This window comes from Platichthys flesus, chromosome 10, assembly GCF_949316205.1.
Source record: "Platichthys flesus chromosome 10, fPlaFle2.1, whole genome shotgun sequence".
Lineage (NCBI taxonomy): Eukaryota > Metazoa > Chordata > Actinopteri > Pleuronectiformes > Pleuronectidae > Platichthys > Platichthys flesus.
This window is the reverse complement of record NC_084954.1, coordinates 22,972,299-23,102,187: the sequence shown is the minus strand read 5'-3', so window position 1 is coordinate 23,102,187 and position 129,889 is coordinate 22,972,299. Positions and strand designations below refer to the sequence as shown.

The 129,889-nt window shown below is 41.1% G+C and overlaps 2 protein-coding genes and 1 pseudogene across 2 annotated transcripts; all 3 read left to right on the top strand.

The window, feature by feature from the left end:
• The first annotated feature begins 11,547 nt into the window (after window positions 1–11,547).
• Window positions 11,548–43,880, top strand: gabra2a (gamma-aminobutyric acid type A receptor subunit alpha2a). Its single transcript, XM_062398128.1, has 9 exons — window positions 11,548–11,615; window positions 14,650–14,762; window positions 21,104–21,171; window positions 31,111–31,331; window positions 31,627–31,709; window positions 32,120–32,263; window positions 36,863–37,015; window positions 41,565–41,767; window positions 42,805–43,880. The coding sequence occupies exons 1-9, from the start codon at window positions 11,548–11,550 to the stop codon at window positions 43,102–43,104; spliced, it is 1,353 nt and encodes a 450-aa protein (XP_062254112.1). The 3' UTR covers window positions 43,105–43,880.
• A 6,724-nt stretch (window positions 43,881–50,604) lies between these two features.
• Window positions 50,605–66,002, top strand: gabrg1 (gamma-aminobutyric acid type A receptor subunit gamma1). The gene is made up of 9 exons (XM_062397569.1): window positions 50,605–50,642; window positions 58,912–59,072; window positions 59,724–59,791; window positions 61,034–61,254; window positions 61,551–61,633; window positions 63,076–63,213; window positions 64,140–64,292; window positions 65,442–65,644; window positions 65,721–66,002. Exons 1-9 carry the CDS (start codon window positions 50,605–50,607, stop codon window positions 66,000–66,002), a joined length of 1,347 nt encoding a protein of 448 aa, XP_062253553.1.
• A 41,161-nt stretch (window positions 66,003–107,163) lies between these two features.
• On the top strand, window positions 107,164–114,280 carry LOC133962500 (uncharacterized; annotated as a pseudogene).
• The last annotated feature ends 15,609 nt before the right edge of the window (window positions 114,281–129,889 follow it).

The window sequence follows — 129,889 nt, the reverse complement described above, 5'->3', positions numbered from 1 at the left end:
ATTAACTCTGCCCAGTGGGTTTTGGGGAATGGTATGAACACTTTATGCAGTTTGGTGTGACTGATTTGATAAAGTGCTTTAATATACTTTTGTTGTGTATATGAACAGGATTATATATCTTCTGTCTAGCATTGCTCTACTGCTGCTGAACGATGATCTGGTGCGTTGTTTGTTACAATGGCTCTACACACTGTTACAAGTGTAAAAAACAAACAATACAAGGATACACAACAGAGCCATTGTTGTCTTCACATAAATTATTTGCAATAATTAAAAGAAAATGTGTCATTTCAAATATACTGTGACTTTCCTTTCGCTGTTCAACATGGTTTTAAATGCAAAGCCTTTCAAGTAAATGTCATCATTAGAAATGGAAATATGATCCTAAAAACAACATAGTACAAAGTTAAGTTTAGATATGTTTTTCCAAAGATTGACAAACAATTCTCAAAAGCAGAAAGTAAATTTTTTTATATTACAAACTGATTATAGTAAATAAGTCAAGTGAGATTTTAAGGAGAAGAAACAAGTAAAACAGAGAGAACAGCACAACGGCCATCTGTCGCACAACAAGATCATCACATGGACCATCAGAAGGTCAAAGGAGTGGGTAAAAGTTACTCAGATGTACATAAAATGGAACTGAGGTAGTGTGGTGCTGGTCGAGCTTTCGGCTCAATTTGACTCAGCATTGGAGACGTCAACCTGTGGGTTTTAGGTCCTAAACAATTGGCTGGTTAATTCAGATAAATGTAAGTGGTGATGCATCCAATAAATGACTTGACATGTGGTGTTCAGACACAAGACATTGAGCAATAACACCAGGAGTGGGCCGTGCCTTTAATTCGTCATTGTGAGTCAGCAGAGTCACCTGAAGACCTTCTATGACTCTGTTGTGGCAATGGCCTTCTTCTTTGGAATAGTTTGCTGGTGCAGCAGCCTTTTAACTGCTGACAGGATGATACTCAATAAATGGTAAATGGTTTTGTATTTATATAGCTCTTTTCCAGTCTTGATGACCACTCAAAGCGCTTTACAGTACAGTTTTACATTCATCCATTCACACACACATTCATACAGTGCATCTATTCACAGCACTTTGTTATTCTATGGGGGGCCATTCGGGGTTCAGCATCTTGCCCAAGGACACTTCGGCATGCAGAAGGGTCAGACTGGGGATCGAACCGCTGACCTTCAGGTTGGAGGACGACCACTCTACCCCTCAGCCACAGACGGATTAGGAGGGCCAGCTCGGTCCCTACCCCCTTGACCCAGTGGAGGTGGTGGGACCGAGAAGGATGATGGCGAAGCTGTCTTCTCTCATGGAAAGCCAGTCCCACCCCCTGCAGGACTCCATCAGAGCACTGGGCAGCTCTTTCAGCACAGGACTGATCCACCCTAAGTGTCTGAAGGAGACGTATGGCAGGTCGTTCCTTCCTGCAGCAGTTAGACTGTACGACCAGCTCTGACTCAGTAAGACTACATGCACCACCACTATGGACTGTCACTTTAAGTCTGTTCCAGGTCTCTGAACTGTACAAGCTTTATTTACAATGGTGTATGTGCAATCCATTTCACTGTACATATTCTGACACTGTACATGCTTGGTTTACAGGCAGGCAGAGAGTCAGACAGGCAGAGAGACAGACAGACAGAGATTCAGGCAGACAGGCAGGCAGTCAGGTAGATAGGCAGAGGATCAGACCGGCAGGAAGACAGGCAGACAAGCAGACAAGCAGACAGGCAGGCAGGCATGCAGGCAGGCAGGCAGAGGATCAGTCAGTCAGGCAGACTGGCAGACAAGCAGGCAGGCAGACAGGTTGGTAGGTAGGTAGATAGGCAGAGGATCAGACAGGCAGACAATCAGACAGGAAGGCAGACAGCAATGCAAATGTAGCCTCTGTAGAGTATTTTTAAATGCTGCTTGTGGTTGAACCAGGCTGTTCTACTGCAGTCTATGCTCTGGTGCCATCTAGGGGTATAAAGAGTTTCCTACATGTTGCTGCTCTCAAACAAAATGTCAGTTCTGCATGATTGTTGTGGATACACTGTATTTGATCTATCTGCTCACCAAATACAAACGGCTATACCGTGACAATTATCGATATTACATTTTACAACATCAGCTCACCTCTCACTGAGCATCATCACAGACTGTACCAAGACATAAACCTTAATAAATTGAAACGAATATACTGTGACATTTATTAGTTGAGATGTGTCAAACCTATGCATTTATATCTGTAGAGTGTATTTATCACATGTTAAACTCACTGAATTCTGCTTTATAGAACAAAGATTCGTAGTTTATTATTTAAGATTAGACTTGAAGATACTATTTAACAGCTTTTGTGCCTGTACAGACTTCAGTTTATATTTTGTTGCAATCTCAGACACCAACAGGCATATTTCTCAGTGTTAGAAAAGTACAGGAGTTAATGGTAATAAATAATATTAATCATGGCTTTGCTCTCCTCCAGCGTTATGAAACGGCAATTTCTCCAGTTTTGTAATATTGTAAAAGTATTTTATGTAAAACAAATTCAGTCACATATATGCTGCAAACTTTTTTATAGAACATTGTTGACTGTAACTGTCAATGATGATGCACTGACCCTGATGTGGTAGATTAGGAAGATGGTTGTACTGAGGATGGTCTGTCTGTATTAATATAGCACTTTTCTAGTCTTGATGATCCACTCTAAGAACCTTACAGTACACTCTGTTGCCATTCATGCACATATTCATACAGGGCTATTTATTCTATGAGATGGCACAGTCGTCAGTAGCAATTTGGGGTGTTGAATAGTACCTTGCTATACACACATGTGTCCCTATTAATATGTTGTCTCCATTTATGTTATTTATTTATGAATATTAATAAATATGTATTAAAGAGTGTAGGATAAATCACAGAAAGACCTCATCAATGATGTAGTGAATATATCTCAAAGAAGATATGGTAAGAAGATAGAAGTGTTAAAAAAATTGATACATCTAATTGCATTGCATTTGATGAAGTGAATAATCATGTATTTAATTCGAAGTTCATAAACCTAAATCAGGTAATAATTCTTCAAGTGATTTCATATTTAACCTCAAAATTGATAAAAATCTTTCTGCAGAACATAATTAATAAAAACAGCATACATTTTTTTTACCGTAATCTCAGTTTTTGTATTTGACCAATAGATGGCAGCGTATGTTTTCTTATGGCCTGCTGGCCTCAGAGGATCTGACAGATGACACATGATTATGAAAGCACAGAGTAACATGGATTTCCCCATTGTATGGAAGTAGGAGGAGCAGCTCACTGCTTGATGGAAAAGTGAACTGTTAGGAAATAAACATTAAGCCTTTTTCAATTGAGTGTCTAGTCTTAATGAGTCATCCGCATTTACTAATGGAAGGTATAAGATGATATAAAGTTAAAAGTATGACATGAAGTCCAGTGGTAAAGAGATTTAGTTTCAACACTGAAAGTATAAAGGTTTGTAATAATGCTGTCGTTCATTTAAAGGTAAGATTTGTATATGGTTTATCTTATTTGTTAAATTCCTCTTCATGTCCCGTAAATAAAATCTTAAGGGAAAAAAAGGGCCAAACATAAACATATGTGATAAACATGACCAATCGTAGATTTTGAACTAATATTATTGGTTTCAACCTTTTAGTATATTTTAGTTTATTTTAGTTTATGGACAACAGGGACCTGTAGTATCCTGATGTGATGTAACTAGAATGACATTGTATGAACCTTCCAACACACTTTGGGACAATGTCGAGAAACCTGGAGAGAAATACCAAACTACACAGATTTCAGTATGCCTTCAAATTATATTTTATTCTTTCAATATCTGACATCTTTCAAAAAATCTAATGCCATCTTAGTTGTTATATATTGTTATAATATGTACACTGTGGTAAATTATGAGCCCAGTTACTGACACATTTAACTCATGCACCCCTTGATAGGAAAAGCTCATTTACAGGTATTACCCTGCTTATATCACGCACTCATCATATGATTTGATTTTTCATAACCATCAGTGACTCATTAACACAGTTGAGCCTTTACAGATACTTGTGTACTGGTCCCAGTGGAGCAGATCAGCAGGAGGCTTGTTCAGTATCAAAGTCGAGATGATGAAGAGATAAATGTATTTTTCTGGTCACATGTAGAGAAGACCAGTTCTGCTTGACTGAAGAGGCGAAATGTTGACCATCCTAAGAAAAAAACATTCCTGTTTGTGCAGTTGTAAAAAGATGCAAACAAAATAATAGAGATAAATGTGAGGAACTTACTGAAATAATGATCTGATAATATGTCGTTTTTTGATAAAAGTGTCATCTAAGTGTAATGTAAAACCTCACCATCCTTTTTTGGGGGGATATTTAGACTACACCACATAGTGACAACGTATAGGGGTAGATTCAGCAGTATAACTTATTGCCTTGATTAATTTAGCTGCAAAAGCAGCACTGTGGAGTTATAACGATTATACAATATGTCAAAGTACTAGCTGCAGAGGTTGGTTTGAAATTGTAACTATTTAAATGGGGCAATTTTATACAGTGAATCTTACCCTGCTCTAACTTTTAATATAATGTAGCCTGATACAGTAATTCACTCCAATAAACTGTTCCAAAAAAACTGTCACTCCCCATTTTCCAAACCTTTGTACAATAAATGTATATCATGATGTTATCTAGAAAGACAAGTGACACAATGTCTTGTTGAAACAAAGTGTGTTCTGGATATTGACAGTTTGTTTAAAATGTGATTAAATTCACTAGCGCAAAGGTCTCTGGCACTATTCTAATGTGTTGATTCACAACTTCACATCTCCACTTGTGTGTGGCATTATTTAGCCTCCCTACTTTCAGGGATCTGACAACAGCTCACATTGGGGAATGGAGCTGTTGGAGCTGAATTGGTGAATTGGTGAAGGAATTGGTGAAGGAATTTCAGGATGCAGAAAAGATAAAATAGATATATATTCATTATTTGTGTCCATAACAGAACATAATTTGTTTTGCCTACCTGATCTAATACCTTTACTCTATAGGCAGACAACACATTATTCTGAAAAGCTTGTCTTGGCAAGTCAAAAGTCGATTTTTCATTGCATTACATCAAATATAGTGTTTTTAATTATGTACTTGTTTATAAATTATGTTATGAAGTGGCGGACGAGGGTCTGTGCTCACTGTCACAAAGCCTCCCCCAACTACCACAAACACACGCATGTAAACCAGCTATGTCTAGCTGTCACCATCCCTTAGTATAACAATCACTTGTCCACAGAAAATGAATCTGACAATTTGTTATAAATGTTCTGAACCCTTAATGTCAGCAAATGCCACGTACAGTATGTATAGAGATTTGTTGTCCAAATAAAACAGAGCTATATCTGCTTCACGTAGATGTTCAGCCCTAACATCACGTTAATATCAGTGACAAAGGGCAAACAGTTCCTGCGTTAATGAAAGATGAGACGGAAACACGCACATAGCTGTATTTGTTTTGAGAATGAAGTCACATGTGTGGTTAAGAGCTTTGACAGATAAGGCTGTGCAGCTCTCCTCCTCTGGTCAGTTAGTCCCACCTTCGCATGATGTCTGTGACAGCTGTTCCCCTTGTAATGCACGACAACTCCAAACCGATCCATCCACTGAAACACACACACACACACACGCAGCATCCTGTCTCTCATTCAGCATCCACTCTACACTCCTCAGCACATCCTGTTCACCTTGACCATTGGTGTGATTGTTGTGGCAGCAGAGTTATTACCCCCTCCTTAGATATAGGAACCACCGCGTGTCTGTAAACTCTGGTGAATTCCAGAGAATTCAGTATTTATTCAGCTCTGGTTAAGTAATACACCATGCAGTTCATTATGCAGTCAGATCCTGGAGGGGTATTTCTTTATGTATAAAAGCTCTTTAATATAGTAAAAATGCAATTCAGTATAACTACTATATACTAGTTACTCACAGATAGATAGATAGATAGATAGATAGATAGATAGATAGATAGATAGATAGATAGATAGATAGATAGATAGATATTCCCGCCTGTTTTGTGTCACTAGCCCAGCATTCAAGGATCTTCCAGGGTCAGGTTGATCCCAAGATGTAGCACTCCAGATAGCCTCAGGTACAATTCTTCATACTGAGCTGAACCTGTCACGACTCATCTAGCTGCCAACCTCAGCTATAAGTAGAGCACCATGGCTGGTGTTGGTAGCATCTGTACAGTAACTGTAAAAAACAGATACCCACAGCTTGATACAGATTTGAGTTAGGTATATAATAAATCCTGACAGTTTGTGGAACTGGATTACAAAGCATGATCCTAACCCTCTGTGGAATGTAGTTTGGCTTTTTTGGATTAAATTGTTCTTATTTGATTAAATAAATGTTGTTCCGGGTATTATTTGGTTAATGCAATGTAAGTCACTTTTCATGAAATGTAGAAAGTACAAAAGTACCTTTTAAAAAACAGCGAATAGAAATGGTTTGTGCTCATGATCTTAATAAGACAATGTGTTCTCTCTCTTGGGATTGGAACCAGCTCCCACCATGACCATCAAAAGGATAGAGATAAAATTGATACAGATAATGGATGGAGTTTTAATTGCGTTTACTCTCTTCTCTCATTACCTTCACCATATTAATATTATTGTAGTCCTGTATTTAATTCACGCAAATATGATCACCATGGTTCACATTCTAACCAATCAGAATGCAAAATGACCAATGGTCATTTATCAGTGAATGCTATTAACAGTATCAATCAATCAATCCTCAATAATATTTGTATAGCCCATATTCACAAATCACAATTTGTCTCATAGGGATTTAACAAGGTGTGAAATCCTCCGTCATTAACCCCTCAACAAGAGTAAGGAAAAACTACTAATAAAAACCCTTACGTTCAGTTCATTGTTGATTGATGGTGGAGCCTGATAGACGGCCAAATATGACACAGACATAGACATCCTACGGACTCCAGTCAAGTGCAGCCTGTCCTGTGCATTGGCTACATGCTAGTCATACATCGCTACACTATAAAACACACTTGGACATGGGGCAGTATAAACCAATGATTATCTTACATTATGTGTAGGTGTGTAAGAGGCAGTAAACATTTTGTCCAGTTAAACTAAATACATTCATCCCATTAAAACACAGGGCTTTCCTTGTCAGGACAAACTAACCAGCCACACGTCTATCTGAAAAAAAATGCAGAGCTCTAGGCAACACTTGGCCAGACGCTTTAAAAGATGATGAGGTGTGCACTCGTTGCCCTTGTTATATATTGTTTTTAATAGAGACATAGAGAGAGGAATGACAAGTATGGATAGACCTGAGGGAAATAGTCCTATCCAAGCGACTTACTTGAATCTTGTTGTTCTGGGTTTGTACCCTCATGGTTGAATTCAGGTTGTATTGATGGATTTATTGATTGTTTGACATTATTATATTACTAATTTAATTAATTCAAATAATCAATAAAAAAATATGGTCATGTTTTAGTGTTTTGTCACAATAAAGAATATATGGAAAGTGTTATTACATTTTTTTTGGAGGAATATTTTCGAGCCTTTATCAGCAAACCATACTCTAGAAGCACTGTGGTGTTAAGTGGTAGCAGTGCTAAGTGTAACAGAGAGCATGGTCGATGATTTCCAATATGAAAAACGGAACAGTGTGAACACAGCTGAGAAAGAAGAGGAAGAAAAGCAGAGGAAGTGTAGAGGCACTGATACATGAAAGGTCATAAATGTCTCAAGTAATAGTCCCTGACAGCTGCAACCTTCACAAACAAGAATACAACAGTAGGTTACTAACCATTAAAAATACACAAGTAAATATATAGACCTTTGGCTGTCAAGGTATCTCCTGCCAGTAGGGCTTTGGTGCCAAGATGTTCCAAGATCTGATGCAAACTTATGTCAGGTGGTAGCTGCAAGGAAAGAAGAAATCAGATCCAAACAATTTACCTTAAAAGGGTCCACTTCTCAGATATTTAGGAAACCAACCATCCTCAGAAGATCAGCCTTGAGTGTTTGACATTTGATAAAATCCAGGGTCAAAACCTATGCTTCATTTACAAAGAACCAGGAAAGCTTCCAGGTAAACAAGATTTAAAACCCAGAGCCCACCTTCTCGTGGTCTCTGTACTTTTCCTGCTGGATATAAGTGTTGCATTGGACAAAATCAAATACCTACAGAGTTGAGCATGTTATAGGGATCAGAGGAACAGTGCTGGGTTGGTTCACATCGGTTTGTTAATGTCTGCAACGACTTTTCCATTCACATAAGTTAGTCATGGAGTTCATCAAGGATCTGAGCTGGGACTGATACTCAGATATTTCTCATATACATGTTCTTTTTTTAAGGGACATATACTGCCCATTTTACCACAGTTGATAAGGTTCCTTGGGATCTTAATGAAATGTCTGTAATTTGGTTATTTTGGTCAAAATACCACAAGGATAATTTAAAGCAGCACCCTTTTTACCCTGTCTAAAACAGCCCTCATTGACCTGTTATGAGTGCCCCGCCCCCCTCACTCCCGGTGTGCTTGGCCGCGAGAGCCCCAGCTCCCCAGTGCAACCCCACAGTGGGAGCAGTGGGAGCAGTGGGAGCTTGAGCTGGCACAGCAGAAGCATCCTTCCACACTGTTGAGTCAACGTTTAGAGGTGTCCCGGGGGTCCCTTGTTTATGCGGCCACTTAAATGTCTGATTGGTAGCAGCTCGCGAGCTAATGCTAGCCAGGTAGCATTAGCTAGGGGTTAGCTTGCGCAAGCTAACCGGGCCGATGGAGCCCGGCTAGCGTTAGCTCGCCAGTCCATGACCATGTAGCGAGACTCCCTACATGGGCATGGTGTGACTATGACGTTTATTTCGGTCGTAATCCCATTCAACGCACTCTAGCGTATCGCCCACAACAAATCGCGGGAGTTGAGTTTTTTGGACGGTAGACATGCCAGATACCAAAATGAACGTGTAGAAGCACTGCAAAAGTGGAATTATCATAACATGTCCCCTTTAAGAACATTTTATCAGAAAGTATCACATCTTTTCCAATTTGACAAGATTCCAAAAGGACAATCATGCCCATTTTGTCCAGCCAGATAAACAAAGGTGTGGAATGTGGGCAAGGTGTGAGCTTCTCTCGTTGAGACTTAAGGATATGGCTTTCATATATCATAATACCACTGTAACATGTATTTGTGTTTAGAGAAACAGGTATTGCACTTGTATATTAGATTAAGTCTGTGTCAATCTTTCAATGCTTGTTTAATCTTGATTGAAATCTAGCTTTCAAGATATCTTGAGTCCAAATACCAACTCAAACACATGGCAAGGATGCATGTCTTCCACAGGGGAACCTATAAGCAATAAAAGATTGTACAGAGCACATCTTGATTGGAGGGAGCTACCAGTGAGTTGACAGATGTGATTTCCTGTAGCAGCACATGGAGTGCTGTTAGCACTCTAGACAGCATTTTCCCTGGCTTTGTTAGGTCAGAACTGTTGGCAAAGGGTCACAGTGTGGATCCAAGCACCAGGCTGTGTAAACCCTTAGTCACAGACACAGTCACAGAGTCACACTGACCTGAACATGATCCTACAGAAGTCAAGAAGTACAAGCACATGCTGGCAAGTGTGAGTTGTGTGTTGGCTGGAGAAACTGAATGATGGTAAAAGTTTTTGAATTGCAAAAGCAAATAAAGTTTGTTCCACCATTACATAACAAAGATGATTGGCTGAGTACTAGCTGTTGGAAAAACACCGTCCAACCGTTGTTTAGCTGTCAGTGAACAAGTCATATAAGATGCAGGTTAGCTGACTCACTGGCCATTGGCAACGTGTCTCACACAGCAGTCTCCTCCCCTTCCTCTTCTGACCTGTTAAAATGTTCACCATTAAATTCATTGCATGTCACAACGCTAGTCTCTTAGTTTTAATGAACATTTTCATTGTTCGATCACACAGTCAATTTACATATTATTGATGTTTGTTTGTATTGCTTTCTTGCAGTGTACACTGCAGAATACATTGGCACTGACCAACACCACCCAGTAGTTCAGTTTGCGGCAATTTAAAAAAATATAATATTCGGTAATATGTGGCCACTGGGCCGACAAGACAGGCAGTCGTCTTAGTTGATAATGTTCTTTAGTGAAGTGAGTATCTATTCATTGATTCACACACAAGCAACTGATGCACTGTAAATCTGGGGCTTTTGGCACAATTAAGGATCTGTGACCTGGGAACACTCCCCCCCTTTGCTGGGTAATTGCAGGCCATTGGTGGAAAATAACTAGTATGTTCATTTGATTCCTTATTGTGACTGCAGCTGTTGCTCAGGAGATAGATCAGGTTGTCTACTAACATGAAAGTCTGCGGTTCAATCCCAATCTCCACCATTCCACAAGTGTCCTTAGGGACATAATGAACCCCAAACTGCCCCTGACTGCTTTCCTATCAGGGTGCGAGTGTCGATCAATAAAGAAACCGCTGCACATAGAAACTGTATAACTGTGTGAAAGACAAAACTGTGCTATAACGAGCTTTGAGTGTTCATCAAGAGTAGGAGAGTGCTTTATAAATGGAGACCATTTTACCATTTAATGGCCAAACTCAGAATGGAAAAGTAAAACTGATTAGTGCAAATGAAAAACTGAGCGAAAATGAAATGAGAAACGTTAATGAAAGCCTATAGTTCATAATCCCACTTTATTGTATGTAACCATAAAGGTGAAGTCCAAAGTTATTTTTCTGTCTCCAGAAGCAAAAAAAAAACAACAATTACATTAGTCAGATATCACATAAGGAACCGAGTTAAAACATTTTGAAATACTATCATCAGGAACACTGTGTGTGCATATTCATTGAAATTAATCCATTCAAGTCCCTTCATCAGCAATTAGCATGCATTTGTGTCATTCCACGTGCTTTTATGCAATTTACACGCGGATTAAAGTCGTCATGCGCAGTCGTGCGCACAGATGAACCTCGTTATGAGGGAATGAAAGGGCTCCCTGCCCACAGAGCATTCAGTGCGTCTCGGTGTGCCTCAGTGACAGAGCTGCTCTCAGGTCAGTGTGCTTCAGCTGTGGGGGGGACTCTCCTGGAAGAGCTAGAATGGACGGACAGTGACAACAATCCTCTCTCTCTCTCTCTCTCTCTCTCTCTCTCTCTCTCTCTCTCTCTCTCTCTCTCTTTCTCTCTCTGGGAAAACCTTCTTCTCTCTTTCCCTGCTCGTCTCCACGGTGTCCTGACGTAGTCCAGTCTCTCTTGGCAACCTCGGGGACACCTGTCGCGTCTCAGGTAGGAGGGTTGTCACTGTTGCGCATCAATTGGATGCATTGTGCCAAACCAAGGGGTGTGCATGACAGAGTTGGATGGAGTGAACTCCGGTGGGAAGAGTCTGGACCAGTGGGATGTTGGTCTCCTGTGTGGCTCCATTGAACTGTCTCGCCTGAAATGTGCTCTGCTCTCCCGTCTTGTTTGCAGGCATCAGCAATGAGAGGACGATGGAGCTCCTACTCCATGTCTGTTCTGCTCTCTCTGATCGTACTGTGGCAGACCCGGTGAGTTCTGTGTCAGCGATGTGTGTTCTAACAGAGAAATGGATCAAACTCGCTCCGCTCCGCCACATGCACGGAGCGGGCGCGCGACTCTCTGGCTTCTTCTCGGGTTAAGGGCTGTTTGACGGAGGGTTCAGTCGATCAGAGGTTATGGATCCCTGCAGACAAAGTCCAACTGACATGAATGAACCGTGTTTACATGAGGATTTATAATAACACGCTCCTTTTTAATGCTGGCTCTGTGCACTCCAACTCCAGGCGGAAAGCGCAAAGCCAGACCTCATTGATAAATATGACAAAATAAGGATTGTTTGCATATCAGCGAAACATGAAATGTGATACATTATGTTCTGTCGTTTTTTACGTTTCAAAATTACGTTCTGATTACGGCCGATTTAACAATACACAGAGGATCGAACTATATAACTTTAGTAATTGACTCCTTTTTACCCATCACCATGCACTTAATTGAATTAATGAGTTTGTGGGAGTAACAATTGAACAGTTTCTGAAAATTGAAATCCCCATCCCTGTGTTTGAATATAAGTATAATTATGACCCCATGAGAATTATTCACTTTGTCGGAAATAAATCATGTCAAATATACCATGAAAATATATCGCCCATGTTATTTATTAATCTTAAAAGAGAGTAAAAACGAATGAGATTTATGCGTGCATATTTTTCCATACAGTCTCCTCTCATCAGCTGTAGTGCAACACACCTCTTTTATGACCCGCTAGATTAATACGTAGGTTATAAATTGTTAAAGCGCATTAAACTGTCACATTGCATCTTTTAACACAGAAAACAAGGAGGCAATATTTTTATGCCAGTTAAAATATTTTAAATATATATATATTAAACTATATTAAATGTGTTCATGCATTGCCTGTTTAACTCGTTTATGAATTTAGTGAACAATTAAAGATTTACTGTCACTTAAATATTAATTTGTCATAGGCCAAGTAGGGGAACACAGCAAGGAGTATTACACTTCCATTAGATGAAAGCTATGCAGCATTTACTGACCTCTGCACCAATGGAAGGCACCAGGTACCTATGCTCGACATAAAGGAGACGTAGTTCTACCCTCCTAAGGCATAAACTAATGTTGGCCATTTGCATTTTCAATCTCATTCTTTTGGTCCAGTGCTTGTGACCATAGGTTAGGATTGGAACACAGATCTACAGGGGAATTGAAAGTTTTGCATTACTTAGGCAATACTTATTTATTTATTTATTTTTATTTGCCTTTATTTAACCAGGTCGGTCCCGTTGAGATACAATGACCTCTTTTGCAAGGGAAGCCTGGCCAAGACAGCAGCATACAAAATGTCAAACAGTCACAATACACACACAAATCACATAACACAGATCAAACAAGATAAGTTCCCTGTTCCCTTAAGATAAGGCAACAGGACTAAAGCTCCGGATTCCCACCAAAACAAGAACAAGTGTGGTATGAAGCCGCTCCAATTTCTCTCACACGAGTCTTCAAAGTGTCAAGGTTTATGAGCTCCTTTAACTTTAGGGTTTTTTGCAGTACATTCCAAGCAGCAGGTGCAGCGAACTTAAAACAGTGCTTACCAAATTCAGTGTGTACTTTGGGCATAATTAATAAATAAAGCTCATTTGAACGTAAGCAGTAATTGCTCTGGGATTTAAAGATGTACTTACATAAGTAGTGGGGGAGCAGACCCAAGATAGCTTTATAAATAAAAATATGCCAATGTATAAGGCGGCGTGCTGCCAGAGATGGCCACTCAACTCGAGCATATAAGATGCAGCGGTGAGTGAGGGCTTTACAACCAGTGACAAACCTTAAGGCACCATGATATACAGTGTCTAGAGAACGCAGACAGTTTGCTGGGGCATTCATATATAAGAGATCACTGTAATCAAGTACAGGGAGGAAAGTGGTAGCAATCAACTTTTTTCTGGTAAAAAAAGAAAAACAAGATTTGTGACGGAAGAAGAATCCCAGTTTCACTCTTAATATTTTTACCAGATTTTCTACATGTGGTTTAAAAGAAAGTCGATCATCAATTAAAATGCCGAGATACTTGTAACAGTTCACAAGTTCAATTTCATACCCTTGCAATGACAAAATGCTGGGTGGAGACACAGGCACTTTTCTGCCATTGGAAAATATCATCAGTTTGGTTTTGGCGGCATTCAAGACAAGTCTAAGTTCAATGAGCTGATTTTCCACAAGGTTAAAAGCAATTTGTAAGTTGCCAAGGGCTTCGGCAAGAGTGGTGCCACAACAGTATATAACTGTGTCATCAGCATAAAAATGAAATTTGGCATTTGGGACGTTACTGCCCAATGTATTTACATAAATAACAAACAGAATCGGGCCAAGAACTGAGCCCTGTGGCACACCAGTAGAGACATTTAGCAGTGTGGATGAGCTGCCTTCAAAACAAACACATTGTTTTCTATTAGACAGATAATTATTAAACCAGCCAACAGCCTGCTCAGATAAACCTATATCAAGCAGGCGTTGCTTCAGAATGGAATGATCCACTGTGTCAAAGGCCTTAGAAAGGTCAACAAAGAGAGCTGTGCACACTTTCTTTTGATCCAGCCAGTCTACTAACATTACTGGTAACAGATATTAATTTTGGTGGTGATGATCTACAAGTCACCTCACAACTCACAAACTTTTGAAATGCATTGTACAAATTATACTTAAAGCTAAAATTGTATATGAAGTGCATACAATTGGAAACTAAGAAGCAAATAAACAATAACTTACAAAGCGAAGATTGCAGTTTCCGGGGAGCTGTATTTAACAGCCACAGAGCAGATAAGAACTCAACTCACCTTGCTCTTGATCTAATGACATCCCAATGAGTGATGGACAATGGTTTGACTTATAATTTCAAGAAGTTGCTTCTTTTTGAAATTAATATGTAGGTGGTGATCACCAAATGGGCTGTCACCTATAGTTCCCTGTATCGCTTGTATCTATTCTTTTAAATGTAGAGCTATTTCTTTTCTTCTTGCTTTGTGTTTGTCTTCTATTAAGGTCAAGAGCAGCTTCCAATTCAACACGTAAAACCATCGACATCACAACCTTCACCAAGATCCTGGACAGTCTGCTGGATGGATATGACAACAGATTGAGACCAGGCCTGGGAGGTAAGACAGGGGAGACTTACACATATATATCTGTATGGACACCATAAGGAGTGCTTCTCCTTACAATGAAAGTGACACAGATTGACGTTCCTTGTTATTATTCCCTAAAACATTGGATCCTATATTTCCCATAGTTCCAGCTTATATAGACCTTCATCTCCCAAAGTCTGCACCTGCAATTTGTTACTCAATGTCATATATCTGAAGTCACCAAGCGTAAACTGACTTAACACCAATGAAATCATTCTGACATAATCATCATCAAAGTTATTTTCTCCGACTGGATCAAGAGAAAGCGCCATGGACCAGAATTAGGTCTTTTTCTAAGAATTTTGTAAGTAGAAGAAATCGAAGCAAAGATATTTTAAGTTTTTAACTAAATTAAAATGTAAAGTGGAAGCCTGTGTACCCTAATGTGTTGACTGCATTTCCAGGCCCACTATGGAGGTAATAATAATTCACTATTGCCTCCATAGTGGGCTTGAAAACGCAGATTGATTTAAAAATGAATCATTATTTGCTTTATAAAATGACAGAAAATATGTGCATTGGATTTGCGAGTTGTGGTGCTTTCACACCTCATGTAATTGCAAATCACTTACATGATATTAAAAATGACAAAAAGATACATACAGGACAAAAAGAATAGGAATAATCAGTCTGAACTGCATCTGACTGTCTGACCATGGTGAAGTCCCCACACTTAAGTGCTGATGTGCGTGTGGGTTGCCATGATAACAAACAGATTTTTTTTTTATTATATAACTTCAAACTTTACATCACATATACAAATCACCTCCTGAACAGTTCCACACAGCAGAAGGATATTAGAAATAGATGAGACACAAATTCATGCTAAAACTGTGCGCTGCTTGGTTGCTCACAGACCACAATTGACGTGTTTAGAGACTGTTCTTTGGTGCACACCAGAGGATTTTATCGCAGCAATCGAAAGAACCAAAGAAACCAGGCAAACACATCAAAGGTTGTAAGGTGTCTATGCACCGCTAAGCTACATAGTACAAAAATTGGTGATAAAGATATTGATCATCGACTTTTGTAGAAGCGCAACTTGAGGCACCTCAATTGCCTTTTTTAGAGCCAAGACAGCATGGCTTCACAGTGTTACCAGGGCAGCTAGAGCTAGCAGGTGCCCAACGTGAGGAGGCAGCTGCCACAGGTTTGATTCCGATCCAGCCCTTTGCTTTGTATCTTATAGTCCTTCCCAAATTTACTGGAACTGTCCTGTCAGTAAATGCAAAATGTCCTAAGAATGAAAACGAGAAAAAACTGAATATTAATTTACAATAATAATCAATAACGAATACAGCTGAATAGTCAGGTAAGACTTTCATTTTCAAGCACAATTTCTATTTTCAACAAGTAAATGAGCCACTTCCACTCTTCCCTTTCTATCAAAGACTTTTAAGCTTCTATGAGTGAAACATGAATGAAAAGCCTTCCAGGAAAAGTTAGACGCATTGTAATTTGAAAGATGTGCATAGGAAACATTGAGTTTGCCTCAAGAACCTTAACACTGGTAAAGTAGAGTTAACTGAATTAATTTCTTGACTCACAACAGTCTGTTACAGAGAGAACGAGTATGGCATGAGTAATGAAAGGCTGTGGACAAGCACCACTTGCACTTTTCAGCACAACAGACATGTGTCAGTACAGCTGGCAAACATGAAGGGAATGCATCGACAGCAAATACAGGATCAGATCAAAAAAACGGACAACCTCTTACTTAACCTCTACAACAGGAGTCCTACATAAAGGCCTCTATGTAATATAATTAAATTACTTTATTAGCTTCGCTCCTGCAGGTTAATGTGATTTAACACAACATGACATTTATTGTCATGCCTGTACCGCTCAGGTTCTGTTGACACTGTCATAAAGATGTCAGTTAAATGTGTGAGCACTCAGTTCCTAGTGATGGTGCTGTACTTGACTGCATTATATTCAAAGGTGTCCTCCTCAGATACAAAGGGAATTCCTGACAAAGTTTGCAAAAGCTGTGCATTATTATGGTGTCATTATTGCAAAAACATATATTGAGATTATTCCATTATAGTATCTTTGTAAGGGAGAATCAATGGCAGAGCTTATTGTGGCATTTAAAGATGTACCAAGTATCCAAAGACCTGGTGTTCATTATAGTGGTTGTATGATTGATAGTTCACTTACTTAACAACATAAACCCTTCATGTGTCCCGTTACACAAATACACCAGGTCTGGGTTGTGCAAAACAAAGAATCTGTATTTAAATCAGCAACAATCTTTCTCAGTCACTTACAAATTAAAAGTGGGGCTTGACAGGAAGACTGGTTCCCTCTGATGATGACTCAGTGAAAGTATAAAAACCTGCTGATGAATCTAAAGTGGTTGCAGGACAAGTGTCTAAATGTGATGCGTTGACAGATAGGAGAGAGATGTCCAACGTTGTTAGTCGTTGTAGAGATCATAACCTTCAGCTTAACATTAGGGAAACCCAAGAGATGATGAAGTGTGTGAGGAGGGGTAATGGTGGGACGTCACCTAATGAAAGTGTCGGGAAAGCAGTTGGAAACATGAACGAGTTTATCTGTCTTCACAGTACAATCTCTGCAGACCTTAAATGGGAAAGGAGTGTTGTCAATGAGACTCTATTAGTTTGTTGCTGCAAAATGTATTCTCTATGTTTTACTCCCCTCTGTATGAATTGTTTATGAACTAGAGACAAGTGAAGAATTAAAAAAAAACCTGAAGAGAGAGAAAGGAATATTCTCATAAGCTGATTTCAGACATGTACTGATCACAAGATCCGACACTGGTCACGATGTGCTTTAAACAAAAACACGTAATCTCCACACCTGAACGTTCCAGCGGATCTGTTGCTATTGTGAACGTGTGGAGAATATCCCACTGCTTTGCTCAGGTGTGGAAGGCAAATTGGAGAATGTCCAGACCCAAATTACCGGAGTTCCTCCAAAGGTCCAGACTGAAAACGGCTGACCTGAAGCATTGCATTCCCAGAGATACAGGACATACTGTTTTTCAAAAATGTCTCTTTTCGTTTTGGATTAGAATTTTTTTAGACCAATGGAAAAGATGTTGAATATCCCTACAGATATGAAGCTCTTCTGCACAATTTAGGTTACCAACTACCAGCAGATGATTAAGGATCCAATAAGTTTGTTGTCTCTCTTTTGAGTGTCGAGTTAATTTGTGTGTCTGTGGAAAATCCTGTGTGGTTGGATGGGCATCAACAGCCTTGAGAGTTGCTCTCAGCTTAATATTGTGTTGAGAGTGGGAGTAGAATTGTGGGTTGAGTTCAAAATACAGCTCAAAGACATGAAGTAGAACTGAGAAATGAACCCTACTTCATCCTTGTGGAGTTGATCTTGTCTGTGTAGTAGAGTAAATGATGCCAGACAGCAACATACCTCCACACACAGGAATCCCTCAGAGCTTGGTTTGTTGTGCTCCTCGACAGTCCGATGAAATGTGGCTCCTTGCTCTGCATTTATATTTCACTGACATTGAGAACAGAGTCATCAACATAATGAAGCTGAGGGAATGCAACGCTAGCCTCTTCCACCGTGCAGCTTCCGATACCGATGTTTGATTCATGAATGAACAAAGAAGAGAATGGAGAATTGAGAGAAGTGCAATTTTCTCTGGGACTGAGCCGTTAAAGCGATGTTTGTATGGCAAACATGACAAATACTCACATGATCAGGAAGTGGCCTTTTGAACATTACTATGTGATCTGCTCACACATACGTGAATTCAAAGCGAATATCGCAGGTCAAAGTTCACCGAAGTTGAACTTACACTGTGATTTGCAAAACAAGTATTTTAATCTCCTCCTGCTCTCACAGATTTAAGTGAATACAAGGCAACAGTTCACCTCTGAAATATTTTGCGTATGTGTAACCGAGTCCTAAACCAGCTATAGTCAATAATTTTTTTACAAAAGTGTATCAAGTTTCTCTCAGCTCCAGACATACGTTTTTTCCTCCTGTCTGCGCAGTATTTTGGTTCACTGTCGGACCTCTTATCTTATCTATTACATTTTCTCTGGCAGCAGTTACATTAAAACTCACTGTGCATTTCACAGGGGCATCTGTTGGATCCATGCAGGGCTACCATGCACAATTAAAAGAGACATGACCTGAGGGGGGCTCAGTGCAGCCCCACGTACACCTGAGGATAACTAGAGTGTGGATGACAGACCCTGATCTGGGGTCGGATTTATAATCGTTGCGTACGCACAAAACGGGACCTGAAACGTGCGTACGCCACTTCTCAAGCAAACGTTGGGATTCATAAAAACAAACTTGATGGGAGAATTTGCGTATTTCCACGCAAGCTCTGACCCATGCGTACAAACGTTTTGGAGACGGGAAAGTGGCGACGCAGACGTGAGGTGGTGAACTGAAGCCAGATTATTGATCCACTTCATCATTTAACTGAAGCCAGATTATTGATCCACTTCATCATTTAACTGAAGACAGATTATTGATCCACTTCATCATTTAACTGAAGCCAGATTATTGATCCACTTCATCATTTACTTTAGAACCAACAGCTCAGTTTTGCTCGCACGACATATCTGTTCCACACAAGCCTTTTAATTAAAAAATATATAAAACAATTGACAGCTAATTAAGTTCAGATTAGATTTAACCGTGGAGTTACGGAGCTGAGTCATTAACAGTTTTTAACACTGCGTGTATCCATAATTCACTGCAGTGAACGTGACTGAGCCATCAGGCGCACAGAGCGCACAGAGTGTACAGGAGATCACTTACAAGAAATGAAGAAACTTTCCAAATAATATCTCAGAGTGGAGGCAAGGATCCACTGATGTGAGGGAAGCGGACTTAAGGACTTCTCGATGTTAGTGTCAGAAAGTTTCACTTCCTCTTTGCTTGATGCCGTGCCTCCGCCAGAACTCACGGTGGAAACCCATTGGTCAGCTTCATAATTTAATATTCGTGACGTGCTTTTCATTGACCATTTATAGTTGAAATTGGGCGTGTGGAGGGCGGATTAGGAGTTCAGCTTTGCGTTCGCACGGTTTTATAAATCGGAATTAGCTTTGGTGTGCACCATTTCCGGCTTTTGTGTGTACGCACACTTTTAGTAAGAATCCTACGCACTCCTTTATAAATCCGACCCCTGGAGAGAACACCATCACTGGCAGAAGTTCAATTCACACTTCAGAAAGAGATAATAATATCAAAAGAGCTAATGGACTCTCTAAAACGATTTCATATATTTTCACCTGCACCAACAATAAATCAGTCAAAAACAGTTTGTTTTTCTGTCTGCCTGTATGTATTCCAGGGTGTGTAAATGAATTAATACATTCTTTAATAACAGACCTGTTCGGCTGAGGTGCTCTTCAGATGGATTCAAACAGTCCTTTGTCCATGCTGCGGTGGAGTTTTTAAAGAACATTGTCGTAAATCACTGTGCTCCAGAACCGGACCCCCACCGGAGCATGCTGAACGGAGCTTATTCTTCGTCAGGCCTTTTTTTGTTAAACCTTTTTTTTTCTTTTCCCCCCTTTATGGATTCTTGACTTATTTTCTGTTTCACCCTCTGCTGCTGTAGGTTTTTGCCTGCCCCCCAATATCTACTCCCCTGACATCTTCAGGGGGGTACACCAGTAGATACATACCCTTAAACTGGGATGGACCTTTGCCAAACTGCTAAGAAACTAAATTCAAGAAGGAAATATTGGTCAGACTTTTATCAGGTGGTTGTCGAAAATGGCTCCGCTAACTTGCAAATGCTTTTACCATGGTAATTGTTTAAGATCCAAATACATCATTGTTGTGTTCGCTGCCTACTTAGGTGTGAAACAATGTCCAGCTACATTACGAATGGCTTGCGTTTCATCTAAACATCTCCTTTAACAAATCTAAATGCTGGTTCTCGAACACAAATTGTACACACAGACTGCTAGTCTGCCATTTAATACAGTTGGAGAAGGTTGTCTGTGTTTCTGAAGGAGATGATATCAGTTTGGGTTTGGAGTTGAAATAAATACCATCAAAGTTGTGTTGCAAGCTGAAGATATTGGGTCAAATGAAAGATACTCTTGTGGTGTTTTTTTTTACGCTTTATTCATCTTGGGCACTAAATGTCAGTATTTGTCCGTCTCTGCTTCTTCATTGTGGACAAATTACTACTTACTCTTGTTTAGGGTTAGGGACAAATTGAGACAAAATTCTAATTTGTGAATATGGGCTTAATAAATACAATCTTAAAACAAGTCATAAAAAGTTAGTTTCTGTAATGTACAAGGTTTTTCAACACTAAATGTCATCTTCTGTCCTCACAGACCGCGTAACTGAAGTGAAGACTGACATCTATGTGACCAGCTTTGGTCCAGTGTCTGACACAGATATGGTAAGTCCCAAACACATCATTTCCCCCCGCAGTGCTACACACGCACACACAGACACAAACACACACACACAGCAACATGTAAATGGCCTCAAACTCTTGAGAGCATCAACTGCAAACAAATAAGTTTCCAACCCACATGATTTGATTTTGTTAATGTGAAATCTTTTGGCTGCAATAATCATTTTGTAAAAATTGGACAGCTCTATTATGAACCGGATGATGGCCTTTTTTTGTCATGTATCGATTTACTGACACTGTTCTTTCCACACACAGCCTCATCAAACTCTTGTAAAACTTTTCTTAGGTCAGTGCGAGACATGTGTGACAACTTCCAAAATACAAGGATTGTAAGAGATTTAGATTTTATAAAAAGCAGAAAAAGGTGGATAAAAGTCTGGTCATATACATCTGGTGAGTGTTGGCGCTGTACTGGTAGACCGCTGGATTGCAGGCTGGTTGTTGAAAAACCGGGAGCTGGTATTGACCAGATCACAGAGTGGGGATCTGTCAGCAGGACCAATGTTTTGAACTCTATCAGAAATGGTCCTATAGGAACAACTAGGCTAGTTTGATCCACTCCTTGTTGGAGTTTGAAACAAGCCCTCATTTTGATTTGCAGGCCTCGATCTCATCAGCTCCTATTTGCCTCATTACAGATGGTTCATGAAGCTGTTAATGCACACTCAACACTTTGGATCATTCATTATAGGATGTATGAGACAGGTATGAGACAGCGTATATTGCATCTGGGTATACTTCATAAATAAACTGATGCCTCAATACTTGAAATATCAATAACCAATATTCAGGCTAATTTGAAATCTTGATCATTCCATTGAAACCTCTGTTGCTTTGTGTATCGTTATTAACTCATTCAATGTCTATTAGCACAAAAGGCAATATCCCAGCATTATCAAAGCAATACAGACCAGGACATGCCTACAGTTACTATACAACTGAAATTAATAAAATAATCATAGGAGTAATCCTAATCTTTAACAATAAGAACAGTATAACTGTCACTGAGGTGTAGTCTCTGAAGAGTTACAGTGCAAGGACAGCAAAACACCAGGTTTTTGGCCAATGTGCCTCTAAGCTGGCAGGGTCCTTCATGAAGGGGTTTCCCTGCTGAGCCAGTTGACATGTAATTACACATCCAGCAGATAATGTGTCATGTACAGAGTATTGTCCTTGTGGTGTTGCTATTGGAAACCCATCCACAAGGGGCATGGGTCATATTGTGTTATTAAAGTGTGATCTGATCATCCACTCCCATCTCCAATATGGGGCCACACATTAGTGATCATTATCACACATTGGCTGTCCATCGTAAATCACGTTCTGACGTGATGCCAAGCACAGAATTTGATGTAGTATTACGATAGAACATATTGTAGTCCTGTCTGTTGCAATGATTGTAATAATGTTACAATAATACAACCAAGCCTGACACCCGCACATGGTCAGCTGGGTTTTCTTTCTAATTCAGACAAACCTAGTAACCAAACAATAATAAAGGTGCTAAGAGAAATAGATACTAATTGTCAGATCTATTCAGTCTAAAGGCTATGTGGGCAAAGACTGTCACTTCACGATACATTGTAATGTTAGCTTGTTTTATGCCGATAATTCCAAATAAGCAACCAAATGACCACCAGCTAACTGACTTATCGGTAAATTGGAAATTTTCAACAACCGACATCCGAGCCAAGAACAGAGGAGAGGTCTCTTCCCTTATACCAACAGGCCCCCTCCCATGGGTATCTAAAGGTATTTATTACCCTCCTGGTTTCTCATCAGTGTGGGAGACATCCTGCCTTCACATCTCTGGGGAAGACCCTGGTGTGAAATCATGCTATATCACATACACACATGTCCATTATATCCCCTGACTGACAATTCAAGGCAGGAGCAAAAACAAGTGCACAGACAATTCATCCACATACAAAGACCAGATTAATGTCGTCCCATCTAAACACATGTATAAAATGCAAAAAATAAGTATGTTAAATTCCAAAATGCTTAATCGAGGATGGATAAGTATAAAGTGGAAATGTATTCATCATGGTAAACTGAGCAGTTACTGTTACCGTTCACCAGTCTGATGGCTTCTGAAATTAACCCAGGTTTTTGTTATGGCAGCAACTGAAAGTCTTCATATCACACATGCATAGTTTTACGTTTCTGTCCTTTTATTAACACCTAGGAAGTTAAAACAGCAACAGTTAAAAAAGTGATTTTACGCCACAGTTCCTCTATAGTACACTATATAACCCCTGCCTCAAACAAGTTCTGGTCCCATCTTTTTCTGTAGCAGGTTTTTTGCAGTAAATAAAAGAATCAACATAATAGACGGATGTTGAATAGGTATTCAACATCCCTGCCCCTCCCCATGGTCTTCGACCTCCATGACCAGTGCAAATAGGGCCTTCGATCAGGGGCATGCTGTTCATTGACTCGCCAAAGTTTGGGAGAGCAGTGTTGGCTCTTCCTGTTTTGGTCCCGGGAAAACACAAAGTGCACACAACCTCTCACCACTCATAACCCCAAGACCCCTCCAGAAGGAGAAGGTGTAGAGCCTTCTCCTTCTAATACCTTGCCTTGTACTTGGTATCCAGGAAAAAACATTGTCATTGATTTTTGCGGCTCCAGAGCTCACATCATGGTGCCAGCTGTGGTGGAACATGTCTTTGGAGCTCCCATGGTGCAGAGACACAGGTCGACAATTCAATCAAGCATTTTCCTGTGATAGGCCAGCCCCTGCCGAACCCAACCCTTCAGCCCCTGAACAGCTGTGTTCAGAGAGCCTAGGTTTACACCCCACAGTTATACACAGTATTCAGAGCATGAGACTCCATCCAGAACAGAATCTTGTACATCAAAATGCTCTGCTTTTTTTGGCACGGTGTGTGGAGAGCAGGATAGGTCCAAAATCATATATCTCATCTGCTAACGCTCCTCAAACTGTTGAGAGAAATCCTACTATGTCTATGGCCAAAATGTACACTGCTGCGAGCCTTAACATCAGCTAAAAGATCAGGTGATTTATGTGCACTGGCTCCCCATCTTACCTTGTTAGAGATGACGAGGGCACAGCAACATGTGCCTTCATGCCTAAAAGTATAACCCCCTTCTTCAGATCCCGAGTGATTTCCTTGGAGGGGTTTCTTTCCTCCCCCTCACAGTAACAAGATGAAGGCAGTGTCTTCTCGCCTCTGCCCAGTGCGTCTCATTATGTGGGCGCGCACAGCAGCCATCAGACAGGCCCATTAGCTGTTTGTGCATTACAGAACATTCTAAGGGAAAGCCTCAGACTAAACAGCGGCTGTCTCCCTGGTTGTGGGAAACCCTCACTCAAGCATATGTCGCAGCGGAGAAGGACCTCTCACATGATCACGTCCGCAAGAGCAATATCCTCCTCCACAGCTCTTTTTCAATGGAATGGAAGTAAAGGATATACGCAGCAGCTTCCCTGTCTCCTCTTATCTGTTTTCTCTTATAGTTTCCCATTACCCACTCAGTGTTTAATGTGCTTAATATATAGTAACGCTCTGTTGGCTTGCAGGCTTTTATCCACACACTTCCATCACTGTGTGGAGCTCCATAGGTGCACATTGGCACATGTTACATATCTACTGGTGTTCTTGTACGAGCCTCTGGACTATCTCCCTGTGTAACAAGCATCCCTCTGCCCTTCCAACATAGTTGTATGAGAATTGACTTGTTGGTTAAATGTAGCTCTAACAATAGCACAGTTATGGGTTTGATCCCCATTGTGGCCCAACATTAGTTTCTTTACAACATCAGGGTCGATTTGCCTCTCAGCCTGTTTTGCTCTCTCTCTTTCCACACCAAGAGGCGTGTAATGGGATTGAAAGAGGTTATCGCCTGATTAATCAGCCAGTGCTCAATACAAGGGAGAGAAATGGCCCCATTATTCTTCTTATCAGTTGTGCACCATTCAGCTGCTTGTGAACTATGAAGCGCCTACACACTTCTGTATTTAAAGATTCTGGGGATACAGTACGTGACCAGTATTTTCACACATAGCAGCAGCTGTAACTGAAATGCCGTTCTAGTTAATAAACTAAATCAGTTTCAAGATAAAATGTTTGACTTCAGTATTTGCTACTTTTTGCAGTCCACGGTTTTTAGCCTATATTGACAGAAAAAATGATGCTAAAATTAAAATACCAACGTAAAACTGGTGTGCTTCCTGGTGTGATTAAGATAATATTGTATGCTGCTGTTACAGGGCAAAATATAGAATTTCAGAAATTGACCCAACGTGCAGAGGAGGAAATGTCTGCCACTGTCGCAGCCAGGAAAGAAGCCTTGCCATTGGTCAGTAACAAGAACAGTATGGTGGTAATACAGCATACTGGAGCATTTTAATTTAACGAGAGTCTTTCATTTGGAAAATCTGCTCCACAATGTGAATATCAGCCTGGCAATTGTGTATAGGTTAATTCATGATAATAATAATCATAATAATCATAATAATCATAATAATCATAATAATAATAAGTGGTCATCAAGACTAGAAAAGCGCTATATAAATAAAGTCCATTTATTATTGTATTTAATAACTCTTCTGCTGATATGTTGTTGTCATGATGGAGATAAGCATCCTCAACACCCGTGAATGTCTGTGTCAGTCCAGCAGACAGACACTCAGTCATTTCTGGAATTAGATGGTAGATGCCTACCTCACTGAACCATCTCCAGTGTCTCAGAAATTTTGGGCAGTAAAAGCTGAACACTCTCTACCTGGTGTCTCTAGCCGCCATCAACCTGACATGCAGATAACTTTTTTTAAGTGCAGCTATCATGGCTTTCTGTATGACTCCATATAGATCACTAGACTCCTCAAGAGTCTCATGTTTTACGTATGAGAATTCCAGGCTGGTCTCATAAAAATTTCGTAGGTAATGCTACTAAAAGTAATGCACTAGAATTCGTATGAATTCATGATAAACTGATGCCTCAATGAATATCGTGAGTCAAGAGGCTGGGGACACGTGATCTATGCGCTTCTCTCTCTTTGTGAAAACAAAAAACATGGCGGACATTCATCTAACCCTAATATGAAAAATACATATGAAGTCTGCACCACGGTGATTCAGCAGAGTGACAGGCGCAGGAATAAGCTGTTCCTGAACCTGCTGGTCCTGGAACGGAGGACCCTGTAGCGCCTCCAAGAGGGGAGGAGGGCAAACAGTCTTAGGCTGGGTTGTGAGAAATTGGGTTGTTAATGAAAAAAGATGTCTCTAACTTGGTCCAAAGTGAAACACATGATTGTGTATAAAGCAAACATGCATGTTTTGACCAGATCTGGCCGTTAAATACCACTTAAAACAGATTTGATTTGATCCAGCTTGGAGTAACATTTCGTCAGTGGGAAATTTGTGGATGGCTCCTGCTCGTCAAAGATGACCTTTGAACCTTGCACCTGAGTCAATTTTAATGGCTTACAGGATGGAAACTAAATATGCAACACAAATGGTATGAACTGTTTTGGAAAGGTCTTGAACTCCACTACCATAGCCCAATGCAAAACTATGGGGGGCGCCACTGAGTATGGCCAAAACCTTGAAAGAACTAGATTTGACCATTTTATTAGTAAAAAAAACTAAATCTGACTTAACAGGTGTTTTTCTCACACCAAAAAACCATAAAGTAGCATGCAAGGTTCCCAGTCGCAATCTCAGATAATAGTCAAAACACATTAGAACTACAAAAGATGCCAACAACACACACACGTACGGGAAAACTATTCAATTTGTAGTTCACTGTATGGTTCGTCCGGACTGAGATTAGGGTTGTCAAAATAGGGTTTAGAAAACATATTAGCGGTTTGTTTTTTTAACCATGAATGAAGATATTGAAACTGAAACACACATATCTTGACATAGATATCATCCAAAAAATTTTTATGAAGAAACATTGTTAGCGTTTTCCACCAAGAATACAGCAACCTCCGCCAACTTGCTTTATCAGAGCGCTGCGGAGGTCTGCGCAGGCGCATTTTGTAAGATTCTCTACGGAAATTTTGCATAAAATTTCCATAGGATTCTTTACAAAAATTTGGACATGACTTTTGGTACGATAACTTACGAACCGTTTCATGAGACCACGTGAGAATTTGAGAATTCATAGATTTGATCATCATGCATTGCTACTGCGGCGCTGCTACGAGAAGACCTACCATTGAGTTTGCAAGTGATAATAATATCGTTAATCGCCGTTTCCTTTTCACACATGCAAATTGGGAGGTTTTCTGCACAGACACGTTCACGACAGCAACAAATCCTCTGCGTTGAGGTGGCGGCAGAAGCAGGAGGTGACCTATTAATTGTGCTGCGGACATCACCTGATATTCTTGACAACACACCCACGCTTATCACCACAAACTCTCTTGACATCTTCTACAGTTTCTTCTACATGTGTGACGCCATGTTTTCAATGAGAGATGCATTGTTTTTTGCCAGGAGTGAAGCTTGCCTAGAGCGCTAAATGTTCTAGGGCCGGCCCTGATTATATGACTGTTTTAACCTCCCCTCATGCAAATATTCCACACAAATATTGGGAAATCTAGGGGAAACTTTCTTTGCATCTCTTACCTAAGATGATTCTTATTGGGTTAAAAAAATCTAAAACAAACCAGAGGATTCTTAACAATGTGTACAAGAGGAAGTATTCCAGTGCAACAGAACATGTGTAACATTCTATTAATACAGACCTGATAAAAATCAAATTTAAAAGTCAACGGTCATGTACTGATTTTTTAAAACCATATTAAAGTGGTCTCCATTAAATACTGACATTGACAGCAACACTCCTCAATGAACTGGTGCAGCTCATGAAAATGCACATTATACTTTACGTATGTCACACACACTTACACACTCAGCTTCCTGCTTTAAAAGCTTTGCCAGGTTTTTCCAACACGATCGCCCCCCCACCCCCCCACCCCCCCACCTTGCTCTTCTCAAACATTTAAGTGGCACAGGAGCAAGGGCCAGTGGGAGGAAAGTGGCTGTGATTGAGCCAGCACCTTCTTGAAGAAAGAAAAAAGAGAGTAGGTCTCATGTTTAATTCATACCATGTATCCATCAAACTCGCTGCAGATAATTTCCCTCCACCACTGTGTCTGCCTTTGCTCCGCCTTTGATAGCTTTAGTGTCATACATCCACACATCCCCCACACAGGAACACACATGTGCACCGAGATGCGACCACATAAACTCACGCCTTCTCTTCCTGATTGATTAGACGGCTGCCTGCTGCTTTTTTGCCGTGTTGCTTGTGAAGGTTTCTCATTGCTGGATTATTATGTCCTGTCTGGCCTGTCTTTTCTTCTCACTCCTTCTCTTCCTGATTGATTAGACGACGCCTGCTGCTCCTCTGCCTTGTTGCTTGTGAAGGTTTCTCATTGCTGGTTTTTAGAAATGTCCTGTGAGTTCTCCTCACACAAATAATGCAAAGGCAAAAACACGGTGAGATGCTTCAGGAGGCTAAAACAGATCTTAGCCCCTTTACAATAAATTAATGGATTCAGAAAGTGAAACGCTGAAAAACTTTGAAAATCGGGTTCAGGAAGGGTTAATACGTTTGTGTCATAGACGGATAAACATTGTATTTCATAGAAGAATAAACAGAGAAAATAATCTTCACCTGAGTTTTAATGTTTATACATTTTCTGGGCTCTTACTATCCGTAATTACTCGAAGGGGGTCAGTCACTCCGCAGACTTTTTCATTCCAATTAAAAGACATATTGTAGAGTTAAGGTGAAGATAAACAATGGCAAATACTGGTTTCAAATGAAAAAAAAAGTAATAATAGGCTAACGGCCCAGAATATCTATGATTTTTCTTTTTTTACAGTAACACAGACAACTTACCTTCAAGGCAAACCTGTATGGCACATTTCATATCTCATCTATGACTGGCATCTATTAGGCATGTGTTTTAAGCTGAGGTTACAGGGACTTGACCTATAGAGATGTTATAGAATGTTGAATTATTTAGTATTTCAGTCTGTTCAGCTTTCGAAATTCTGATCTTGAGTAATTTTAGACCCATTACTTTTGACTTCATGAATCCCATAAATTATCATTCTTAAAATCTCATTTCATCATCTTCAATCCTGACAAATAATCTCTCATAATAAATGCATTACCATGCTCCTAGCAATATAATTAAGAATTTATAATATTAGGGACTGGGTTATTGGTTGTGTGTATGTACCTAGAAAGAAGGGATAGTTCAAACAGACATTTTATAAACTCTTTATAAGATGACAAATGACAAATCAACTTCATGCAGTCCCTAGTGGAAATGTGGTTCACTGTGGAGTAATCAGAGAGACAAAGCGAGGGAGATGTTTCCACTCTGCTGGAGGGACTGAAGGCCTTAGTGAAATTGATGTAAATCGTAGCTGACACTTGCCTGAGGGAACATCTGGATCTGAGACCGACGGGAAAGAACCTGGCCAGGTGTCAAACTTTGCCAACCAAGATCAACCTCACTTCAAGGCTGAGGTCGCAACAGGACAGCAACTATTGTCTGATTTAAAAACACAATCCTTCACATGCATATGATTTCAACTAATTTACTGTTATTTACAAAGGCATTACTCAAATACTATGTGTAAATATTCAGCAAAATTCCAACTTAATAATGACATTATTTTGGTTTCTGCTGTTAATTTAAGTTGCTAATAGAATATACCTGTCATGTTACTAAGCAATGCGAGATAATGATCTCCAACAGTTGGATATTGCCACATATACAAAGCTTTAGGACTATCATTTCAATAGTTTAACTCTAAACAGTTTACATAAAGGAGGATTTTTGTGAATTGTTCATTGTTAGGGTTTAAACACGTAGCATGGTGTGTGTCGATAACAACCTGAGTGATCCTCACATCAGCCCATTTTACCAAATCCAGGCACCACGGCAGTAACAGAAAATGGTACATCATCATCACCTAGCCAGTACTTTATCAGGCTCAGGAGATAGAGTGGATCATCCATTAAACATAAGGCCCGTGCTGAAGTTTCCTTGGGCAAGAAACTGAACCGCAAATTGCCCCTGATGTCTGTTCAAGCAGTATGTGATTGCTGTGTATTAGAGAAATGGCTACACATAGATGCACTGTCTCATGTGTAGAATGTATGTGAATGGCAAAGCCACCTTCCAAGGTGACTCTTGAGTGAGTGGTGGTGTTTGTGAAAGCAGAGCATACCAACCACTGGACTGTATAGTAGATGTACGATTTTAGCAATAAATTGATCCATATCTCTCTTTTGATTGTGAACATTAGGAAAGCATTGCTTGATCTGAATAAACAAGGCAGTCACGTATCTGTCCTCCTGTTACATTACAATACAAAAGCCTCTTTTGGGCTCATTGGTGTCTGTTAATCTGATGTAAAAGGACTAGTTATAGTTCAGACTAAGAATTATTCAAAAATCAGGTACAAATTGCTGGCGGCACTAGGGTCAGTTAGTATAATTAGATTAGTCTATCTTTCTATTGTTTTGTATATAGATATGATCTTAACCTGACTCCATTTAGTATTGATATGAGAAGTATTATATGTTGAGATCAGATTGAGAAGTTTCGATGAACTGTTCACTGCACTCTGACATCTGACTTTGTGTGTTAAGGCAGTGTTTATTCCTGTTCCATTACTACCAGAACAAAGTGCAACAACATGCAACGAATCATTCAAGTGGCTCTCAAAATGAGGAGTTTCTCCATTTATTAATACCAGTGTCATGGTATTTTACATGATTTCTTACCTATGTTTCACTGACACCTGAAGGTTGTGAAATTAATTCACCTCTCCTCACATCAGCATAGTCTCACACTGGTCTTTGGGTTCCTTCTCATCCTACCTCCCCTGCTCTGTCTCTCTCTCTGTCTCTCAGGAGTACACTATAGATGTTTTCTTCCGTCAGAGATGGAAGGATGAGCGCCTTAAGTTTAATGGACCAATGAACATTCTCCCTCTCAACAACCTGATGGCCAGCAAGATCTGGACCCCTGACACTTTCTTCCACAATGGCAAGAAATCTGTTGCCCACAATATGACGATGCCCAACAAGCTGCTGAGAATCATGGATGATGGAACCTTGCTCTACACTATGAGGTACCTGATTTCATTTATTATAATAAAAGATAATAATAACTTAACCACCTTTAGACCTGTTTATTTATAGAACCCTGCAATCAGCCAGTCAAATGGAAGCAGTGCAATCCATAAAGTCCTGCAGATACAGCTTCAGTTGTTCACAACAAACATCGGCATGGGGAAAACACGTCATACCTGTCATGTTAAATACATCATCTGTCTCCAAAAATGTTATTCCTAAACCAGGCTTCCCTTACAGTACGATAACTGTGATTTAGAGAAGACAGTAAGTTGTTTGTGTTTTTATTGCCAGGCTCACAGTCCAAGCTGAGTGTCCTATGCACCTAGAAGACTTTCCCATGGACTCCCACTCGTGTCCTCTGAAGTTCGGCAGCTGTAAGTGCCATCAGATTAACATCATCCACATTATGAATGACATCACTCTACTTTCAACCACAACCTACATGCACATGTTGATGCTTACAGTGTCCAACACAGACTGTATGAAGTGTTGGGCAATGCTCATATAGGACACAGTACCCAGATGTACCTTTTGTTGGTTCTTAACTCTCATTGAAACAGGTGAAACACACACTCAGTGCTTGCACAGTGCTGAGGCCTACTAAAATATTTCCCTTTAAATAGTAACCAAAGCACTATATTGGTTTCACACTATATTTTCAGACATACTAAAATATCTTTCTGTTTTAGCCTACTGAACTACTCTGAACATGCAGCCAATGACGGAGTGTTGTCTAATGCTAGTAAAATGCTAAGCTAACGTTTCCTTGCTCTCTCCCCATCAGATGCCTACACAAAGACAGAGGTTACTTACCTCTGGACTCGTAATGCCTCCCAGTCAGTGGATGTTGCAGCTTATGGATCCAGACTCAACCAGTATGATTTGGTGGGCCAGAGTGTGGGGAAGGAGACCATTAAATCCAGTACTGGTGAGCATCCTTCACTAGAAATATAAAGTGATATCAGTATATCGTCACCAGTAAGACCTGCTCAATTTGAAAGTGGTAAATTCGACAGATTAATGATTCATTTATTATTTTGATCAAATTTTAGTATTAAGTATTAAGAGTATTAAAATATATACACATCCCAATCAGTTTCCAGACCTCTTGATAATATAGTGCACAGATATTCACCGGTTTCCCTGAGACTGCTGGTCTTTAATTATTTTCCATGCAGCTGAATTAGTATGTCAGTTCTTGCCTCTGGCTGCTCCACCTCTCGCCCGTTTGTTGCTGTTGTGAACGTGTCTGAGCAGAGAACCTCCCGCTGCATTGTGATTGTGTGAAAAGCAAACTGCGGTTAAAATCTGTGTCCAATTCTCATGACTTTACGCGGGGGTCCTGTCTAAAATCGGTAATGAAACTTTGACATATGAATTTTCTAATCCAATGTCTATTTGGATTTAATATTTCAGCCTTTATAGTTCTTACTGTGCATACTTTGGACTCTCGCCATGTCAGCAAATATAACCATGTTGCTTTAGTGTCCTCTAATATTATCTATAATATCCATTAAGAGTTTGTCAGTGTCAGTGTTGATGGATGTCTGGGCAGGACTTACACAGACCTTTGTGAACCTCACCATGAACAGGCTTTTTCAACCAGCAGCAGCACTGTAGAGGTGTGGGTCACCTCCAAAACATCCCTGCATCACACACAAAACAACCGACTGTGCGTTTTTCACTGCTGCTGCCACATACAGTAAATGACTCAATCCAGTAAACCCTATTTTTATGCTCGCCCCAAGCAGTGTGTGTTTGAATGGAGCACAGCAGCATGTTTTTTTTACAGCACTCATTCCATCCAACGGCCGATTCCTTGCATTATAAATGCAGAGCTGGCCCTTCCTATACGTTCACAAAACACATTGCAGGCCCACATTAAGCAAGGCCACACTCCTCCTGAACAGCAGTCAGGTCAATGTGTTCTCTGTGAGTTTGATGTCCGCAAATATTAGTTATTTTAAGTTGATTTACAATGCATCGCTCTCTAGTGTGGCAAACCTACCTGTCTGTGTTGCTTTCCTCCCACTGTACTTACAGTAAAATACAGACATCTCTTCTCTTCGCTGATACTATAGTTGGGAAACATCAACTTAATATTGAATTGAAGATGCATGCAGTGAAACCATGCCATTTTACTTTACTTGCAGACCAACACATAAGCAGTTTCAGAAATGACCGGTGGGTAAAGTCTGGAGAATTTATTCAAGAGTTTTCCCAGAGCTCTCAGACAACATAGCAGGAGGTTCACAACAGCAACAAAAGGGGGTGGAGCAGCCGGGTGCAGCAGGCAGAGAAAGGAAGTGATGTATTAACTCTGCGGAGGAGATTGCATGATCATGTTTACAGCACCCCGACACAGTCGTCAGCTCCTATCACCATAAACTCTCTTTACATCTTTGTCGGTGTCTTCTATGTGTGTGACACTGCTTTTTCACCAGGAGATATTTGCTTTTTTATTTTTGCGTCTTTCGCATGTTAGAGGCATCACCAATCCCCCCACTCGCTCGCAGTGCCATGTTTAAAGCCTCAACAAGGTGTTTGAAACCTTGTATATGAGGGCAAGAGCAAAACATGTGTTTCATATATGTGCCACCTATTACATGCATCTGTGACACTGGGATATATTTTGGAGAGTTTGGAGTTGGTAAAGTAAATGCGATGGACAACCTTAAATTTGATCAGATTGACCCTGGAGCAGGACGTCCTGTGATCACTCTAGTTGATGCACAACAAGGCCCGGAACCCCCACCTGACTCTGACTTTTATTCCGCCCCTACAACTCAAGGATGTGTTAAATTATCACATTATATTATATTATATTATACTGCATTACATTGCATATTGCATTCTGACACTGTTCACTGTTTTGCATTTCACTTTTTACTTAACTTTTTATATCTTTTATATATTTTTATTTAGATATGTTTATGTCTAAATAAATGTTACTTTGTATAAATATTAGAAAAAGTGAGTAAATAAGAAGTAAATAGTGAGTCAATATATATTGTTTCCTTTTATTGCTTTTCTTATGTGTGTTATATTTATTGTGTTTTTTTGTTTTTATGTTTCTATGTTCATTGTATGCACCAATAACCAGAGCAAATTCCTTGTAGGTGTAAACATACTTGGCAATAAATACATTCTGATTCTGATTCTGATGCACTATCCCAGTCATTGTCATCTATAACTTTGCCAAGTACTTCTTCCAAATCTTTTTTGATTTTATCAGGACAGGCCTGTTAGATCGAAGATTAGGATGTCAAATTTTGGTCAACATCCATTAGCGTCTGGAAGCGACGCGCTGGTTCAGTAGAAGTCCTGGGCTTTTTGCGGACAGTCAAAGTAGTAGCTGTCATTTCGGAACGATCCTACAGATAGGCAGGATGCAGCAGGTGGAATTTTATAGCTTTCAGGTAAAGAGAATTTTAACGGGATGGAATGCAGCATGTTTTTTTATCAGGGTACACTCTCGACTTTGAGCCGCGATATCCAGTTTGTGTTGCCTGGCCCATTTTAAGACCTTCTCTTTCCTGGGAACCGAGGAATTTACCAATAAAAGCTCTCAGTTTCACCACACCGGCATCTCCTGGTCAGGGACCGAGGGATGGATGGGCTCACTCTATTTCCAGATGGTTGTTGAGAATACCAGGGCCCATCACCGTCATTAGCAAATCGGACACAAACTTAGTCTGGTCCTGATCCTTCTCGTATGTTAATTATCCTCAAATTAGAACGCCTGGACCTGTTTTCGAAATCATTCACTCTTTCCAGGTCTATCCTGGTCTGTGACTGTACAGACTTAACAAGGGCTCCCATCTCGGTGAGTTTCTTTAAGTTTCCTACCACCAAAACTTCAGTTTGAGTGAGACGGTTGTGAGATGAGTCAACCGACAGCTTCAGTGATTCTGTTGATTGTTATATCAGGATAGCCAGGTCGTTGTTATAGGCTGTTTCTGCTTTGAGTTGCTCATTTTACTGTTGCACTCTTATGTATATAAACCCAAGGGCAAAAATGAAAGAGTGCTGATGGTTTGTTACATTTGTAAAGTATGAGAAAAGTTTAACCGGAGCCCCCCCCTCTCGCACGTCTATTCACTACCTCATCCAATTGGAAGTCCCTCCAGTTTTTTCCTTTTTCTGCACCTCTGTGTGCCCACTTAGTGCTGTTGGAGACAAGTTTTTTTTTGCATCACTTTCAAGCCAGGCAAATCAACAGTGTTACATAAACAGTTTGACTGCCTGCATTCCAATATAGGTCTTGTGAAAATGTTGCAGTATGTTGCTCCACATGTTACATAGAACAGTAATCTCTTGTTTGTCCATCTTGACATAGTGTCCTGGCTTCATCCCCTTTGCCGTGACTCTTGTCTTCTGGCGTGATTCAGATGCAGTGCTTTTGTTGCTTGGGCATGTGCTGACCATCTTGTATCCAAGCGTTTTCAAAGCCTCTGTCCTGTGGTTGTCATTGGGCTCTAAGCCCGCTTTTATTGCCTGCCAACCGGACGTGGATTTAATTTAATTAAGAGTGTCTATACGAACTATAAAATGCCTCCATCTCAAGGCAGCAGTTAACCCACCCAACTGAGTGTGTGTGCAGTGCAGGGAACCCATTCGACTAAAGATTTGATCTGTTTAATGCTTGCTTGCAGGCCATTGTAAATGCCGGACATGTTGGCTTCATTATCATAACACTGGGCTCTGCAGTTGTTAATATCAATGCCCATATCTTGTAAAAGAGCAAGAAGAGACTGGCAGAGTGCCTCAACTGACTCTTAATGAATAAAAACTTGACAAAACGCTGATTGAGCCATCAGGTGTTAATGTAAGCTGGTCAAGTGAATCGACACTGATCAAAAATTGTCACTTTTATCTGGTTCATTATCTATGTGAAGACATGTTGATGAGTTTTATGATGGTGGTCCCTTGCCAGTGTTGCCATATTTTTGATATAATCACATTCAAGATAGGATCAAAGTTGCTGAAATCTCCCATCACTCCCCTGAGGTTCCCATTATAATGCTGGCCAAAAATCCCACTGTGTCCCCTGAGAGGAAGTCCTCGCTCCGCTCAAAAAGTCACCACTGCTACGAATATCTTTTAAACATCTGACCATTAGTCACATTCACTGCCAAATCTTTTTTTTTGTTCTTGATCTATACTGCAAGTATCAGCACAGTGCATAACATAAGCCACCATCACCTTTTTGCGAATCTCAAAACCTTCAAGTTCAGTCAAGCGCGCAGGGGCGACTTCAGACCACTGTCTCCAAAAAATGTACATGCGAAACAAACAAACTATTCATTCTTTGAATGTTTCTTATGTGCCAATAGGTGTCAATGCAAATTAAAATGATTAAGATGGGGCCCTTGTACACGTGGGGCACCTAGGCTGCAGCCTGTGCATTAAACTGCCCCAGATCACAGTTCCCATCTGTACCCACCGGCATCCACTGTATGTAAGCATGTTCACTAAGCCGGACTGATGCACTTTTGAGCATTTACATTTTCCTTTCTGTTCTCAGGTGAATACACAGTCATGACAGCTCACTTCCACCTGAAGAGAAAGATCGGCTACTTTGTGATCCAGACATACTTACCCTGCATCATGACCGTCATCCTCTCTCAGGTCTCCTTCTGGCTCAATCGAGAATCTGTGCCAGCCAGGACTGTGTTTGGTGAGTTTCTTCATTTAACATTAGCTGAGATCTACCACCCTGATATCTTCCAAAAGACCCACTTAGGAGGGTCATATTTCTTATTTTACTAATTTCTGTTAAAGGCTGAATGTACAAGCATAAATATACACTAAGAAAGGCATTTATGCAACTTTATCTATTCAATGCAAAATATTCACATTAATATCAATTCATATTTACAGCATCTGTTTCATGCACAATATTTAACTTATCATTTCAACAATATTTTTTGCATCACAAGGGTCTGTCCTTTTTAGCTTAAATCAATATATTTTGTGTGCCTCAACCACATCTGGGAAAAATAGGGGTCTCTGTCCCCTCAGAGGCTGAAAAGTTTATGAATTCTGTGATAGATCACATTAATACATAGACCTTTACATGTAGACCACATTGGACGATGTATCGTACATCATCGTCAAATGACTTGGGAAATTATAAAAACTCCCACAGGTCTTGATTAGACTTAATTTAATACTTCCTTATAAAGATTTGTTCGACAGAACGTTGGGAACCACATGGTGCAGATTAGGTTATACTCTAGCCCTAACCCATCTTCAGGTATTCAGTTTCAGTATGGGGAAGCAGCCACATGAGCTGATGACCGTTTCAGCATAAGAAAAAAGCAAGAAAGAGTGACTGAATATAAATCTAATTTCCTTTGTCCACAACGCCAGAGATCATTCAAACAAGGGTTGTGTGTGTTCTCAGATGTTGTCCTGTCATGTTAGTTTATAGGTTGCAGATCTGTTTTAGGGGGAGCAGGGAGAATCAGATGGTACATCAGAAATGCTCATGAAATCCTGGCCCAGCGAGGATTCTGGAATGGTAACACTTCCTATCGTCATGTTAACCTGCAAGGCTTTCTCTGCCCCTGTCTGTGGTCATGGCCACTGCACCAGGCCACCAGGTGAGGGCCATGCTGCAATGAGGCCTCACCGTCCTTATCTGCCAAAGGTCAGAAGACCTACACCCACTCTCTAATTTTCCATTTACTAAAATGTCAGGGACCAGTATAAAGCAAACATAGTGCTCTCTTTCCACTGTATCACCTGCAGAATCGTACACAATAATAAACCCAGTCATTATCTGCGGTGACATGCAGGGCAGAAAGAAAAGGCTTAGTTAAAGGCTTGGTGTAACTTCTCAGTACTTAATCCTGGTTCATGAAAGGTCTGTGGGGCTTTGAAGGCAATTAAGGAGGAAACTCAGCAAACCATGATGTGATTAATTCACCTATAATGCTGAGTTGGTCATGCAAAGAAAAAGTCGGGAAAAAGTGACCTGGGTTTCTACATTTACTAGATTGAAAATCTGATCTGACCCCAAGTAAAGACAATGCTACTTAGTTGGCAGAAATTTGATATAAAATAATCCTAGTTTGTTTCATCTAAATTATACAAATGGATGTTTTGTCAACCCTAGAATGGCCCTTTATAGATAAATAATTTAGATTTACTTCAGGAGTGGGTCCTCTCTATGGAGGCCACAACATTTTTTACAGTTGTCTAAATAACTAAACAACTTTTGAGTTTTTATGACAACTGAAGACTACCACAGGTTCTCTGTCCAAAAATCCAAGAGGATTCTCCCTGCCCTTGTGTGTGTTTGTGTGTGTGTGGGGGGGGGGGGGGGGGGGGGGGTATTCAGCTGCAACATTCAACTTTAACACTAGATGTCCCTAAATTCGACACACTGAACCTTAAAGCAAAACCACTATATGATTTATCTTTACTAAATGCACGCATTGTGTTTTAAGCATAGACTGTATATACAAGTGGTTTTAGATATCAGGCCTTGAAAGTGAAGGCAATGGAAAAGTGAGAGAAACCTGTATTCTCTTGAATGACCAAGAGGAGGCAACTTCTGTGTCAACAAAAAGTCTCTATAGAAGTCTATAAGGAATCACTCTACTTCTCGATTGGTTTGTAATGACAGTAAACATTTTCCTAAGGAGTTTATGGTCTCACGCTCTTCTTCCATGTCCTATCTAATACAGCATGATGTTCATTTTTCATACAGTTCCCATTTAGAGTAAAATAGATGATTACACATGATAAGGTATACCGTGTGATTGGCATCTAATACCGTCCAATGGGTGCAGCTGTTGGTTGATTAACTTTCTATTGGCCATGGTTGGTTTAAAAAACCAATGCTCTTAATGACTGGGTGTCAGTAAGAGAACAAGTGGGATGCTGTTTGCATGAAGCTGTGTCTTCCTCTCCAACATTTCAACCTTAGTTTCAACAATACAGAAAACATTTCCCAGTAGCTTTGTGCTTTTTACAGCTTTTTGTAGCTTTGTGGCTTGTCAACGGGCTCCACAAAACTGGAACAATTTCAGACCCGCACGGATGTTTTATTTGGAGAGAAGTTCATACATCCCTGTGTTTACCATGCTTCATGCGGCCATACATACATCATGATTTACATATGGTCGACTGATGAATAGATGTTAATCAGCTCCAGTGCTTTGTGTAAGCCTTTCAGCTGTTGCTCTGGGCTTCTCTTCTACCTCACTGTGTTTTCTGTGATGTGCATCTTATCTTATCTAAGCTGAGTTTCCACAGTAAAACACACCAAACTGTAATTTTGTCTGACTGAAGATCTAAACAATAAGATTACCTCATGGTACAATCCACTCTGCATCTGTGAGATCTCTTTTCTCTGAGGCATAAACTCACAAGCTCGCAAAATCAGTCACTATAGCTTTATAACGTAATTTTTTTTAGATTTGGGACTATGATAAATCTTTCACCGTTATGTGTTTTCCCACACTGATACAGTGGCATTTACACTGAAATGATTCATTTCTTTTCAACTTTTCTAGATGTTCCTGTTCTATCGAAACAGTTGTGTAAGACTGCACTGGCAGGGGAAGGGAATGGAGCGCCATCTCCACCTCACACTGTGATTCCTGAATTCAGCAAATAAATGAATCTGCAGCTGCTGCTTAAAGCTTCACAGAAATGTCAATCAATCAATCAATCAAATTTTATTTGTATAGCCCATATTCACAAATCACAATTCCTCTCATTGGGCTTTAACAGGATGTGACATCCTCTGTCCTTAACCCTCAGCAAGAGTAAGGAAAAACTACTATAAACCCTTTTAACAGGATAAAAATACGTAGAAACCTCAGCGAGAGCCACATGTGAGGGATCCCTCTCCCAGGACAGACAGAAGTGCAATAGATGTCAGGTTTAGGAAAACATCATCAAGATTAAAGTTTTTAGCAGCATTGATGAGGGTAAACATTTTGAAGGATAACTTCAATACGATATGTCAAGCAGTCCTGGTGCAATCATAGTCTATGGTCAGCAGCCAGCAAGATCATGATCCATCATCCAGGTCGGATACACTATAGTCCACAGTCATTGTCCACTGCCGCTTATTAGGATCCATCATCAGCCACCGACCTCGGTCGTGGTCCACCACGTCAAACTCCTTATTTTTTTGTATTTGAGTGAATATTGGTAAAACTTTACATGCAGGTGCATTTCTTCACCATTAACTAGTTGCTTGTTAGTATGCATAATGGGAGCATATTGGTGCATACTTTTCATCTTCATCTTCATATGCTTTTCTCACTATGAACCTTAGAAGTTAGCAGCAGAAAACTAAAAGTATTATATGTCCCTTATTCCAAATTGAGGTCTTAATCCCTGAGTCATTTATTTAATATTATTGATCAACCTATACAGGTTCCTTTTCTAAAACAATGTTCTGATAGCAAAGAGAATAACATGGTAAACGAAAGGCTTACATGGGACCATTGAAAGTGTGGATGGTGTCATTTGTCTTTCACTGTTACACTGTGAAAGCATTTTTAACATCATGGTAAAAGGTTTAAGCCAAGAAGATCCTTTCTGCTTTAAGCAAGTGAAAATAATCATACAGTTCAGTGTAAATGTTTCCAACCATCAGTGTTTTGATGCAAGAAATACTTATGCACATTGATACACTTGATTCAATAACTTTTTACTTTAGATGTATTATTTCTGCTTTATAACCAAAGTCAATGGACAACAAGGGGCAGTTTATTTGCATTACAAATAACTGGCAAGGGAATGTCAAAGATCATGTAACAACTGGTTCAAGCAAACACAGGCCCAGGCAAGCACCAGTCCAGTCTTTCACAGTTCAGTGTTTAAAAAAAAAGAAAAAAAGGCCAGGAAGTAATGGCAAAAACCAGGAACCTCAGCAAAATACAAGCAACCCAATTCTGAGTTTGTGAATGATGAATGACAAAAAAATGTGATCTTTATCTTATTTTTGTTTTAATTCGTGTAAGGTTTAACATTCTCATCAATTACGTTTAGGGACTTTGAACACAATTGCTGTGATATCCTGTATTTTGCTTCTACACCATTATTTAAACACAGATATTTTGTTACCTGATGGCATCAGTATAACATTCTTCCGAATTTAGTTTGAGTTTTTAAGGACCATGTTTGTTTTTGACTCTGTCCTGTTCTGAGGTCTGTTATTTGGAATATAATATAAATTCTCAGTTTTTTTCTCTTTCCAGGCGTAACTACAGTCCTCACAATGACAACCCTAAGTATCAGTGCCCGCAATTCACTGCCTAAGGTGGCCTATGCTACAGCTATGGACTGGTTCATTGCGGTCTGTTATGCCTTTGTCTTCTCTGCACTCATTGAATTCGCTACGGTCAACTACTTCACCAAGAGAGGCTGGGCCTGGGACGGAAAGAGTGTGGTCAGGGAAAAGGTACAGCTGCCACACACCTTTATTTTCCATTATCAATTAAATCCTCTGGGTCATGCTCCTGCTACCACTCCAACACAACTACAGTTAATATCATCACTATGACTATTATTTCTGTCTGGTAATTACACATGTTAGTATTGCTATTATTGCCTTTACATGTGTTACTGTCCTACAAATATTGTTCTATCTATCTATCACAGAGAGAAAGGTCTGTCTGTCTGTGTGTGTGTGTGTGTGTGTGTGTGTGTGTGTGTGTGTGTGTGCGTTTTTTTATTTCAATACCAAGTGTAAAAGCAGTATTCATGTTTGTATGATGAAAAGTTGCTTTTTCGTTAACTAATTTTGAACAACAGGATCATTAATGACCATATACTAAATAATGATAACATACTAGAGAAGGATTAGGAAAGACTGTGTTGAGTTGAATATTCAGTAGTTTAGGATTCGTTAATTCATATCATGAATTGGAATAAAGACGACTTAAAGTCATTAACCAGCAGTTTTGCCTACTGTACATTATGCTTACAGAATCATATTATCCCTTATACAATCTCAGAGCCCATTGACTAATGTCTGCAAAGAATTAGCCTCTGGGGGCAACAGTCAATATTTTGGGGCTTACAATAACCAGGCCAAGACTGTTACAGTGCAAATTGTTCTTTATCTAACGGGTTGAATGGTTCTCCACACAATACACAAACAGGAACACTTTTTGTAGGTTTTTTAGGTCCAAATGACATTTTGGTTGCTGATGAATTTAAAAGCTGATAGCTGCTGCATTTCGGTCATTGAGTTCCAACCCTATTGCTCTCTACACAGAATGTTTACCTGCTGGCAACCCAAAGCCTGAACAAATGTGACTTGTCAAACTAGAAACGGAAAACAGAAGGCTTCCTTCCCATGCTTCGATAATCTGTTTCTAGACTTTCATGGTTTTTAAAATGTTCAGTGCAGATATAGATGAAGTAAATTTGCTCCACAAGATTAAGTTTGATCATGGAAAAGAAGTCTCTAACCCGGAGGAATTTTTATTACAGAAAAAGGAAGCCTCCATCATGAAGAAGAACAATGCCTACGCTGTAGCTGTGGCTAACTACGCTCCCAACATTACAAAAGACTCAACGCTGCCAACCATCTCCAAGTGTGCCCAGAATGAAACCAACAAAACCACGGCAGAGACGAAGCCCGAGAACAAGAAAACCTTTAACAGCGTCAGCAAGATCGACCGCATCTCTCGCATCATGTTCCCGGTGCTGTTCGGGGGCTTTAACCTGGTTTATTGGGCCACCTACCTGAACAAAGAACCGGTCATTAAAGATCTGGATCTTTCCAAATGAACTGCTGGGACTGACTCCATCACAAGCCCTATTCAGGAATTATACATGTACCGGTATTACATGCATAGAGAATGATCTGTCAAGTACAAATTTTAGATCAATTCAGGTATATATCATAACTGGGTTAGAATAAACCTGAGAGCTCACATACCGAGTGTAAGTGCCAAACAGCCTCCTCTGCCATTGTGTCATTATCTTAGTTTCACTTGTTGATCAGCTGCTCAAGCTGAGAGGGAAGGAAACTCATGGATGAACCATATCTTTTTCCTCCTGGATACGAGAAATGGTAAGTGTTCATTTTGTATTAAGCCTACTTAAGCATTCCAAATGTTGTAATAATAACAGCATTCAAAAAAACAGAAAACTATTTATTACCTGAAGAATCTGAAAATACTTCATTCTATATCCGACTGGTTTAATTGCATGCAACGTAATGGCAGTCACCTTGCTTTAAATCCAACCAGGGACCTTTGTCACTTTTCTTAACCTATATTCCTCTCTCTGTTTTCTGTTAACAACAAATAAAGGAAAGACCATGTTTAATCATGAAACCAATCAGGGTTTTTTGCTGCATTGCTTTTTGATAATGAATCATATGAGGAAAGGTCATTAAGTGACAAACCCACAGAGAATAATCAGCAACTTTACCTCAGCTCTCCAGAGCTTTTTAGCCCTTTGTTTATTCATCAGCTTTTGGTCACATTGTGGTTCAACATCATTCCCAGCAGCAGCAGCCCTTTCTGGAGCTGGTGGAGACCAAACCGGAAATACAAATAACAAATAGAAGCAAATAATAGGATCAAATAAGGTTTTATATCACTTTCAACAAATCAGACTAATTTGCATTACTTGCTTTGAGAAATAGTATTATTTATTTTTGTTTTCATTTGTAAATTTAATTTGTGCTCACAAATTATTATACGGTGATAATAAGGTGTATATCTTGTAATTTGGGGGAAAGAAAAAAACGTATAAACTAAAAACTGTAGGCCAAAATTTTGTCAGTGCTTTGCTAAAACAATATAGGACCTTACCAACTGCCAAGATGAAGTAACTACATTAACTTAATCAAACTAGATCTGTGTATTTCCTGGAGCTTCACATAGTCAAAACTATACATGTCCATTATTATGAGCTCTCCTGAGACTTCCAGTGTTAAAAGTAAACGACCTGTTAAGTGCTCCTTGGTCAACGTACTCAAGCCCCAAGGTTTGCGTAAAACCTGATGGCCAATGTTATTACTCCATATATATCCAATAGGGCTGAGGGCAGCTGACTGTTTAGGAAAGTCAATCACAAGAAGGACTCCTTCCTCTTCTTTGGTCATCATCCTGCTGCAGCATGAACCTTTCCATCCAGATACAAACCAACGATCATGTTTCTGAATGATGGAGCTTCGCTTCTCTTTGCTTTAGTGCAGCTGAAAACTGGCTGCATTTGACTCACTTTAACCGGCCTTTGATGAGTAGAACAACCGACACCTGAACAAAGGTTTCAATGGAGTTAAAGTGGCTTCAATTGGATCGCTGACCTTAGCAGTGAAATTTAAATAGTTCTTCATTTTACATGACATATCATATTGTGTTTTTAAATGTTACTGGAACTTCACATGCATAAAATGTACATATAAATAAACACTGATGGTCCAGGTGGTTTGAGAAAGTAGCATGAAATACATTACCCGTCTCCACATACACTCAACAAGATCTTTTGGTCAACATGAGAACCTTAACAATCAATAATATCGAGCCATTAAGATCATCCTGGATCTTGTTTAACATCATATTATTAATTTGAGGTTCTCTTCTCATGTTCATCTACATGGCACTTACTACTACTGTTTAAAACGTTTGTTCAGTCGTCAGCCTATCATCTCAGTGTTGATTCTAAAGGGTTTTGTGTGTGAGATTTGTTTCTGTGGTGTGTATTGAACGAGTGTCTTGAAACGCATTATTAGGAGCATCCTGCAGGAACAGCTCAGCCAATCGGTCCAGTGAAGCTCTCATCAGCTCAGCCGTCGTGCTGTCATCACCAGTCTGACCCAGTATGTAACCTCATGTAGCACATTTACTGTTCACTCTCCCAGCACACCCTGCTGCTGCCTCCTGGGAACATCAGTCACCAGCCACCCATCGCCCACCTGTGTGCTCAGTTTCTTCACATTATAACATGAATGTGTGTGTGCCCTCTCTATTTTAGGGAAATTGATACACAGATGGAAAAATGTAATTAATGAATAATAAAAACCTTTAGAAAGTTATAATTGCATTAAATACACGTATCTCACTGACTGTTAATGATGGTGGAGAAAGTCACGTCCCTTTTCACTTACATTTCCTTTGTATCATTATTCTTGAGGTGTTCCCTGTGAAAGTGACATTGCACTGTTTTTTTAAATAAACAATATTCAAACAGAAATTTAAACCGTTCTTTCTAATTCTGATTGCAGAGTTGGGTCAAGCTACTTCGGCCCACAAATATATGAAAACTACAAATCTGAAAGCCTATCCCTGCTGAAATAGGAATCTTTCAGCACATCCACCATTAGGCTGCCAATGTGGCTCATTGTTTTCAGGCTGCTCGAAAGTGTCATCTGTAACATTGTTTTCACTGTGATGTGCAACAGGGTGAACAGACCAAAGCACAGTCTCATTTAACTGACTTAACTGTCAGAGCATCTGACCTGTTGTCAAGTAATAAGGACTCACCAGTTTGCAGAAAACCATTGAACATACAGATCTCTGCTCAAGAAACAGAACCACCTCTACGAGAAATACCGTAGTGGTGTATGTCACTGGGATAACACTTCACTATAACATGAACTATATGTAGTGTCTCAGTAATGTGCAGGAAATTAAAGCTCTACTCCCTGGCATGTTCACTCCTTGTAAGATATTATGAATGGATGGATGGTTACAGGACCAAAAGGTTGGAACAAAAGAGTAGTTGTTGTATTCTCTAAACTTACATATAATAATAAACCACATCATATTTTCTTCAATGGAAAAGATTCATCTAAAAAGTAGCTAACATCCAAAATTATATTTGAGGTCGAAAGTACAATAAATCCCCTCTGAAATGCAGTGAAGAGAAGACATATGAGTAAATACTTCAGTACTAAAGTAAAAGTACTTCAAAGTTATACTATATACTATATTTTTCAGAATAAGAGCACACATTTATCCATTCAAGATAAACAAATCAATCTCCCGGGTAAGAGTTAACACCACATTTTAGCCTGATGGGAGAACTCTGGCCTGCAGTTCAACCATGATTGTAGGACAGGACCGAGGATGAGTTTCTAGATATAAACTATTTTTCTGATCATGGATAGCATAGTTATCAAGTTCTCCAAATTATCTAGAGCATCTCTATCTGTACACTTTGCTTCACCTGGCTTAAGTCCTGCACTTTATGACTACAAAACCAATTGAATACTTTGCATAAAGGTGTCCAGATACCCTTAATGCACACAAACACACATACACAAGTCAGCAAACCTCGAGGCATTCCAAATCCAAGCAGTGTTCACATCTACAGCCTCGCTGAGAGAGGAGTTCTGCTGAAAGGCGAGTGTTGCTGAAGAGGCTATAATCAGGCCCAGCACAGCATCCACAGCACGTCAGCACATCCACCCTCCTGTCTGCACCTGTCTTTGATCTGCAGCCGCACCACCTTATCCCCACTACTGGCCATCCTTTCACGCTCCTTCATCTGCTGACTCACACTGAGACTTAAAGCCCTCAAGCTCTGCACGCGTCAGCTGTGGACAAAAGCACAGACCAGGTCCAAACACGAGTGATCTTTAACCTCATAATTCAACTCTTTTCAAACAAAACACAGACTGAAACTTTATGTTATATGTGCTCCCAGGCGATAAAACAGAAGGGGATTGTGGTTTCTATCTTTATGCTATATTTGGTACACAAAAGTACACACTACACACATGCATTAACACATGCTGAGGGGTAGATTGGTCTTCCTCCAACCTGAAGGTCGGCAGTTCGATTCCCAGTCCGACCCAATAGAATAACAAAGTGCTGCGATTAGATGATAGGTATGAATATGTGTGTGAATGGGTGTATGTCAAACTGTACTGTAAAGCACTTCGAGTGGTCATCAAGACTAGAGAAGCACTATATAAATACAAAACCATTTACCAGAACCATTAAAACCTTGTAAACACATTCAGCTGTCAGTGTAATTCAAATCATTATAATTCACACACTCTCTCTCCTTCTCTCTCAAAACGATCGATACTGTTTTCTTATGCATCACATGTATTTAATCCAATTTCATAATTTCTCCACTGCACTGTATTGTAAAAGTTGTTCTATTATTTCTCCTCTCCATATTAAAGCACATTCAGCATTTTCCTTGTTTCAAATAAACCTGCCTTACCCTAAAGTCTCTGCCACTGCCCTTGTCACACATCATCCAAATACATACTGTGATACCACAAGAGTCTGGACGCAATAAAGGAATATTGTAAATATCTTTGTGTATAGTGTCTTTCAGCTGAAGTGTTCCTTCACAACTCTCATCAAGCTTTCTTTCAACTGAGAGGTGCAGTTCACACACACAGTTTAGGTATGAATCATTGCAGCCATTTGTTCAAATGGCTGATCACAACTTGTGCTCAACAAAGTAATTAACACTAATTGCTTGATCTTACCCACCGTACACACTGTACCCTTGCAACAGCCAGCAGCGCAGCACTGCGACATTCAGATCCACACAGCTTTGGACTGGGGTATCAGTGAGACTATTCACAATGCTTTCATTATTTGTGAACAATCTGCCTGTCTGCCCCTCTGGCTGTTTGCAGCCGGAGTCAGCAATAATAAACAGGTTCAAATAAATCATTTCTCAGCTGAATCAAACTTAAAGGGATAGTTCACAGAAAAGAGACAATTCAGTCATCATCTACTCCCCACTATGCCTGAATGTCCTCTGATATCCTCCTTGAAGGCATGTTCAGGTCGGAATGCACACACCGGAAACACAGCACACACTGCACACAAGGTCTCACCCAAGGGCATGCACGAGCTGTGCGGTAGTATCGTTATTTTTGGACTTTTCTGCTTAATAGGGTGTAAATTATGCCATTTCGGGTCAAATTTTAATATCTGAGCTTGCGGACAGGAGTAGTATTTAGGCATTTTAAGATTTTTGTTTTACTACGTCTGAAGGTGTCACCAGTTACTTCAATTGTATTAGTTTTGGCTGCAATGTTGTCTCCCTCTGAAACTCCAGCCTCCAACACTTCACCCACCCCTCCACCGACATAGTGGTGCATAAATAAAGAGTAGATTTTCCTTTTTCTGCAAACTATCCCTTTAGGCTACAGCAACGTTATGAAATATTTCCATTATGTCAGTAATCAAAGGATCATATACCTTCCTCCGCTCAGCTTTGGCTCTCAAACTAGTGTTACGTCCCCCTTCCCTGGCAGTCAGGGAAGGTGTCCTTCCCCTGTGAGGTGGGGGGAGGCGCTACTTCACTACTTGGGCCATTTGGATCTTCCCTTTCTGCAGCAGGTGCAACTGATTGACCTGATTGGCCTGGTTGGCCTATAAAAGGAGGAAGACATCCAGCCTGTCGGGCTCTCGCTGCCTGGGTGACTGAAGCTGCAGCCAAACCTCATCGTCTTCATTCTGGTTTTGTTGTACATTCTCATTACACCAGTCCATAACACATTACACATAGTTAAGCTGCCACCTACACTGATACTTAATTTCCTTGTTAGGGCCTTTTATTGTTAAATAAATATACCAAAAACTTGTCACTGCGTGTCTCCCAATTTGTTATGCCATGCTTGAGCCATGTGGTCGTAACACTAGCAATTATCTATACAGTATATCTAATAAGAAGCTATACACATGGGGCCTGTTGTACAAACAATCTCAACATAACCAGGATCATTTTTCATCAATGAACCTATTATCGACCACATTGATAAACTATATTATGAAACTGGTTATCAACTGTCTCAGTTAGCATTGTGTTTTTGTATGTATGACTAGGTTCGACTTCTTACCAACAATCCTATGTGAAGATCAAAACGGGTAGTAGCATATCTTACCGACAAGTATTGTGTGCTTAACCAAGGCCTGGGGATATAGAAGTCTTTGTGTTTTTCCTACCTGGTTTATACGCAATAAAACAGCTAGTGCAGTCAGTGCTTTTCATAAAATGAAACTGAATTAGCTTTCTAACGGTTCACGTGCGCTGCTTGTATATATACAGTATATATATATACAGACTTGACTGCAGTTATTTTCTATATACAACATGTCGACTATTTCAGAGGTCTGTTAAGCACTTGACACAAATGTTAGACCCAGGTTCATAACTTTTCAAAATAAAAGCTCTGAAATTCAGCTCAATATGAAACATTGAAGCAAAAAAACTAACACTGCGCTTGCTCTTGTTGACAAATTGCTGCAGAGGATAATATTGTATGGTTATTGCTTCCTTGACAGAGATCTGCATCTACTACACTTTAGTAGATGCAGAACTTTACAACCAGTGCCTGTAGTTTATTAGTGAATGTAAGAACACTGCCAAACCCCACTATAGCACTGGTTGCCTGTTCATTCAAATTTTATTTATGATGATTGAACATATTGTGTGCAATCACACCATATTCGACACTGCACATAATTTGGCCATTCAGGATACATTTACATTTATTTAAAATGTGAAACCGTAGGATGAACGGTTTGCGAGATATGCGTTCCACATACAGACGTTGGTGGAATTAATAGTTGCATAATTTAGAGTTGTTTTTTTTAAGTACTTGGCCATATGATAAGTACTTGGCCATATGATCTCTATAGAACCAAAATGTTGTCTATATACTGAGGACCCATAAAGTACAGCGTGGCAACAATAGGACACGCTACCCTCTCACTACTCTGTCAAGGTGCCCTTGAGCAACACGCTGAACCCAGTGTGCAGCTGCTCCAGCTGCTCGGAGCCTCTCAGCCGGTGGTTGTCCAAAGTGGACACGGTGAAGTGCGTCCTGCACCATCCATGGATCACACAGCAGCGGGTGTCTGCTGTCACTGGACACAGAATCGTCAGGGTGAATGGTACTGATCGATACTAAACACGTACAGCGATCACATCAGTCTTCATTAAAGAGGAAAGACAGATTGGAGTTTCTTCTAGCGGCGGCCGTGTGAGCGCAACCAGTTAGCGGCACTGCAGATGGACTGGAGGAGAGTCAGCTCTCCATCCTCGCGCACTCTGCCACGTTCCCCCCCCCCCTCCTCTCTCTCTCTCTCACACACACACACCATGGACGCATCGCTCACATCCCCTCGTCCCTTCAATTAACCCGCATCGGCTGCATCCAGACGCGACCCGACGACACGAACACCCGCTTTCCCCACAGCTCCCGCGGACACCGACAGGCTCGTTCCCTCGCAGTGGAGGAGGAGGAGGAGGAGGAGGATGAAGCGGCACTTTGTCAGGACCTTGGAGCACAAAGCCATGAACCCCTGGATGCTCTTCGCCCTGCTCGGGCTCTGGTGAGTGTGTGTGATCGGTGGGTGTGATCGGGGATGATGCATGTCTCCAGCATTAGGGAGGTTTGTCACGGTGAATGGCTGCCGACGTTCATGCGGTGCTGTTGTGTCATTGTTCCAGCATTTTGTGTTGTACCTGTGATCACAGCTCGGAGGGTCCCTTTGTGAGCGAGGGCCTGGGAGGGAAAACATCTGAGGTCCTGTGCTTCATGGAGAAATGATCAGTCAAATGAACCGTCCTTGATCCACATGTCTTTCTAATTTGTGTGATAGCCCGTTGATCTATTGAGTGTATGTTGGTGTTACACCTGCATCGCCCCTTAGCACGTTCTGTTCTCGTGTCAAGTGGGTGATGATGGATGTATCTGCTGTTTGGAACCAGAGCCCTGAGGGAACCTTGTCACTTGGTCACACAGGTTTGAAGTGTGTCCTGGAGAGGACCGGCCCACTGCCCTGCATGTGACAACTGTGTCTGGGTATCATCTGATAATCCCTCATGTGTAACTATGAGACGAAAAAAAACCAAAGCATAAAAAAACAAGTAACAACTATTGTTTTTTTGTTTCAAAACGAAAAACGGGTCAAAATTTTGTTCTATAAATTCCTTTTTTAATATCTCATTTAGGACAAAAATTACAGTTATGCCTAGACATAGAAGCGCAGCTGAAATTTTGGGAAAAAGTATTTTAAAAAAAAGGGTAGAATGTCCCTGCTAAGGAAAGATTTGGACAGGCCGGGAGTGGCTAATTGGAAATACAAGGACAATACCTGTTGGTCCGGACTGGTATTTGTGTCAGTGTGGCCAGTAAAATGGGAGTGACGCAATCAGGTATGAAACAATAAATATAATAAATAAAGTCTGACGCGATTTTCCCGGCCGAAAAATGGGTAAGGGTGGTACTGAGCCATCAGACTGGACCCAGTGACCCAGGGACCCAGGGACCCAGGGACCCAGAAACCCAGGGTCAGCTGCCAGGGCAAGGGTGGCCACACTCCCACCATGCATGTGGTCCTGTCGTTAAATCCCTTGTGTTCTTGCAATAATACATCCTAATATGTATAATTTGAATGGATGTTAATATCTTCTCTTTAGTGTGCAGATGTAGTCTAATTTACAAAAAACTGATCCCCCTCCGATCAAGCATGCTCTGCTTCCTGTCAGTTCACTGTCCAGCTTCACTGTGCAGTCAATATACGTTTTCCAGAGGAGGATCACAGAGGACATTTAGGTGTTAACACACAGTGTAAATGACCTTGTTTTGAGTCGAATTTGAATGTCAGGGCTTACGGACACTTGGATGACATCACACGAGTGGACATTTTATAGTTTGTTTCTGTTGTTTTTAACGTTTGAAGACAAGGTCACTGTCATTGTATTGGATTTGGCTGCAAAACAGATGAAGCACTTATGTTGTTCAAAATCAACCCTGAGCTTTAATGTGTGAGGTCCACACAAGACGTGTGTGTTTCAGTCACCCTGGTTCACTGTTGGACTAACTCCAGAACTGACTAAGGCTTTTTCATTTTATGCCAAACAAGATGGAATAGTTGAAAATCCAGCATGGTTCTACTTGCAGGTTTGACCCCTTACGTGTCCCCCTGTTTTCTAAAATGATATCCGGCAGAGGCAGATGGCCGCCGACATTGAGTCTACGTATTTTCCACATAGGCTTGAGTGGAGAATATACGTAATTTACCCCCGACACCCGACATTTAACGGAACAAACAGCGAAGTTCTTCAACATGGATGACATTAAATTTATAATTGAAGTGGAGAAGTACAGTGAGTTGTATGATCCTCGGAACATGTTGTATAAAGACAACACCAAGAAAGACACATGTTGGGACGCTGTTGCTTAATGTTGGAGCAACAAGTAATTATATGCTTTTAATCTACTGGATCAATGGGTGTTATTATTAGCGCTGCCCGGCGGTTCAGCGTCGCTTCAGTGTCCAGTGTGAACAGCCAAGCGTTGTGCAATAGGGATTAGTGTGGTGCTTTGGCGTCGCCTCCACGTTCTCTGTTCCTCTTTCAAAATTAATGCGCTGTCGATGTCTTCTAAAACAGACTCAATGGCAGCATCTACACATCTCAGCTCTCCAGCGGCAGGCATGTTTGTTGAAAACGAATTCAACCCAAGGGCACTTTGATGATGTGGTTGATTACGTTACCGTTGATCATCTGTCCATCATCGTATAAAGCCCGCCCTGACAATCTGATTGGCCCGGTCGGGCATAATTTCTCCTCAACGGAGCGACTCCAGACCGAACTTCCCGACCTAAAATGTTGTGGGCGGGGCTAAGTTCGTCTGGCATCCAGGCTAGGAGTTTTTCTCTCCACAGTCACCAAAGTGTGCTCATGTGGGAACTATTGGGTTTCCTATAACTGTAAAACCTAACCATGGAAAGTGCCTTGAGATAATCTATAATACATATACATATAATTTGGCGCTATACAAATTAAATTGATTTGAATATCCAGTATAAAAATGGAACCATTCCCTGCCTTGCTTATATTAACATTAATATCAAAATCAAATAAACACCTCACTCAATGTGCAACCGCTCTAATTCCTAATGGACATATCTCTACTAAACCATTTCACTACTGAACAGCGCCCGTTATTTGCACTTCCCTGCCTTGGTTTTAGACATATTGAGACTGAGTCGCTTAGAATGACACTTAATTTATTGTAAACAACTTTGGTGCTTAGACTCCCGCAGGAAGTAGAGCACCATGCAATCAGTCATATGAATCAAGTAATCGGAAGCAGCCATGAGAAGATGTGGAAGTCCATCTCTTTATTATGGGATGCACTTGGTCAGCAACAACACTTCCTGTAGCATACAAATGACGGCAGCTGCTCGAGCATTTCCATGCTTTTTCACTCACCACAGGTGTAAACAGTTGTTTTCTGAGTTACAGACGCCTTTCTGCCAGCTGAAACTAATCTGGCCAATTTTTTTACCATTCTAATGTTTGATTTGAACATCAACTGAAGCTCCTTACCTGCATTTGTATGGTTTTATGCATTGCATTGCTGCCACGTGATTGGTTCATTGTGCAATTGCATAGTGTAGGTGCAAGTGTTCCTAATAAAGTGCCCTATGAGTATAAAATACCAACCTGAGTCCCGTTAATATCGGTTTCCTCTTATTTCTTTACCAGCAGCCCCAGCACCCCCAACTAAAGCCGGGCATACACATTGGATTGTGTCATTCCAGGTGCTGAAATGTCCCACTCAGCTTATGGACCCATTGTGGCTAGGATGACAGGGGCATGTTGGTCTGGCTAATACATTTAAAGCTACTACACTGTAAATTTCTCAGTAGCTAAACTCTGATTAACGTACTTTTTGAACCCCTTTCCCTCCCTTTTGTTCTTTCCTGCTTTGAAGTTGCTACCAGCGATAAATCGTTGCTGCTGACACAGTGAGGGAATCGACTTGTGACTATGATTTATCAGTGTGAGAGTGAGAAGACTGGGCCGAAATGATTATTATTGTCCAACCCACAGATCGCCCCCCCCCCCCCCTCCACTGCACAACAAGCAACGCACAACAGAGAAATTTAATCCAAATCTAAGATGGGTAACCTGTTTTAGAAATCGCCTCAAAAACAGGCTCGAATCACCTTGTATGCACAGCTTTAGATAGATACACACACACACACACACTTTAAATGTTTACCTTCTTATGTAATATGAAAATCATCATCCACTGCAGGCACATCTCATTGATTAGCACACTACTGGGTGGTGAACTGACTGAACGGCAGTGGAGTCAGTGAGTCATGGCTGAAAAGTCTCCAGGGTGCCAGTTGAATCAACACTCGGCATCGAAACAAGAACAATCAGATGTGTGACTTTAAGCTTCAGCTGAGCACAAGCGGCCCCGTGCTGGAGGCTGTGACCCAGTGTGTTATAATGAGCTTCACTTCCTCTCATCGCTCCCATGTAAAAACTACTGGCCGAAATGACAGAGTAAAGAAACTTATAACTAGGAACACAATTGTTTTCCACATGATGGTCTCCAGATCTGGAAGAAATTCAGTTCTGAAGGTCAACATTTGTAACTGAACTGACTTCAGTAAACACCCTCCATAGTTTATAGAGCCACGATCTGCCTCAGTTTTCACCTAATATCCTTTTGAATTTGCTTGCACAGTTTTCTTATGCTAAGGAGGATTATTAGCAACAAACAAAATTATTCAAATTTGCCGAGATCGTCCGGACATTCTCTGGAGGGGCTGTATGTGCAAACCCCAATGTCTGACTCAGAGCCTCCGCACTTTTTGCAGACTTTCGGAGGAGCTGATGTGAGAAAAGTATTTACCACTAGCAAGTGGGGGGGGGGGGGGGGGGGGGGTTGATGAAGTTTGAAAAAGGCGACAAAGGCAACAAACCTTCTCTGGTTGAAAAAGGTAGGTAGAAGACACCTAGAAATATGTCAGGAGAGGTTTCAATCAGGGCAGACGCTGGTGTTGATGGGCTGTAAGGTCCAGTCTGAAATTCTCGTGGATTTGCTGTCTTTCCCCCTTTCAGGTCATAAGAGTGCAGGACATAATAACATGAAATGCTGGCAACAAGTCAAATGAAAATGTGTATCAATATGTTCCACAAATAATCAATATGTTTTAACAGACTGCGATGATGTGTTGTTTCGAGATGTGAATTCTATTACACATTTTTCAACTCTGTTGTTTTATGACAGTGGCAGATAGTAACAACATTACCTGCGGCGCTTAAATCTCAACTTTATCACACAGAAGAGTTTGTAACACTACTCTTGAAATTACAGAGAATTAGTTTCTTAACATATAAAAGCAGAGTCTGGAGGAGGAGGCAAAAGCTTTTGTCAGTGTCTGACCTCAGAGTGCACGCAGGGAGCCATTTCTTAAAGGTAGCAGGTATCAGAATAAACTTGATTCAAATCAAACTGTAATGAAACATTCAAGGGTCACAGATACAAACCGGCAGCGACTCTAATGTGTTACTTGACTGTTTCATATTCAGGTTATTGTAACAGGCTAAATCTATCAATTGAGAGTCTTGGCAGGAATGGCCATCTATGCTTTTATGGTTTATGAAGTTGTTCTTTAGTTATTCTCTTCAAAAGTGACAATCAGAAAATGAAGAAATGGGCTCAGTTTGAAGAAAATTAACATAACAAGCATTTTTCTGACACAAAGAGGATTCATAAAACAAACAGATAAAACCAATTGATTGAACCTGACATGCTAAAAGAAAGTGACGGTACCAGTGGGAGGGAGAGTTCCAGCATTAGAAAGTTGCATTAAATGGAGCAGAGTGAGCAAGTGATTGTATCTCTGGGATGTGGTGAACACGATGAGGTGGAATCCCAGCTGAGCTACCCATTGTCTGCATTTCCAGTGGGTAGGCGCCACCGGGGTGCTAGTGTCGATTTCACAGATAAGCTGCAAGTTTTAGGTTCTAGCCTTCATGTCCTCTCCCCAGCAGTGACAAGGCTGCACAGAAGACGGATTTGAGCCAGAACAAAGCTGTTTGGTTTTAAACAAGGCTTTTTGTTTTTCAATTTATCCATTTTCCAAATAGACACAGATTCAGATGAGTGTTGGATAACAGTGTGCTGGGCTACTGTGCAATGGTTAAGGTCATGTCTTTGTATCACGCCAAGTCGCCAGGTCTCTTCACAGAATCAGGTCCGTGTTCATCAAGAGAGAAGAGTGGCTTGGCACAGACTGAGAGTTCAGCCAAGTGTAGCTGCCTGGCAAAGACCCAGCATGGGAGGACAGTGGGAAACACACACTCGTACATGATTCTGAACAGTGGGGGGTTGGGTAAACAGAAACAGTACTCAAGTTAAAGAATTATTAATTCATAATTATAATGACTCAAGGAGAAGTAAAAGTACTCATAAAATAAGTACTTGAGTAAAAAGGTATTTCATATAGTAGTAATAAACTTCATTAGAATGTATTGCCTTCAAACAGGATATTAAGAGTTAGTTACAATGTTAAGTCCGCATTCATTTTCATTTCCATTAATAAATTGACATATTCAAAACTAGGCAAATACCCAAATACATTCTGTTGACCCCTGTTTGCTTTAAAACATCAAAAAAAAAAACGAAACGAAAAAAAGTCCTTGGAGGAAAAGCTTGGATGCAGCCTGCATTGTATGTGCACATGCATTCAGTGTCCAAAACAAACATTGACAATTTAAAATAATTAATACAAGATAGGATGCAGACATTCAAAAATATAAATATAATATTCCGTTAAATTAAGCAAAAAAATCTATGCCATATAATATACATCTTCCAAATTAGTTTGTAACATAAACAGGGGAAGAGCACCAATATGGAGAAATGGTGTTATTTCAACCAGATAAAAGACAACATATTTAAAAAATACTATCAATCCCTGCTGGAGTGGATTAGATACAGTCATTCAAAAACAATATATTCCACTAAATAAAGTCAATTTTCCATCTTTTGAAACAAGGTCTGGCAGATTTTCTCCAGGAACTGTGCAGTTCACTGCAGAACAGATAATCAAAATGATCTTTCACAACAGTTTTAATGTTTATCTGTTGAATATTTCACAAACATTAATATTTGCAACACTTCCCGTACCTCTTTCAAAGTAAAAGCACTGCAGTGTTTCTGCTGTTTTAACAAGCTTTTGTAAAAAACTTTGGTTGTGTTTGATCAAGATGTTTAGTGTTATTGGAAAAAAGGAAGATGCACAGTTTCATAATGTACTTGCATATAGAGTTGTACCTTTATTCAAGGAAATACAGTGATCATACCTGAAACCTCACATTGCAGCAAACATTTATCGTTTAGAAACCACGCCAAAGTAAAGGACACATTTCGGTATATGACTAGTGACAGTTACATTGTTTTAAATATACATATATCACTTTTATATATGCAGCAGGTAGAAGTAGAGATAGAGACAAGTCCACATGTAAATTAGGTTGCATTTAGGCTCGAGCACTTTTCAGAAGTCAAGAGGTCACCACCTGACTGTCAATCACACATCAGGAGAGCAGAAGCACTTTCGGTCTGTCTACAGAGGCTGCACCCAGGCAGTATCAGAGACCTTTTAGAAGTGCTCAGAGCCTAGTGCACAATCACTGTGGTTACATTCACACTTAACTTGGAGGAAAACAGACAGTGCAGACAGCTGCAGGGATTAAACTAAAGCTCATTTGATTCATCAGAAGAGACCTTTTGAGTGAAGACTGCTGAACAGCTGAAACACCTCAAGGGCTTCATTATACAAATTCTAAATAGAATTAAGTGCATTATTACACACTGCAAATTCCCCAGGGCCCTGTACCAGAAATTGGGCTAAGTAAACTGAGGTTGTGTACCCTGAAATGAGGGGAACCCTGGGATTTAATGATATCCAAAATTATAAAATCACAGCTTACTAAATCCAGACATAAAGACACAATGACAATTATATAGTTTCAGGTGGTGCAGCATGGAGAGGCAGGAAGTTACAATAATTCTGCCGCGGAGATCACATGTTTTTGTTCACAGCTCAAACATTGGCGTCGGCCTTCATGACCAAAAGCTCTCTTTACCTCTTTCTTGGTGTCTTCCACGTGTACGGCAACGCTTCTATATCCCAAGATATTCAGTCTGTAGTCTTGTTGTATTGTTGTATTTTGTATTTTTGTACATTTTGGGGTTCTGTGGACGATCTCCTGCTGTGTTCACACATTGGCTCCTCCAGAGATTCTGAAGATAAGGTTTATTCATTGAAAGCCCTTTAGTACATTTTTTTATGTTAAACAGACATTTGAAAATTGACAGTTTGAAATATACTTTTTTTTCACCTGCAACTTCACTAAACTCATTTGGCTGTGAAGGTTAAGATGATGAGGTTCGGTCATGGATCTATAAACTTATGTTATATGTTCATCTCTCAGTGCCAGCAGCACTTTGTCCCCATCAGGTTACAGCTGAACAGATATTTCTAATCATATGTTCTAATAAACAGGATTTCAGCGCTTGAGCACACATTAAAAAAGCCAGATGTTAATCCTTCTGGCTTCACTGAGTTTAAATGAGTTGATAGATTTAACTCTGGTCAGCTGTTCTGGAAATTAAACTTGGAGTTTCCAATCTTGGGGTCCATAGACACAGACTTCAGAGCTTGTTAGACCTGCTTCGTGGAACAGACCCCATGATGAATGAGAAATGACAGAAATCTCAGTTCTGAAGTGGGATGGGACTTTTTCAAATTTTTACCATGTTTTTTTCCTACTCCACAGTGCAGCGCTTTCGCCCATAAAACAGGAAGAAGAGGACTATGAAGATGTGCCCATAAATAAGACCTGGGTCTTATCACCGAAGGTCTATGAGAGTGATGTGACTTTGATCTTAAATAAACTGCTGCTGGGCTACGACAACAAACTGCGCCCTGACATCGGAGGCAAGTCAATTTATTCTTTATTTTACAGCTACATAGGTTTCTTTTGCTAAGATAGAGATTCTAGGAATTCTTCACAAAATACTTTATTTGAAGTCTGGCATCTCTAGACCCGTTTGCATTTACAAATGAGAGAGCTTCAGTTCATTTTCAGTTTATAAGGGGTGTTATCAGGAGTCGCAGGGCAGACCCACAACTAATCAAAATACTGTTTCTATTGTGGATTTATCAGACCTCTCCACATCAGTGGCAGCCAGCACTGGTTATTAAAGAAAATGCTTAACGACAAGTCCCATTGGGTGCTCATCTGTCAGTCATTGTATCAAACCCAGCCCATTTTTCATAAGTAGTTGTGATTAGCTCGACCCCTTTAAGGATGGATGTAAAACAAATAACGACAAGCTTGCTGATTGGTCTGTTTTCCAGGCTTAATTATATAAATTGTTAAATTTCTTACTGATAATATAAAAATAATATAACAGGATTCTGTTGGCCTTGAGGAAAGTGTGGTCTTTGCGATTCTGGGCTATACACATACATTTTGACATGTAATAAGCTGTTCTATGCTATCGTTCACCTTGTGATATATGATAATAACGTCAATTAACAAATATGTTCTGTGTACGTTGATGTCTTCCTTCTGATATATTTCAGTGAGGCCAACAGTGATTGAAACAGCCGTGTATATCAACAGCATCGGACCAGTGGACCCCATCAACATGGTGAGACTGCCTCCACTGACTTCCTGTTTAATCATTTTATTCATTAGGATTCATCCTCTGGGGACCTTGAATGTCTGTACAGTAATCGAAGGCACTATATCCAATACTCATGTGTGACAGTTAATTTAATGATCCTTAACACATGACACAAATATTTGGAATTCCACATAATTTCTCCAATAATATTCCATTTTGAGCTACTGAGGAAAACTGAAGATCAATTTCCATTGAAATGTCCACCTTAAATATTATAAAATGTCTATTCACTACATTATATGAATATGAGGAGCTGGTTTGGTGAGTTGACAGCTGGTGGCATTTTTTTCCAGTTGATGCCATTTAACCAGAATTGGGTGCATTAAGATGACATAACAACCAAAACTAGATTGGTAAAAGAAATATATAAAAAAAAAATCACTTTTTTCACAAACAAATACATTTTTCAGTGGATATTTTAAAAGCATGATTCGCAAACATCACTCATATAAGCTAACTCATATTCCATTGCACCTGGTTGCATTAACCATATTGATGTGCCTCTGAGTTAAGAATTTTGATTGTATGCTTCAATTTGTTGCATTTTAAAATGTGCCATTAAATACTCAACTAAAACATTGTCAAACCTAGTGTCACTGGAGTAATGGATTCAGTAAAGGGCTGATTTCATTGTATGTATGGTAATCAACAATGTTTGTAGAAAAGATTTGTTTTAGTCCCTCAAGTCAATCTTCATATTATGACCCAATAATTGTGCTATAAGAGACGTCCATTGGTTGGCTCTTCATTCTCTATCAGAGAGTCTCTACGGGCTGGATGTAACAATTTAAATATCTTCTTGTATAATATAGCTATTGTAATTTTATTATAAAATGTATATGTCTAGCTGACTGTATCTGCATGGACTAGTGGCAGAAACTTGGACTATGGACAGAAAAGGTCTCATGTTCGTCTCTGGTTCGACTCCACGGAGAAACAACAAAAAGACGAACCTGGATTGATCTGTACAAAAATCCAAGAGGATTGTCCCTACCCTGTCTTGTGCCCCTGAGCAAGGCACCTTACTCCCCCAACACCAGCTCCCCGGGCGCCGTACATGGTCGCTCACTGCTCTGTGTGTCCTGCACTAGATGGGTCAAAAGCAGAGGTTAAATTTCCCTACCTGCATGAGTGTGCCTTTGCATGTCTGTGCTTTTGTTTGGGACTAATAAATGCATCTTAATCTTAATCTTAACTCTGTTGCAGGAATACACCATTGACATCTTCTTTGCCCAGACATGGTACGACAGCCGACTGAAGTTCAACAGCTCGATGAAGCTGCTAATGCTAAACAGTAACATGGTAGGCAAAATCTGGATTCCCGACACATTCTTCCGGAATTCACGCAAATCCGACGCCCACTGGATCACCACTCCTAACCGCCTCTTGAGGCTGTGGAGCAATGGGAGGGTCATGTACACACTGAGGTAGGACTCTTCTGCAGCCAGGTTTCAAATGTATTTAATGTTGATGTGTCAACTCTTGAAATATCTTTGTCGTCTGTGCAGCTTTAGTATGTGCATCTGTGTTTTTTGTCATGTAGTTCTATTTTAGGTCACACCAGTTTAAACACTGCACAATCTAATTGTCATATTTATTTCTACATTTGTTTGAATAATTACACAGTGAACAAAGTTCCTTTGCAATGTGCAGTCCCACTTGGGAGGGAATCAAACAATGCTGAGTCTTGCTTTTTTCTCTGTCACAATTCTGTTTCTGTCAGGTTGACTATAAATGCGGAGTGTTACCTTAAGCTGCATAACTTTCCAATGGATGAGCACTCATGCCCCCTGGAGTTTTCAAGCTGTAGGTGGTCAAACATTATCCCCTTCCATTTTCGAACCCGTCATCTCGACCTCAACTTGCCCAGAGAGAGGGGCATAGAGCCTAAGCCCTTGTTTCTTTTCTTTGCAAAACGACCCATCTGCTTGAGGCTGCCCTCTCCAAGCCTGTATCAATCAATCATCAGCTCCATGAGCAGAGAGAGGAGGTCACCCAGTCCCATTTGCTCTGACAGACTTAATGCATTATGCACACTCTCCCAGTCTGATTCATGCTGTCTGTGTCATTCTTCATTTGTCTCTTGTCTTGTGCTTTAGCCTCTCAGGACACATACCATTGAGAAATGCAAAGACCATTCCTTGGAGTTGAGAGCAAATGTCAGGACCAGTACAGTCAAACCAAATATCTTAAAATGAGCACAAGTGGTAACTGGAACTATGGCTTTGTTCATACCTCCCATTAATGTGTGTCCAGGGTGATCCGTTCACAAGTGGAGTTTATTATGATGCCAGAGTGACAACTTGTGATCAAACTTCACTTCACCACTCTATACAGCTAAACATGTACATAGTTTCTAGTGGCAAAGAACAGAGCCATCTTGTTTTTTTCTGGTGGCAGGAAGCAATTCACTTCCCATGCCTCGTCTGCCGAGAATGTAGAGTAGAAGAGATTTCACTGAGTTTACTCCTTGGTGTGTTCCAGGTTTATGACATGACTTAAGATGCATTGCACACTTATATTAATTATATTATTATTAATTATAAGATATACAGGTATATATAAAAGTTATTTTAAAATGTCTGTGAATAGAGCCAGTTTATGTAATTATAGAATGCAGAAGAATCATTAACAAAGACACATTTGTGGACACAATGATTAAAGAATGTTGCCTATTCATCCATTTAATTTTAGAAGGCACTTAAACAATATAGTTTAGGTTTGAAGACTCAAAAATTATTTCAATCTCAATTTAGATTTTCCACCATTTAAATGTTAAATTATCGATTGTGGAAGCAATACAAGCTCATTTCAAATAAACATGAATCCTCAACAAGCAAACATAACTAAACATGTTATAATTTATATAATAATATAATCAAAAATGATTAATTAAATAAAGAAAAAGGAATTTCCCTTTTCAGGTAGAGCGATTACACTGTGTTACCTGAGCAAACCTACTAAACACTATTGCAGGAGTGCCTGTCAGAGCTTTAACATACCACATGCGTTAGTACACGGACTGTTATTTGCATTTGAAGACATCTTGCTCATTTGTAGAAATTTCATGAGACTGGGAAGGTCAGTTCCATCTTGAATGCTCCCTTTGCTTTGCCCTGGTGCATTGTTCACCCGTGATGTGCAGTGCTCTGAATGACCGATGTGAGCTTCCTGTTACATATCATAGGCGTTAGTGTGGCTGCTAACTCATTTAGTCTGTGACTGTGTTGGGTGTGGGGGTTCCGCAGATGGTTATCCTAAAAATGAGATCATGTACCGGTGGCAGAGACGAGCGGTAGAGGTGGCCGACCAGCGGTACTGGAGACTCTATCAGTTTGCCTTCGTAGGGTTGAGGAACAGCTCGGATGTGGCACACACCCAATCAGGTGAGAACTCTTATAGTTCAGCCATTTATATCTAAAAATAAGGTTACATGAAAAAATTAACTGTTCTGTTTCATATTTCATAAAAGGAATTAGTCTTGCAGCCTTATCGTAGAGTAAGCAAGAATTCAGCACTATTCACAGCTTCTTTGATTTACTCTATTACAAACCAATTGTGAGGCCCCACGATTCAGTGGCCCTATGGGGGGAACAACATGTTAGATCACTGACCACAACTGACATGAAACAACAACAAAAAATATTTAAAACAGCACAAACCATAAGGTTTATCAACACCACACGACAACACACACAATGTTAAGATCCCAGTCTGGGGCCCAGCAGGACCAGCAGTCACCACTCTGGAATTCTCTCTTCTGATCCTGACACGGGGGTTTTTCAATTTATATATAATAAATATTGCTTTAAAAACTGTTACTCTTAAACACAGACTTGCCTCTCTGGCAAGAAGCCTTTCTGGAAATTGGATCAGAGTATTTTCAATTATGTAGCTACCTCCTGTTACATCACAACACCTTAACAAATAATGACAAATGGCTCAAAATAATTGTAAAAGGGTTCTATTAAAACTCCATCCACGAACACATGTTGGCCCTGATCAGATTTGGTATTATCAACTGGCACTAAAAGTTCATCTTTTCACATCTGACATTAAAATGTATCCACATGTGCCTCTACTTATGATTGCAACCCCCCCCCCCCCGTGCTCTATATGCAAATATACATGTATATCATTTAACACTATTAAAAGAATATGGACACCTCCCAATGTGATCCCAGCGATGGCATCTCAAATACATCCTCACTGGGTTTTCTGAACTGAAAACTACTGTCTGAACACTCACTTATTTACCTGGGATTTTGGTCATTCTTTGATATCTAGATTAACCTTCCTGTTCAACTTCCAGGGGAATATGTAGTCCTGACCATCTTCTTTGACCTGAGTCGAAGAATGGGGTACTTCACCATCCAGACCTACATCCCCTGCAGCATGATCGTAGTCTTGTCCTGGGTTTCCTTCTGGATCAATAAGGATGCCGTCCCAGCCCGCACGTCTCTAGGTTTGATATATTCTCTAAGTTAGAAAGAGTTTAACTGAGTCAGAGTGCACTTATATAACATAGTAATCTTTGACAGTTTAAATTAAAAAAGGTTGAAATCTACCGTAAAGATGTATGTATTTGTTGTTTTCCCTGCTGTTCTTATTTTTAAAGGGCTGAGCTGTTTGAATGAGAGTGTGATGTGATCGGTTGGTTGTATTCAAATCACCACCACACAGTCATTATAACAAACTGAATTGATCAGAGCTATGAAATTCATAAAAGCACCTGAAGGCAGTATATGACATTGGATTGAATTCATTCTTCTTTCTATCCATGAGTGTTTCCCGTGGTGCTGGCTGCCACACAACCCTAAACAATTTCCAGCCCCACAGCACACATTCTCCTCCCTTTCCTCCTAACGCACCTTTGGTGAATGGAGCCAGAGAGCTCAATTTAACCTTCATTAGTCTATAGGAACTATACGTAACTGGTCAGACGATTAAAGTTTTCAGGGGCTGATGGTCCAAGAGCATGGACTTATTCTTGAGATTAGTCTGAACAGAAGGGAGAGTCAGGAATTTAGGGAAGCTATGATGTCTGAAGCAATAATGAGGACCTCAGTTGCCTCTGCATTTAGTTGTGGAAAATGTTGGCCATCCAGTCCTTAATGGCAGTCAGACAATCTAAATTAGACATATTAGCAGCAATGTCAGGTATCAATGAAACATACAACTGAATATCATTAGCTTAACAGTGGTAGGAGATGTCTTTAAAATGTGTTAATGATATAATCAATGCATCTACAACATAAATAGTAATGGACCAAGTATGGAACCCTGGAGCACACCACAGGTGATACCAGCAGTCCCTATAGGGACTGACTGACCATGATAAACTCCCATCAGAAAGATAGGGGATGAACCAGTCAAAGGCACTCTCATAAAATTCAATCTAATCTCTGAGCTTTTCGATGGCTCTGATCTACAATATAAAAATACCAGTAACAGTGCATTTCCCTTGAAAATGCATTCAATGCCTTTTTAAGCTTGCTTCATTGGTTGCATTTACTTTTTCATTTTCAAAATAATTTAAGAATGTAAATGTGCCAGGGGTGGCCAACCATTTGCATACAACTGTGTTCAAATATCAATTTATCAATCAATTTAGGTATCACCACAGTGCTCACCATGACGACTCTCAGCACCATCTCCAGAAAGTCCCTGCCTAAGGTTTCCTATGTCACTGCCATGGACCTGTTCGTCTCTGTTTGCTTCATCTTCACCTTCGCTGCCCTCATGGAGTATGGCACTCTGCACTACTTCACCAGCAACCGACAGACCAAGAAGTCTAAAGCCAGCCTTAACACACAGGTAGCCCACACTTCTCTTCTTTCTTTTATTGATGGCATTCCCTTTTGAGCCCACTGAATGTGTAACGCCTCCACAGCAGAGAGCGTCCAGCATGGTGAACATCCGACCAGGAACGTCCCTGCTGCAGATGAACAGCATTGTGCCGTATCATGACGAGGATGATTTTGATTCTGAGTGTTTGGACGGAAAAGACTGCACCAGCTTCTTCTGCTGCTTCGACGACTGCCGCTCAGGCGCCTGGCGTGAAAACAGGATGCACGTACACGTTTCCAAGATTGATACCTACTCACGAGTATTCTTCCCCACCGCTTTTGGCCTTTTCAATCTGGTTTATTGGATAGGTTATCTGTATCTATAAAGCCAGTATTAGTCAGAAGGACAACTGAAGTTTAACATCTGCAAACATTTCACGGAAATAGAAATGTTCACATAGCAGAATTTGGAAATTTATGACAAGAAGGTCAACTAAATTAAAATCTAAATACAAATTAAAAATAACTGTGCCTTTTTTTTCACCTGCTAGCAGTGAGGTATGGCAGCACAACATAGATCAGCCACTACTGGATCATATGCCATTAAGAACAGAATGGATATTCATTGTCCCCAGTCCATAATCCCTAATAATTAAAATGACCCTCTGACCTTACATCCATGAAATCTGTTGTGGAATCCCAAATGTAGTAGTTGTAGAAGTATCTATAATAATAATTGTCATATTTTTAACTCATGTAACTTATGGCTCTGTTGTAACTGCAAAAATTATTGCAACTAGTACTACATCAAGGTGGTTTTCTTAATCTTTAAATATACCTTTGAGACGTTAGGAAAAACATCTTATTTGCCTTTACATCTCCTACTTTTCCATCCCAAAAATCCATAGATCAATATATATATATTCCCTGCCACTTTCCCACTGTGGCAGCCAGTTGGAAAGGTAAACATCATTAAACCTCCTTTGTTCCCACATTTAATCCCTCCAGCATAATTTGAGTCAACCGTGCTAAGAAAAATCCACAAATAGATGCGTTCAAAATGCAGTTAAACAATTCAACTTCCTCCCCTGAATGTAGAGGACGGATGGTAACACTCTGTCCTTCTTTCAGATATCTGAGACCCTCACTCTGTCTGTAACACTTGTGGCCACAGTCTCATTCTTCTCAGTCATTACCCAGAATGCATAGCAATAGGCAACTAATGCAACACAGATTATTCAATTAACTGAGGCTGTACTGGTGTTTGTGACTGCACCATTACAACAGAGCTCTAAGTACAGTTTTCAATAGCAGTGGTTCATAATATAATATAATGGATCTTGATCTTTAAGGTTAACTCAATACTGTGATTTGCTTAGCGTAAATGCTATTGAATTCTGTAGAGATATTTTTTTTTATTTAAAAAAGAACAGGCCAGCATAGTCTGTCACTTTTAAGGATTCCGATTTTTATTAACCCACTCTAGGCAGCTCTATAGCCGACAAATGTTTGCAGAAGTTCAACTCCAGTTTAAACAGAGGAGATATTGCCATCAAACGTTAATAAAACAGCCCAAGTTGAGAGGTAGGAGAGAGGAGGTGCATTGAACTTTGGAGCTGCAATAAGGAATGGAGGATTGTTGTTGCCCACTCTTAAAGATCTACTACCTGATTTTATTATAGAGTCCAGGAGATATAATGATCAAAAGTGAGTTTTGGGGAGTTCTGTGACACTATTGGTCAATTGAACAAAACCAAAACCATCTTTATATATTTGAACAACCTAATTGTTCACAGGGCTCTAATTTTCTTGGCAGCACCTCATGGTGTTAAAATGATGGAGGTCAAACTGGGCCAGTTTCTGATCAGAGGTTAATTCATGGAAGGAATTAGTCAAATCGTTCAAACAGTGAGTGTTAATGAACGGCGATGGCTGTTTTACCAGCAGCCACATTTTATACTGATGGAAGTTATAAAACAAGTTATAAAATTAGCATTGATACACTGTAGAGGGTAATGCTAAAGGCTTTGTTAAAATACATAGAGCTAGAGAACATCTAGCTCTAAATTATTCATTTCCTTTTTGGGAAGGATTGAGAAATCCTTCCCAAGGAGATGTCCTTTAGATTATACGTCTCATAAATTACTTGAATTCCCATTTTTATGGTTGTGTTGCATGTAAAAGGCTTACAATAATGCCATCATGCAACTATCTGAAACAAAAGAGATAGATATATACTGATGTTTATCCAGCAATACCTTGAAATTGCTGAATACATGTTCAATACAATGTCTGAATGGCAGCTGTGATTAGCATAGAGTCAATAACAAAAGGAGCATTTTACTATGATAGACTTCAAGCTTAAATTTTATACAACATTCTTTACTTTTCATAGGCAGAGGTTAAGAAAGTTGTCCTGGAGTTTGAAATGTAATATTTTACTCTGGATTATTGGTGGAGATGATCAGGTCAAATTTTTTAACAGATTATTATTATTTCCTTCAAGATTCTTTTCACCATTTATAACACCACAATGTTTCAAAGCTGATTACCACTGTTGCCTGACTGACTCTAAATTCAATTCAGAACAAATCAACTGTATGACACAGTAGAGTGGACACTGGAATCTATCTCAGTCGAAGAATGATTTGTAGGTTTTGAGTTAGTTGACAATTTGTCGTTTGTCGCAAGAGGTCACCAAGGGGCTGTTGTTAGTCAGGCAGCTAATGTTGGAAATATTGATGATTTAACTGAAAGAAATATAATTATGTCTCTGCTGAATAAAAAACATTCATGCGATTATGTAGTTAAGGACTAAAATCTCTTAGACAGGGCAGTATACCTTTGTTCTTTGCTCTACGATAAGTGCTTTAACCAGCAGTTAAATAGTTGTCATAAATGTGCCATCATCAAATAATATGCCTTTACCGACATTTGCTTTCTACATCAATTTGAAGTTGCGAAGCATCTCCTGTTGTTAGTATTTAGAAAGAAGGATGGAGTGAAGCCCTAAAACAGTACTACTTTTTTTTACATCTTCTAGTTAACTAGCATCAACATACCCTGCTAAATCAACCAGGTGAATTCTTCTTCAGGTATTTTTCTCATGCTTCTTAAATGTAGTAATAGAAATGTGGCACCTGCAGACAACACAGATACTAATACTAAGGGAGAACAGAATCATACACCAGCATTGGTCCATTAAATGACTGCAGATGAGAACTTTTCACATACACCAAAGAAACTGACAAGACACAAGTTAAGCAGTGTGTCCTAGATGTCATGTTGCTCTCAGTTCTGATTGCATTTAGTCTAATAAACATATAAATAAAATATAAGCTACAGAATAATCTTAACCTGGAAAACACCATTCCCCCATTGACAAGATCCCATATTTCTGCCAAGTTTATACAAATAATAACTTGTCATAATCCACATTTCATTACTAATTATTGTCTGATATGTTATAGATGTAAGTATCTAACAGGGAATGTACGGAAAGCCTCATCAATCTATGCAAACTTGAACATTGTTCCAGATGTTACTAATCTCTTTTTTATTGGTGTTAACTAGAGATGTACAATTTATGAGATTACTTTCATTCAATGGAAATAAAGGAACAGTAGAAATTATTTTGAAAATGTCCATAGTGAACCAATAAAAATATGAAGCACATGAGGAGTACTAGATGAGGCCAAAATGACTTTACATGGCAACGCGTAAAACCAGCCATTCCCCATGTATGGCAGCCCATTGCAGCCACGCTGGAAAAAGAAAAGACTTTTAACATCCTCGGCGATCATTCTCCTGATAAATTATCAATTCTGCTATCCTATCTCAGCCATCCCCCATCCCCTATGAGAGAGGGTATTGGGTCCGCTTGTAACCCTTATACAACTAGATGCATTATGCGATATAATACAAAAAATTGATTCAGGCATCTGGCGTACCAGTTGTTTTGATTAATTAATTTCCTCTACTCATTTCTACTAGTGCTCACCACTCTGCTGCTCATAGTTTTTCTTCTTAAGACAAATTTTGACCCCATTCACTGATTAAAGGCACTTTAAAATCTACTATTTAGATAGAACTGGAACACTTGAGACTGTCTTTCTCGCAGGTGAGGAACGGCAGGGAAGGACTGTGGTGGATGTTAAGCCTAAGGTTCTGATTGGTGGCAACAACTCAAACTGAAGCTGTAGCCGGCTGGAGACACCACGGCTCACAGGGTCCAGGGAGAGTTTCCTGCTCCTCTCTGACAAATGAATACTATGGTCTCTCTCAATCACTTCGATCCACTTAATTATCATATAATAGCTTCAGGCCTAAGTTAAAGGTAGAGTGTGTATAATTTAGTGACATCTAGTGGTGAAGTTGTATGTTGCAGCTAAATATTTGTCCCCTTCCAAACATGAAAGAGAACCTGTGCTAGCCTTCAGTTGTCAGAACAACTCAAAACTTATTTAGTTTGTCCAGTATGGGCTAGTACAAGGAACATGGTGGCCTCCGTTGAGAGGACCCCGCTCCGATGTAAGTATAAATGTGTTTCAATATAAAGGGCCAATCCTAGGGACTTTACTCTCTGATTACATCATAGCTGTATCTGCACTGTTCCTGGTTGGAATATAGTGTTTTTACCGTATAGCTTGGCCAAATCCTGGAATAAAAGACTACAAGAGAGTACTCCTTAGAAACTTCATCCCAACAAAGAAATCGCAGTGCTCGCTCAAACTGGTGATGCCATCAAGCAGTCATAGCAACTTTTCATTTTACAAGTGTCAATTCTTACAGAATTAAAGATGAAAGTCTTGACTTCTATAAGTTTTGTGTGATCTTAAATGAAACAAAATAAAACAATAAAATGTATGTGATGTAGCAAACAAAAGAACAGCAGTAGTACATTTTTTTTATTGTTTTTCGAGTGAAAACAGTGTTTCTGTTTGATAAAGTTTGGGTTTTGTTACAAAAAAAGAATAATAACTGAAATAAACGCAAGCTGCCATATAGACATACAGTGACACAAAAAACAATTCCATTGTGTTTAAAAGAGAAACTGGGAGCAGTAGAGGGTTGAGTTTGATATAACCCTGTTATGATTATATTATATAATTTGAATACTGAATTTATTTGTCACATTTGAGTACAAGTTTAACTGTATCTTTTTTTAACCTCTTTTAATACCGATGCCTTTATGTGTTTGTGCCAGCTGAGAATAGCCAATCATCTTTTTAAAGTGAGAATTTATACCAGGTTCAATATCTCCACACGCTGCAAGGTTATTGCAATCTATTTCACTGTACATTAGATTGGATAGAGTTTATTTTCCGAGTGGAAAAGTTGCCTTGGACATCAAAGTGTCTGCAGTATAAAATTGCAGCCATAAACAATAAACACATCCGTCTGACAATTGCACAATCACATCTGTAATAATCATCAAACAATAATGTTTAGCTTCACCAGAGGATGGTTGATTAAAAGTCACACAGAAGTTCCTCTTACCTCTCCCCACCTCTGTGGCCGTGAAACCCCTCAATAGGTTTCACTGATTCCAGTCACATTAATCTTTTAATTGCCCATTGGCAGCAAAAACTAATTAATTTGCAACTGAGAAATATTCCCTCTATGTAGCATTCAAAGCAGGCTTGGTAAACCTGTTGATACTGTACCAAAAGGACATTATGTAGATATATAGGTTGCAAAATGTTGATTCTCATCATGGCAACGCTTATACAAATGTAATATTGCATTATAATATCATGTTGGTCATATATATTGCTCTTATAAGAATTTAATTTTCAAAATTATCAATGCAAGAACTATTTATCTTTAAAAGGGCCTTTGCCCAAATATCGTAGCTACATCCGCTGATGGGTTTGGGATTAGTACTTATTTTCTCTGCCTCCCTCCTGCTAGGAGAGTCCAGTAGTTTCTATAGGGCCTTCAGTTTCCCAGCTTTAAAACTCCTCTGTCTTGGCTTAAAAAAGTATTGTTTTCATGATCTGTGTTTAAAAAATATATAAAATGCAAGTTTATATTGCTTTTCAATCTTTGTTTAGTGCAACTGAAATCATTCGTTTAAATGTATTCAGAAGTTGTATTGTCAGACATTATGTTCCATATCCTTCTTTGTAGTTAACAGACGACTAGAACTCAAATGCTGTATTTTTCAGCCCAACAACCTCAAAAGTGTGTTCATGTGAACATGACAGCAAGGTTTTTTTTAATGATGATGCTACATATTGCGTTCAGCTCAAGCCATAAGCACATCGATCACCTGTGTACAATGTCATTCTCTGTAAATGTTGCTCATGTTGTGTCGTGTCTACTAACTCAATACACTGTGAGACAATAAAGCAGTGCCTGGAAAAAGATGAAGTGGTCTATGTTTGAAACCGATGTCCGACACGTCCCTGTTGTTGATCATTTAAGGTCCAGTGTGGAGGATTAGTAAGATCAAGCAGTGAAGGTGCAGATCCCAGCACCTTCACTGCTTGATTCATTGGGAGTTGTATTATTAAATAACTCACCTGATTTGCTCATAAGGAATAAGTTTCAATCTAATTTACTTATTTAGCTAGAACTTCACTTAACATTCCTGAAACCACATAAAAGTCTTTAGATTTGTATTATAAATATTATTGTATTTTGTTATGATTCTGCCCTTAGAACAACGGGCTTAGGAACATTTTCAAAGCCTCCCTATTGGATGACCTCTGTCTGCACTACAGCTCTTGGCTCAGCAAACAGATAAATTAATCATTTAAAGCACAAACTTGCGTTGATTCTTCTGCATTGCTTAATGCCCCACTATGTACATCCTACTAAATCCATGATTTAGTTTAAGACCACTTCTAGATGACTCACCACTGCAAATGATTCTCAGTCCGACATGTTGTTCTGTGCTCAGTTACACTTCAATAATGTATGGCAACTTGGCACTATAGCAACAGTGCTTTCTATACTGATCCACAATTTAACTGAAAATGCTTGTCTGTGTGGGTGTCTTAGGTTCGCTTTGGCACATGAAGAAATAACACTGCACTTTTGTTAACAATTACTCAAACACATTTGGGGCTGTTGGTAACTTTAAGCATATGAATGGAGGCTTTGTAAATTAGTTCCCTGGCACATGTCTGGAGGGAACAATACAAAACACTCACTCTTCTCCAAATATTACCCCAGCTGCCTGTTCACAATGTCAGGGCTTTGCACTAACATTGCTGTCAAACTACTTGTAAATTCCTCAGTGTTCACTTTTTTCTTGATCATTTTTAATTGAAAAATAATGATGAAACATTCAGGGAAAGGAAACATTTTCTACAGACAAAGTCAGCTGTTGGGTGCACGACAACAAAAAGCTATTTCAAAGCTGTGAGTTATCCAAAGACCCTTTGAGGTTTCTTTTGTTGTTCAGTTTCCACATCCCTTGAGTCGTGCCTATTTCTCTCCTTCTATTTTCCCTGGAAGGTACCAATTAGCATGTAAGCTTAATGGGAGAAGGCAGTGGCTGCTGAATGAGGCTGCTGACAACATGAGGGAACTAAAACTGTTGTTACTTGGTGATTATGGGGTATGAAGTTGAAAAGCTCCCACCTCATGGCAAGCAAATGAGAGTGCAGTATGAAACCTTTTTAGATTAGATTAGCACAGAAACTTTGTAGGACCACTGCTCTTCTCATTGTGATTGAGGTCTACTGAGGTTTTCACGAGGCAAATTTGCTCATTTTTAATCTACTAGTTCAGGGGCTCTCAAACTTTTGAAAGCTGAACCCCCCCAAAGCTGGTTAGGGGTAGTTGGGGGCCCCCCCCCACCCCAACTACACTGAGGTGAAGTTGGGGCGGGGGGTGAGTTGATCCGCGAGAAGGCCCGACACGCGCCCAGAGTCGCTGCCGGGGACCGTCGTAACTGGTCCCCTCCGCTTTTCGCACCGCGGACGGTGCCCAATAGAAAGAAAGCCCCCGCACCAGAGACGCCGTGAGGCGCCGCGGACGAGGACCTCCCCCCCAAAAAAACGTTGAGGAGTGCCGCACACCGAGCCTCCGGCGGCATGGAGAGGAGGGTGACGGGGTGACTCCTCTCCTAGCAGCGGCACGTGCCCAGCATTTAACCACAAATATCAATGAACACGATCTCTCACGGCACACTAGTGTGCTGCGGCATACTGGTTGAAAATGACTGGGCTACATGACTTCACTTCCAGAGACGCAAGAAGAAATCAAATATATATTTTACTATTAATGACAAAATAGTAACGCATAGTGACTTGAACAAGTAACTTTAATCTGATTACTGGTTTAGAAATAGCAACGCGTTAGATTACTCGTTACTGAAAAAAGTGGTCAGATTAGAGTAACGTGTTACTAAGTAACGGCTTACTTCGTAAGTAACACGTTACCGGCATCACTGGCGCTGACCATGCCTGCAGTTACTTTTATACTCGGAAGCGTACGTGCAACCCGCGTTCAAATGATAACACTCCTCTTTTGATTGGTGGATCAGGAAGGAAACTAGCCTGACGTTGTCAGACTCACAATTCTAGTCAGAATGTGAGTCTGACACTGCTCCATTGGGCTGTGATTATGGGGCGTGTTTCAACTGACCAGGAAGTAAAATTCCTCTTCGCTCAATTGGATAGACCTACAACCAATCAGAGCAACGTAGTATGTGACGTATGTTAAGTAACGCATTGTGAGTTATTTACTAACACTGGGTTCACACCGGACGCTGAAGCGATGCCGAAGCGAAGCTTCAGCGCAGCGCCAAGCCTTAAATAACAGCTGGCTCCCATCCACTCCCATGTTAAAACTTTGTGCGGGTCACACTGAAGGCTGAAGCATCGCTCTGCGCCAAGGCTGCCTCGCGCCGTGCAGCGACCGTTTCGCCGTCGAGTCTATTTTTTGCCCTTGACGCGAGTGTTTCGCACCAGGAAACACACTGAAAAATGATTTTATATAGTGAAACTATATTGATGACATATTTTATATGATATAAATGATCAAATATGCATCCCATACTTTGAAGTCCCCTTCTCTTGTCCAGGAGTTTTAATTTGACCAATGACATTATTAAATGTCCCCCTCTACCCATCCACTACAGCCACACAAGCAGTGATACAGATAAAAAGAGAGAGAGGGGGGCTACATATTCTCCACATAGGCTTGAGTGGAGAATACGTAATTTACCCCCGACACCCGACATTTAACGGAGCAAACAGCGGAGAAGTTCTTCAACATTGATGACATTAAATGAATAATTGAATGTATATGCTTTTAATCTACTGGATCAATGGGTGATATTATTAGCGCTGCCCGGCGGTTCAGCATCGCTTCAGTGTCCGGTGCAATCGCACCGGACACGTGCTTTGGCGTCGCCTCCACGTTCTCTGTTCCTCTTTCAAAATGAATGCGCTGTCGATGTCTTCTAAAACAGACTCAATGGCAGCATCTACACATCTCAGCTCTCCAGCGGCAGGCATGTTTGTTGAAAACGAATTCAACCCAAGGGCACTTTGATGACGTGGTTGATTACGTTACCGTTGGTCAGCTGTCCATCATCGTATAAAGCCCGCCCTGACAATCTGATTGGCCCGGTCGGGCATAATTTCTCCCCAACGGAGCGACTCCAGACCGAACTTCCCGACCTTAAATGTTGTGGGCGGGGCTAAGTTTGTCTGGCATCCAGGCTAGAAGGACACAGTATTTGATTTGTTTGTGTCAGTCCAGCCCCTAGCATTTCACCACTGAGGGAGCTTGCACTAAACAGGTCGTCGGTCATTTTTTTTCTGTTTGTGACATTGTGCCCCCCCTGTAGAGTGTCCCCCCCACTTTGAGAACCACTGTACTAGTTGAATCCTCAATTACTATCTCATGACTGGGTCAAACTGAGCCATCGGTTCAGCTTGAACCAAAAGAATTTCAAACACCCGACTCAGACATACTGAATGGCCAGAAAATGTCCGCCACATTAACACTCGAAGAACACGGGCGGAACAGGATTAGGGAAATAAAGTCGTTCTACTTTAATAATTTGTATTTGTATAGCACTTATCTGAACAAGGTTACAAAGTGCCTCACAAAAAATCCATGGCAAAAAATCAATTAACTAAAATAAAAGTAAATTACCTATTTTCTGAAAAGGTAAAACCTTCCAAAGAAGTCTAGACCCCAAATCATAGCATACATTATCTCAAGGAATTAACATAGTAATTTTGAGGGCTAACAATATTATTGAGAAACTCAACAGTTCCCACAACGAGCAAGCACTGATTACCGTGGAGAGAGAATACTGCCTTTTGACAGGGTGAAACCTCTAGCAGAACCAGACTCAAAGCAGGCAGCCATCTTCCTTGGCCAGTTTGGAACTTGTGATCGGAGAAGAATGGGGGAGAGAAGATGATTATGGAAATACATTAGTAAGTTTCTAAATCATTTCTTGACTTATACATATTAAGATATTTTATTATAATTATTTCATTGATGTTTTATCCTTGTGCAAAGCAAAATGTGATTTTACCACGTAAAGTGTCATACAAAAACACTATTATCAACCTACTAATTCCACAAACGTCTGTATTTATGTGGAATGAATATCTTGTGAAATGTTCCACAACCCATTGCAAATGGATCGAGAAAGTGCAGTGCCAAGTTTAGTGTGATTTGGACACACGTTAAATATAAAAAAAAATATTAAACAGCCTCTCTCAGGGGCAGTGTGTCTTCTTTCTGTGGACTGTGTCAAACAATTGTTCTCCTACGTCCACTAATAGTCTACAGCAGGGGTCAGCAACTTGGAGATTTAGAAAATAGCATTATAATGAACAACGTTCCTAGAATCACTTCCTGTATGGCAAGTATTTCTCTAAAGCGCAACAATCGTTATTTAGCTGTAATACTTTATGGTGGCCATAATTACAAAGCTTTTATTTTTGAGAAGTTGCTGAATAGACTTCTAAATTAGCTGCCATACGAAACTCAGTAAATGATTCAACTTATATATAAGCCAAAGATGTGGACAGTAACAAAAGAAATTCTGTTTCATTTTATGGAAAACATAAACTATAAAATCTTGATTGCAGATAAACCAGGTTGGATGAACAAAAAGGTTTAGTATAGGCACTGCACTAGTTATTATAATTTTGCCTTTGGCAATCGGTAAAGTCCATCCCCACATTTAACCCAAAACTGTTTGGTTTTCAGATGAGTTTGCTTCTCTTACAATACAAACACATTTTTCATACAAATTCTTACAGCTTGACCTGGAAAATAAAATGGACCCTGAATATTGAATATTCGTACAGATTAGGAAAGAGCAACCTCAGTGTGTTTTCTTCAATCAGTTCATTCACCAGTCAGATCTGGTTAAAATCATACGTGCTTCTCAGATATCCTTCCGCAAAATAATTAGAATGAGTATGTGGTGTGTTTCCATCACTGTCAGTCACTGTGGAGTCAGACATAACTAATCACCAGAGGGTCAGAGGTGGCGATAGCTCGACGTGCCTCTGGAGGCTTTTCTCTTCCCACTGCCTGAATCAGATGAGGTTGGTGGTCGTGTATGGGGGAGGCTGCTATTATCAGTATTCTCTTAATTGTATGAACTAATTTGAAGGTGACATGCTGTGCAAGTGGCTGTAGCGCTCCAACATTAGAAGGAGACGCGCTGATAAAAACACAATCCTTTTTTCATGATGGAACACAGCACTTGACATGCACGGCTAAATTCTGACAGCCATGCACAACTTCCACTTTAAGCTTTTGGAAAAACACTTGATTAGTTTATCTTCTATCTATAATTGCATATTGCAATTTGACACTGTTCTACTGTTTGCATTTTGCATTTCACGTTTTCTTTTATCTTTTATATATTTTTATTTTATACATTGTTTTTTATTGTTTTTCTTATGTGTGTTGTATTTTATTGTGTTTTTATGTTCATTGTATGCACCAATAACCAGAGCAAATTCCAGGTAGGTGTAAACCTACTTGGCAATAAACACCTTCTGATTCTGATTCTGATTCTGATCTACCCACTGATGAGTTGCAGTAAATGGCTGATTAACTGCAGCTCTGAACGGGAACTTGAACGGTGCAGCGCCAATTCTTTCTGTCTACCTCCTCTTCGTTGATGCACACCAAAGCAAGGTTTGTCACACACTGAAGAAATTCACAGCATGACTGATGCATTGCTCTCATGCCTTGATGATTTGATCTCTTGAGACTGCCTTCACACTGAGAAGTGTGAAAATAAAGTAAATACAGTAAAAAACAAGGTTTTTATTTTGATGAACATTAAGTAGTAGTAGCATTTTAAAATTAGTTACAGGAAACCTGTGCAATAGTCTTGGACTCATAGTAAAAATGGATTGTTGACACAGAGTCAACACAGAGACTCACAGCATCTGGAAGCTGTTATTTCTGCAACTGCCAGCTGAGGGGGCAACTTCACTGGTTGCGAAAATAAATCAATTTCTATGGAGGTCTATGAAAAATTGACCCAACTTCTCACATGATTTATAACAATAATAAACATTCTTCAAGCTAATGGTCTCAATTGCTGGTTTCACATTAATTACACTTCACTAAAGAATGATGTTTGTTTAACAAATTATGGTCCAATTTAGAAAATAAAGCTCTGTGTCTTGTGGCTTGGTTATGTCTGGCAGGCGGTACTGTACCATGCACAGTGACTTTCCATTCTCTCAAGACAGAGGAGAGATAGTAATGTGTCCACGCTGTGATCCATTGTTTCAGGTCATGAAAGTAAACGGTAACAATTTGTTTTCTACATTTTCCCTGTTAAACTATAGGACATTGTAAGGAGTCCGCTGTTAATTTTTTCAGTTAGGTATTTAAGCCTGGTTTTCACTTGCCAAAGTAAGCCTTCCATTTAATATCACAGCAAATGTGAATTGCGTACATTGTTAACCAAGCTAGATAGGGCTAGAATTAGCCGACAACTTAACTTTTAATAAAGATGTTTGTTTTGATGCGACACAGGTGTTTTGGATTCCTTTGGACAAGCAGCAAGAAAAAAATAAATAAATCAACAGTAAATGCTCCCACTCACCCTTATGCATCACAGATGCATATCAAGGAACAGCCAGGCTCAACCTGTCTACATATGGGTTCCTCCTCAGAGGGAGGTGCAGTGAGTCTGGTCGGTCAATTATGTTCGGACTGGGCTCTGGTAATCTTAAGATATGTAATGTAGTGTCTGAGTTTGTCCAGAACTTTCCCCCTCTAGTGGTTTTCCAGTCTAATTGTAAGGAGACAAGAGAGCTCAAATTATGTGGGACATCACAGTAAGCCAAAGCATTTTTCATCAGCTCATTCAAACTTCCTCAGTCCACCGGACATCAGCAAGTACGGAAATAAACAGTTGTCAGTTGTGACACTCGTATTGCTCTGCCATAGACTCAACAAAACGCTGGAGACATTTCCCCTAAAATATGCCAGTTAAACTCATCTTTGAACCTCGTACAACATTCTTCATTAGACTGAGTGCTCGGATGGCCAAATGGTTCCAGCACATGACACATTATTTATGCGCTTCCTAAACGATTCTGGTTCTGGACCTTTGCTGCACGTTATACCCTTTCTCTCTCGCCTTGTTTGCAGTTGACAAATCAAGTTAAGATGAAAATGCCAGATGAAATCTCCAAGAGTATCTGAGGGCATCTGAATAGTCAGCTTTGTTTGGATGGGATCCACCTTTGAATCAAGATGAATGTGCATGTCTGTCTAAATCTGGTGTATCCTATCCCATAAAGTTAGCCAAGCATTAGTATGGTTTTCAAGCTAGACGTGTAAGTAATCTTTGAGGTTTATAGCATGAACTGTTGGGAGTCTGAATGAGCATTTCAGAGGGAGCAGATGAGAAGCAGGAAAGGAGTCTCTGAATGAGGAAGGGGTGAGGCATTGTGGTTGTAGGACTGAGCAGAATAAGTAAGGAGACCATGGAGAACTGGTCATTCGGGACTGATGTTCCAAAGCAGGTAGCAGAAGACAAGGACGGAGCTGCAGGTGGCACACAAAAGAACAGTCTTGCAAATCTGGAACAAAAAGACAGTCAGGATTAGAAATGCAGATTACTCAAAGTAATACAGACTAGAATTTGGCCATGATGTTATACAGCATGGCAGACAGTTATCTGGCAGCGTCTGCAGGGATGAGCTGGGAATAAATACTTTATCAGGTAACAAGCTGATGAATCACAGGAGCTTGGGTGTAGTGACAGGTGCAGAAAACCATGTAGCCACACCTAGGGAGACCGAGTGGTGACAAAAAGCTACACAGGTTTAACCGTGATACAAAGTGCATGTGTAACCTTACAACTGAATTCCTAACCCCTTAAAACTGAATTACTAACCCCCTTAAAACCAAGTCTAAACCCTTAAATAGCCATTTGAAGAAGTAAGTTAAATGCCAGCTGAGGTGGTTTATGGGGAGGAAAGAGACCATTTTATAAAGTTTGCAAAAACACTGTGTGGCTCTATAGATTTTTGTTTAGCCGATTTCAGACATGACCTATTGGTTATTTATTTTACCCTGAGTTTGCCTTTCACACATGCACAACACGTGGAGGTTTTCTGCACAGCCACGTTCATAACAGCACATCAACTGCTCCTGGATTTCTACAGACTCAATACTAGGAGGTCAGGCAGAGAAAGCTTGTAGAAACTATGGAGCATCTCACTGAGACATCTACTTTCACACGTGCATCTCTTCCGGAGAAAATACAGAGGATCTTTTGAGCTCTACTAAATACTTCGGCTCGGTCTTCTTCCTGCTTCTCGCCTCTTTTTTTTCCTCCTTTAGCTTGTGGAAGAGGTCGGGGACGGATGATAAAGAAGGGAATTGGGCAGTAATTGAGTCTCGGCGTGTGTGTGTGTGTGTTACTAACAGCAGATTGAAGGAGACTCTTCTCAAGGTTTATTCAGCTCCACTTCAAGGAACCGACCTGACGTCAGCTCACTACCGCTTCACAAAGAAAAACATATTATTTGTGCGGCGGCCATGGAAACGATGGATCCTTCTCTCGTTGCCATTCCTCACTACTTTTTTCTTCTTTATAAAAGCGTCTCACATCGATGCAACTTTTATTTATTTATCAGTTTGATCGCGACTTGTTCGCAGACCTCATGGCGATGATCGGGCCACCAGAGCAAACATTTTTTTTTATGCGTTTCGTATTTCATTTTCTAAAACAATATAACTTTATCGTCACTTTGATTAATTACTGGTTTGATGCATGTTCTGGTTTGAATTGCTGCTTTAAGACTAGAGAATTTAATGGAGCCGCAACGATTACTTGGTTAATTGCTGTCCAGTGCATGTCTGAAAGCACCTTTTGAGAATGAATAGTTGAGTGCATACTGCGCAGACACTTCATCTTTTAATGGAAACAGAATAAGAAATACAGAGGCCCACTCACTCACTCCTTTCATTTACAGAGTTAAAGCTGGTAAAAGCTACAATCAATGTGAATATTAGATTCATGACCATTTTCCTTTTGTGTAATCCAGCAGCTCATCCATGTTCCCACCTTTGCTATGAAAGAAACATGGTAGCCTGTCACTAACACTTTGTTTACTTTCCTTTTTCACCAAAAAACTGTCAACTGAGCTTGAGATCTCTTTAAAGGGGATAACTTTAAAGCCTGTCACTTATTACACTGGTATTTCAAATTGGATTCCACCTGTATATCTCGTATACAGCCATGGCTATGGCTCAGGGGTTAGAGCGGTTGTCCTCCGAAGGTCAGTTGTTCTATCCCAATCTGCACCATTCCGAAAGCTGAAGTGTTTTTGCTATGTGGGTGGCCACCACAACATACTGTAGAAATAACCAATGTAAAAGGACCTCATGGCACTCACAGGCTTTAACCCCTATACTTGTGATGATGAATGTAACAAAGCAATTCTCTTTGTTGGTGGGTGTGTATTACTGAAAGTTCCTCCTCATATGGTTTTAACTATTTCTGATGCTGCAAATCAATTGTTTTATTCACTGAGGATCACAGGAGCATGTGATGCAGGACTAACCTACGGGCAGTAAAGTGTTGTCATCCTCAAGGAAACATGAAGCCTGGAAATATATAGATGACGTGCAGCAGATAGAGATGAGATGGTTTGAATATCAGTGTATTGATATCATATTGACCACTTTCTAATCACATGACCAATGTTCTTTTACACCTTTACATAACACATAAGATAGGTAGGTGTTTAGAATGTCCCTTTTCTCCCTGTCAGAAAAGAGGACTCTCTGTTTAGAGAATGTCCACTTGATTTGTTACACTGCTGAAGTTTTATATTAGCTCCAGGCAATACAATCCCCCATCACATGGCAAGGGGACTTTTAATTCAGTGTCTTTTGCAGTGGTATGATGTCATGCAGCTAACACCTGCATTGCAGACTAAAGTCATTATGTGCACGACTGCATGAGACTATCAAGGAAATGAAGGTGGAGGTTGTTTGGTTAGTTTTAGATCGTTTAATTTGATAGTTTTCTATACCTTTGCAATATGTTTGTGTCACAAGCAATGAGTTTAGAAGTGATTTTAACCATACATGTTATCGCTACGACAGATACTTGTTTGAATATAAACTTGTCAGAACATTTGTGAGTGTATTCTAATGTACAGCTTTCCTGGTGCTTTTAGAGACAATTGTCTGTTTTCTCCTGTACAGTGAGTGGAAGTAATTAGTAAGACACTAAATTAACCTATTAGAATGATAGCATTAGGTAATGACTTGTATGATTAAAAAGTAACTGGAGCTTAACAAAAGTTAACGTCACTCACATGTATTCTTTTAGTTTTCTATTCAACACACCATCTTATGTTGAGCTGCACCTCAGCCTTTTCCCAATTTCATGTTGAATTCTTAGGGGGATCATTTTGTCACTGATATTCAAAATACATACATTGCAATCAGACCTATAAAGCAGCCTCTCATCAAACTGTTCTCGGTCGCAAACCGATTGTCATCATTTGAATTTCCAATCGGACTTGGAATAGGATCAGTCCTATACAAATGCTGTTGAAATAACTTACAGTGATCAAGTCCACTTAGTGCGTCAATTTTGGGTCTTTGCACAAGTTTGGGCTGTAAAAGTTTTTTTTACAGTTTTCCCCGGCTCTGTAAGTAATTTGCTACTCCTCTTGGTCAGAATCATCCAAAACTGGTCACCCCGACATCTCCTCCGACTCGCCATACTATGTCAAAGATTTGTTGTTTTTATCCAGTTTGATGACAGTGTTTGTGAGTGCGTGTGTTGGTAGCTGTCAGTACAAGAGATGAGCTGAAAATGAATTAAGGGACATCCTGAATGGGTAAAATGAGCAATAGTCACACCCAAGTCTGAAGATATCTTCTACAGCATCCCCATATATCTCCCTCTTCTTGCGTCACCCATTTTAACAGCACTAGTGATGTGTCGTTCGTGAACGATTCGTTCATTTTGAAAAAGGAGTATCTGTGGAATCAGACAGGCGCTTTTCTCCTAATGGTGTACAGAGGTAATGTGTGAGGATGGACAAAAACTCCTCAAAAATAATCAATTTGAACTGGAGCAATTGTTGATCTTGAACATTGTCAGTGGTTTCAACTGAATTTCTACCTGATTATCTCTCAGCTGTCCGACAAAAGTGTAAATGCCAAAAACAATTGTTCCAACCTTGCTGAATCCTGGGTTGATTGGTGACACTTTGACACTAATAAGTTATAAACCCCAGAGCTGGCAGATAAAGTGTCTCAGAATTGTCAGTATGGTGTCACTAAAAATCATAGTAAAAACTTAAAACATATCTAACAGAAAATCTTCTCCAAACTTGGTAACATGATTAGTATGATCAGGAAGGGACCCATTATACTTTGGTGCAGATGGAGTGTTTAGATCCAGGTATTACAGTCACTTTCCTTAACATTGCAAGAGATGGCATTCTTTTATTTAGATTTCTTTTCAACATTTCAGGAAATATTGTTATGATGTTGAGATTAATAAGAGCTAGACAGAAGTCTGGCCAAGCGGAGTTACAGTGTGTGCTCTTCTGAATACTCCTAGTGTCCGTTTTAAGACACTCTGAGCGGCAAAAAACGAATTATGATAATTTTCTGTAGTATTATTAACCCTATCCCTTGATGGCCAGCACTTTCTCCCACAGTCCAAGCAGTGAGCTGCAGTTAGGTTATTTGGAGACTCAAAACAGGTAATCTGACTCAGCCATGAAGAATAAGCCTATCAGCCCCATCCAATGTCACAAGCTTACATCCTAGAGCTAGGATGATATTCAGTATAGTACATCCCATCACATTGTAATGCTAACGGAAGTGATACAATAAACATAAACCTACAAACACACCAGCAGACAGGGCTGAAAAATAACCTCCTTGGCAGAGGTTATAGCACAGCATCTCACCCATATTAAACAGACACAAGGCAATAAATCCTGAAAATGTTCTGGCTGCTTGTCGTCTCATCGTCTCTTCTACTGTGGAATTCCTCTTTCATCTAAAACCCTTTATGTTCCCTGCAGGTGTTGAAAAATAATTATTTCTGCAATGCCACCCAGTATATAGAGTTACACCAACATTATGAACGAGCCTCTGTAATATTACACCCCCCCCCCCCCCCCCCCACCCCAATGTTATGCAAAATAATTTAAAAAATAGTTGTGGCATATAAGACCATTCATGAATCCCCCCTGCTATAATTAAGAGGAGATGTCATCCATAATCCATGTGGCATGTTACCCTGATGGTAAATCTTGTAACCAAGATGTATTGAATAGAGCCATGTATTCATGCTCAATGCATCAAGAGGGAAGTGTGATGCGCAGTACAATAAATAACATAACCAGTAAAGCCACCCAGAATCTGAAGCTGTTCCCTGAAAAGGATGTATTTAAACCCACAAATCCTCACATGGACTGTGTAGCATGTTACTTATGCCACGCAGTGACGGTTTGTCTTGATATTAAAACACTGAGGCACTGGCGGTTTTTTTATGTAAATTTATAATGGTTCTTTAACAATATCCGCTAATGTTATTATATTGTCACTTAAATAACTGTATAACTGATTTTCTACTCCCTTGTGGCTCCATTCATATCTAGGGTTTTAGGGCCGAGGGATATATTTTTATTTATCCCAAACACATGCACAGACATGCACAGGCACACTCATGCAATTGTAGGGAAATTCAACCTCTCCTTTTAACCCATCTGGTGCAGGACACACAGAGCAGTGAGCAACCATGTACGGTGCCCGGGGAGCAGATGTTTGGGGAGTAAGATGCCTTGCTCAGGGGCACTAGACAGGGTATGGAGAATCTTCTTGGATTTTTGGACAGATCAATCCAGGTTCGTCTTTTTGTTTTTTTGTCCGTGGAGTCGAACCAGAGATGAACCAGAGACCTTTTCTGCCCATAGTCCAAGTTTCTGCCACTAGTCCACCATCATTTTTTTTTTCCAAATCTACTATATATATATATTTTTTTTTACTGGGACATAGAAAACGTCTAGTTGGAGTAAATATGTCACCTGATAAAAAAGTGTCCTAGTATCTTGTGCCATCAGCAAATTAGACAAACCCCCGTCAGCCTGAGGTTAAGGTGAACCTGCAACACAGCAAATGAACTGTACTGAGTCAACAAAAAAATGTCACCACCTGCCACACTGAATCAACATCCCTAAGCTGACAGGATTTGGGTGTTTTTATACATGTATGTAAACAAAAGGACAAAATCACCCAGCGGCTCTTCATACCAATGGGATATTTTGTAAATAAGTTTGTGTCATAAATAGAAAAAATTTCGTTTCAATGAAGAATAAACAGAGAAAATTATCTTTCACCTGACTTTTAATGTTTATTTGTTGAAATGATGTCACATACATTCATTTTCAAATTTAAAACCCTTTCTATATGCGTTTCAATATAAAAGCTCTCGAGCGTTTCTGTTGATGAAATCCATTCTTTTTTTTAAATTTTTTTTTTATTTTGAAATATATTTGCAGGAGTGATATACGCATGACTGCATACTGTACAGAACTTGTATTTATGAGTACAAGGATCTTCTTTCATATGAGAAAATAATCATATTTATGGCCATATTCAAGGCAAAGCCTATGTAACAACCTTGTGCTGCAGTAGCAGCCTCTCTGCAGAACAGAAGCTAAATATTGTGCGTTGAACAGATGCGGTAAATATGAATTAATGTTATTGAGAATATTGTGCATTAAATAGCTAAAGTTGCACAACTGCTTTTCTTTGTGTTATGCTAGTACATTCAGCCTTTAACAGAAATTGCAAAAACTAATAAATACAACCCTCCTAAGTCTGTGTTTTTAAAGATATCAGGGTGGTAGATCTCGGCTTACGTTTTAAATTTAAAAGTAATCTTGGGTTGAAAAGATTGGTGATCACTGCTCTAAAAGATTGAATGAACATGTGTTAGCGTGTTAGCTGAATCGTACAAAGGTAGGGGAGAGTGGGGTAATGTGGGAAATTTTTTACATTTGCTCCCCTCTAGGCGAGCTAAAATGATATATCAGTAAAATGTACACATTTCCCATTAATTCAGGATGTGTTCTAGAAATGGAAATGATCAGAATGTCTTCAGGACAAAGGGCAGTGAAAATATGATTGTTTTAAAAAAAGTGGTCTTGTGGACCACTTTATCCCGGACACCTACTTTTTCCACTTACGTTTTCCACTTTAAAACTACCATAACAACACATGTTGTAATAGTTAAAATCCCGTCAGCTAGATTGACAACCACTAATATCGGACTAATTACAGAATCATGGGGATTGGTCAATTAAGCACATTTATGATTATTATGATTCATGTGATCTCTTGCAGACCCTTGCTTACCTGCATATTGTTTCTCTGTCAAATTAGTAGAGACAGGGATATTGTTTTTCTCTGCGTATTCAAATGCCAGTTCATGGCACTTAACTGGAGCAAGGCCATTATGGAAATGGTCAGCTAGTTGTTTCAAGTGTTTGGCTCCTCCTCCATCTCATCTGTGAATATTCTCTTTACCTCAGCTACTGCACCCCAGGCTACTGATTTTACTTTCACTTTCTCTTTTTTCTTTATGAATGTGTTGAGGGTTGTCTTATCAATATTTCTATCCCTTTCAGCTTTTCTTTAGGACTTCTTTCATTGCAGGACATCAGCGGCTGCACTCTCCATCTCTGCGAGGGGTGTTTGGCCCCAGGTTGTCTTCCTGGTGTAGTTTGTTGGCATGATGGCTTTTCTACAAGGTTTATGACATTAAAAATAAAACATATATGATGTAATATAACACTAGAATATAATTAAGACTAAACTTAACTTGTGCTTCATGGTGGGGTAAAGTGAGACAGTGTCCCACTTTACCTCACATCATTTGTCCCACTTTACCCCGAAGCCACAATTTTCGAAAAACAACATCTTTTATCAATTCAGGCTAATCTTCAGCTAGCATCAATCACATGGTTTTATATGTTGGAAGTTCACCAACATGTATGATATAATTTTTTCTACCTGAATCACTTTGTTTTGACACAAAAGTTGATTGAGTTCTAAGCAAGAAAATTTACTTTTACATGCAAAAAACACATTTTTGTGAAAAAACTTACTTTCCACAGCACCAGCACCAACTTCTCCCTCATGGCAAGGAAGGAATGGGAGGGGCTTGAAAACACAATAGTCACATGACCACAAATGTGTTCCGTTGCCTAGATACAGGGGGTGTTTCACATCACCCGATGTCCCACATTACCCCGCTCTCCCCTATATGTGTCAAATGACCTCACGATAACTGGTGTTCTTGGTTTTGGGAAATGTCTCGCCCCCTCTTCTCTCTCTTCATTCCTCCCTCCTGCTCCCCTACTGAGGGATATGAGTCTGTCACACATTCCTACATCCTGAACCTTCATGCTATCTTGTTGTGGCTTTTTTGGGATTGCACTAAACTTCACGCATTTGGGCGAAAGTAAATTGTAAGTAGTAAATTAAATTATGGTCCATTGGTCCAGACCATGGTCCAAGGCAACATCCACACCTATTATTTTGGCTCAGATTAAACTGAAGAATCCAAGGTCTGAATGTGGGTCAGTTATTTTCCATCTATGGATGTATTACTGTATCTATTCACAAAGGGAATCTCTGAAGACTGACTGTCCATCTGCTCCTTTAATCAGTGTCTAGCCTAATGAGTGTTTTTCTTTAGACTACACTGAACAGCTCCCCAGCTACAGCAGCTCATTGGAATACAAAGTATTGCAGGAGTTGTCCACAGCAAGGCTCAGATCTAATGTTCAACACGACTCATTTGGAACTGATTGTGCTGATGTGAATAATACAACTATTCGTAATTCCTGCCAGATGACCCCACAGTCTTGGGTTAGGGTTAAATAGAATTGATTTAATTCACGCTAGTCTGAATTTAATCCTCAATGGGATGTCAATAACAAGGCACTGCTTATCAGTTTCTTGCCCAAGTGCAACATTTCAATTTGAATTTTTCAATTTTATTTGAATAATTTATTCATATTGAATTGGAAATGGTTCCTTAAAGGGCAATAAATGGTGTTTAGATTGAGAGTAATAATGAGACAACTTTCAGATCCTGTGTCGAGAAGTGGTCAAAAATCCAGTCACAGATAAAGATCCCGCACCATCCCACCTTAACACATCTGCTGAATTATCTGAGAATTGACTGGAAGGTGGGCTCTGGCAAACCAACCACCCTTTCTGCAATCTGAATTGTGTTTGTTGTTGTTTTGTTTTGACCCTCAGCATTAAAATGACTTCTTTGTAAACAAGTTGTGAACCTCAATTTCCGGAAGCCACTCCCCAGAAAGGATTTTCTTGGAGACATCCAAAATATAGCAGCTTTAATAAATAATAAAGTTAATCTTAGCATTCTTAAGATTTCAGCAGTAGTTGCCCTCTTCCAGTACTGATCCATGTGCCACGCAGATGGAAAGCAAGCCTTTCTTTTAGTGAAATGCCTCATAAATAATGCATGACAAATGTATGTCAGTGGAAGTGCTCCTCTTGATGGAATTTCCTATTTTAAGGTATGAAGGAGAAATGTCCCATCCATCCCATCTTCTGCCAAAAGCTCTGCAGCCGCGGTCCCAGCACTGTGGGGGAAATAGATCACACAGAAAATGGGTGGGGCTGGCACTCAATGGTTGAAATGAACAGTATCATCTGTTTTCAGCTGCGTTTAGTACACATAGTACAGTGCACACAACTGATCATATAGTGTATATACAGATGGACAATATGTCAGCTCGCCAAAAGGGATACCAAATCATCTTGATCGCCCCTGGTGGCTGGCTGCGGTATAGGTCATAAACTCCAATGTGTTCTCACGATTAGTAGAGTACAGGGGAAAGCACAATCAACAAAAAATTTAACTTTATGATTTCAGAATGTCAACTAAGTAAGAAGCAGCCTTTAGTATTTGTCAGCTTCTTAATCTTCTGTGCAATCAATCACCATGTCAGTGTCCAAGGTCATCATGCCCAGCACACACTGGAGGTGTGAGCAGTGTGTGCACTTCACAAAACATCTTGCTTTTCATTTAGGCGCCCATGTTATCAGGTTAGAGCTCCTTGAACCATGTGTCTCAGACTGTTCTTCCTCTTATTTTTTAGGAATCCAAACAATGATACATACAAAAAAAATAACACGCTTTGGGTCTGGATTCAGGTAGAATTTATTGTCAAAGTTTTATTGTGAATTACTCTCTTGTTTGTAAAAAGAGGTAGACTGAATACTGATGCAAAAATTAGGTTAATAGTAAATATTTAATATTTCTTCTTCTTCAATGATTCTGAGCATCTTCTAGGTCAGTGATCAGAGTCCAGGTATTGACTTCTCAGCATGTCTTCTCTTGTATTCCTCCCAGTAAATGGTGCATTCATGTGAATTTGAAATAATCATCGGAAGCTTGCTGAAGTAACTTCCATCTTCCAGTTTCCAGGAGATGGGTTGATTACTGAGTAACCTTGAGATACTTTGAAAAAAGGCATCTGAGCTAAGTGAAAGTGCAGGAAGTGAAATAGTTATTCTCAGCAGAGAGAGGCTTCAGAGTATGTCTGGACTAAATGTGTCAGCAGGGAACTCAACAACACAAACTGGATCAGTTGTGTCGAAGGCTCGAGCAGTCGGACCAGTAGTGCTCACACCATCATAAGATCAATACATTAAACTTAGTTCCCTGAGATACAGAGACACAACTTCATCACAGATACACAATTGACTAAATAACAAGGGACATACTCCAGTCAGCTGTATCACAGTGGTCTCAGACGAAGAGGAGCAGTTACTAACGAGGACAAACACTTTCACAGTGGACGACTGAAAAAAGTCCAATTTACTGATGAATCCAAATTTATTAAAGGGATTGAAAGAACACAAACAGGAGATTGAATGATTCCAGGTGATAAATGGTAGGTTTATTCAAGTAGGTTGTTCTGTCTACTCTGGTGTAGATTTGAATAGAGATGTCATTATCTGTATGAGTTCAACCAACAAAATGTTCTCAGTATGTGTATTCAGGTAGAAGAGTCAATGTAAGCATGGTAAATAAAGTATGCTGAGTACCATTACATCAAGCAAATGTTGTACTTTCCATGGACGGGTTACATTTACCCTCATGACAAAAGACATTTTTTTTTATATCTTATCCTAAGGTTTCTTTCTTTTGTTTGTTTTCACAAACCTTGTTCTATATTAAAGACACTTGACATGAGCCTGTGACTAAGGTTCCGGCACTTGAGTCCAGAGTTTGTTTTGGTGCACATACATGTTAATGAGAACATGGCTTTGTTATCCCTATTACAGTAGAGAGGTTCCAAAGACACTCTTAGATTTAGCTGAAGGACCAGCTGATGTATCTGTCTGCAGCTGAACAAATGGCATATCAATCCCCACTCCCACCTTCACAGGCAGTTGGTGCATGACTTATTAATTCAACAAGGCATATGGGCTCATTATTTATAGAGCACAATGTGAGGCACTGTCCCATCACTCCTGATGTAATGAAAGCTGAGGCACTGGGGTTTTGGCATTATAAATAACCTTTAGGAATGGTGTCAGAGTGAATCATTGGAGGGGTGAGATCAATGCATTATACTGAACAAAACTCTCTGTAGACTTTAAAAACATTGCTATTGGCAGGAATTCGCTTGAGTATTGACACTGAATGCTGACAGTCAACACCCATAATGGCTCTAAAATCTGCACGTTCTATCTAACATCTTGTCCACTTTCATTAGGCCTGCTGAAAGGCTGACAGCATAACTGATATCCTTATAAAGTTCAGTATTGATCCTTGAGATGAAAAATTCAGTTGGCAGAGGCAACAAAACATAGGACGGGAACCTTTGTCTGTTAACTTAAACATCAAGATGTTTGAATATACTCACCAAGGTTGTGTATTGTGTTGTTTATTGTTGATTATTAAATGCAGGTCTGAGAAAACAAATACATAACACAAGAGCATCTTTATTAGAAACAACAATAAATCAAAATAAACACAAAAAAATAACATTATTTGAAAAACTGTTGGGACATGGTTTTTGTGCAAACCACAGGCCTCCTTTCAGTCAAACTTGTAACAAACATGCCGCATGTGCTGGAGTGGACTCAATCCCCCAAGATGCCACTGGTTCCATTGATCTTAGAATGTCAAGGAACTCAGTCTACCAGAGGATGTAACAGGATGCTGCATGTCCTGGGGTCTGGGCAATGTCACACAAAGGTGTCAAGAACCACCATGGTCAACTTCTATTGGTCACTCTGGTCCAAGACCTGTGAGGTCACCGGGGCCAATATAAGGAGAGGTCTCCCCAAGATCTTCCTCTTTCTCCAATCCTCCCGAGGGCGGAAGGCTGCTACAGCCTCTCTTCTTCCATCTCTCCGAGGGCGGAAGGCTGCTCAAGCTCTGATCCAGCTTCCTTCTCTATCCAACCCACAACCAGAGGTCAGAGGTGCAGCTCCCCTGCTCACTCTTCAAGGAAATCTCCTCGCCCTTCAAGCTCTACAAAACTCCTCGTAGCGACGCGATGTCCTGCAGGAAAACTTCAACCAGCATCTGAGCACACGGCTCGACAGAATCGCGAATGCAGAACTCTACGACCACAAAGCCAGGAGACATCACAGAACCGCAAACTGAACAGCAACTCTCTTTTCCTCTTTCCCTCGGACTGGTAACATATTCTGGGCTTGATAATTATACATGCTAAGCAAGACTGTTTACTCAATTCTGTGTGTTTACAAGTTTGGTATATGCTGTGACGTTGTAGTTATAAGTTAAATGAAGGTTAATACTAGTTAGGCTCGCAACAGGCTTTGTCTCTGCCTATCATTATCTGATTAACATACACACAGACACGCATGGCATCTCACCAAGTTAAACCTTCCCCCTCAGCCATTAAGCAACGACCATAAAACAACCTCAGAAGAAGGGGGGGGGGGGGGCTCTTATCTTAGGGACCATTTTATAAAGCATACTAATTTACACTCACACACCTCCTTGTTAGTTAGTTTGATTGTTTAGTAACTTGTGTTTTTATACTTTATTATGTTCATAATAAATGTTCTTCTTTAACAAATGTTCTGTCATTAATATTGCATAAGTGAATCTTGCCAACCGTTACACTGCTAAGAACTCCATAACCTTCATTGTTCATTATATAATCTTTAATGGTAAAATATTGAGATTTCTAATTGAACTAGATCGAAATGAGACTGATCTTAACCAATAAATTGGCTATCTTTTCCCTTCTATGAAGGGTGGTGCCCCGCGAGAACTTTAACCAATTAAAGTTATGATTTAATACCATTCTAACCATTCTATGGTAACACTTTTTACGTACTATTGCACAACAAAACCAAATTAGATAGTTCTTTTCTCTTAAAATGGCTTCTGTGTTTCATGTCATAGATTCCACAAATTGGAACATGGTTGCATCACATCATTTCTACAGATTTGTCAGCTGCACAATCATGCTTTCAGTTTCCTGCATGTTGAAGTGTCCTCGGGCAAGTCACTGAACCCAAAGGATCCAAGTGAATGGTTAAAAGTGACTAAAATGCTTTGAGTGGTCATTAAGTCAATTTCTTCTCCATTCAACATACAATAAACTTGCATTATTTGTTTGTATTTGTTTTATTATAAATTTTAGGCTGCTGAATTACTGAATCATTGATCTTGATGTGTCGAAACAAAAGCAGGACATAGGAAATTTTTGACTCTTCAATGTGAAGAAAAGGGCAGGGAGGGTTGAGTTTAATACACACATCAACAGATAAATAATGAACCACAAAGTAACACATTCTTATATTACCCTGACTTGTAATTGGAAAAGTGTAAAAAGTGCAAAACTGAATGATAGTCAATGGCTCAAACACACCCTGTGTCGCCTCTTTGGCTTGTGGGGTGGCTCTGGAGTCGGGATAGAGTCGGAGACCGTAATGCTTCACAGCTCAATGATGTGTGTCTCCTCACCCTGTTCGCCTCTCTTGACAGCCTTGTGGTTGAACCCCCAAAGACCCCATTGCGGTTGGTGAGACTAATAAAGATCCTTTCACGTAAAGTAGTCATTGAGCCCGCAGCTTCCTCTGGGGAAGTGAAAATAAATATTGACCGAGGGGGTTCAGTATCTTGCCAAGGACACTTCGGCATGCAGATGGGAGAGAGTGGGGTTTGAACCATCAACCTTCTTGTTGGAGAACCATCACTCTAACCACTACGCCCCCCGGCTAGATATCAACCAGCATGATATTAGGGGCAAGTGCTCAGGGTTCAGGAGGCAGTGTGATATTTTCTGTATTAATGACATGTGGGAGGTCCTAGATCACCAATGTTGGTGGAGCAATGATAGCATTGTTGCTGACATCCATATTACCAGATTTGGAAATGGGACATCTAGGAAGGAAATGGAGATGGAGAGAGCTAGAAGACTTGCGAGCAGGAGTGCAAGGGCAGGGGGAGCAGGCATTGAGGGGATTGCCTGGGTGCTCAGGGCCAAAGCATTATGGGGACCAGCAATGGAGGTCAAAGTTCATGTATGTAGCTAGATTGGAAGGGGGAGAGGCAGAAACCACAGATTAAACATTGTACTTTAGCAAAATCTTCATCTTTTCTCCTTAGATTGCCGGGGAAAAAGAGGGAGCAGATATCCGATCACATATACAGTATATCTCATATCACGTGTTATTTGCTGTAGGTGTGGAGCTGATTGTAGCATAGTGTAGGACACAGATCAAGAAAAACAGTTTTCACTACTCTGCAATCCTGAGGGACAATGCCAGCTTTTAGGGGACGAAGCATATACCATATAGAATATAAATCATTAAGCTGGGTTTCACTTCAGTTAATTGGACTACACAAGTTAAGCAAATGGTGGAAGAAAACCACTTGACTGCATGGACTCAGAGCCAAGCAGAATTAATTATCGCATGCAGCTTTGAGGCAATATTTCTCAAGATCAACTGAACAGGGAGAAAAAGCGCAGTCAGTATCATTGTGACTGTTTCAATCTGTGTGAATCTCATTAAAGGAATTTACAGCTATGAAAAAAAGGTTGTGCTTTTTATTTAAATCTCCTCTTAACGCTGTGATTTTGGTCCCCTGCATTGCCTCCTTTGTTGGTCTGTGTCCTGCCCAGATGTCATGGACCTATATAGGCTTTGATGTGTCAAGCACATTGTGTTCTGGTGTTTGTAATGCACAACTGTGCTCTCTTACCATACCACCTTCATTACGTGATTATGATAGTCCCTGTTGGTTTGTCTCCTCAGTGCCATGTCAGACTCCTCACTGCAGGCACTCCACTCAAAGTGTCTCTGACAGTCAAGATCATGCACGGAATATCCTTGGAACTCCCTATACTTCTACACAGTGGCGTTTCTACATTAGAGGCACGTGGGGCACTGCCCCAGCAGATCCAGATGGCGCTGTTGTGCAGAAAGCTCAATACATCTGTACTTAATATATTTTATTTTATTTTATATACAAAATAGCGTGAATGTGTGTGTGAATAAACTTGACTCATAAACATTAAAGTCTTGTTTTGGAGTTATTTTATTTGTGTGTTTCTGTCTGTGTGCTTACTCTGTGAAATGATTCTCTCTTGCCGTCCTTTTCTGCTCTGAGGGCAAGGGCACAAGCTTAAGACTGTTGCCATGGAAACTCCAATGAGTGTGAACCACAAAGGCCAGAGTTAACATTGGGAGATGGGGCACGACCCGACTGCCTTCACCCTCCCTGGCTTGGTGAATTTGTAGCTCCTTTTATTGTGATTGAAAACGATTTTTCAACTATTTGATCCTGAATTGAATTAGATGCATATTTTTGAGTGACATGAATATTTATCCAGCAATTCACTTAAATAATAAACAAAATTATTATAAAAAAATAAATAATCGTTCTTTATATACCATATCTGCCTCTGGCGTTGCCTGGTGGCAGATATGGTACAAACCTTACGCTTCGCATGTGCCCACCACTGGAAGCATGTTGTTTAAGGTCAGTCAGCCCACCATGGGCTACAGAAAAAGTGCGCCGGCACACATTTCAGTGCGCTTTATAGATATTTTCGCGCACATTTTCCACAGAAACCAGACTGAAAGTCTTTAAATATTTTATTTTCCTGGAAAAATTCACACAGCTGATTGGCTACAACTTTTTCTAAGATTTTAGACAAGGGGAGATTAGCTATTTGTCTGTTATTGGCTAAAACCTGTGGGTTTTTTGAGAAGGGGTTTGATTACAGCTATTTTAAAAGACTGTGGTACATAACCTAATGATAATGACAGATCGATTGTATTACAGTTTTTCACAATTGTTAACACACGTTTTTCAAAACAATAACGGCTTTCTCAAAACTGCACACAGAAAACTGAAAACCTCACACACAAAATGCTAAACCTGACACTCCCTTTGCAAGATGACTCTTTGCCATCAAATCTCTTACCTGTTCACAAAATGGAACTCGTGTTTTCATTTGGTACACACAGCCATATTTTCAAATGACACACACATACCATTCATTGAGTACACACAACTAAGCATTTGCTTGCACACTACCAAGCATTTACAGCACACTGCAGTGCAAAACTGAAAACACAATCATCAAAATGGCACACAATATGAATGACAGTGACTCTGGAGAATGAGCCATTTCTCCTTTTGTAAATGTCTCAGTGTAGGCCCACTTTCTTCATAGTCAAACATAAAACAGCAAACAAATATGCAGCATAAAAAGGTTTATTTCGGTACACTAGGAGAACAGTACAGTACTGTAAACCGGCCTGTTCATACCCCCCCACCCCCTTCACAAAAATTACACTTTTTCACAATTGTTAACACAGGTTTTTCAAAACAATAACGGCTTTCTCAAAACTGCACACAGAAAACTAAAAATCTCACACACAAAATGCTGACAGGCCTTGACACTCACGTCGCCACAGGCCTCCTCCATGGCCTGGAGCGTTGGGACCCGGTCCTGTGGGTTCCGTTCATACACCTTCCACCTCCAAGCTGAAAATAATTCCTCAATAGGATTCAGGAAAGGAGAATAAGGTGGAAGGTATAGAACGGAAAAATGTGGAAGGTCCTGGAACCACTCACGCACTTGAGCAGCCCGGTGGAAGCCCACATTGTCCCAGATGACAACGTGATGGATCCGCTATGGGTCATCTATCTGGCCAGGTGGTACCAGCAGGTCATGCAGGCTATCCAGGAAGACGAAGAGACGGGCAGCGTTATAGGCCCCTAGGTGGGCATGACGATGCAAGATCCCATGGTGATTCATTGCAGCACACATTGTGATGTTCCCACCACGCCGGCCGGGGACCTCAACAATGGCCCACTGGCCATTGAGGTTTCTGCCCCGTCGCCTCCTCTTCACCAAGTTGATACCCACCTCATCAATAAAGATGTACTGGTACAACACATGAGCTGTGTCATGCTCCTGGATCCACTGACACAGACAGCATGAGAATGCAAGTTACAGTATGGACACAGAGAGGTCAACACAGTGGGCTACAGTGAGACACTGTAGAAAAGGAACAATATTGGATTACAGGTACAATACATGCATGTGTCAGTGCTGAATGTTGGTACTTACAAGCACAAACTCTCGCCCTAACTACTTGATGTGGTCTGTGTTCCGTTCGAATGGGACCCTTTACACTTGTTTCATCCACATGGCAGTCCTATGAAGAATACGGTCCAATGTAGAGAGGCTGACGGTCTGGACGTTTCTAAATGTAGCATGGTCAGCCAGGATCCTAGTTTCTATTTGCCTGAGTGTGACTGAGTTGTTCTCACGAACCATATCTACAATTTCAGTCTCCAGTTTGGCTGTGTAAATGAGGTGAAATTGCTCAACAGACCTGAATGTTTAGAGATTTAAGTATTTGTGTGTTGTATGTTGATGCTTTGAGATTTGACTTGAGAAGTGTGTGCAACAACTGAACATTGTGTGTAGTGTTTTGACAACAATGTGATGTGTTATTGACATCAGAGTGTAAAGAATGAAAGTCAGAGTCTAATGCAGATAAGATGAGTGTCAAGTAGTGCCAAATTGGGTCGAGCGATTGGTACATGAAGTGAAGGTTGTGCAAATTGTGCCGAATTTTCGCTTTTTGTGTGTTAACAATTGTGAAAAACTGTAGGTAACGAACTATCAATTAGGGGCAGAATTTCTTTAAGTAATTTTGTAGGAATGGGATCTAAGAACCTGAGATTAATTTGGTAAACTGATCACAGGTGATCAGAGAGAAGCTGTCTAAGTAATGGGTAGGATTCTCAGCCGTTTCTGAGATCTCTGTTGTTGGTAGGGTATTAGTGCCAATTGAGGGCAGGAGATGGTTGATTTTATTTCTAATAGTTAGAATTTTATCATTAAAAAAGGTCATAAAGATATTGCTATTTAGGGATCGAGGAATACTGTGTTCGGTGGAGGTGTGACTCTCTGTCAGCCTGGCTACAGTGCTGAAGAGAAAACTGGGGTTGTTTTTATTCTCTTAGTTTTGAATAGTAGGCAGCTCTTGCTTTGTGGAGAGTCTTTTTATATTCTTAAACACTATTCTTCCAGTCTAGGAGATTTTAAACATGGTTGCTGGAGCGCCACTACCTTTCTAGTTTTCTTGATAATTGTTCTAACTCATTTGTCTGGGAATTATACCACAGAGCCAATTTACTATGTTTGATTTTTGGAAGTACTGTTAAATGTTCAATTCCGACAATGTACGATAATACAAGGTCCATTGTATGGTTACAACAATGAGTAGGTTGGTTTACCCACTGACTGAAACCAATTTAGTCTAGTATCGAAATAAATGCTACGATAAGGCTATCTTTATTATTGACAACATGAATAATAAAGTCACCAACAATAAATGTATTGGTATTTAGGACTAGGTTTGATAAAAACTCAGGGAAATCCGTTAAAAATTCAGTATAAGTGTTTCCTGGATTGGCGTGGAAGACTAAGAACAAGACATTCAAATGAGTTAATGAATTTATATGACTGGGGGGAGTAGATTCATTTAGACCAGGGGTTCTCAAACTTTTGCAAGCTGGGCCCCCCCAAAGCTAGTTTGGGGTAGTTGGGGCCCCCCCACCCACCCGCCGCCTGCCACCGTCGCCCTAAACTACACCTCAATAGATAGATAGCATATTGTTATTGAAAGGCCTGACATGTCAAGGTTAGGCTATTTTTAGGCCCATACAGACAATTATTTTTACTTTTTTAAATATTTATTATTATTATTGTTATTATTATTATGATCAGTAGTAGTAGGCCTGTTAATAGGCTATTAATATTAGCAGCTATGTGAGCCTGCATGCTTTCTTATTATAATAATCATCATTATTATCACCATCATAACATTATCATTATGGGCCTTTTGTGATCTTTAAAAAAAAAATCTTGCAGGTCTGTCAATGTGAGACATGAGCCTGCTTTGCCTTACAAAGGTCCTCAAATCTTAGGGCAATGTTTGACAAACATATCCTCAGGTTATCCTCGATCTGTGCGCGGTTGGGATATTTAGTTTTGAAAAGCCTGCTTCACACAAATAAGTCGACGCGAAAAGGAGGATAATTTTTAAGGCTATGTTGCAAAGCTGAGGGTATTCCGGCATCATTGCTACCCAGAATGACGAAAGAGGGGAGGTGGTAAACAGATGCTTTAGTCTACTGTCACTCTTCAGCTCAATAAGCTGCTCTTGCATGTCTATTGACAGCTCGTCTGCTGAGCAGAGAAATGGATCCCGAACCCAGGCGAATGAACGGTACTCTCATCTCATCTCATCTCATTTTCATCCGCTTATCCGGGGTCGGGTCGCGGGGGGAGCAGCTCAAGCAGGGGGCCCCAGACTTCCCTTTCCCGGGCCACATTGACCAACTCTGACGGGGGGATCCCGAGGCGTTCCCAGGCCAGTGTTGAGATATAATCTCTCCACCTAGTCCTGGGTCTTCCCCGAGGTCTCCTCCCCACTGGACGTGCCTGAAACACCTCCCAAGGAAGGCGCCCAGTGGGCATCCTTACCAGATGCCCGAACCACCTCAGCTGACTCCTTTCTAAGTAAAGGAGCAGCGGCTCTAATCCGAGTTCCTCATGGATGGCTGAGCTTCTCACCCTATCCCTAAGGGAGACGCCAGCCACCCTTCTGAGAAAACTCATCTCGGCCGCTTGTACCCGTGATCTCGTCCTTTCGGTCATCACCCAGCCCTCATGACCATAGGTGAGGATAGTAACGAAGATCGACTGGTAGATCGAGAGCTTTGCCTTGCGGCTCAGCTCTCTTTTCGTTACAACGGTGCGGTAAAGCGAACGCAATACCCCCCCCGCTGCTCTGATTCTCCGGCCAATCTCACGCTCCATAGTACCCTCACTCGCGAACAAGACCCCGAGGTACTTGAACTCCTTCACTTGGGCTAAGGACTCATTTCCTACCCGGAGTAAGCAATCCATCGATTTCCTGCTAAGAGTCATGGCCTCAGATTTAGCGGTGCTGATCCTCATCCCAGCCGCTTCACACTCGGCCGCCAGCCGATCCAGTGAGTGCTGAAGGTCACAGGCCGATGATCCAATGAGGACCACGTCATCTGCAAAAAGCAGTGACGAGATCCTCAGACCACCGAACTGCAACCCCTCCCCACCACGACTACGCCTCGATATCCTGTCCATGTATATCACAAACAGGATTGGTGACAAGGCGCAGCCCTGGCGGAGACCAGCATCCACTGAGAACGAAACTGACTGGCTGCCGAGGACGCGAACACAGCTCTCGCTTTGGGAGTACAGGGATTGGATGGCCCTGAGAATAGACCCCCTTACCCCATACTCCCGCAGCACCTCCCACAGTTTCTCCCGGGGGACCCGGTCATACGCCTTCTCCAGATCCACAAAACACATGTAGACCGGATGGGCATACTCCCAGGCCCCCTCCAGGATCCTTGCGAGAGTGAAGAGCTGGTCCGTAGTTCCACGTCCGGGGCGAAAACCGCATTGTTCCTCTTCAATCTGAGGTTCGACGATCGGCCGAACCCTCCTTTCCAGCACCTTGGAGTAGACTTTACCAGGGAGGCTGAGAAGTGTGATGCCCCGGTAATTGGCACATACTCTCTGGTCCCCCTTTTTGAACAGGGGAACCACCACCCCGGTTTGCCACTCCTTTGGCACTGTACCCGACTCCCACGCGATGTTGAATAGGCGTGTCAACCATGACAGCCCCTCAACACCCAGAGCCTTTAGCATATCTGGCCGGATCTCATCAATCCCTGGGGCCTTGCCACTGCGGAGATGTTTGACCACCTCAGTGACCTCCACCAGGGAAATTGACGATGAAACACCATCAACCTCGAGCTCTGCCTCCAACATAGAGGGCGTGTTATTCGGATTCAGGAGTTCCTCAAAGTGTTCCTTCCAACGTCCGACAACCTCCTCAGTTGAGGTCAACAGAGTCCCATCCTTACTGTACACAGCTTGGATGGTTCCCCGTTTCCCCCTCCTGAGGTGCCGGATAGTCTTCCAGAAACACTTTGGTGCCGACCGAAAGTCCTTCTCCATGGCCTCTCCGAACTCTCCCACACCCGCTGCTTAGCCTTCGACACGGCAGCAGCTGCAGCCCTTCGGGCCTGTCGGTACCCTGCAACCGAGTCAGGAGTCCTCCAGGATATCATATCCCGGAAGGCCTCCTTCTTCAATCGGACGGCTTCCCTGACCACCGGTGTCCACCACGGTGTCCGAGGGTTACCGCCCCTTGAGGAGCCTAAGACCCTGAGGCCACAGCTAGCCGCCGCAGCTTCAGCAATGGAGGCTTTGAACACCGCCCACTCTGGCTCAATGCCCCCAACCTCCACAGGAATGCCAGAAAAACTCCGCCGGAGGTGTGAGTTGAAGATACCTAGGACGGGGGCCTCCTCCAGGCGTTCCCAGTTCACCCGCACTACTCGTTTGGGCTTACCAGGTCTATCCGGAAATTTCCCACACTCCCTGATCCAACTCACAACCAGATGGTGGTCGGTTGACAGTTCTGCCCCTCTCTTTACCCGAGTGTCCAAAACATGCGGCCTCAGATCAGATGACACGATCACAAAATCGATCATTGATCTTCGGCCTAGGGTACTCTGGTACCAGGTACACTTATGAGCACCCTTATGTTCGAACATGGTGTTTGTTATGGATAATCCATGGCTAGCACAGAAGTCCAATAACAAACGACCGCTCGGGTTCAGATCAGGGAGGCTGTTCCTCCCCACCACGCCTCTCCAGGTGTCTCCATCGTTGCCCACGTGGGCGTTGAAGTCACCCAGCAGAAGTACGGAGTCCCCTACTGGAGCCCCATACAGGACTCCATTCAGGGTCTCCAAGAAGGCCTAGTACTCTAAACTGCTGTTTGGTGCATACGCACAAACAACAGTCAGCGTTTTCCCCCCTACAACCCTTAGGCGCAGGGAGGCGACCCTCTCGTCTACCGGGGTAAACTCCAACACCGCGGCGCTCAGCCGGGGATTTATGAGTATCCCCACACCCGCCCGGCGCCTCACGCCCTTGGCAACTCCGGAGAAGAATAAAGTCCAACCCTTATCCAGGAGTACGGTACCAGAGCTGAGACTGTGCGTGGAGGTAAGCCCCACCAGATCTAACTGATAGCGCTCCACTTCCCTCACAAGCTCCGGTTCCTTTCCCCACAGCGAGGTGACGTTCCACGTCCCCAGAGCCAGCTTCTGCCGCCCGGGTCTGGTCCGTCGAGACCCCTGACCTTCGCTGCCACCCATGTGGCTGCGCACCCGACCCCAACGGGTCTTCCCACAGGTGGTGGGCCCATGAGATGAAGAGAGGGGGGGTGCCACGTAGCTTGTTCGGGCTGTGCCCGACCGGGCTCCGTGGCAAACCCGGCCACCAGACGCTCGCCATCGAGCCCTCCGTCTGGGCCTAGCTCCAGACTGGGGCCCCGGGCTTCCTCCAGGCTGGGTCCCATCTCCTCTTGTATCGATATTCATTGAGGGTTTTTGAACCATTCTTAGTCTGGCCCCTCACCTGAGACCACTCTGCCATGAGAGACCCTACCAGGAGCACAAGGCTCCAGACAACACAGCCCTCAGGTTCACAGGGACACGCAAACCTCTCCACCACGATAAGGTGACGGTTCAAGGAGAGACGGTACTCCTCTTTTAAATAGGACCCAAACTGATTCTTCAGCGCTAAAAGGTGATCAGCAGCTGATTGGAGGAGAGAGGAGAAATCAGTGCCATGTGCATCGGCAATGAAGTCTGCAAGGCTGGGAAACATGTCGCAGTTTCCAGAACTGATGCGACCATGTCAAAGAGCAATTTTTTGCATGAAGGCATTCACTCTATCAGCAAGGAGCAGAACGTTAGATTCGCGGCCTTGCAAAGAACGGTTAAGGCCATTCAGCCGGTCAAAAATATCCACCAAATAGGAGAGGGAGGCAAGCCACATGGCATCATCCAGGTGCTTCGCCAGATCTGTTTGACTTTCAATCAAAAACAACTTACCTCCTCTCGCAGCTCATACAGCCGTTGTAACACCCGCCCCCTGGAGAGCCAGCGAACTTCAGTGTGCAGCAACAGCTGTTCGTGCCCTGACCCCATCTCCTGGCAGAGGACCCCAAACAAACAGGAGTTAAGTTGAGGAGCTTTAATATGGTTAATTATTTTTACGGCCTGGTGAAGCACTGACTCGAAGAGAGGTGGCATTTTCCTGGCAGCAAGTGCCTCGCGATGGACCATGCAGTGTGTCTGTTGCACAAGTGGAGCAACTTGCTACGAGGCCACGCTCACGCCCTGTCATCGACAGCGCTCCATCTGTGCAGAGGCCAATACACTTTCCCCAGCCCAAACCACTGTCTTGGATAAATGAGTCAAGGACATCAAAGATTGCCTCCCCTGTTGTACGGGTCTGAAGAGGCCGTCAAAACAGGATGTCCTCCTCAATTTCCTTTTCCCGCACATACCTAACGTAAGTGAGAAATTCAGTGTTTCAGCAATTGTATGGGGTTTGCCAAGCTTAGCAATTCCATGAGCAACTACATACGATGCCTCCAGACACTGCTTGGAGACAGTGCTATGCTTGGAGATGGTGGTTTGTTGTTTCTGGAGGCCATCACGTTTACGTTTAAGAAGTCCCCAGGCTTCTCTTTCAAGTCCGGGTGTTTGGTGTCGAGGTGCCTTTTTAATTTGCATGGCTTCATACTGTCATTTGCCAGCACCTCGGCACACAAAACACACTGAGGACGTTGCTCAGTCTTGCCAGCGACGGTGAAACCAAACTGCAAATAGCTCTCGTCATATTTGCGAAGCTTTGGCTTCTTCACAACTTGCGCATCGGTTGCCTGACTTTTACGAATCAGAAACTTGTCCATGGCTGTGTTTGTTTGCTGATACAGTGTATGTGATGTTAATAAAGTTGTAATTGCAAAGTCGTGGTCTTGTGAGTGTGTTTGTATGTGTGGCTGTGAGCGACTTGCACACGAATAATGAATAAAGCTGTTCTAGGCAATGGTTCCTATCAAAACGAACAGTACACGATGTAGACAGAGACAGCACAGAATGGAAAGGACGGAATGAGTCTTTAAAAAGACTGTTGCTTTATTCATTGCTTTATAGCAATGAATATCTGAATAATAGATGAAACAAGAGCAATCGCAAAAGCTCTGCAGGGTGTCGTCTCAGTGAAGGTGAGCGCTGACCATGACTGCAGTTACTTTTATACTCGGAAGCGTACGTGCAACTCGCGTTCAATTGATAACACTCCTCTTTTGATTGGTGGATCAGGAACAAGAAAGTATTTGATTTGTTTGTGTCAGTCCAGCCCCTTGCATTTCGCCACTGAATGAGCTTTCACTAACCAGTGACAGGTCGTTTTAAAAAAAACTTTAGTTACGTATTGTAACTCTAGATTCCATGAGTATAGGCGCAGCCCTTTGAGGCTATCGCTAGTGGGTTTATCCCTCGTGCGCATGCGCAGCACTGAAAACTTTAATCCAAGCCCACCAACGGTGGGCCCCATCCCGGTCTCACAAGCATAAATTGGGGTGAGACCGGCCGCTCGCTTCCCTACTAATAGCTTTTTCTTCAGCCATAGAGGAAAACCAGTGAGGCCCAAGACTTAGAGGGCTGCGCCTATACTCATAGAATCTAGAGTTACAATACGTAACTAATGTTCTATATCGTATAGGCTTCGCCCTTTAAGGCTATCGCTAGTGGGTTAAAGGTGAAGCTCGATGTTGTCCATGCCTCACTGGGTCTGTACAGTACCACAAGCATAAACACATCTGCATAATAACCATCAACCATACCAGACATCGTAATGGAATAATGTAAAATATTCCATGATGGAATGGTCAGGAAAGAGACTACTGCTGTAAGACGTGGCAGACGAAAGTTAAGCACCGTGACAGTCCAGCAAATACAGAGTAGAAATCAAACGTCTCTCCCCATCTCCATAGCTGGAGCAGGGGGACGAGACGCTGCCGCCACGGCTGCGGTGGGGCGCCTCGTCCGCTGTAATGAAGGAGCCCGGTGGTCTCGCCGGGGATCCTGTGGACAAGAAACACGAGAGAGATGTTTCCGGAACCTGTCGGCCTCATCTGCTGTCTTCGACCTACACCACTATCGAAGGGGAAGGTGGTGTAGGTTGCTGACCCCCAAGCGGGTTAACCTTCACGCCGAAGACAGAAGCCAAACTCGGCTCTAAAGGAGGCACAGGTGGAAAACCATTCTGAGAAATCCCTGTCACTCTTGTGATGGGGACGTAAGAGAGAACCAGAGCCTTCAGTTTTCCAGGCTCCTCCACTGAACGGGCCACAGAAGCCTGGATCCCCGGGAAACAGGGCCAGCAGGCGTCCTGCTGGGGCCTTTGTGCTGGTGCGACAACCCCGATGAGGTCATCTGGCATAGCCGTGGCTTGCGGAAATGGCACCGTCAGCTGTGTCTGTGTAATCCGACCCCTCGGGCTCGAGGGGGGAACATACGGAAGGATAATGCTCTTGAGCTCCGGGAGCAGAGTTGGCTGACTCCAGTCCACGATCATCATCAAAAAATTAAATGTCTTTGTCCAATCTAAAAGTGCGCTGTGACGCGAACCCCTCGCCATCCATGTCAGCATAAGCCTCAGCTCGCACAGTTGCCTCCGGGGGTGAGCGCCAGACCAGCGTGTTCCGGGCTGAGGCAGGACTCGCAGCAAGGGTGGAGATTGTTGGACATGATGTACTCTGTCTGGCAGGCCGGTCTCACCCCAATTTATGCAGGTGAGACCGGGGTGGGGCCCACCGTTGGTTGGCGTGGATTAAAGTTTTCAGTGCTGCGCATGCGCGCGAGGGATAAACCCACTAGCAATAGCCTTAAAGGGCGAAGCCTATATGATATAGAACCACTGATTTAGACTGACATGGTCATCAGGATGCAGCCACGTCTCAGTGAGTGATAATAATCTATGTTGTAATCGGAGACTAGTTCATTAACTAAAATAGCCTTTGATGACAGTGATCTAATGTTTAACCCTTGTAAGATGTTCATTTTTTGGTCGCCTAGCCAATGTTCGTGGGTCTGGTGGACCCAACGCATTATTCGGTCTTTAAATCAATACAGCTACAACAATATGTGTAAAAAAACTTAACAGATGTTAACTTTATCCCAATAACAAGCAATATAAACTGCATATATGGTTCATATTTGTCATTTACCCCTGTTATATCACATTCATGAATAAAAGTTATTTTTGTTTTTTGTGATAAAATGTAAATGAACAAAGAAACAATCAATTCCTCTCAATTACAATCAAGATATGTTTGGAAAAAACAAATATGAACCAAGGTTGGTTTTTCATAAGTACTGACTTTTATTTAATTTATGTTTATTTATTTAACTATTTAACTTAATTAGAAATTGAACACACGCATGTCTGTCTACACACAAGCCCCAATGAACAGATACAGTATCTAGAAATTATTTTTGAAGAGAGAAAATCTTTGGAGGACAATGAAGAAGAGGAGTTTAGAGAATATGAAGATCATGTTTCTGTCAAGTCAGAGTCTGAAAGTGAGTTTGAGTTAGAAGAGGATGAGATTGACCATCAGCCAGCTACGTAAAAAGTTCATCTGCAGCCGGTCCCAAATCCAGGCCAGGCCATCAGCAGCCAACATATGGATGACAAAAAATTATGACAATTTAATGGTCTTTTTGCACTTTAGCCACCCCGCATGGATACCAATGTGATAAGGTGCAATCAGGGCCGACACGGACTGCAGTGACTCATGTGCAGGACATCAAGTCTTCTTAAGAACTTTTCATTACGAAAATCATGGTGGATTGCACTAATTTGGATGGAACAGCATGTTTTCGTATAAAGCTAGAATGAGATGGACCAAACCCATTTATTTGCATACTTTGGGGTAAATAGCCGTGCTGGAGTTTTAAAATCCAAAGGGGAATCAACAGAATCCTTGTGGGATGCAGTAACTGCCAGAGAACTTTTACGTAAATGTGCAGGAATGTGGGAGCAGAGGTGATTCAAATATACAATTTAACACTTTATGTAGTCCTGGGTCCAGTGGACCCGAACATCACATATGTAATATAAATGTGTAGGGGGGGGGGGTATAAAGTGTATAGTCACTGAATATATGTTCCTTTATATGTTCATCACAGAAAATGAGCCAAGGCCAGTGGTTAAAAGACAACATGCGGCTAAACATGTCATCACCTGTCATATTAGGGAGCGGGACAGAGAAAACTACTGTGTCCGACGTTTAAGCAAAAGCACACACCGACTCAATATGAACTTTAGTGACCTCCGACATACAAAGCCGTTGTTGCCGACCTGAATCATGATTTTACTGTATTTACGTTTAGTTATAGCCAGCGACTTCAGTTTAGATTCGATGTCGCCGGCTCTGGACCCTGGGATGCACACACACACACACACACACACACACACACACACACACCCGATTTCCGGTAACTGCAGAGCGGAGGAGGAGCCTCCAGTGAAAGTGAAAGTGTTCAGACTGGTTCTAACAACAAGGAGCAGACGGAGGAGACGTGAAGTCTGAGGCTGGTGAGTGTTCAGCAACATTTATATTATTCATTCATCATTTTTTACAGTCAATGTTTTTCACTGGATTCCCAGAGACAGATGTGAACAGCAGGTCTGTAACAAAGAGCCATCAAAGGACTAATGAGTTAACTCACAGTTTCACTTTTATTCTTTCATCGCATCTGTTCATCAAGTATTTAATAACAGAACGTGTTTTCACAATCATATGTTACAGCAGTGGTCACCAGTAACCAGTCGAGAGTCTTCACTGTGGATCCCAATAAAGCTCTGGACTCACTGGCTGAGGTGTGAGGAATATCAACCTGCTAGGCCAGGTACACACAGAAAAATATGTTCATATTATTAAATTAATAATGTTTTCAATGAAATGTCTCTTCTCTTAGTGGCAGGGGGCTTTAATGATGTGATCACTGTATTTCCTTGTATATAAGAAGTCCTGTGTACTCAAATAAATACCAGTACTACAAACTATGAAGCTGTGCATCAATTTCACAATGGATTTGGATCTGCACCAAATTCCACACACTGGTAAACAATAGTCCTCTGAACATGTATGTGAAAGAGGAAAGGACCCCCCCCGGTCTGGTTCACAGACAACCTTCCTCAAAGTTTACTGGTAATCTGTCATTTTTTTATCAATCAATCAATCAGTCAAATTTTATTTGTATAGCTCATATTCACAAATTATAGTTCATCTCATAGGGCTTTAACAGGGTGTGACATCCTCTGTCCTGAACCCTCAGCAAGAGTAAGGAAAAACTACTAAAAACCCTTTTAACAGGGTAAAAATACGTAGAAACCTCAGAGAGAGCCACATGTGAGGGATCCCTCTCCCAGGACGGACAGAAGTGCAATAGATGTCAGGTTTAGGAAAACATAATCAAGATTAAAGTTTTTAGCAGCATTGATGAGGGTAAACATTTTGAAGGATAACTTCAATACTATAAGCAGTCCTGCTGCAATCATAGTCTATGGTAAATCAAGGTAAATCTGACTGGCTACTGGTTTGTATGGTAGTACGATGAAAACCATGTGGCCCACTCAGTAGATCAGCCATCAATACCTCTATGTCTTTTTAAACTAAATGCTTCCTATTTGAGAACATAGAACAAGTTACGTTCTGCCGCACTTATTAGCTCTTACTATAAGCTTTATCAAAAAGGAAGGTTTTGAGCCTACTCTTAAACGAACAGATGTTGTCTGCCTCCTGAACTGAATGTGGTCGATTATTCCACAGCAGAGGGGCTTGATGGCTAAAAGCTCTGGCTCCTCCTCTACTTTTAGAGACTTCAGGGACGACAAGTAGGCCTGAATTCTGGGAGCGGAGTGCTCTAGTGGATTGATAAGGTACTAACAGCTCTTTACGATATCAAGGCGCCACATCATTACGGAACACATTGAACACGTTCAACAATGTAACAACAAGGGGGGGGGGGGGTGTGTGTCTGTGTGTGTGTGTTTGGGGGTGAGTGTGTGTGTGTGTCTTTGTGTGTGGGGGTGGGGTAGGGGGGTTGTGTGTTGCCGTGTGTGTGTGTGTGTTAATAACAAAGACAATGTAAAGTTTGTATTGTTCAGAAAATTATTCCTCATCATCAAAAGGTTAGAAGATGACAACTTTCAAAGTTATTTTTAAACAGATAATTTTCTTAAGTCATCAACAGATAGAGATGCTGCAATTTGTTCATTGAAATATATTTAAATTACATTAAAAGAAGAATAAGTTAAACATTTGGTTTACAAAATGTAGATTTGATGTAATTCTTCCTCTAGTTCTGGGACATTTTCCATTAGTGTCACCTGTTAAATATGATGACCTGAGACTTTCCCTCATCAGAGAGTCATGAGTGAAGCCAAACTCTGTGTTATTGATGAGAACATATAGTTGTTTATCATCTGCATAAGAATGTGCTCTGATGAAGGACCTCCATCTGTGGCTGCAGTTGTCAGTCTGTAGCAGAGAGGACTAGCTGGAGGTTTTATAAACATATAAACATATCAAGCCTGAACAAGGTCGCGTCCGAGAAGTGAACTCACTTGCTGTTTTTTCTGGTTCAGGCTGAGCGATGGACTTCAGCGGGTCGATGGCGGTGGCAGCGCTCGGTCGGCCTTTCTCCCTGGGGATGCTGTACGACTGTCGCAGAGATTTACTAGTGCCTGGTGAGGACTCGCATGTAAAGATACAATACAAGTCAAAGACACAAGATATTAAAGTTTGTCCTCCACTTTTATTAATGATCCATAGAACAAATCATGAAAGCAATTCAGCTCGCCAGTTCGTGCTGCAGCAAAACACAGAAATTATATTTAACAGTTGAACAGGTTAATATGGATAATGTTATAATGTTGATATTTATATCAACATTAATGTAATAAATTAATAATAATTAAACGTTTCCCCGAAAATATGAATATTTTTTATCGAGATTTTGTGCATCTGCTACAACTCAGTGGACAGATGCATATCACAGCATCTGCGTGAAGTCTCTAAAGCAGCGTTCACACATGCAACTGTACGAGTCACAGCCTCTGGAATTCTGTGCTCTTTCTCCAAGTTAAAGAACATATCAAATCTCTCCGTGTTACAAAGCAGCGCCGCACACGTCTGTCTCTGCCGGGGGCCTCACCTCTTAACTGAATCCTCCTGAGGATTTGTTCTTGTTGTGAACAAGTGTGAGCAGACAATCTCCTGCTGGGTTGTTAATGTGAAAATTCAAACTCCAGAGAAAGTCCAGAACAAAATTCTGGTATTTTCTAAAAGATTTGTGACTTAAATCTCAGTCTTGAGTTTCTCATTAATGATTGATTAAAAGAAAATGTCCTCCTTCCCCTGGGTTCCTAATTTATTTACACCTAATGGCTAATTAATAAACCAGAGATGCTGAGTATCTCCCTTTAAATTGAGTGAAACACATTCTGGATGATTCTGGAAGCTCAACTTGATTTTTGCTTCTTTTTGTAGGAATGACATTGTGGGACCGCGATGACCTGAAAAAACATATTGGAGAAAGACCCCAGAACTCTAATGATTTTGAGATAGTTGCATCTGAATCGATTGAGGATAAATCTTCAGCACTAAAGGTTGAAGCTTCGCTGAAAGCAAGTTTCTTATCCGGAATGGTTGAGGTGGAGGGATCGGCCAAATACCTGAATGATCACAAGACATCCAGGAATCAGGCCAGAGTAACACTGAAGTATGAAACTACCACTAAGTTCAAGGAACTGTCCATGGACCATCTCGCAAGTGGCAACATGAAACATTCGTATGTTTTTGAGAAAAGAATAGCAACACTTGTAGTCACAGGTATTCTTTATGGAGCAAGAGCCTTCTTTGTGTTTGATCGTGAGATGTCAGAAAGAGAAGATCATCAGGACGTTCAAGGCCACTTGAAAGTGATGATCAAGAAGATCCCAAGCATCTCTATAGATGGGTAAGGTTCCCTGAACATAGAAAACAAAGATAAGGCAAATGTTGAGAGGTTTTCTTGCAAGTTCCACGGAGACTTTTCTCTTGAAGAGAATCCTGTGTCCTTTCAGGATGCCATACAGGTCTATCAAAAACTGCCCAAACTACTGGGATCCGATGGGGGAAAAGCAAGTCCAGTGAAAGTCTGGCTGTTGCCATTGACAAGTTTAGATTCTTCTGCTGCTCAACTTGTTCGTCAGATAAGTATAGGATTAGTTCAGGAAGCACAGACAGTCCTGGAGGACTTCAGTGAGCTGGAAATGAGGTGCAACGATGCCATGAGAACAGCAACAGCACAGCAGTTTCCTCAAATTGGCAAAAAACTTAAAAGTTTTAAAGAAATGTGCTCTGTGTTCAAACTAGAATTCCAACGAACTTTATCAGTGAAACTTCCATCTATACGAGGAGGAGACGAAGAGGAGGCTGTGCTTGCAGAAATACTGGAAAAGAGACATTCATCTCCGTTCAACAGCAAAAACCTGACTGAGTGGATGGACTGTAAAGAGAGAGAAATCTCCATTTTAAAGTATCTCACCAAGATGATGAAAAACACAAAGACCATCTCATCGCAGAATGGTCTACATGAGGAGATTCTCAGTGCAGAGCAGGTCTTGTGTTTTGTTTTCACCTCACTGGGAAACGCTGAGTCGTACCTCTCAGCTTTATCAAAACACTTAAAGGGAACCACAACACATGACGACACTCAAGATCCACATACCTATGATGTAGAGAAGGAGCAGTGGTACATTTCAAACAAAGTTTCTGATGAAATGACGAAAAAAGCAAAGCTCTTCAGTAATTTTGCAGAAGCCAACAAGGAGAACATGAACATAAAGTTCCTCATAGCGGGTTTGACAAATGAGACACAAAAAGGTACAAGCATCTACCATTATGAAGAAGGCTCTTCTCTCAGTGAGAACTTTGAACCACCTTCAAAGCCTGAAAGTTTGAAAGCAAGTGACATAAACCACAACAGTGTGACCCTGAAGATCTCTCCACCCAGATTTGGAGCCGAGAACGTCACGTTCTACTCTGTTGAGTACTGTGTCCATGGAGAGGATGGATGGCAACAGAAGACGGTGTCAAAGGATGGAGACGTCACAGCGAGCGACCTGAGTCCTAACACAGAGTATGTGTTCAGATGCAGAGCTGTCACCTCAGTAGGTGTTGGACCAGTCAACGAGGTCAGTGGAACCATTAGAACTCTGCCCTGCAGCCCTCCTGGAAAACCTCGAGTTGAACCAAACTCAAGTGAGATAACCGTTAGCTGGCAGGGACCTGCTGAGCTTGGACAAGATGTCCACGTTCTGAGCTACATCGTGGAATATGCCCAAGCAGACAAAGTGGGGAAAGGAGACGATCTCCAGTGGAACCAAACAATGTCAGAAGCTGAAAAGGTGATCATATCAGAGCTTCAGTCAGAGACAGAGTATGTTGTCAGGGTCGGATGTGACTGTGGTGGAGCTGGCAAAAGCAAGAAAAGCACCTATGTGAATGTCTGCACAAAGAATGTTAAACCTCTCACAATTAATTTACAATCCAACGACTGCATTCCAGAGACGCCAACACGCTCTCAGCGACTAGCGGACGCCGTTAGAGATGAAAGCACACTGCTGGATCCTCAGTCAGGGTCTATCCCTGTTTATAAAATCCCCCTGCAAGAGGAGGACATCACTGTGAACAGGTGCAAACTTTTCTGCTTCGGGAAAGAGTCCCCTGAACCTAATCGCACCATAATTGTTCTCGGAGCAACTGGTGCTGGCAAATCAACTCTTATTAACGGGATGATTAATTACGTTCTCGGTGTTGAGTGGAACGATCCCTATCGGTTCAAGATAGTAGATGAGGGTCAGTCCACCTCACAAGCTCACAGCCAGACTACTGAAGTCACGACATACAAACTCAACCGTCGGGACGGCTTTAAAATTCAGAACTCGCTCACTATTGTTGACACTCCAGGCTTTGGAGATACGGGAGGTATCCAAAAGGACAAGTTGATCGTAGAGCAGCTTCGTGATCTCTTCTCTGCTGAGTTTGGTGTCAGTGAAATTGATGCTGTGTGTTTCGTAGCTCAGGCTTCCGCACGACTCACATCAACACAGAAATACGTGTTTGACTCAGTGCTCTCCATCTTCGGCAAAGACGTGGCAGAAAACATACAGATTCTGGTGACATTTGCAGACGTTTGCCAACGTCCACCAGTTCTGGAGGCGATCAACACTGCGGATGTCCCATGTCCGAAAACAAAAGAAGGACTGCCGGTTCACTTCAAGTTCAATAACTCAGCGTTGTTTGCCCAAAACAAATCGTGTGCAGCAGAGGGCGTGAGTGGGGAAGATGACGAGGGAGACTTCGATGAGATGTTTTGGAACATGGGAATAAAAAGCATGAGGAAGTTTTTCACTGCTTTGAATGTAATGACGACCAAAAGCTTGTCGATGACAAAGGACGTCCTCAGAGAAAGAAAGCAGCTGGAGATCTCAGTTCAGAGTTTGCAGAAGCAGGTTAAAATTCGGTTAAACAAGCTGGAAGAGGAGTTAAAAGAGACGGCTTCACAACTGGAAGAACACAAGGCAGAGTTCAGCCGAAACCGATGGGAAGTCACGGAAAGAATAACATTAAAAGAGAGGAAAGAAAAGTCCCTGAGAGCCACCGAGATGGCTGTGAAGGCCCTGATTGACAGACTGAAGGCTGAGTATGAAGATGTGAAGACTGAGGTGGTGAAACTGATGGGTGATTCTACCAAATGTCTAAGAAGACTTAAAGAGATCGCACTGAGGCCAAACCCGCTGTCCACTCCAGAGACATGCTCATAGAAGGAGAGGAAGCTGAGACCAAGTCGGGCTGGAAGAAACGAGTCCGAGCACCGTTTTCAAACTGAAACGGGACCGACAGTGTTTCCAAACTTCTGTTTTAACGTCTCTATAACTCATGACCTGTGTGGACGCTAGAACAAACTGTAGCAGAGCGCTGTGTTTCAGAATTAAGACGCAGCCTGGAAGGCAAAAAAATTCAACCCCCCCCACAAAAGTTCCAACCTCATCCGTCGTCTGCCCACCGGGTCATCACCAACGCCCTCACAAAGCCTCAAGTTACACTTTTGCAAACCCTCATTTTGAGGTCGCAAATTCACCTGCACCTTCAGTTTCTGCCTCATTGCTTCAAGATTCTTTATCAGCTCGATGATTGATTAACAATTTAGCCTTTATTTTAATTACAGATCAAAGTGCAACTTCCATTCACAGCATGACAGCGTGTTGTGTGGGAGTAATGTTGCTCTGTGTCAAAGTAGAAAGCTGAAAGCTAACATTACAACCATGTCAACAATGTAGTTCACTGGTGTGATGTCAGCAAATCATATCTGTGTCTTTACGTGTTTCATGTCTGAATTACATGATAAAACAAACAGTGGAACAAATATCAGTTTGCTTGGTTTGAACCTGTGTTTTACTCACAGCTGATTTTATCTTTGCTTTCTATAATTTTTAGTTTGGCAAACTTGAATGTGAAGTTGTGTTATTGTTTTGCGGATTATTCAAGTATCTCTTACAGAAATGTATAAGTAAATAAATCCAAGTTGACCAACTAATATGAGTGTTTATATCTTTTTGTGCATGTTAACACTCCAACACCACCATTTGTACTGTTTTAATCTTTTCTATGACAACATGAATTTCATGTGTAACCGGCTGGTAACAAGGAAATTAACTTTTTCTTATTCGTGTGCGTCAGGTTAATAATTATCCAATCACCGTTTTGTCTGCTTGATATATAATATTCTCATAATGTTCCGTTCATCACTTATTTTCTAATTTAAAATTGTTTTAACATAATTCAGCTCATCAACTTATAACGAAACCAAAATGAACTGAAAGTAAAATCTCACTTTAGAAAAGTAATAATCATGTTGCAGAGATGAGGGACACTGATATGGGGATGCCACTTGTGCTGCCAGTCTGTCCTTGTAATGCTGACCTCCATCCTCGTCCCTTTGCCCAGGTAGTGGATCCTCCAGGATGTCCCCACTAAAGATGCAGTTATTGTGCTGCACATGACTTTGGTCATGACAATGTGATCCACTTGCAGGACTTTCAAGGGCGCCGTCATCACTGTGCCTGTCAGTGATGATGGTGCTGTAAAATACAGGACAAAAACTGTATTTATAGTTATTTACAGTCATGCAGTAAGATTTAAATTGGCATGTACAACACAAACTAAACTATGTTTTACATAATTTCAAAATTCCAATTCACATCTCTAAATCTGGATAGGTTTATTGTCGTCATGTTCACTCAGACAAGCAGGCAGTCACAAAGTCTGCAGCGCTGGTGTGATCCTTTCTCTAGTCTGGGCCCGGATCTTCCTCCTCTTCTTCCAGGATGTTACCTGCTGCCTCAACTGTTGTGGAGGACACATGAGGCATCTTGTTTTGAAAAGGCAAACGCAGCGCTCAATAAAGTTTCTAGTTCTGGCGTGGTGTCTTCAACTTGGCCTGTTGATAACAGAGTTGTGTAGTAAATGTATGTACGTAGTGTAACATAGTCACCAAAGTAACAATTTACTGTGTGTTTGAGTGATGAGACAAAGAAAGTATTGTCACTTACAGGCCATTGGGCCAAATATTCCACAACATGAAAGCCTATGATGACTTCAATAAACCACTTATTACTAGATGTATGCAGTGTTGATACAAAACAAATACATTGATAATGATACCACATTAAATTACAAAAATGCTACTACATACATTATGGGGGTCACATCAAACTGCCAATCCTCCCCTTTGATTGGCAGTTAATTAGGTATTGCAAAGGTCATCTGACCTTATCGGATCTTACATATTTAAAGTTTATTTTGTATTATAGTCATATAAAACGGAATAAGACATTGATGCTTTCTTGTACTCTCCACGTCTGCTCCGCATTCACCCTGCAGGCAACATTCACAGCTAAACATTTGTGTCAAGGATAGTTGTGTAGTCACAGAGAAGGCAACTGTATGTGCATCGCTGTCCTTGGTGCCTTACAAGGAGGAGAACAACCCCCAATGCCTTACATTGATGTTGTTCTCCATGTGCTCTGCTGGCTGAGAACATGTACAAGTTTGTTGTCTCTTTCTTTTTACGGTGAGCACATACTGCAGTGACCTAATTTCTTTCAATCCCTCCCCAAGTCTGTTTAAAATGTTTAGGATGTCAAAGGCTGCATCAATTATGCACAGGAACTGACTCTGATGCTATTTTATCTCTTGTTTACAATATCAATCAGCCACTCCACTGCTGAAAGTCTGGGCTGCAAGATGGACCTTCATTTTCAGATTTGCCTCTGAATGTCCAACATTTTTTATTTGATGCAAGCCTTCACATGAACCGTTTAGACCTCCTTGATGTCATTTATCTGCTGGGTATCTTTCCCCCGATTATCAGAACGTCAAATGATGAGAACACATTCGGAAGAAGCTTGAGCATGTGTCAGTTCATGGACTTTTTACTTTTACTGTAGAAGCTTTCCTTGTAATTGTCTTGGGGAACTCATTAATGATATAGCAGTAATCACTCAGAAAGCAGCTGGTTTGAGACAGTAAAAGTTGCCTGATGCTGAATCTGCCCATCCACCATTTAGATTAGTTTGCTTTACTCTAGCACCATAGCCAACATTGTAAGATACATTTAATGTCAGAGCCATATATCCTCATGCACATCATCGTAAGCTGTGGAGTTTTGTCCTCCTGGCATTGCTTTGACTGATGTCACGACTGCAGTTGTCTATATCACCAACCTCCTCATAGCTATTTCCAAATGAAACTGAGATGTCAGTTATCTCCCTATAAATAGTTAACAAAAGCAGTTGGCTGCTCATCTCCTCAGAGATACTCATCACACTTGTGCAAAAAGCAATAAAAGAACAGGTAGGTGTTATTTTATTGTTTACTATTTCAGATTTACATATTAATGTTAATACACTTAGACAATAAACTTCAATCAGCCTCTACCTGTTTAGTGCAGCAGACCTGGCTGGCAGAAAGGTCCCATTCGACTGGCAGGTTTGAACTCAGAAATTTATTGATGTAGGTGACAGAGCAAACCACTGCACCATTGTGCCGCCAAGGGCTGATCTCAGACTGTTAACATTCAGTCAAATTCTGAGTCTAAAAACTATAATGAGCAGATTTGCAGTTTTTCTGAACGGTTAATTTGCCTTTGACATAACACAATGTTGATATATTGGGATTCAATAAAGAAGCGGCTGAATTATCATGGGAAAATTAAAGAAATGAATCAGTCTTAGTGACAGTTGCCAATGTGAGAGGAAAAACTCATTGCCGTGCTGCCACTTTCTTCTTGCCTCCATCAACGCCAGCACAGACATGAGCTTGATAATCTCATGTTTAGATAGGAAGGAGATTGTTTCCCCTAAAACAATGAACTATTCCTTTAGTTTAGTGTGCACCCAATATTGTGTGAGACAAAATGTGATGAGCTAATTTAAAGCAGATCATTTGAGGAAGTCTAGAAACTCAGTCTACTTGTTGTCAGTGTTATTTTATAGTTTAGTAAATACACAAGCGAAAGGTAGGTTATGACAGATCTGTGATCCATCACAATGGACTTCTGCTGCATGCTGGGTTGTCAGTATTCATTCAAAGATTCACTAATGAGTATGCAATATAGTTCTAATGATTACTGCTAGAGTCACAGTGTGAGTTGAACAGAATTGTGTGGATGCAGCAGTGCATGTCTGTCCTGCGGTAAACCTGGTGTGCTAAGTCACATGTGCTGGATTACTTCTTGTCAAGTTCATTCTTCATTCCTCATCACAGCAGCTCAGTTTCCATGGAAACAGACAAGATAGCCACAGTGACCATGAATAGCATACTAGTGTGCTGAGCGTCAGGTCAGTGGCTGCACACATGGACTATGAGAGGAGCTGCAATGACTCACAGCAGTGGTGGACATGAATCATGAGTGAGGTGATGCAAGGTGAGAAAATATTTGCTGGGATCAAGACATAGCACTCACCTCAAAATAGGTTTGGCAAGTGGACTAATCCACCTTAGGCACACTGGCACGTGTCAACACGGAATTCTTAACCTTAAATCTGATTTGAGTGATAAAAAATTTATACAAAAATACAAATTGTGTTTCACATCAAAAAATAAAAAGTAGTATGCATTTTCAGGCACATGCCATCAATGAACCTAGAGGCCCGAGTCCACAGGAATCAACTGAAGATCCCAACAAACAAGTATGTAGAGTGGGCATACCATGTGACCAAACTTGTATTTATATCTTGTTTAAACACGCGTTCGCGAAGACAACCGACTGCATCGTGAACGTAGTTGTTCACATACTAGTCCAGGGGTGTCCAAACTTTTTATCCCGAGGGCCAAATATAGAAAAAACTCCGAAGGTCTGGGCCACTCACGCCACCACGCCCCCCTGCCCTGGAGCGGACAGTTGACAGTGGGGGGGGGGGGGATGGGGGGGGCGTGGCGGCGTTCTGAGGGACGGCTGCAATACAGTGGGCCATAGTCCATCACATTACATTTCATTTAGCTGATGCTTTTATCTAAAGCGACTTACAATAAGTGCATTCAAGCGTACAAAGCCACAACAACGTGAATCAAGAAACTACAATTTCTCCAAAAATAGAGCAAAACTATAAAGTTCTATAATTAAGTGCCTTTTAAGTGCTACTAAATTGTTAGTTTAAAAAAAAAAAAACATTTAAATAAATTTTTTTAATATTACATTTTTTTCTGTTGAGGCGGAACAATTTAAAATGGCGGCCCGCGGGCCGTAGTTTGGACACCCCTCTACTAGCCGATGTTCTACACATGTAACCTGAGGATACCACTAGAGGGCACATCGGAGAAATCAGACTATAGATTAGAACATCTGGATTTGCATGATATAACAATAAACATGGCGACACTCGAGGAGGTTACTATTTTGTTCATTCTCAGATCTCTGCAGAAAAAGAGACAGCGGCCCTGTCGTAGATGGTACTGATATGTCGCCAGCTATTTTGACAAGCATATTTGTCACTGTGCAGTGTCAATGACACATCATACAGATAACTGCAGACTTGGTCAATAAGAGTGTCTTTAAAACTTTCCACCATTGTTATCGCTGCTTTTGTGACCATTGACCCCTGACCTGTTCTTTAGAAAATCTTAGGTTAAAATCTTCTAAAAGCCTACAGGGTTCAAATGTGAGGTTGAATTGTGTTAAAAGCAGATGAGAAATCAATAAATAAAAGCCGAGTATGACACCCTTTACCTCTGAGTGTTTAGAAAGCAAATGGAGCAGAGTGAGTGAGGCATCCTCCACACCTCTGTGAGGCCTGTAGGAAAACTGCAGCCGGTCAAGGTGTCTTTAAATTACAGACCGCACAATGTTTTGAAAAAGCTTAACTAAAAAAAGAAGCTAAGGCCACAGGTCTGAAATCATTAAGGTTCTTGGAATGTTTATTTTAAGTACAGGGAGCACAACGGCATCTTTCCAGACCGTGGGAACATGCAGTGTTTCTAAAGATTTATTAAAAATATAATAAAAAACTGGGATCTGCTCTTTTGCACAATATTTAAAAATGCGACCGCAGATATTGACTGGCCCATGGATCTTGGTCAGCTTTGTAGAATCGATAGCCTATTCTCTAATAATGAAGAGATGATTTTCTTGAATTTTAAGACTCAGTTTTTGAATTTAATTTCTAAAATATGTCAAAATTATTATAAAAACAATTAAGAGCATTGGAAAAGGTAGTGTCTGAATTAAAACCATCTAAAGTGCTTTTTATTTTATTCTTGAGGCCTGCAATGGTTTTCATGCACGACCATGCTGAGCCAATATTGTTTGCAGAGATTTTTATCTCAATATCTGATTTAAAATTTTGTTTTGCTCCTAAAATTCTGATTTTAAGGTAATTGGAAATTCTGAGATCACGACTTGAAGAATATGGGTGCTAGTATCTCCATTATAAAACTGGGGGCCAGACCGTGCTGAAGTTATTACAAAATCTTAAAATATATCCTACATTTAACTGGCAACCATTGAAGGGCGCCAAGAAGAGAGGCTAAAATGTGAGCAGAAGCATTCAACTCTTGTGGAAACCAAGATACTGAGGATTGACTGGTAAATCAATCGTGCATTGCAGTAGTTGAGTCAGAGACAGCTGAGTGAATAATATTGTCTAAGTCAGAAACTTTACTTTATTTTGGTAATATTTCTGCACTGTATGAATGTGTGTGTGAATGGATGAACGTAAAACTGTACTGTAAAGAGCTTTGATTGGTCATCATCAGACTAAAAAAGCACTATATAAATACAAAACCATTATGTGAAAGGCACAGGATCGAATAAGGTTATTGACATTGGCTTTAAAATTTGGTTATAAATCTAAGGAGATTACGAGGCCATGGATTTAATATTCCTTGCTTGTGGTAATGACTGAAGTTTGCCTTCAAGGTCGTGAGATCCAAATATTAATATTTGGATTTTTTTTTTTAATTTTGCTGCAGGTTACTGGACATCAATTTCTCAATAGCCGTGGCACAATTCATTAATGTCAGTCGAGCTGACATTAATGAATTGTGTTAATGCATTTGTCCCTTAAATAGTGTTTCTAAAGTCCATAGACTATGGTTGCATGTGCAAATAGACATTTAAAATACAGATTCAACACAACCAAATACAGGAATGCGCTACCATTAGCACAGACAACAATGGAAAGTGTTTTTAGGGGACATAAAAAAGCATTTCTTCTCATTCACCGATATCATCTCAAGATTTAATTTGTTATTAAGAAAATTCCTTTTAAAACTCTACATCAAATTCAAGACGTGTTCTTAAGAAATAGTATTGTTTGCATCAGTGTTATACATATATATATATCTTATATTGAAGCATGCCTATATCTTTGTGAGTTGAAAGCACATGCCGTTCATTCCTACACAGCATAGATCGTCATTGCATTGCCAATGCTTATGAAAGGGCATGAGACTGCAGGGCAGACATTTTCCAAAAATACGTCCTGTAATTACTCTGGTGCTGATAAGATGTTGTAGCTTGCTAAGATAACCAACTCAAGCTATCTAAAGCAAATGCCATCCATCATGATGCTGACTGATATTTGCTCTATAGAGAATTTGCACATAACAATTATTCCACCCATCCAATGTTAGAATGATAAACTTTGACCCAAAGTTGAAATACTTTTCCTTTATCAATCTTTGTGAAAGTTTGATCTTCAAGATGAGGTATGCCCATATGCTTTTTCTTTCATTTCAAGGTTATTCTAGCGGAGGCTGATAGCATTTGCATATACAACATCTATCATTGTTTGCTCTCAGTTACACAGAATAAAATGAAAAGACTGCTTGGATCAAAGCTGGTGATGGAGATGAGCGAGGAAGAGAAGGTGCTACCACTGTGTCAGATCAGCAATATGTTCCTGATCACACTCGAACAATATTGGTGCAATTACTACAGATGTATGTTCTTTTATAATAACAGTAGAACTTTTGTTATGCTTAGTATAAAAAACACAAATCTAGCTTACTTATAATAATACTAATATAGTATAATTGTATTAAAACATCAATGTATGATACACATTTTGTAAATGTTTATTGACATGTTTCTATAATTCAATATTAAGAGATATTGGACATTTAGGAAAGACATTTGATTTTTGTTGTGGACTTGCAGCATTTGGACTTTGTGATGTTTATTTGTTTTTCTGGATTTTTCACTGTTTGCAAAGATATTTCATCTGTTTCCCTTAATGAATTTACCTTCTTTAATAAGACAAGTATTGTATCTTGTCTTATTTTTCCTGACATTAGAGATTTGAGATAGAGGTCTGTTTTAGTTTCTTCTTTGTTTAATTCGCCAGCCTATGCATCTGCACGTGTGTTGGGTCCTGCTTTGCAATGCGTAACAAAATTATGCAAACTCAATCACAAAGATGAAATAAAGAAAGTGCAGTTTTTTTTTAAAACAAAAAGAGGAGAAAGAACATTCAGGACGGACAGTGAAATAAACAGTAAAGTGTGAATTTCCCTTTACTTGAAATATTGAATTAAACAGCATCAACATTTATACAGATGTTTAATTGTATCTTTTGTATAATTCCAGATTGTAGTGTGGGTAATTTATTGATAGATGTAACCTGATCCAGATTTGTTATCCTAGAGCTACTGATATAGTTTTAAATCTAAATAATTTTTCTTAAACCCAAACAGTAAAGAGCGGATAGGTAGATACGATTTTCATGGGGCCCTCAACCCCACTTGCCAGCTCGGTTTTCAGGCCTGTGTATTTGTCAGTATGACCAGGATTGCCATGTTCAATATAATAGTATTCAGTTGGACTGTATGGCATTTACAGTGAGCAGATCACATAAAGGGGCAGTGATATAAAGGTGAGACAACTGGGTGTTTGACCAGTGGGTCACTGGATTAATCTCAGCGCCATCGAGACAAATCGGAGGGGAAATTGACAGATAGGACTCATCCCTTCCTCATTAAAACCACTCTGATGCCCTTGAGAAAAGCTGTTAACCCCCAGCTGTTTGGAGACTGGGGTTATACTGGGCACATTCAGGGGTAAATGAATGTCACCAGGGTGAGCTGCAAAATCCGTCTGACTCATAAAAAGTATACACATTTCAGTTAGTTTTATTGAAATTAGGAATTCTACAGACATACACTTTGATATTAATACAATGTGCAATAGGGTTTTATTGTGATGAATGGACTTTTCAGGTTCTAATGCAGATACTGAGCTAATACTTAGTATTATTTAGTATTCAATCACAGATCTGCATGTATTTAAGTAGTAACCATGTTGTCACATTTCTCCACATGATATCAGATTTGGTGGGATGTGGCTCTGAGGGACTTCAGTGACCACAGCACATGTAACCACTGCAGTCACTAAGGAGCAGTTGCCATAGTGACAGTGCCCACACAGTGCCAAAGGGATGTCCAACGCTCATTCGAAGGGAACCCTAATCATCGCTTATCACAGAGATGCATGAAGGAGGAGGGAGGGACTCAGTGCACACTGGGCTGAGGAGGCAGGAACAGAGGCTTAGAAGCTGCTGATGGCTCCGCTGGTGCTACACCCTCAACATGAAACATTCTGTGCTCGCTGGAATAATGGAACATATGGGTGGGTTCAGTCAAGATGCAAAACTTAAAGTAAAATGGTAAATTATTTTCAAGTAAATTAAACCAATAACAAAGAGATAATTATTTAAAAAAAAGATCCACAAGCTGTAAGTAGTTACATCTGAATAATCTCATACCTTTATAGCACTAATAGTGTGAAGAAAACAGTGCAGCAGATAAAACATTGTTTTATAGGGTTATTATGATAGGGTTTCAAAAACAGATACAAATATATGAACTTCATCTAAGGAATTTAAATAGTTTTTGTGTCCATACAATGTTTCCCATTACTTATCAAATGTGTGAGAATGAAGTGGAGCCATACATGGAGAGGATGCAGATGTGTCAGAGTTTCGTTAAAGCAGGAGGACCCGAAAATGCAGAAGCAAAAGGTTTTAACCAAACGTGTCCTTTTAATGAGGCAGGGTTCAATCTGAAACAAAATCCAAGAAGGTCTATAAATAGCAAGAAACACAATGATCTAAAAGTTCTCAAAAAACAACAACAAGTACTGGAACAAGTACTGGAATCCCAAAACTCCAAAAAGAAGGCTAAACAGAAAAGGGAACACTAGGAGAGACAAGGAACTTTGAGGCGAGGGATGATGGAGGAGAATCACAACTGGCGGTGAGACGACCGTGTTCTACAACCTTGAATGAAGATGGTGAAGTGACAAAGACCAAGGGACAAACAGAGACAATCACAAGGGCGGGAAATAGGATGAATACAGGAAGTCAAGTTGGAAAACACACAAGGAGCAGAATCTACAAAATATAGTAGGATGCAGAACTCATGGAGAAAACATAAATACAAACACAAACATAAACACAAGGAGACCCAGGAAAGGCAAAATAAACAAGGAATGTAAAATTAAAACCAAAGACTCTCCTTATTCAGGAGGCAAAATCCAGAGAATATATATTTCCATAAATTCATAATCATGATAAGATGAAGAAGTAATTTGGAAACAACAAGATTTGAGAGGTTTCAGTGATAAGGGCAGAGGCACGTGTCGGATAATTTTGATAATACACTGTCTTTGTCCTTCATGCACATTCAATTCAAAATGTAACAATACTACATTTAAGTGGCAAGGCTCAGTTTTAATTGCAGTAGGTATACATCATTATATATGTACTTTGTTTGGTCCACAAATTCCCTTTTAATTCTAACAGTAAAGAAGATATGTTAACGGAAGCTTATGAGTATTAACAAGTATTTCAAGTTCATCAACCACATACATTTTTACAGATTTAGTCTTTGTTTAAGTTAGTGTTGTTTGGTAATATATGTTTCATTACACCCACCTGGAGGTTATGTTTCCACCCCTCTCCGTTTGTTTGTTTGTTAATTGACTGTGCACAGAACCATCTTATCAATGACTAGTCAAATAAATCCATTTCATGTTTATTTGTAATAATGCAAAAACTACTAAATGGATTTCCATGAAACACAGTAGAAGGATGGGGCATGGGTCATACAAAGGATTGGATCCAGGAACCCTTTTTTTCTCACAAGTCCCATTCCCTTGGCTTTTGTCATGAATCTGCCCCATTGTTAACTTCTGTGTTTCAGTTCTGTTTACTTTCATGAACAATGTGAGATTTGAGATATTCACAGATATTCCAGGGGAATAATACAGGGATCTTGACGAGAAAAACAGGTATATTTAGGGAACCAATATCAACTTTTCCTGCTCTGATTTCATTATTCAAAGGTCATGTCTTACTTCTGAATTGATTGGAACTGGCAGTATATTGTATAACACTGTAACACTTCTCCTTGAACCGTCACCTTATCGTGGTGGAGAGGTTTGTGTGTCCCTGTGAACCTGAGGGCTGGGTTGTCTGGAGCCTTGTGCTCCTGGTAGGGTCTCTCATGGCAGAGTGGTCTCAGGTGAGGGGCCAGACTAAGAATGGTTCAAACACCCTCAATGAATATCGATAAAAGAGGAGATGGGACCCAGCCCGGAGGAAGCCCGGGGCCCCCGTCTGGAGCTAGGCCCAGACGGAGGGCTCGATGGCGAGCGTCTGGTGGCCGGGTTTGCCACGGAGCCCGGTCGGGCATAGCCCGAACAAACTACGTGGCACCCCCCCTCTCTTCATCTCATGGGCCCACCACCTGTGGGAAGACCCGTTGGGGTCGGGTGCGCAGCCACATGGGTGGCAGCGAAGGTCAGGGGTCTCGACGGACCAGACCCGGGCGGCAAAAGCTGGCTCTGGGGACGTGGAACGTCACCTCGCTGTGGGGAAAGGAACCGGAGCTTGTGAGGGAGGTGGAGCGCTATCAGTTAGATCTGGTGGGGCTTACCTCCACGCACAGTCTCAGCTCTGGTACCGTACTCCTGGATAAGGGTTGGACTTTATTCTTCTCCGGAGTTGCCAAGGGCGTGAGGCGCCGGGCGGGTGTGGGGATACTCATAAATCCCCGGCTGAGCGCCGCGGTGTTGGAGTTTACCCCGGTAGACGAGAGGGTCGCCTCCCTGCGCCTAAGGGTTGTAGGGGGGAAAACTCTGACTGTTGTTTGTGCGTATGCACCAAACAGCAGTTCAGAGTACTCGGCCTTCTTGGAGACCCTGAATGGAGTCCTGTATGGGGCTCCAGTAGGGGACTCCGTACTTCTGCTGGGTGACTTCAACGCCCACGTGGGCAACGATGGAGACACCTGGAGAGGCGTGGTGGGGAGGAACAGCCTCCCTGATCTGAACCCGAGCGGTCGTTTGTTATTGGACTTCTGTGCTAGCCATGGATTATCCATAACAAACACCATGTTCGAACATAAGGGTGCTCATAAGTGTACCTGGTACCAGAGTACCCTAGGCCGAAGATCAATGATCGATTTTGTGATCGTGTCATCTGATCTGAGGCCGCATGTTTTGGACACTCGGGTAAAGAGAGGGGCGGAACTGTCAACCGACCACCATCTGGTTGTGAGTTGGATCAGGGAGTGGGGGAAATTTCCGGATAGACCTGGTAAGCCCAAACGAGTAGTGCGGGTGAACTGGGAACGCCTGGAGGAGGCCCCCGTCCTAGGTATCTTCAACTCACACCTCCGGCGGAGTTTTTCTGGCATTCCTGTGGAGGTTGGGGGCATTGAGCCGGAGTGGGCGGTGTTCAAAGCCTCCATTGCTGAAGCTGCGGCGGCTAGCTGTGGCCTCAGGGTCTTAGGCTCCTCAAGGGGCGGTAACCCTCGGACACCGTGGTGGACACCGGTGGTCAGGGAAGCCGTCCGATTGAAGAAGGAGGCCTTCCGGGATATGATATCCTGGAGGACTCCTGACTCGGTTACAGGGTACCGACAGGCCCGAAGGGCTGCAGCTGCTGCCGTGTCGGAGGCTAAGCAGCGGGTGTGGGAGAAGTTCGGAGAGGCCATGGAGAAGGACTTTCGGTCGGCACCAAAGTGTTTCTGGAAGACTATCCGGCACCTCAGGAGGGGGAAACGGGGAACCATCCAAGCTGTGTACAGTAAGGATGGGACTCTGTTGACCTCAACTGAGGAGGTTGTCGGACGTTGGAAGGAACACTTTGAGGATCTCCTGAATCCGAATAACACGCCCTCTATGTTGGAGGCAGAGCTCGAGGTTGATGGTGTTTCATCGTCAATTTCCCTGGTGGAGGTCACTGAGGTGGTCAAACATCTCCGCAGTGGCAAGGCCCCAGGGATTGATGAGATCCGGCCAGAAATGCTAAAGGCTCTGGGTGCTGAGGGGCTGTCAGGGTTGACACGCCTATTCAACATCGCGTGGGAGTCGGGTACAGTGCCGAAGGAGTGGCAAACCGGGGTGGTGGTTCCCCTGTTCAAAAAGGGGGACCAGAGAGTGTGTGCCAATTACCGGGGCATCACACTTCTCAGCCTCCCTGGTAAAGTCTACTCCAAGGTGCTGGAAAGGAGGGTTCGGCCGATCGTCGAACCTCAGATTGAAGAGGAACAATGCGGTTTTCGCCCCGGACGTGGAACTACGGACCAGCTCTTCACTCTCGCAAGGATCCTGGAGGGGGCCTGGGAGTATGCCCATCCGGTCTACATGTGTTTTGTGGATCTGGAGAAGGCGTATGACCGGGTCCCCCGGGAGAAACTGTGGGAGGTGCTGCGGGAGTATGGGGTAAGGGGGTCTATCCTCAGGGCCATCCAATCCCTGTACTCCCAAAGCGAGAGCTGTGTTCGGGTCCTCGGCAGCCAGTCAGTTTCGTTCTCAGTGGGGGCTGGTCTCCGCCAGGGCTGCGCCTTGTCACCAATCCTGTTTGTGATTTACATGGACAGGATATCGAGGCGTAGTCGTGGTGGGGAGGGGTTGCAGTTCGGTGGTCTGAGGATCTCGTCACTGCTTTTTGCAGATGACGTGGTCCTCATTGGATCATCGGCTTGTGACCTTCAGCACTCACTGGATCGGCTGGCGGCCGAGTGTGAAGCGGCTGGGATGAGGATCAGCACCGCTAAATCTGAGGCCATGACTCTTAGCAGGAAACCGATGGATTGCTTACTCCGGGTAGGAAATGAGTCCTTAGCCCAAGTGAAGGAGTTCAAGTACCTTGGGGTCTTGTTCGCGAGTGAGGGTACTATGGAGCGTGAGATTGGCCGGAGAATCGGAGCAGCGGGGGCGGTATTGCGTTCGCTTTACCGCACCGTTGTAACGAAAAGAGAGCTGAGCCGCAAGGCAAAGCTCTCGATCTACCGGTCGATCTTCGTTCCTATCCTCACCTATGGTCATGAGGGCTGGGTGATGACCGAAAGGACGAGATCACGGGTACAAGCGGCCGAGATGAGTTTTCTCAGAAGGGTGGCTGGCGTCTCCCTTAGGGATAGGGTGAGAAGCTCAGCCATCCGTGAGGAACTCGGATTAGAGCCGCTGCTCCTTTACTTAGAAAGGAGTCAGCTGAGGTGGTTCGGGCATCTGGTAAGGATGCCCACTGGGCGCCTCCCTTGGGAGGTGTTTCAGGCACGTCCAGTGGGGAGGAGACCTCGGGGAAGACCCAGGACTAGGTGGAGAGATTATATCTCAACGCTGGCCTGGGAACGCCTCGGGATCCCCCCGTCAGAGTTGGTCGATGTGGCCCGGGAAAGGGAAGTCTGGGGCCCCCTGCTTGAGCTGCTCCCCCCGCGACCCGACCCCGGATAAGCGGATGAAAATGAGATGATGAATGAGATGTAACACTTGAAGAGTATTTTTGTGGAACACAAAGCTTTTATTTTCTGCTTAAACCTGAAGATTCTCAGTCATCCAGGTCACAGTATCATCAGGAATTGTACATAGCACACCTCTGAGCTCAGACACATAGTAGATTTACACTGATCTGATTTATATCACATTTTTCTGGGCGAAAGGTTAAAGGTGTGGAGTTTAGTCATATCTAGCAGGGAAGTTGCATGCTGCAGCTGAATACACCTCACCCCACCCTCCCTTTCCAAACATGAAAGAGAACCTGTGGTAGCCTTCATTCATCACCATTTGAGTCATAAAAACTCAAATGGTGTTTAGCTTGTCAAGTTTGGGCTATAACAAAAAAATGACAGCCTGCATAGAGAGGACCCTCTCCCAATGTAAACACAAGTATTAATTATAAAGGCCGTTTCTAGGGTAAAGAAAACACCAAGATCACACACGAGTGAGACAACCACTAGGATTATTTTATATTCAATTACTGCAAATAATTCCCTTTCACCTAAATCTTACACACTGGACCATTGGTCTTAGCGCTTTACTGGAACTTGTAACCCTAGGATTGAGGACCTAGGCTTGAAGTTTGCTGAAGTGTGAACTTCTTCCAAAATCTTTCATCGGGGCCATTGATTTAATCAGTTATTTGGATTAACTGTATTGATCAAACCTCTGTTTGGGGAGATAAACTTGAGGGAAATGATCCAGACACTCAGACAAACATAAATTCATCATAATGGATCCTGTTTAACTGTACTTCCACCAAATAGGAGCTGTCATATGTAAGATAATAGTTTCAATAATGCCATTACTTTAGTGACATTAGAGACTCCAGCAGTGCTGTTCTACCGTTGTCTTTCTTTGCAATGAAGTCAGAACTAATAATTCTCAAATGAAGCCCTTCTTAAACTTGAGCCCTCACTAAATGTATTTCAAATATATTTACAGAAATATTAAAGGTTTTTGAAAAGCTGTGTGTTATGGTACACGATAGGGCTACATCCATTTGTCTCTCCTCTGTGTGTGCGTGCGTGCGTGTGTGCGTGTGTATGTGTGAGAGTGTGTTGGCATGGCCTCCCCTGCAGGTTCCAGGGGAACCCTAGTGCTCATCATCTCATCAGCTGCTGAAGTAACAATACCCCATGTCTTCCTCCACTCACTGTCAGTTTGTTCAATCAGTGTCAGTAGTAATATCTGCTCGGCTCTCATGGTTTTTGGCTCCATTATTTATGATCTCATGATGCAAGATCCTGTGTGAGATTTTGGCAATTCTAACACCTGTTCTCCACTGCCTCAGGTTCCCTGCCTGCCTGCTCAAACATACTCTCCTTTGGATTTTTTCGGCTCACCGAGCGAATCACTGTTGACACATGTCACGCTCTACAGCTCTTCAACTCAATTCACCTCTTCCCCATCTCATCGTTCCTTACCTCTGTCTGGTTTCCTGTAAACCTTTTATTATTTCCTCGGTCTGCTTCATGGATCCTCATTCAAGACTAAATCACAACACTGTATTTAACTATTTTAAATTAACTTCTAAAATCAAGATGTCCAGGTGGTGTTTTATTCTGTTAAATACTGTCAGATACAGTCTTTGAGGTATCATTTTGTCTGAATAAATCTTTTCTTGCTTGTGTGACGTGAGTGGCTCGACATTTTAACTTTTATTAACAGATAAATACTCCCAATGTTTAATCCACTAATTGAAAGGCACATCCCTGACTCTGTGGCATTTAAATGTTTTTTTAATAAGAAGAAAGATTATACTATGACAAATACAATGTCGTAGAATTTGTTGAATATAAAATCTTTCTCAGCAGAAGCATGAACAAAGTAATTTTTTAACCTTCATAACTACTTTACTGG

Excerpts from the sequence above, each read along its gene's own strand:
- gabra2a (XM_062398128.1), top strand. The coding sequence starts at position 11,548 with ATGAGAGGACGATGGAGCTCCTACTCCATGTCTGTTCTGCTCTCTCTG. Across the intron at positions 14,763-21,103 it reads ATTGAGACCAGGCCTGGGAG|ACCGCGTAACTGAAGTGAAG; the intron begins GTAAGACAGGGG and ends CTGTCCTCACAG. Across the intron at positions 32,264-36,862 it reads GACCATTAAATCCAGTACTG|GTGAATACACAGTCATGACA; the intron begins GTGAGCATCCTT and ends TTCTGTTCTCAG.
- gabrg1 (XM_062397569.1), top strand. The coding sequence starts at position 50,605 with ATGAACCCCTGGATGCTCTTCGCCCTGCTCGGGCTCTG. Across the intron at positions 63,214-64,139 it reads TGTGGCACACACCCAATCAG|GGGAATATGTAGTCCTGACC; the intron begins GTGAGAACTCTT and ends TTCAACTTCCAG. Across the intron at positions 65,645-65,720 it reads AAGCCAGCCTTAACACACAG|CAGAGAGCGTCCAGCATGGT; the intron begins GTAGCCCACACT and ends ACGCCTCCACAG.